Source organism: Emys orbicularis, chromosome 5 (genome assembly GCF_028017835.1).
Source record: "Emys orbicularis isolate rEmyOrb1 chromosome 5, rEmyOrb1.hap1, whole genome shotgun sequence".
In the NCBI taxonomy this organism is placed as follows: Eukaryota; Metazoa; Chordata; order Testudines; family Emydidae; genus Emys; species Emys orbicularis.
Window position 1 is genome coordinate 42,549,101 of NC_088687.1, and position 144,179 is coordinate 42,693,279.

The window sequence follows — 144,179 nt, forward strand, 5'->3', positions numbered from 1 at the left end:
ATTTTCTTTGCAGGATCGGGGCCTTTAAACCCAGTAGTAGGTTGTCTGGGAATGTTTAATAATGGAACTTAAAGCCTGCATTTATTCAGCAGTTATTTACCCACTCTTAATACTGTTATATACTTTGTCCAGGTAGCGTTATGGGTATAACTATATTTTAAAGTCAAAGACTCTCATTAGAAATAGACTATAATAAAGGGCGGGGGAAACCAAACTGGAGTTTTTAGGTACATTCATCAGTTGATTAAAAATTGAATTAATTTAACTGATTTTTTTTTCAATTGTTTCACATCCGAGATCTCAAGAGTAGAGGTGGGTGAAATTATTCAGGCAAAACTTCTTTTGGCAGAAAAAAAAAACAGTTTCAGGTTGACTGAAACATTTCAAAAGTTTGGGTCAAAATGACTTTTCATTAAAAAAAATCAAACTAAAAAAACCAAACAAAATGTGTTCAACCCAAATCAAATTTATTTTCCACTTCTGCAGTTCCGTGAAATTTTTTTTTTTAAAAATCATTTGAGGTCAACCTGAATTTTCTCTCCCCCAACTCCTACCAAAAATAATTAATTAATTAATTAAAAATCAGTTATTTGCCTGGCTCTCCTTGATAGCGAAATTTAAATGTACAGCAACTATTTCTGGATGTGTGATTACAAACCCTCTTCCTCAGAAATAAACAAGGGGTTATAGCAGAAGTGTCACCAAATGTAGGCTCCAGGCCCACATAGGGATTTACTCACACAGACCACAGTGCCCGTTAGGGTGATCAGATGTCCCGATTTTATAGAGACAGTCCTGATTTTTGGGTCTTTTTCTTATATAGGCTCCTATTACCCCCCACCCCCGTCCCGATTTTTCACACTTGCTGTCACCCTAGTGCCCGTGCAGAACTCCACTGAAGTCAGTGGGATTCCATATTTGGATGGGGCTCTGTATGAGTGAATCCTAATGCAGCATCGGGCCTTCAATTTGTGGGGTTAAAATGCAAGTCCAGTGCAAGGAGTATCAGCCCTATACTTTCAGTTCGACTGAAAAAAGGCACAAACCACAGGAAAGCAACAAGTATCGCCAAGCTGTCCAACCCACTTACAATGCCTCTCTGACAAGAGTACCCAGCCCTTTCCTTCCACCTTCAAACAAGTACAACAGTCACAGGGAATTAGTGAGAAAAGCTGGTTATTTAAAAAAAAAATCCCTATTAAGTTAGAAACAAATTACAAATATCCTCAAATTTTGATGAGTTTCCCCTTTCTCTGCAAATATTGCATGCATCTCGGCTAATAATCCTTCTCTGAGACCTGAGGAGACTCCCCAGTAAATCATCTTATCAGTCCATTTTATATATAGTAGAGAAATACTCCCATGTGCTTAATAGTTCACTTGTTTACTGGAGCATGCTACGTTTTAATCAAGCCAATACTGATGTGCAGATTTGGGGGCTGAGCCAGCAGCACTTTAGGCCCATGCATTGCATACTGTTTTTTTTATGAGGATAGAACAATGTTAGAGCACATAATTTGGTTAACTTAAACCTCTAAAAAAAACCTCAATAAAACCTCTAAAAACCATGAATACACACTCTATTTTAGGCAAATTTATTTGAACATAAGCTTTCATGGGCTGTAGCCCACGAAAGCTTATGCTCAAATAAATTTGTTAGTCTCTAAGGTGCCACAAGTACTCCTGTTCTTTTTGGGGATACAGACTTAGGGCTGGTCTACACAGGGGCGGGGGGTCGATGTAAGATATGCAACTTCAGCTACGGGAATAGCGTAGCTGAAGTCGACGTATCTTATTTTGACTTACCTCGGGTCCTCACGGCGCGGGATCGACGGCCGCGGCTCCCCCGTCGACTCCGCTACCGCCGCTTGCCCTGGTGGAGTTCCGGAGTCGACGGGAGCGCATTCAGGGATCAATATATCGTGTCTAGATGAGACATGATATATCGATCCCCGATAGTTCGATTAAATCGTCGGGTAGTCTGGACGTACCCTAACACAGCTGCTAATCTGAAACCTGTCACTCTATTTTAGAACTATACAAACTGTTTCTTTTTTGCAACCACAAACATTCCAGTTCTGGTGATGTTGCCTAAGAATTCTACTGGACCTTACTCTGAGCATATTCTGTATTTCCAGTTGGATTAGTACTGTGAGAACAACCTTTCCAATGGCATTGCCAAGATAATCTATATTTAATATTCATTAGCATGTAAAAAACCTGTAGGGGTTTTTTTTAAGGTGGGGCATGGGGAAGGAGGAAGTAACTGTTTAGTGCTTTGTAAACTTCAGGTTATGCAATGAACAACTTGTGCTTTATTATTTATAAAGCACCACAGGGTCAATGGACAGCATAGCTCTTTACGATCTCAGTAATAAAAGACAGACAGCGGAAAGGGAAAGAGAGGCAATGTAGAAGCAAGGTGGTCAGTCAGTTAAGTTTGGTATATGCCTTATTAGCACAAGGGGGTTTTACTTTTGCAAATTATAAGGAGAGCTACATTAAAAGACAGGAGAGAGCAGAAATGGGAAGTTGCTGGTGGAATGCTAGTTAAAATAGAGCAAGTCTTTAGAGGGGATTTCGAGCCCATTGACTTCAAGGGGTTTTGGAGCAGACACTTGGGGCATAAGGAGTTTGTTCAGCACATGAGGGGAAAGGAGATTGTTCCAGGATTAGGGACTGGGAGGGATGTTAGTAAAACAAAAAAACAAAACACACACACAATGGCTTTGGGAGAGGAGACAAAAGGGGGGCATACTTTGCAAAGAGTAACGTACAAAAGAGGGTACAGTCGGAAACAAGAGGTAAGATGCAGATAAGCTCAGCACTGTGCACAGCCTTAAAGGCAAGGCTGAAGAGCCTGAGTTTGATGAGGAACTCAGTTCTCTTTCACTTGTTTTTTGTGCACTATATCTAATACCTTGATAGCCGAGTGTAAGCTGAGGAAGCAATGGTGAGACTGCAGACAGGCAGGGAGAGGGCATGGCTGACATGGTCATTTGAGATAAGCTTAGCACAGCTCCTATTGCATGGCTGCAGGGAGGAACTCCAATTTTAAATCTCTCTCACCCAGATTGAAAACAGTTACTTTCCATATAAATATATATAGGAATAGAAACAGACACACTGGGATTATATATGATGTTTGACCATTGTTGCTAAAGATTTGAATTCTGCCAGAACCAAGCTGCACACTAATCAGGACCCCAGGGTGCAGCCAGATCTGGGAATAAGAGAAAGGATGACCTCTGAGGAATGTCTGCCACCCACTGCATCTAGCCTGTTTGCTTGTTAACCCTTACAGGTGTCTTGGCGGCTATTACTTAATTTTAACAACATGGAGCTAGTTGGGGCTGGAGTTCCTACCATTAACCCTAATGCAAAAAGCATTTTCACCTCAGATCAGGAAATACTAGTTCTCAGAGTCCATGGGGGTAATATTACAAATATTGTAGCACTTAAACTATTAACTGGGGCAACCTAACAATTTAATCAACTTAATAGTTATCCAAAAGAAAAACAGTCAGAAAAAGCATTTGGTGGATTATTTCCTTTCCCCCCTACACAGTGTAACTCAACATCACTCACAGCTAGCTGTGTTTATAATACTAACACTGTATGTATCACTGTGAATTAAAGACATTATGGCTCTGAAATGTTCCCATATTCAGTGGTGAGGTGTACAGAACCCACTTGTACATTTCTTACCACCACTAGGCATGGTTTAAAAGCCATTGTAAAAACATAAGATCTTTAAATAAGACGAATAAAATGAATTCAACATTATCACTGCAGTGAAATAATGAGCCAAAAAGTCCTGGTACATCCTTAAATGCCATAAACACCAGCAGATAAGGATAAAAAGCCCCACTTGCTAGTAATGGTAGACCATAGTTAAACACAAAGACACGGTTTCTGCTCCTATTAAAAAGTCAATGAAACTTTGCCATTGAATCCAAAGGGTCCAGAAGCATGAGCACCACCCAACTCATTTATTTCAATAAGAGTTTTACCCTGCTAAGGAGTATAGGACGGGACCCAGAGTGGATACACTCTACAGATTGTGGAATTTTATATTGCTGGATATTGCATAAATGTTTTAGCTGGCAATATACCTAACTATCTTTTTGCTATGCAGCCCTGTGTGGAGAAAGGGGATCTGCAAATGACTAAGAAATGAAAAAGTTATAAATGTACTTGAAAGTTTTAAATACAAAGTGAGGCTTTTGGGGTGGGGGAGGGAAACAGGATAAATCTGGGTGATTTCATTTGGAGGCTAGACATGTATTTGATTAAAAATAAAGCACCGATTACTCACCATTCTTTATGCGAGTTGCCTCTGGGTGCTGCTAAGTTAGAACGGTATAGTCTCAAAGGCTCAAGAACGCTCTCTGAATCAAATGATAAGTAAGTGGTTTGGAGACACATATATATCTCAACATTTAATCCACCCATGCTCAGGGAAACCCCTTTCTTAAAGTCATTCTCCCACTGAGAATGTATTCATCTCTCTCATATAAATACAACCCACGTAGATCTACTTGAAAGCAGTGCTGATGAAAGACCACAGAGGATTCCCTCATTCTTCAGAGTACCATGGAACAGTGACACAATAATACACCCACTCAGCTGGAGGGAGCTCTGTGGGAAAGGCAAAAGCCTACACAGTGGAAAAGTTATATCAGCTCAATAAAGGTATAAACACAAATATTAATCTAGAAGTGGTACGATTTACTGTAAGGACCACATAGGTCATCGACCCATTTCTAAGAATGCACTTTACTTTGGTTTCATCTTATTATTGGTTTCTCTAAAGAGATAGAGCTAGATTCTATCATTCATACAGTCTCTATCAAAAAGGATATACAACACCCACTCACTGACGAATAAATGGCACTTTAAAGCTGCTGATTTATTCCTTTATTTCTGAGGGGAAGATGGGTGTGAAAAGGCAGCCATTGCACAGGTTCATTTCCCTTGACAAGAAGTGATGTGATATTTTTTAAAATTATACTCATTCATTTTAGGATATAACCCACTGAACACAGGCTGGTTAATAAGTCTCACAGCTGCTGATAAAAGGTAGCACAGTCATGCTGTTAACTAGAGATGGGTTAAGGAGATAGTAACCCCTGAATTAGGTTGAGGTTCAGGGTTAAGCCTGTTTCAGGCACAGGTTTCAGTTTCGATGACACCAAAATCCCACGAACAGGTTTTGTACAATTTAGCTCGAAATGGGATAAATTATCCTGACATTTTAGGAGATTTTTGCCATCTTAAATGGTGTGATTATTATTGATCTCACTGTTCTAATAAGATTTTCACCCTCCTGTCCCCGTCCCCCCCAAAACCCCCTCACAGCCGCTCAATCCTGTATTTGCAAGTGACCATAACTGGATTATTTTATAACTAGTAAGGCCTATATACACACACAGACTTAAACATTTCAAAAGTCAGCCATTTGGGGAGTTATTCACTTTAAATTAAAAGGTCAGGTTTTACAATAAGGAATGTATTATTTTCCCATATAATTTCTTTGCTATAGTTCCTTGAGGACCCAGTGCTTTGGTTTATGGGCTGTGTAAACACAACGAAAAGAGGACTGCGTCAAAAGACTTAGTCTAAGGGTGTTTCTCCTTCCTTAACTTTAAAATAGGTACAGGGATTTTGTGCAAGCCATCACAAAAGATGAATTAAAAATAAACTTCACTTTTAGACAAATGCAAAGCATGGAAGGCAAATAGTTTGCAAAGTTATGTGCCTGTGAAAACAGTGTGCAAGGATGGAAACTAGTTTGTAAACTTGAGAGTAGTGGTTGCTACCAGCATGGCTGCTAAGTTTATTTACCCACACATGCTTCTGAATTAGGCCTCTTATTACTTAATTGAGATGTACAGTGCATGAAATCCTGATCCTAAAAATCAATGGGATCATTGAGGCCAAAATGCATCTCTGTGTCCAAGTGTTTGTGTGAAAAGAGGCCCGGCTGGCAAGTAAAGAAGTGGGGATTGCTGACAAGTTTTAGTTATTGTTCCTATTAGAACAATGGATTTTTTCCCATGACTAAAAATGAATCAATGTTCCAGTTTCTGCTAGAAAATATTGTCAGAGCACAGCTAAATCACTACCAAAATGTCTGAACTAAACAACCATTTGGAATCGGAATAAATATGCAAAAACTGTTTTTGCAATATACATCTTCTCATAGAGTTTAAGGTCAGAAGGGACCGTTATGATCATCTAGTCCTGGGGTAGGCAAACTTTTTGGCCTGAGGGCCACATCGGGGTTCCAAAACTGTATGGAGGGCCGGGTAGAGAAGGCTGAGCCTCCCCAAACCCTAACCCTATCCACCCCGTCCCACTTCCCGCCCCCTGACTGCCCCCCTCAGAACCTCCGACCCATCCAACCCCCCTACTCCTTGTCCCCTGACCAACCCCTCCTGGGACCCCCTGCCCCTAACCGCCCCCTTGGGACCCCACCCCCATCCAACTCCCCTGCTCCCTGACTGCCCAAACCCCTATCCACACCCCCGCCCCCTGACAGCCCCTCTGGAACCCCCCCCATCCAACCCCCTCCAAGTCCCTTTTGGAATGTGGCCCCTGCGAACATGGGCGGAGGACTCAGGAGAAGCAGGAGCAGCCAAGCAGCTGGAGAGAAGCGGCGGGTTCCCCTTCAAAGCGCCTCTTCTCTCCGGCCAGCTGCACGGCCGCCCGGTGCTCCTCCTGAGTCCTCTGCCCGCGTTCACTGCGCTCCCGCCACCCGCACTGCCCGCCTGCTTCCCTGAGGCTGCAAGTGAGCCTCCCTTTCTGCTCTCCCCTGCCCCCGCAGTGCAGCTCCCTCCCGCGCTGGTGGTGCGTTGTGCTGAGGCTGCGGGGGAGGGGGGACAGCAGGGGAGGGGCTGGAGGCAAGCCTCCCCAGCCGGGAGCTCAAGGGCTGGGCAGGACGGTCCCACAGGCCGGATGTGGCCCGCGGGCCGTAGTTTGCCCACCTCTGATCTAGTCTGACCTCCTGCACATTGCAGGCTACAGAACCAACTACTGCCAGCTACCTAAGGGTATGTCTACACTGCAATGTAAGCCCAGGGTTAGTAGAACTTGAGTTAGCAGACCCTGGGTTTGTTAACCTAGGACTCGAGTGTCTACACTCATTTGTAACCCCAGGTTAGGAATTGTTGAAACCTGGTTCTCGACAAAATTTGACTGTCCAGAGGACAAAGGAAGTCGTCCTGTGGGATTGTGGAATACTTCTGGCAGACTCCCAGAGCATGAATCCAGTGTGTTTACACTGCAAAGTAACAGGGCTTGAACACTGGGTCTCAGCTTAACTGAGGACTGGACCCTTCACCCCTGTGGGGTCCTCACACCCTGGGTTAGCACAGTTTGTGCGTAGATAGAAGGGGGGTTAGAGTTGTGCCTGAGTTTGAACTCTGGGCTTACTACTGCAGTGTAGACATACCCTAAAGCACTTCACAATGCATGCACAAAGAGTTGCCCTGAGGAGCAGCTATTTCGGCCACTGAGCATCAGTCCTGAACAGCAGTTTTTCCCTAAAATTCCCAATACAGAACATGGACCTTGTTAGGTCCTATGAAGAGAAAGTGAAAATGTATTCTCCTTCCTTCTGATTAAAATTGAGTTTTGACAGCCATCCTGATTCAAACAATTACTTTATTTCATTGTAAGCTCCTCTAAACACTGGTAATAGGAAAGTAATGACATTTTCATCACAGAAAAGTAGGCAGAACAAAACATTTTGCAGAGGTAGCAAATAGTAACTCAGTAGAGAAACTGAAGGAGGAACCCTTTCTGACTTAAAGGGGAATAGTTATGGGGATCCATCAGAATTCACATATGCATCTTGCTATTCTTGGTCTCCCATCCACATAGTTAAAAAAGGAAAACCCCTTTGGCTACACCAATATAAACTATAATTGGACAATAAAACATTTCATTGCTTTTTATACATAGCCAAGCCACTTATCTACAGAAAGCACAGGCTGGATGTCTGCCATCCAAATTATTTTACTGTTCACTGAAGAGCTTTTTGGTTAGGGATTTTCCATCAGGGAAAAAATAAGGAAATGAGTTAGAGAAAATGTAATACAACTTGAAGATAACAGCTTAAATACTTGATCCTGAATGGCTTGCAAATGACTTAATTGCAATTTAAGTGTTAGAGTAAGGAGAAGAGACCACTATGAGGAAAAGAGATTGTAAAGAAAAACAGAAAAATTCAGAAACTATGTTTAAAAACAGATTGGGATCCACGCATTCTGGAAAGGAAGTTGAAGGAGAAGGATTTGCAGCTCAAGAAGTTTCCAGTTTAGCTCTGGGAAAGTTAAAACTTTGATACTGCACTTTTTGTATCAAAAATTCTTTCTTCGGTAACAAGGATGCCTGTTGCTTCTCATTCTCCAGCACAAGCGGTCTACAGCTGTCCTGTTTTCAGTGGGTTAAGGAGAACTACTCCCACACACTTACATTTTTGTCATGCTGCAAAGAACTGTTTGTCTCGATCATACATAGGTTGGCTCTTTTTACAGATTCACATGCCCCAAATCAAGTAGTAATGGTGGGCAACAGCCAGTCCAGCTGCCATGCCTCTGAAATCATGCCTCTATATAATCCTTGGTATATGCACGTCTAACAACTACAGGTATATATGATATAGGGACTTTAATTTGTTGGCATAATTATGTGTTTGGCTTTTAACTTTTATTATTGAATATTAATATTTATAATAGTAGTGAAGATTGATGTCTTAGGACCCAATTCTACAATAGGATCTGCAAGACAACCCAGGCACCTGCAAGGAGTTCGACAGACATAATTGTGGGTGCAAGAGTCTCTGTTTGTAGACTTTGTTGCAGGACTGAGGCCTATATTGTATCCATCCACACAAGAGTCACAGCAGAAGCCTCCCTACACTGCCTCTCCAATGTACCTTAGCCTTGCCCAAGAGAGTGCATCAATCTCCCTGGCCATCCTCTTATTGACCTCAAGTGCTCAAATAGTGCAGTGAAGGCACTCAGATACAACACTGATAGGCAGAAGTATTTAACCCCTACGACAGACTATGCTGAGAGAGCAACTGCTCTTTAGGGTGTAAATTGTGGTATGGACACAAGCTCACTAGCAATGGGATGAACATATTTTGTGTAAGCCACCAAACCACCAAATGGATGGAAGCATTTTGGGGTCTCTAAAGAACAGGGGCCAGACAAAAGGGAGTGCAAACAGCATCTGCTGTCCTTGCACGGACAGCTGTACTAGAATGGTGATTCACCCTCAAGGGAGGGAAGACAGGTGATTCCACTTTTCGACTTCAGCTACAGTTCCACCATAAGAGGACAATGTTAAGCCACTGTTTGGGCTCCATAAAGGCCCCTCCAGTAGAGGCTGCTATGAGTTGTGCTAAAACCAATACATCTCCCAGCCAGTTTGGCTTCAATCTTTTTGTGGGCTGCACTGGCTTATTCTGGGCCCATCCATGAAGGGGAGAGGTTGTTGGTGACTTCCTCTGCAGCCCCACCCACATCAGAAGTTCTGTCCCTTACTTAAAACTAGCAAGTCAAAGGCTATAACTACTTCGTTGAAATGTGGATGAAGGTTCCATTCAGTTCTTATTTTCTCCCCCAAATCTTCAGACATGTCAATTTATAACAACTGTTAATACACAAATATGTCATTGTGAAATAATTTAAGATTGCTACACACGTAACAAGAATGACCCAAAAGGAAGGGTATGAAAAATTAAGATATTTTCTAGTCCTCCACCTACAGGCTATAGATCTCATCATTAATTCAATTGTGTTACAGAGACCATGCATTGCAGCCTTAACTCTGCCCCACCTAAGGATTCCAGCCTTCAGGCACCCACTTTCCCACACTACGTCCTCCAAACTCACCAAACTTGTATACTAAGAATGAAATTCTAGCCCCATTGGAAATCACTAGGAGTTTTGCCATGGACTTCAGTGGAGTGAGGATTTCACACTAGGTATCCACAACTAATAATGTTTGGAGGATGTAGTGTGATGAAGTTGGTTCTGCCAAAAGGAAGGTTGAAAAAAAAATCTCTGGCCTTGGTCTAGGACACCAAAAAATCAGCAGCTTCAGGAACTTGCTATTTAAAAAATCAAGTCAGTCTGTCAAAACTTGTTTTAGAGCTGGCCAGAAAACTTCCAACAAAACAACTACTGATGTGTTGAAATTTAAACAGCTTTGTGAAGACTGTTTACTTCTATAAAGCCGCAATGGAACCCAGGGGTCAATGTGACCCTGCCTGGCTCCCCACATCACCTGCCTGGCTCCTAAGCAGCCCACCTGCCAGACTCCCTCAGAGTTGGCAACCCCTTGGTTCTCAGGATCTGTGGCTCTGGAACGTCCTGCCAGATGAATTGCCCCAGAGCCAGGACTCCATTCCCTTTCACTGAGAATTTTGAAATGTTCAGTTTTCATTTCAAATCAGAATTAAATCAAATTTTGAAATATCAAAATCCTTTGTAAAATGAATTCCGTTTCTCCACACAGCTCTAGAATGTTTCTTCCTGCCCCCAAATATAGAATTACATCCTGCCAATAAACAAACAAACATTACACCCGGGATGGGGAAATAAATCAGTCTTGTATCCATGACTACTTTTCTGCACTTTAAATTGCTGACATATTAAAGTGTTATCTAGTGTCTCTACAGAGCAAGAAATGAGAATGCTAGATTTCCAGCAGGATACAGCATTGCTTCTAGCCTTGGGAGGCCCTGAGTCAGCAACTTTAAAATCTTTAGCAATGAGAAAAGGTATTTTAAGTAATTTTCAGAGATTTTCCTGGCAACACACAAGTCCAGACTTCTGAATCCACTTGGGACCAGAAAACATACCAAAATTAGAGTGTATTGAGAAAAGGTGAGGAGAAAATGGAAGTAAATCCCAAAAGAAATAATTTGCCTCCCAAATCCAGCTACTCATTGTTTCCTTAGTGTAAACATTCACATTTCACTTTACCCGCTCTTGCGCCTTACACACTTACTAGTACTATAACATCTCTGTACAAAGAATTCAAATTCAGGGGACTCCTTACCAAAACAGCTGAACAGGCTGTAAAGTTGACTGAAGAAGAGGAATGGGAATGGAGAAGGCACTTTGGGGAAGGTTTTGTGACTGCTGGTGAAGCAGTTGGTTGGATAGGAACAAGAAAGGAGCCATTTGCAAGCAGAGGAAAGGAAGGAAGCTGAAAAAACAGGCTTCTCCACAAAAGTTCAGATGAGAACTGTAACCTCTAAGACTTCACCAGATGACTTTGTGGAACCTTTAGAGACTTTTCCTTCTTAGCCACTAATATTACCATAATAAGCAGTGCTTCCCCCCCTCTTGTAATACATATGAATCTATTTTTCCTTCTTTCTGAATCAAGGATAATATCAGTTTACAATATTACAGTACATCTGCACAAGATCTGTGTGGTAATGTTAAAAACCACATCATAAGAGAACTCTCAATCATTGGATCTGATTTTTGGATCTGGCTGTTAAAGAATTTAAAAGATGCAGTATTTCCCATATAGCTCCTCCCCTTCACTAGAAAACTGGTTTAAAATTCAAATGTCTATGTACATTTTTTGACAGAACTGCCTTAAAGGTCCTGTTTCCTCTAGAAAGGACTATAAAAGTGGAATAACTCCTGAACTTTGGCTGTTATTTCCACCTCACATGACCTTCATTTAATGGGAATAGCACCCATGTGGACTTCAGATTTTACTAATAAAAAGAAATCTACAGAGAGGCAGTGTTTAAGCACTGGGGAACAATTAGGAAAAATGTATAAATACTTAGAACTGTAAAAAAGGTTGTTAAAATGATTATTTTTTATGCACATTGTAAGGAAAAACCACTCACTGAGTTTTGGATAGGGGGCTCCCATTTCTTTACAAGTGGTTGGAGTACTAAAAGGCTATAGCAAGGATATGTTTATACTTCCACTACCTTTAAAAACCACAAAAAATATTTTTTAAGTACTGCAAGTTATTTTACACACTAGGGATAAGTCTCTCTCAATTAGACTCTTAAATGATTGCCGTATCTATCCATCCATCTTATTTATAAGGCAGTATTCAACTACACTAGGAAATACAGTAGTCTGGTAATCTTTCCCTTAGAAGCCAGAACTCTTCTCAACAGCATCGGGTAGCTACCTTCTTAATTTTGTTCAGCATAATTTAATTATTTTGATTTATAGGGCCTCTCTCAGGGCTTTGTAGAAATGAAACACACACAAGTGATAACAGATTGAATCCAAATGAAATGTCCATGTGACTATTCAGATTAAATAAAATCATAAAGACCAATTGTCAGGGGGTGGCACCCTTGAGACCCACTCCCTCCCAGCTGACTCAGAGGGTATGTCTACACTGCAATAAAAACCCCATAGAACCGAGTCTCAGAGCCCAGGGTCAATTGACTCAGGCCTATGGGACTAAGGCTGTGGGCTAAAAATAGCAGTGTAGACATTCGGGCTTAGGCTGGAACCTGGCCCTGAGACCTTCCCACCTTTCAGGGTTTCAGAATATGCTTACGCTGCAATATAAGCCCAGACTCAGACTCATGATTGAGCCCAACTCCCCACCTTCTGTCTATACACAAATTTCTCAGATTTCGGCTTGAAACCTGTAGAGCTGGAAAGTTCAAGCCCAAGTCAAGCCGGGACCCAGGGTTTGAGCCTTATTACCTTGCAGTGTAGATGTAGCTCCCCGACTTGGATTCTGGGAGCCAAAAGTATCCCACAATCCCATGGGCCAATTTCCTTTGTCTTCTCTATCCCAAGAATCTCCAATCGACTCCAGGGAAATGGAAGCAGCCCCCGTTGGTATAGTGCAGCAGCTCGGTGAGTCAGCATTTAACCCTTCCATTGTCTTCTGATCACCAAGCTGCAAGCACACCATCTGAGTGTTGTCAGTGTTTGAAATGGAGACTGAACAGGAGTAGTCTTTTACAAAGCGCGCTTCTTCATAATCACAGGAGCACAGCCAGATTTTGGTAAGTCTCTGGTACGAGACCAGCAAAACAGTGGACTTTTATTAAAGTACTAGGGGTTGAAGGAAGAGGTTTAATGTCTGAACCCTTCCTATCAGGAAGGAGGGAGGGAGTTGACAAACATACAGATATTTAGTCAGTTTACATTGCAAATTCCTTGGGGCAGAGACCATGTCTTTTAACTTGTTTTACATGCTATGTAAACCACCGTGTATGCTGGGGGCCTGGCATGCAAATACAGATATACGTACATGGTTTGTTCAAGCAGCACAACTTGCTATTAGACTACAATTTTCCCTACATTAGCATGTAGTAAAGTAAAAGATCAAGCCATTTAAGTAAGCTTACTAACAGATGGCACCATGGTGCAATAATAAAGGTAGGCCATCACCTACATCAGGATCTTCTTGCTGGAATAGTTGACAATATTTGACTGTGGTCAAATAGTAGGCAGTCAATTCATATTATTTGACTGCTCAACTGAGTAGCTTACCAAGCCTGTTTCACACAGTCCAAAAGGAATGTGACAAAAGTCCCCTGCAAAGGGTCTACTTTATTTGAGTCCAAAATAAAATCATTCAAAAATAAAGTCTCTTCCTTCTCTCTGCTCCAGCCTCTGGCTGTCACTAAAGCTTTTCTGTCTCCTAGAGTCAGAGACCTCAGCCCTTCTTCCCAGTCTACACTATCAGTTAAGTTAATCTAATTTACATTGCTCCAGGGTGTGAAAAAACACCCTTTATGAGCAACAAGTTTCACGTTCTCCACACTGGTGCTATGTCGGTGGGAGACACCCTCCTACCGACATAGCTTACCCTTCTCGCCAAGGTGGAGTAATTATGCTGACAGGAGAGCACTCTCCCATCAGCATAGTGAGCACTACAGTGGCACAGCTGCATTGGTGCAGCTGCACCGATATAGCACCGTAGTGTAGACTTGCCCTGACTTTATTTCCTGCAGCCACTTCTTCCAGCTAGCTGCAGCTCCCCAGGCTTCTGTCCTGCTGCTATCTCTGGGAGCTCCTCCCCACAGGAGCACACCTTCCAGGTTCCTTGCTCTGTTGAGATTTCCTGGAAGTTCCTCTCCTTAGCAGCTCCCTTTCTCTAGGGCACCAATTCCCCCCGATAATGCTTTATTAGGCTCATTAGCTGCCAGCCAGTCCCTAGGGATTTAATTACTTTCAGGGGAGCCTGGTTTGGCTCATTATCCCTTATAGGGGCCTGACTCAGGTAGGCTGGTCCCTCACTCACCTTAAAAGGCCAATTACCAACAAATAATTAAATCCCATTTAGCCAACATCAATCCACCTCTTATCAAAAGTCCACAGGGACTTCAGTGGGTCTCCACATAGACCTCACTACAGGATAAATGGTAACGTTTTGAAGAGTACTTAAGTCACATTTTCAAAAAAGAGACACTCAGGGCCAGATTTTCAAAGATATTCAGGCACCTAACAATGCAGATAGGGCAGGTAGTGGGATTTTCAAAAGAACCATAGCAAGTTAGGCTCGCAAGTCCATTGATTTGAAAATCCCAACAGGTGCCTATCTGCTTGAATACCTTTGAAAATCTGGCCCAAAACCCTTACACAGCCATATCCTATACCATTTAGGCTTTATATAGTAAATCCAGACCAAGTCCTTGAATGCTCCCAGTAGCTGATATAAGCAGCAAGTATAGGTTACAGAATATCAGGATCATAAGCAGCCTGGGTGAAGCCTCTCTTAATAAGTGAGCCACAGCATTTAAAGTTAGCTTGTTACAGGGTCATTCTACATACAGGATGATGCCCTTAGAATTGTTTTTAAAATATTAAGTGGGTTCTTTACAAATAAACAAATGCAGATGCTGTGCCATGTAGCAGTATTGTTGTAATATTGCCTGTAACAGGGTGCTGGCTAGGAGGTCCTGAGCCAGGCCCCTGTTAGCCCAGCTCCAATTAAGCAGCATTCATTGGGGCTGGCTGAGAGTGCCAAGCCTAATTGGTAGAAGGGAAGCACCTGCAGGCCTTATTAGCAAGGGGGCTATATAGGGCAGGCAGGCAGGGGCCAAGCCCAGGCCTGTGCATCCCTGCTGGCTGGAGAAGCTAGCGGTCCCCCAGGTTGCTAGTTTGCAGCGGTCTGTAAATAGAAGGTGGTGGGAGCTGACACAGTAAATAAAAGGCCCTGGTGACTGAACTCAGAAAGTGTCTCTGGCTGATTTGTTGCGAGGACAAATGAACTCCTTACTACACTGCCTGTTGTCTTTACTATCCTCTCATGTTTATAACCAATATTGATTGTGTTTATCAACGCAAAGAGTCTTTAGAAGCAAAGCTCCCATTGACTTCAATGGCTCATAACACACACACACACACACGTATGGAGTCTATTTATATATATATATATATATAAAATTTTACTAAGGAAATCCCCTGTGCAGTCACGGATTTAAAAAAAATGCTCTTTTAGAAAAAAGGATTAGTCAAAGAGTATGGGAAGTTGTACTTCTCTGTGGCTTTTAGTGACAACTTCCTTTGCAGCAATATGCTTGTAAAATCAGTAGTGGGATTCTTTTTAAACTCAGGCCCTAACTTTGGTGTGTTCTAAACCCCAGGATCCTACCTGAAGAGACTCCAGCTGCTTGAGCCCCACTGGTTCCCACTGCCACAACTCAACAAGGAAATGAATGCAGATACAACTTGCTTTACTACAGGGTCTTTCATGTACATTGCACCCCAATACACCTTACAGAGTGAATGTAAAATAATTTCAAATGACTGTGTGTTCCAGGATTAGCTGCACCAGAAGCAAGGAGAGAGGCAATTCCTGATCTGTCTTAAGTGGTTTTACAGGATCTGGTCCAAGAGGTGAATATAGCTGAACTGCTTGCTAATAGCGACTATACTGTAATTAAATTTAACATCCTTGAGGAAAAAGCCCAAAGAATCCCACCATAGTAGCATTTAACTTCAAAAGGGGGAACTACACAAAAGAGAGAAAGCTAGTTAAATGGAAATGAAAAGGAACAGTCACAAGAGTGACATACCTGCAAGCCGCATGGAAACCTTTTAAAAACACCATAATAGAAACTCAAATTAAATATATGCCCCAAATAAAAACAAAACAACAACAGTAAGAGGACCAAAAAAATTCTACCATGGCTAAACAGAATAAAAGTCAGTTAGAAACAAAAAAGCATATTTTAGACATTGGAAGTCAAATCCTACCTAGGAAAATAGAAAGGAACAAACTCTGGCCAGTCAAGTGTAAAGGTATAATTAGGCTGGCTAAAAAAAGAATTTGAAGAGCAACTAACAAAAGGCAAAAAAAAAAAAAAAAAAAAATGCTGTTAGCTTTGTTAGTACATCAGAAACAGAAACCTTGCCAAACAATCAGCGAGGAGAATGTGATGGAGATTCCTACAACTGAGCCATTCTTCTCAGTTTACAAATCTGATAAACTGTCCCAGATTGATGTGTGAGAGAAGGTTTTAAAACAAATTGATAAATTAAACAGTAATAAATCACCAAGACAAAGTTACCCAAGAGTTCTGAAGGAACATAAATATTAAGTTGCACAACTACTAACTGTGGTATGTAACCTATTGCTTAAATCAGCCTCTGTATTAGATGACTGTAATGCTGATTTTTTTTTAAAAAGGCTCCAGAGGCAATCCTGGCAATTACAGGGCAGATTGCCTAACTTCAGCACCAGGCATATTGGTTGAAACTATAGTAAAACAGACTGATCAAACACAGATGAACATGATTTGCTGGGGAAGAGTCAACACAACTTTTGTAAAGGGAAATAATGCCTCACTAATCTATTAGAATTCCTTGAGGGGGTCTAAAACAGGTGGATAAGGGTGACCCACTGCATATAGTGTATTTTGGACTTTCAGAAAGCCTTTGACAAGATCTCTCACCAAAGGCTCTTAAGCAAAGTACGCAGTCATGGGATAAGAGGGTACATGCTCTCATGAATCGGCAACTGGTTAAAAGATAGGAAACAAAGGGCTGGAATAAACTTTCAGTTTTCACAATAGAGAGAAGTAAGTAGCAGCATAGGTGCCAACTCCGGGGCTGGAGCACCAACAGGGAAAAATGCCTCCTTCTCTCCCTCTCCCCGCCCCCCCCTGAGCACGCCGTGTCCCCGCTCCTCTCCCCCCCGCTGCCTAACAGCTATTTGGTGGCACTTAGGACTTTCCAGGAGGAAGGGGGAAGAGCGGGGATGCAGCACGCTTGGGGGAGGAGAAGAGGCAGGGCAGGGGCGGAGACTTGGGGAATGGGGGTGGGGCGAGGGCAGGGCAGGAGTGGGGCGGCGGGGGGGTTGGGTGAGCACCCACTGGGCAGAGGGGAAGTCGGCGCCTATGAGTAGCAGCGTCCCCCACAGATCTATATTGGGACCAGCACTGTTCAACATATTCCTAAATGATCTAGAAAAAGGTATAAACAGTGAGGTGGCAAAGTTTGCCGACGATACAAAATGAAGCTGGTGCTAGATGAATGGAGGAAATGAGGATGAGAGTCACAAGCAGGTCCATGGAGAATTTTGCAAATGAGAAGGGAAAAATCTTGAATCAATGGGGAGCAAATAGAGCTGTTATACTTCTCAGTGTGTGAGAGAAGACTTGAACCAGAGCCTGTCAAAAATGGATTTTCCATTTAGTGAAAAACTTCAAGTTTTCAACATCTGGTTCCAATGCAAAACATACAGCCAGAGAGTTCCTTGTCCCAGAATAGCCAGTAGCCCAGTGGTCAGCACACTGACCTGCGGTGGGGATCTCTCACTCTGGCCTCTTGGAGCTATTCCAATTTATATACTAATTAAATATTAATTGAGCCGAAGAGAGAGAGACTAGGACTGACTCTGTAGCCTGCTGGGCCAGAGACACCCCAGAATAGCCAGTAGCCTGGTGGTTAAGACACTGGCTTCAGATGAAGGAGACTAAGATTTAAACCCTGCTCCAAATCAGGCAGGGCGGGGCCTTGAATTTAGATATCCCACATCCCTTGTGAGTGTCCTAACCACTGCGATATTGATTATTCTGGGGTGGGAGTGTCTTTCTTTCCCCCCATCCTGCAACTGAGATACCCAACAAAAGTTTAGTTGAAACAGATACAGTTCTGCAAAAAGTTTTGGCTTTGATGAATTGGTATTTAGTCAAAAAATTCCTGACCAGCTCTAGCAGACACTGATTTTCTGCACATGCTGGAGAGGGTGAATTTGGGAGTTTGTAGGGAAGAGAGTCGCAATTAGCAATCAAGATGAAGGAAAAATGATGCATGAGGCTTTCAGAAGAAGTGGTGGCTTGTAAGAGCAGTACTGCAGAGATGATGATAGGCATATTTATGGACAAGAGAAATGTGGGGAGAGACTAAAAATATGCAAGTTGCTCCATGCCAATATTAATTATTTTTAAAATATTTGGCTTTTAAATGTAAGAGAAGCTGTGCCTTTTGTTGGGCTTATAATGACGACGATTACTAGGAACACAAACAATTCATGTTTGTACAGAAATTTATATTTAAGTGCTACATACATTCAGAGTAATATTTTAATCCCAATTGTTATTTGAACCCTTATAAAGCTGCTCAGTTGATAACTTCTTAAGGCACTAATCAATATCCCAGATTTAATATACAAATCTAGTGAGAACACTGTTTACTTACCCAACAAATGCAAAAGTCTCTTTCTGGTTGTGGAATACACCCAAAGCAAAGAAACAGGATTATATTTAGCAATTATTGCAATTTAGGAGGTAGTTCAAACTTTAGTTCAAACTGAGTGGCATCACTGACTCATCACAAGTGGGTTAGAGAAGGGGATTTCCTATTTAAGTACAACACAGATGAACAATAAAAGTAAAGCATTTACAGCTAATAAAAAAGGCTAGAAAATATCCTTAATATTCTTTGTGGAGGGAAAATCTTTACAGAACATAGGTGGCAACTTCTATTTCAAATCGAAATAAACTCTGCTACCAAAAGCATCCCCATAAAGCTGGCCATTATTCTAATGCCTAACTAAACCGAGCTATGGCTGCCTTTGCCAGGAAAGAGCTAGGGCAGGGATTCTCTGCAGTCTTTGTAACACCCTAGGTTCTGGCATAGAAGAAATCCTAGATTAACTAGGCAGGTATTTCACAAAAGATGTTCTGACACGAAAATGGCTTTCATTGCAGCAGTTGCATAAGGTGGTAGAGAAGGCCATACTAAAGAACCTAGCCATTACCCAATATTAGGGCTCAAATCCATGAGTCAGTGACACCATCCACAAATTTCAGTAAGTATGAAGGTCATTTTTGTAATTACTGTTTCTAGTAAAGATGCACTCCCACGTACAGTGAAGGTGGGAGGGAGGTTACGATCTACGTGGGAAGCTTCAGCTGTAGGCTGTGTCAATATGGGACTCCTTATGGTTTAAGAGTGAGCTTCTGTAAGTATATTAGTAATTAGGTAACTACTTTTCGCTTCCAACAAACAGCTGGGTGATGTTTCCAAGGAGTATTGGGTCAGGAAACATCTGAACAACTGCAAAAAGTTATTTTGTATTACTGATAGGGAGCACTCTAGTGGTCAGAGCACAGAATTGGGAGTTTCAAGATCAGTTCCTTGTTCTGCCACTTACCACCTTGGGCAAGTGTTGTGTGAACTTTCTGTATCTCAGTACAAGGTGGATGAGACTGCACAAGGATATTATATTTATTTCTATTTCCAAAGTCCTTTGAGAGCCTCACATGAAACATATTTAGAAGGTGGAGTACTAGCATTTTAGCTTTGAGATTTTCTCTGAATTTAGATATAGACTAGTAAAGAAAATTAGTGATTTTTAGGACTTAGTAGTTGTACGGGGAGAGGGAAAAATCAATAGAATCAGCAAGATGGAGTTCACCTCCCACTCTCTCCTCTCCGTTCCCTCTTTTCTTTCTCCTCTGCCTTCTACTTCCCCCATAAATAGCTCATTGTAGAGAGATGGGAGGGTGAGATCCCAGGTATCAGTAAGTTAGCCTGCTGTTCCTCTTCTATTGGGTTGGCAGAATGAAATAATTTGGATAGCTCACTGTTGAGTGGTAGGGCTGGGGTATCCAGAGGTGAGCAGCTGACTTTAGAGCAGTAGTAATACATGAAGATATTTCAAATATAAATTAATTAGTTTGAGCTTCTGTGCTTGTTCTGCACTAGTGGCTGTTATTTTGATCTTTTCTTCAAGACAGTTGAGCTGCCCTGGCTATTTGGCAGCATCTCTCTAGGGGTAGTTTTGTTTCTAACAGTCTCTCCTGTGAACTGGAATGACATGGTGCACAAACAATCCCATCTTTAATGTCTCCAAAGTTACATGGGGATGTCAGTTCTCAGCTCTGTAACTTAAGTATCTATTCCCTCTTCTGATTCTGGATTTGGATGAAGTAACATACCTGTCTACAATCTCATTCTGCCTGGGATCACAATACTCAAACACCTTTATTACTCCAGGCAACAGTGTCTCACTCATTTCTCATCTCCCCCACACCCCCCCCCAATGTGATAGTAAAAAAAAAAAAAAGCATTACTTTCATTTTCACATCTTTATCTCCCCTGGGCAGATATGTATACAGACTTAATTCTTGCTTCCACTGCTTCCCTGCTGGTGCAAGGTTTTTCATCTGGAAATCCAGCATTCATGGTAGTCTGAGTCCCTCCATGTTGTGTGTTTGCTTGGCTTCTAGGAGCTGCTTTGCCTGTTAATCATACTCTCTTCCCTTGCTGCAGGCCTCACTAAAATGACTGCTGCCACCATGGTTCATATACCATGGGCTGAGCATTAACATGAGGGCTCCATGTTCCTTAAAATAAGCTGACTCTTTATTAAAAACTATTTACTGAGATGCTGCAACTGCAGCTGGCATTCCAGCCATGTGCACACAGACTGACTTCTTGGTACCTCCTCCAAACTCCAGGTTGCTACATCCTGAATCTACTGTTACAGCTACATGGGTTATGTAGCTTTGATCTCCCTCCCAGTTACCTAGCTGCACTGATAGAATGCTTTTCAGAAGCACTGTCTCTCTCATTGTACCTGACTTACCCAAATAATTATGAGTTAGTTGATGCCATTTAGGCACAGTCACACACAGGGAGCAATGTAAAGCCACATAGCTTTGGCAGAGATTGTGCTTCTGGAAGCACAACTACTGAGAGACCATCCCTGAGCACAGGGAGGTGTTCATACTGCACTGAACCTCAAGATGGGACATACTGTTACCTTACCTGTAGCCAATCAGCTCCATGGGCCAGGTGGGGATGGGATGACAGACAGGACCACTGCCCCTACCTTTTGCCTGCTCATCTCAGAGTACCTGACACCTTTGAGGACTGTTGTATTAGTTTCTCTTAGGATCAGAATGAAGAAGATCCATGGTACCAGGAGATGGTGGGCATGGCAGCCATAATGGTGAAGCTCGCTTCAGGAGCCTTCATCTGGTCCCCCCCTCCCTTCAAAAAAATAAAGTCTATGGACCCAAAACAAGGGCGTGAGAGGTAGAATATCCCATCCCCTCATTTTTGTCCACCAATTTTGGTTCATTAATTTTTGGACCCACATTTTCTTATTATACAAAGCATGATCGTAACAGTCCTCGAGTTATATTTGCAGGTCTTTTTGTTTATACTAATTTAGCCTGTCTCACTTTCATACCTTTTCCCCTATCAACATTTGATTTTATAGGTTATTGTGACATCTTTTGCATTTTTACATACTTTTTACAGTGGAGCTTACAATGAGAATAAGTTTTTCAGCCCATTTATCACATCAGAAAGGAAACAGTTTGCATTCCTGAGCTTTTTATTTATTAAGTTTACTATTTACATACTAAGCTCTTACTGGGTACCACTATCAAGTATGTTATCTGTTACTGGACATAAGCTATGCTGAAGTCAGTTATATAAACTAAATCTACAACTATTATTTCTCGCATACCTCTTACATTCTGATTATGAAGTCTAGAGAGACAAGGTGGGTAACTTAATATCTTTTATTAGACCAACTTCTGTTGGAGAGACATCCAAGCTTTTAGAACCAGTACTATTTGGGTCCTACACAAACCTGTCTCATTTACTTCTGGAAAATTAACAATCTGTTAAATGACTCAGGGCAGAGAAGTTATAACTTTAATAGTGTTAGAAAAAAATTCACTGCTCTTTACACAACAAAAATAGCAAAGGACAAGATTGAGTCATTTGAAGTAGTGGCCAAAAGGTATTATTCCTGTGTTTAGGGGATAACGGTTGGGTAACTAGAAGGACTAAGTCTTCAAGTCTCAAAAAGGTTGAGATAGATTTTTTTCAGGCAGTGATTTCCATAATTATGTTAAAGAAAACATTAGGGCAGAGGCCCCCAAACTGTGGGGCATGCTGAATATTGGGGGGTGGGGAGCACATGGCTGGGGCCTGAGCCAGCCCCCACAGGGGTCAGGGAGGGAGCACCACCCAGCTCCACCCGGGGCCCCAGCTCTGCACCCAGGGCCCCCTTACTCCTGTCCATGTCCCTGCTGCCCTGAGCTGCATCCTGTTTCCCAGCCACAGCTGGTGGAGGGGGTGTATGCGGTGGGCGAAGTGGTAAACACGGGGACCACTGCATAAGGGGTTCGTCAAAAGTACATCAGGAAAACATGTTTATTTTGAAGTTAGACAGCCTTTATTAACTAAGACAATGGGTTTGGTTTTGTTTTTTTAAAAAGACACATAATGGGTCAAATTCATCCATGCCAGGAATGAATTAGGTCAATATGTTAGTTCTGGTACAAACAGTGGACCAGATGCTGTGTTATGTAAACCAGCCCAACACCATTGCAGTCAGTGGAGCAAGGTTTAGTTGCACCAGTGGAGAATCTGGCCCATGAGTTTTAGTTGGGGATAGTGTGGTATTAAGCTAATTTTTATTTTCATGATCAAAGCAGAAAAGCAAGGTTGTTAATATGTGAGTGAAGAAAAGGGTACTGAAATTTGGAAGTCATGTCCACTGAAACCAAACTCTCAAGTTTATTCATTTAGTAAATTGTCTGACTCAGTGTTTTTATATTGAAAGTGATTCATACTAAAATATTTTTTCTGTTTTGTGAGAGTATACAGCACATATGCTTCACCATATATGCCATTAATGGGTCTGCACTTTGGTCAAGCTTAGTTCTAAGTCAGAATTCATTTTCTACAGCTTGTACCCATAACTTTGATACAATAAACTAGATATTTCACTTGAGTAACTTTTTTGTAGCATTGACTAAAAACAGAAAGTACCATTTAGGAAATATGGAGAACAGTTTTGATACAGATTAAGGTATCTAAAGGATGTAGGGCAAGCCTTTAAAAAGAGCTGGGTCAAAAAGTTGTTTTAACTCTGCTGGATGAAAACAAGTTCTCACTGAACACATTTTAGTCTCCCCCCACCCTCCTTCTCCTCCTACTTTTCCTTTTCTTAAGCCACCAGTCACATTGAGGAAAAATGATTTTCAAAAAAGGCTGAAAAAAGTGGGGGGAAGGAAAGGAAACTTTAAAAAAAAAGAAGTCAAAATACCCCAAATTTAATTAATATATATATTTTAAATATCACAAAATGTTACCTCACCCACCCAGTCTCTCATTTTATATCTTTTTTTGGACTAACTTCTGTTGAGAAGAGAAGATTTCAAGCTATGTGGAGCTCTTCTTCAGGTCTCCTGGGACCAATATGTTTACAACGCCACTGTAAACAATATAAAATGGAGGGTTTTTTCCCTTCAAGATTTTCTATTTAAGAACAAGGCCATTTTCAATGGGAAAAACACTAGGGGGGGGGGGGGGGAAATAGACCAGCTCTATACCCTAAAGACTGAGCAGAAGAAATCCAATTATTCATTGCCCCTTCAATATTCTCAGTGGTAAGCTGTTAAGAGAGGTTTTATGTTGGGTGCAGGGGGATATATCATGTGTTGGTCAAAAACGCAGATACATCAGTGACAAACCGACACTCAAATAGATTGCGATGGCATATTGTCCAGTATTATTGGAACATAATGTGCAAGGCAATAGACTTTTTACTGCAATAGAAAATGTAAGGTGTTTTGTTTTAAGAGAATGTGTTTAGCTCATTTGATATTATTTTGCATTTGTCAATAATTAAATCTGAATCCTGAATCTGGAGATTGTCTCCTAAAGTGATCATTCTACAAGTTTTGCTGAAAGAACCTGACAGTGTAAACAAAATCAGAAAGCCTTTTCCTCACATATTTTATTCCTCACTTCTAGTAACTCAAACTGTTTGTTCTTAAAGTGAGATCAAGTCTGAAAAGTCTAAACCCCAGAAGAAGATTTGACAACACGCTAAGGTATATTTTAGCATTTCCTCTGTGAAATAAACTTTGGTAATTTAGAAGACTCAGTTGACTAAAATATACTGCTGCTCAAATAAACCACTGAGTGGGTTTCTTCTACAACTCATTTTTATTTGCGACAGAACTGTTCCTCAAAAAAACCACCACTCAAATATGCCACATGATGTCACCAGAGACACATTAAGAATTTTAGTTAGATGATAGCCTCTGCTGGCTTTGTTTCACCTTTCAGAACAAATGCTTCAGGGACAGATTTTTAATAAGAAGAAAGGCAGCTCAAGGTCCAAGTGCAATTGTGAGCTTATCTTTGAGTATGCAATTGTTCTTGAACTAAGAAACCAGGTAATCATTTGTAGATTAAGCCATTCAAGGTATACACAGCATCTTGGAAACTGAAAATACATCAAAGCACACTACACAAAACTTTTAGCACATGGTAGCTGAGTACCTGCAGCCCATTGATAAATACAAGCTATGCACTATAGATTTACACCCTGGCTTGCCATGCAGTAGCTCTCCATGTAGACAAGTCCTATGAATGGGATCCAAAAAAGCCAATATGCTGAACAGAGAGTTAACATTTCTTATTTCCTACTTTAGGGAAGATGAGGAGCAGGGCCTTACCATTCCTCCCTGGGAATCAGGTTCACATCTCTGCCTGGGATTCACAGCCTGGAATCTTGTGCTGGAGTTAGATGCTTAAGCCAGGTCAGCTGTTTCTTGCAAGGTAATGGTAGTACTGCAGGGGATATACTTATATCCAATAACCCAATGGTTAGAGCGCTCACCAGGATATAGGAGGCCTGGATTCAAATCCTCACTCTTAGTACTTCTATAAGAATTGGAGAAGGGACTGGAGCCTGCATCCCATTGTGCTTTAGAGTCACTCACTTTTGCTGGGCCAATGACTGTTTAAATAGTTATACAAAGTGGAACAGCTTCAATGGGAGTAATTGAGACCCCCCCCGCCCCAGAATATCCCATAGTCCAGTGTTAGGGTGCTCACTGGAGATCTGCGTTCAAACCCTTGCTCCACATCAGGCGATGGTGATTTGAACTTGGTCTCCCACATCCAGTGTGTGAATGCTCTAGCCACTTTCTCCCTGGAGGCCCAACTCCTACCCAAATCACTGACCCTCAAGGCTTCTTCCTCAGAATCCTATCCCCACTCTGGATCCTTATTCCCAGTCTACCTCTAGGCCGTCTGCCTGAGGTTTGGCCTTTTCCTGGGTCTGGCCAGGAGCCAGCACTGCCTCTCCTGCTGCTGCCCTCTTCCTTAGGGCTCATCACAGGAGACAACCTCCCAAGTGAGCTCTCCCAAACCTTTATGGAAATCACCCAACTCTGCCCAGCTGGGTCTGACAACTCAACCAAGCCACCTGATCCCTAGCCAATTATCTAGGGTAGATAACAAATGAGGCTGAGGCCATCTAGAACCTCCTTTGCTCCCAGTTGGAGTTTAGCACCCAGTGCAAATGATCATTCTGAAACAGACTAATGGACCAATGCAGAGTGTCATGTAAAAGCACCTGAGTATCTTACTGACAGTTCTTTTTTCCCCTCTCGTTTTCCTTAATTCCCAGCCCAATTGAGAATTCACTTGTGCAAGCATTCACAGAGAATTCTGCTGTTGAGTAAGTGTTTCATTTTCAAGAGCCTTTATAATATAAAAATGTTACATGTATGTTTGTAAACTAGAGAGTGGAAGATCTAGCCCGTGGTGTAGAAGCATGACTTTGTGTAGCTGATCTTTTGCTGTGCAGCAATGGGGCCCATCTATGGTGTGAGGTGTGCAACACCACAAAACTCAAGTAGGACAAGAGACTTACTCACATTTTGCCACACACTCCCTCTTCAAAAAGAAAGTCTACAGCAAGGCACAGATTTAATGTGACTATTTTAGTCACTAAAATTAACTATATTCTCTTAATGTTTGTTCTGAAGCTGCACGTTCAGCTAATGGCAGCAGCAATAACCATGGAAGCCCAGAGCTAGAGAAGACAGACAGAGCCTAATAGAGCGGTTATACTCTTCTCTTATCAAACCTATGCAAATCATAGTACCATGTATACTTATACAGACTCACAAGATAGTCTCTGGATCTTATATATGTGCCATCCTTATCATTGAGGATAAAGACATTTTAGCCCAGACTCTCAAAGATATTTAAGCACCTAACTCATTGATTTCAGGTGCTTAAATACCTTTGAGGATCTGGACCTGTGTGTTTGAAGTGATTGCGAACTGTATTTGAAGCGATACTAGTGACTCCCACTGAGGCACCAGGCAAACTCTCTGTCTGTTATCTCATGTGTATTATAAAACTGAAGGCCAAATTCCAAAGTAATGTATTAGGTGGAGCAGGCTGCATATCAGTAAGATGTAAGGGAATCTTAGTGGGAAAAATGGAATCTGAGCTGATCTAACCAATACCTGCTAGCAACTCTGTGAAAGTTTAAGGGTATATATGGGGAAGGCTACACTAGTTACACCAGCAATGTCAAATACCCAGCCACATCCAGTCATCTTGATATATTTGTATGGCCCACATGACATTCAAGCTTTTTTTTTTTAACTGAAAGAGTAGTAGTAAGTCTCTCTCTGATGGTTGCGAAGTTAACCTTCCAAATAAGAACCAAAAGTAACTGATACAGTGAGTTACTTCAGACAGCCTGAAATAATGAATCAGAGCTGTGAAGTCCCCCCCATTTCCAGTTAATCTGGTTGAAGTGTTAACTCTACAGCCAGTGATGACACTTCAGCATCAGCATTTCACTGCTGATTATTTTAGCCCATATGAAAGGGAAGCCACTAGAGTGCATGGGCTGCCACAGAGAAGGAAATACAGACAGTGAGGGGAATACAAAGACAAGTGAAAGTAAGAAAGGAGGATGTGGAAGGAAGAGAGAACAAGGAAAGAAACAGAAATGGTCATAAATATGAGTAGTTTCCCAAACAGTAAGTTGAATGTGACAATAAGGTAGAGAATACTGAATAAGTAATAATTAAACTTATAATTAGTATATGAAGGTTATATTTTACTCTTGATCTTTGTGCAAACTCCCAGAGACATCAGTGAGAGATTACTGAGGATGAAGGGTAAAACGTAGTCCTAAATTTATACCGTATCTTAGGGACCATAATTAAAAATGGAGTTCAGCCTTCTTCACTGAATGAGTCTGGTACCCCTGACTTCACCATCCTGTTAGCAGCTTTTCCTATTACATTCCTCGTCTGACCCCTTGCTTCCAGATTTGAAGTTTTATATTAAAAGTCCAGCCTTAAAAAAAAAAAAAAAACTTCTGCAGCTCACAAGCTTGTTACATCTGATTTATGGAGTGGAGCTTTCATTGCACAACAGATGGGTCATTTTCTTATTGCCCAATTCAGTAAGATCTGCGCAGAATTTTCATCATACCTATGTATTTCAGTGCAACGTGACTGCGGCCTTCCAAGCTGAAGATGAGCCGTTCCAGACTCAGTCCGTGGCTTGTATTCCTCAGGAAGCTTGGCCTGCTACAGAAACCCTCCCCTCCTCCACCTTTCTTTAAAATCAAATCTGCTCCATAGCAGAAAGTTGCAGAGTTGCAATTTTAGGACTGAGCTTCTTGTTTTTAAGTGCTGCTATACTCCTTAAACTCACTCCCTTTACACACCCTCCCCCTGGCTGAGCTGGAAGTGAGCAATAATCCAGCTGCTGCACATCTTGTAGTTTCACAGGTCTCTTCTGTTCCCATTAAAATCAATGGGAATTTTGGCATTGCCCCGGATGGCAGATGGAGACTACCACCACAAAGGTGGTGAGAACAGGCAGGGAACCTTTCCCAATTGCCTTTTTGTAATAGTTTAAAAAGTCTGCAGGCCCCTTTCTTACTCTCCCTGACCGAGCTCTGGAGCAATGGCTTCTTACATATTGCAGTACTGCAATGGAGAATTAAGTCAGTGATTTTTTGTAACAGGTAAAGAATACTTCCAGCCCTTCTGGCATAAGGAAGTCACCTCATTTTCCAAAAGTCAGGGAGCTGCTGTTTCCTCATGGTGACTTTGGTAATGGATTTCTAAACACAAACATGGAGACAAATGGTTGTATGATATTAAAAAACAGTTAATCAAATATCATCAGGGGAAGAGTTTCTCATAAGTAGACACATTTCAAATTTATTTATCTAGGCATTACCTATTCAGTGCAGGACTATATTTAATTAAATCTTGTAGCACTTTTTCTTAAAAACTGTTTTCAGGAACAATTTCAGAACTGATCAGATGTTCAGCAGAAGGAAGAGGTGGGATTTAGAAGTCAAGGAGCGACTTTATAGGGGATCATCAGGAATGAAAGAAAAATCACAAGAAGAGACAAGGAATTTCAGACATTGGTTGAAAAATTATAGAGACGAGTGGTTAGATTTACAAAGAAACATTTGAAAACTGTAGCTTACAGCTGTTGTGGCCTTCTGGAAGTTTCTCATTGAGACCTGTCTTTATAGGACCCATGGAAGCTATGCTTGGGAAAGCCTTGTTCCAGGGAATCAGGTCCTTTTTCATGGGGATGAGCTACTCTTTCTGCTGCACTACAGAGCCTCACAATGCTATTGACGAGGGAAAGCACGATAAGATCTGATACCAAATTGTAAGTAGAAACCTCAGTCCCGTTTGCAAGTCTCTGAAGTTGCTTCATGTAAAATGTAATCTAACTTCCTGCTTCAAAAAAAATAAACTGAAGCCATAGTGGCTGAAAATATATTTAACACTTTTTGTACTTTGGGGGTTTGGGGGTCTCAGAACTTGTACAGATGCAAATATTCTAAGCAAGAAAAAAAAACAGGGATATCTGGGGGCTTTCAGGGAGTGATTCATAACTTAGATGTTCAATCTGATATATAGACTGTTAGTGTCCCTGATGGCAGTTAGGGATAATTTGCCAGATTTTTTTTAGTTGCCTAAGATAGTCAAGAACAGTTTAGAGTGATTTTATAGGACACATAATGAAGCTTTCACAAGAATTGTGACTACAGAGCTGAGACTAGGCAAGAACATTTTAAACCATGTTCAAGTTTTCTTGAGGAACTACTGGTGTTTCAGAATTTTTACGAGGAACTTTCTAAGGGTCTTTGGAAAGGAGATGCACTATTATATCCTATAACATACCTGAGAGCATAGATCTGCTCTAGGAATTTTTGGGAGGAAATGATATGGCCTGTGTTATTACAGGTGGTCAGACTACATGACCATAATAGTCCCTTCTGGCCTTGGAATCCATCAATCTAGTGAAGCAGGAGTGGAAAGAACAATGAAGGGGATTCAGCAGTCATTTCCACAGAGGGACATAGGAGTTGCCACTGAGCATTGCAGTGCCCAACTTTCAGGCACCTAGAAAAATCACAGAAGAAACACTGCAATCTACAAGGCCTGAGTTAGGTACCCAGGATTCCTATACAATGAATAGGGAGAGGTAGACACCTTAGACCGTGATCTACAAAACCAGCAGGCTAAGCGGGGAGCTGTCTAAACTCATCAATGGGAGATGCTACCAAAGGTGTGCATGGTAAGCCCCATCCCTCTCACAGAGATTGATGCGCAAGTCTGTGCTGCAGGGAGGCACCTCTCTCTCTCTGCCAACAATCCAGGAACCAGGGGAAGATGGGTGTTTGGCTGCCTAAGTTGCATTCAGGGCTGATACAAAACAGCTGGGGGCACAGGGAGGCAGAAGACTTCTCTTATAACTTTTAGCCTAGCAGATGGAGGTGTGAGTGGGTGACTGCCAGTGAGAGTCCTCACTCCTCCTAGGGTGACCAGACAGCAAGTGTGAAAAATCGGGACGGGGGTGGGGGGGATAATAGAAGACTATATAAGAAAAAGACCCAAAAATCAGGACTGTCCCTATAAAATTGGGACATCTGGTCACCCTAACTCCTCCTGAGGGGGAGAATGGATTTGAAAAGGATTGGCCACCTCTCAGGGGAATATCCTAACCAGTGAACTATGGAATATCCTGGTATGGGTCTCCCTCAGTCTCTTCTATTGAAGTTATTCCACTTTTAACAAACACTAATTGGACCAGTGACAGTTAGAATGATTCTGTAGCCCAATGTTTAGGGCACTGACCTGAGAGCTGGCTGATCCCTCTTCAAATCCATTCTCCCCTTCAGGAGGAGGGGGACTTTAACCAGAGGTTGTCCTCCATGTTCTGGGCTCCCTCTCCCGCCATTCCTCCACCTGCAGGCCACAAACTGGGTCCAGACGCCCCACACACACACCTTAGGCAGCCAAATGCCTATTTTGCCCAGTTTGTGAATTGCTCTAGGGTTTAGGCAAGAGATAGGCATCCAGACACCTATCATGAGGCTGCAGTTCATATGCCCAGAGGGAAAAAAAACCTCACTCAGTGCCTAATTTTAAGTGCCTACAGAGTTAGACAACAGCAGAGCAGAAGTGTTGTGGATTGTAGTGATGCCTAAAAGTGACTTAGTGCCTAAGTGCCTTCATGGATCACAACCCAGGTGACTAACCAAAGTCAGATTTCTAATGCCAATTTGATTTAAACAATATGGTAAATAACATGATGAAAGTTTAGTAAAGCCATGCAAGGCAGTGATTGTGGAATGACAATAGAAAGACTTATGCCAACACCACCTACAGCAGCATAGATGAATTCTGGAGGGAGTATAAAGAATATTGGGTCAAGCTGTTGTGAGAAAAATGGATAAGGGCTTTCTTAATGCAAACAGCTTGAAGTTGGAAATGATTGTTTTTATTAAGATCAAAAGCTGAAGACCACGTCCTCAAGTGTTTAATACCAAAAAAAAAAAAAAAACTTTGAAAGATTCCAGCAGCATTTAGCAAAACAAGGCAGATGTGCTGTTAACATGGAAAATTGACAGACATTTATAGCATTTAAAATGTGAAGATAGCTTTCCTAACTAATTAGAAGAGTTAAGAGAATGGAATGATTACAGAGAAAAGTAGATACACAGAAGATTTGTGTAGTAGAGAGGGTAGGACAGGGAGAAGAGATGGATCTTGAAATGGGAGCTGGATTTACAAAGTAATCTGGGAATCAGTCTCGGATAAGCAGGGATGCACATGCAGATAGAGGCAGCGTACAGAGAAATAAAGAATACAAAGCAGCAGCAAGGAAATGTGTCCCCAATATGTTCAGTTTTTCTTCTCTCACCCAATATTTGTCTCTCCCTCTACTAGGGCTTGTCAAAATGGCAAAAAAAAAAAAAAAACCAAACAAAAAAAAATTTAGGTTATTTCCTCTCACAGGAAATGTTTGCTTATTTATAGTTTAGGGGTTTTTTGCAAGGGGAATTAGACATTTTCAGTTGACAAAGAACTGGAAAATGTAGAGCTTTTCACAAATGTTTTTGGTTTCTAGAAAAAGGTAAATTTGTCAAAGAAAGTTACAAGCAGAACATTCCAGCCAGCAAAGTACTCCCATTGGCCTTCTTCTAAGATTTAACTGCTTGTTCAGATTTTGCTTATGTCTACAAAATATTTGTTGAAACTATTTGTGACCTTACTTGTTCTACGTAGATACCCTCATGCTTTATCAGGCTGCTTTTATGGTGCATTCTGACGTGCTTGATTTGTAGAATAAGGCTGATATATAGCGGTGCAAGTAGATTTTAACTCTTACCAATATGGTACTGACCCCATGACCCCGCCTCCCCCTCACAAAAAATATTTCGTAACTAGAGCCCTGCACGGATACAAATTTATACCCGCACATGCAGTTGTCCGCAAATGCGGATATCCATGGATCGAAATCGGTATCTGCTGAACCACAGGGCTGTCCTGGGAACCACAGTGGCAAAAGGAGCAGAACGTGGGGCCACCACTCCCAGGAGCCAGTGCCCCATGCCAGCAGCTCTCCTCTGGCACAGCAGTACCGCCCTCAGCCCTGCCCCCAGCCCTGTCCTCCAGCGGGGCTGTACAGACCCCAGACAGGAGATGCAGTTGCGTGGAAGGGCTGGAGGTGGTAGGAGAAGCTGGAGGACGTGCTGGCACGGGGCGCTGGCTCCTGGGAGTGGCAGCCCCACATTCTGCTCCTTTCGCCGCTGCGGTTCCTGGGAGAGCCCTGCAGTTCAGCAGATACCCATTTCTGTCTGCGGATATCTGCATCCACAGCTCTACAATTCATTCTTGAAAATGTCTTTTTTCCGGTATGGTGTATCGGCAATAAATGTCTTAATTGTACAGCATACCTGACCATACCAGCTTACTTGCACCACTGCTGATATAGCATGGGACTTGCCCTTTCTCCTTGACTCACTGATCTGGTCCCATATTATGATGGTTGGTCAGTCCAGTGTATCAGAAACAATTTTATTTGGTTTCTTGGCAAGAAACTGCACTCTGAGCCAGCCAGGAAAATAGTTTTTAAAAAGGCCCCTGACAAATCCCCATACACCCGTCACTCTAGCAGGAAGTGGCCTAGTACACTCAAGAAATTAATAATTCTCTCCTGTCTCTAAACATCTCCTCTTGCTGTCTCAATCAGCTTTAAACTTCACACAGTCAAAACTAGGCTCCCGATTTGTCCCACGTTCCCCATCCTCTGCCACTGTCACCACCACCACAGACTCATAACATGGGGGTTATTTTTGACTCCTCCCAGTCCCTCATCTGGCACATCTAGGCTTTGTCCAAATCTTACCATTCCTTCCTCCATAATGTTTCTAAAATCTGACCTTTTCTTTCTGGCTACTCGAAGAGAGCCTGAATGACAGCTCTAGCTATCTCCTTTCTTGATTACAATAGCCTCCTCCTCTCAGGCCTTGCTGATTGCTCTCACCAATCTATACAAAATGTAGCTGCTCAGATAACCTTCCTGATAGGTCCCTGGGACTGACATGCAGGCTAGCCTTAACCAAAAGTAGGCTTTTCAGTCTAATTTCCTGTGGGCCAATATAGGAAATCTTTACTGAATGTAAATAATCTATGAAATTTGTAAAAAGAATGGAAAGAGCTATAAAATCAACCACCACTCATGACCGTCACTGGGTCTCAGTATATTCTTCCTGCTTACTTTGATATGACAGACTTTCTAAAGGAATGAACACTGCCAAGGGTGTTTCATACAATGCTTTCTTGTTTACATTATCCATGTGCAGAAGGGACCCTTCTCAGTCCATATTATCTAGGATGCAATGACAGCCAATCTTTCTCCATCCCAAAACTAGAGCCAACAGATATAATGCTGTACTTAACATTCATACTCAACCCAACCCCCCAACCAGTTACTCACCTTGTAAAGATAGTGTCTTGTAATATCATTTGAAAGCTAATAACAAGCTTATCATTAGTATCAGCGTGACACGTATGCAACATGTGAAATTATGGCTACTCTTTGATATTATGTTTTGGAGTCTATAAACAGACAGAGGAGGCAAAACAGTTTTTTTCCAGACAGAGAAGAATGGCCAACACATTGAATTTTGGACTGAATCACAAACAAAGCCCACTGTGGCCAAGAACAGTGGAATATATTTGCATTGAGGATCATAGAAAGATCATTTGCACTGAAAAAAAAAATAATATTCACAGGAGTTCAGAGCATGCCCAACCTGCCCAAAGGATAGCCACAGGCAGCTAGATTGGGGGTTTTTGTGGGCAGGGGTTGTGTCCTAGAAAACCCAATAGCCCACTAGTTAGGCCATTCACCTGGGGTGTGGGAGTCCTGTCTTCAAATCTCCACTCTTCCTGATTTAGAGCAGGGACTCTAACTTGGGGGCTGTCATAACTATAAAGGGAAGGGTAACAGCTCTCCTGGGTACAGTACTATAAAATCCCTCCTGGCCAGAGACTCCAAAATCCTTTTACCTGTAAAGGGTTAAGAAGCTCGGGTAACCTGGCTGACACCTGACCCAAAGGACCAATAAGGGGACAAGATACTTTCAAATCTTGGGGGGGGGGGGGGAAAGGCTTTTGTTTGTGCTCTTTGTTTTGGTTGTTGTTCGCTCTTGGGACTGAGAGGGACCAGACATCAATCCAGGTTCTCCACATCTTTCTAAACAAATCTCTCCTATTTCAAACTTGTAAGTAAACAGCCAGGCAAGGCGTATTAGTTTTCCTTTGTTTTCTCAACTTGTAAATGTACCTTTTACTAGAGTGTTTATCTTTGTTTGCTATACTTTGAACCTGAGGCTAGAGGGAGGTCCTCTGAGCTCTTTAAGTTTGATTACCCTGTAAAGTTATTTTCCATACTGATTTTACAGAGATGATTTTTACCTTTTTCTTTTAATTAAAAGCCTTCTTTTTAAGAACCTGATTGATTTTTCCTTGTTTTAGATCCAAGGGGTTTGGATCTGTATTCACCAGGAGTTGGTGGGAGAAAGGAGGGGGATGGTTAATTTCTCCTTGTCTTAAGATCCAAGGGGTTTGGATCTGTATTCACCAGGGAATTGGTGAAAGGTTTCTCAAGGCTTCCCAGGGAAGGGAATTAGCTTTGGGAATGGTGGCAGCGGACCAGATCTAAGCTGGTAGTTAAGCTTAGAAGTCTTCATGCAGGCCCCCACGTTTGTACCCTAAAGTTCAAAGTGGGGAAGCAGCCTTGACAGGGGCTCACACTCCAGGTGAATGCCCTACAGTGCTATAATGTGTGGGGGTCTCTCTCTCTCTCTCTCAGATGTTTCATGAGAGCAGCATGACCTGGCTTAAATGTCTGACACCACGAGAGGGTTCATGGATGTGAATCCTAAGCAGAGAGAGGTGCTTCCCTCCCGCCCAGAATTAGATTCTTCCCTCCCTTTGAGGGGCAATGCTTATGTCACAGCCCTCTCCCTGACATTTCCTCTTGACTAGCTTAGGGTCTATGTCTGAGACACTAGGCATATATTGGGATGGCTAGCCCCTTCTGTCACTGTGACTACGTTTTATTTTTAGCCCAGTCAAAGCTAGCATGAGCACATCTCTGAGCTGGGAATCACACCCCCAACTGGAAGTGGAGACATACCCTTGGATTCTCCCTACTCAGCTTGCAGGCATCTGTGAATCCTTTTCCTAGGTGCCTAACTCTCACCATGCATTGTATAGGGAGCCTGAATGCCTAACTCAGGATAGAGGATTTCAATAGACAGCAGGCACCTAAGCGTTAAGTGTTGCTACCTTTGTGGATCAAGCTCTAGCCCATTAGAGATTCAAGGAGCTACAAGCCAGCATGGTGTGATCCAGGGAAAGCAGTTTACTTAAGACTTCCCACCTCTTAAGATGGTTCACAACATCCCTACAGTCATAACATTACCAGCCTTCTTTTTTATTGCCACCTACAACATTTGTTTGAGTTCCACAGCTTTGGTGGACCCAACGATAGAGAGTGTTATTTATACTATACCCTTTATAATCTTACATCTTAGTTAAATCCCTTCTAGCTCTTTCCTTTTCAGAGCTAAATAATTGTGGGGTTTGCAGTCTCACACACCAAGCATTCAAGTCATCGCCTTAAACCTTTCTTAAATGAATCCCAGTAATCAATTATTGCTTCCCATGGCCTCTTTTACCTGAATTGTTGCATTGTGTCTTGTCTTCGGCTGACCTTGCAAATGGATCCACAAAGATGGAACTTTGCCCCCTTGTGGAGCCCCTCTGATGTCAGGGGTTCCACACAGAAGCAGGTGTCTTATACACAGGGCTGCTTGTAGGATCTTCAGGGCCAGCTCTAGGCACCAGCACTCCAAGCATGTGCTTGGGGCGGCACTTAACAAGGGGCAGCAGTCCAGCTCCTTTTTTTTTTTTCCTTGGGGTGCAAAAAGCCGGGAGCCAGCCCTGAGTGGAGGTGAGCTGCGGCAGTGGGGGGCGCAGGAAGGGCCGTAGGAAGTAACCCGGGGGGGACAGAGGAACCGCTCCCCCCTCAGCTCACCTCCGCTCCATTGCCGCCTGCTCCCCCGAGCCCGCCGCCGCTCTGCTTCTCCCCCCTCCCTCCCAGGCTTGCCATGCGAATCAGCTGTTTTGCGGCAAGCTTGGGAGGGAGGGAGGGAGGGAGGGGGAGAAGCGGAGCAGTGGCGGTGCGCTCAGGGGAGCAGGCGGAGCGGACGTGAGCTGCGGCAGTGGGGGGCACGGGGAGGGCTGCAGGAAGTAACCCTGGGGAGAGGGGGGGCAGAGGAACCGCTCCCCCCCTCAGCTCACCTCCACTCCACTGCTGCCTGCTCCCCCGAGCACGCTGCCGCCACTCCGCTTCTCCCCCCCTCCTTCCCAGGCTTGCCTGGGATGGGAGGGAGGGTAGGAGGGGAAATGCGGCGTGCCCAGGGGAGGAGGCGGGGCCGGGGATTTGGGGAAGGGGTTGGAATGGGCCAGGGAAGGGGCGGAGTTGGGGCAGGGCCGGGAGGGGGCACAGGACATATTTTTACTTGGGGCGGCAAAAAACTTGGAGCCGGCCCTGAGGATCTTGCCCTTAGTCCATACGTGCTTCAGAACAGGGAATGCATCTATGTGTTGGTAAAGCACTGGGGAAGTGATATTTAAGTGTAAGAATTAAGAGCAACCGTGCTTAACTATCATGCTGCCTTCTTCCTTTAAAGGGTATGGCTGAAATGGAAGGTAACCATGATAGAATAAAAGACTCCATATAAGAGTGTTCTGTTTTTACATATACCCAAAGTCACTGAAACGTGTTCTGGATTAGGGGATTTTTCTATCCCCTTTTAATACAGCTCAAAATTCTATTAGCTTGTTTCACCTGTTCTGGCATACTGGGCAGACACCTTTATCATGCTCTTGTCTTTACCATGCTACCCAATAATGCTCTCATCTTTCCTCAAATTCAGTGCCCATCCCACTAAGTGAAAAGTTTAGACGTTACCTTATGTTAGAAGTTTGTCAGGCAGCAGCATATTTCAGCCAGCTGAGTCTTCAAAAATCACCAAGTCCCTATTCAGTCTTCAGTATCCATTTGGAGTGCTTTAATACTCTCCTACTGTGAAATGATCCAACATTATAACCTTCCTTCCCAATAAGAAGGAGCTTTATAGTTTCAGAGTAATTGCCTTAGTACTTTGCTTCAGTATTTAACAAACAAAAATCTATGCATCTTGAATATGACATAAGAAGTCCCTCCTTCCCTGTACTGATCTCAGGGATTCCTTCTCTATCAAGTTTCAGTGCTTATTCAGGCTCAAGACTTCCAGGCTTAAAAAAAAATATATGTATCCTTACAGGTTATGTTTGATTGCTGACGCAAACAGCCAGTACAGGGGAAATCAGGTAGCATGTCCATTTCTCCCTACAACTTTCACCATCCTGTATATGTTCTCTTCAGTGCCACTACGGGAGATGTATTCTTCTCCCAGCCTACTTCCACTTTCAACTTGTCTGCTAGCAGCACATACGGTCTTCCATCTTTTCATACAGTATGTGCTCAGATTTGGTTATCTTCTTTGGGGCTTAACAAACCCTGCACTCTCCAAGCATGTATAAGAGCAGCTTCAGTTGATTTGATCTTGTTCCAAAATAGTCTGCCTGCTCTTACAGGGTTTCTTATTTTTTCAAGCCAGAGAAAAGGAAGCTTATTCCTCCCACAGAGAAGCTCAACTCATTCCAACGTAGCACTTGTGTCTGTCTTCATTCCACTGCCTAATGAGCCTCAGCTGGAGTTTATTGGGAGCCCAAGCACTATCTAACCTTACCTGACCAGCTATTGGCTACCTCCACCCCATCACACATTTCACTCATCCAAACTAAATTGCCCAATCCCCAAACATTGAAAATCTTGAAATGAATTTAAGTCAATGTGCTATAGTTTTTACAAAGTGAAACAAATGACCCACTCCTGTAAAACTTATCTACAAACTAGATTCACAAAGGATCTTAGGACATGTGATGCTCAGTGTCAGTACCTAACTTTAAGGCACCTAGAAAAACCACTGGAAAAAAGACTGACTCACAAAGCCTATACAATGAATGGGGAGAGATAGGTGCCTTAGACTGCAGTCCACAAAAGCCAGCATACCTAAGCTGGTCAATGGGAGATGCCAGGAGATGCTAAGTCCTGCCGCACTGACTGAGATAGGTGCTTAAATCCAGGCTACAGAAAGGTGCCTATCTCTGTTAGTGATCCACAACCAAGACCCCCCCTCCTGGAGTCAGGCCACTTAGGCTTCTAAGGCATTTCACGTGATAATGAGCCAGGAACAGGGCTGGCCCCAGGCACCAGCATAGAAAGCAGGTGCTTGGGGCGGCCAATGGAGAGGGGCGGTACGTTCGGGTCTTTGGTGGCAATTCGGCGGCGGGTCCCTCAGTCCCTCTCGGAGCGAAGGACCTGCTGCTGAATTGCCGCTGAAGAATGAAGCTGCCACCGAAGTGCTGCCGATCGCGGCTTTATCTTTCTTTTTTTTCCCCCCCGCTTTGCCGCTTGGGGTGGCAAAAAAGCTGGAGCTGGCCCTAGTTAGGAAGGTGCCTGCCACCACACAAAACAGCCAGAGGAGGAGCTGCTGCTGCCACCACCCACCTTATAACTTGTAGCCTAGTAGTTAGAGCATTTGCCTGCAATGTGGGGGATGCAGGTTCAGTTCCCACCCCTGCCTAAGGGGAAGGGATTTCACCAAGTGTCCTATTTCTCAGGTGGGTGCTCTAATCACTGGGATATTCTGATGTGGCTCTCTCACAATCTATGCTGTTGAAGCTGTTCCAGTTTGGATAAATCATTCAAGAGTCATTGGAACACGGGAAGCTGGACCCTGTCTCCCCAAGGTGGGTGCCCTAACCACTAGGTTACAGCAACTCTCTCTAGCCCACTAACTAAATATTTAATCCAAAGCAAAACAACTTTAACAGGAAAGATGGAGAGCCCCACCTTACAATAGGTCACAGTGAGAGCACTTTAAGAGGTAGGAGATACCTGTTCAAAGCCTTCCTCCACCTGGACAGTGGGGGGGGGGGTGGGGGGATTGAACCTAGGCCTTCCACATTCCAGGTACGTGCTCTAACCACCGAATTACAAGTTATAAAGTGAGTGGTAACGCCTACTCTCCTGCAGCATTCAGATTTTGAATGGGACTCACTCCGATAGGTGTGCTTAGGGGTTGCCTACCAGATCAGGCCCTGCATGCAAGTTAGACAGGTTGACGCCTATCTTCCCTCCATTTGTGAGTTGCTCTGGGGCTTGGGTAGGTGATAGGGCATCTAGATGTCTGCAGTGAGGCACCAGTGCACATGCTCAGAGGTGGAAACCTAGGGCCACTTTTACCCTGAAAATTTAAGCTCTAAGTGAGTTTAGGCACCTAAAATATTCAGTGGGATATTTCTGGATCACAGTAGAGCCTAAGACTGGGACTTAGGCTTCTAAATTCCAGGTTTAGCACTGTCTGATGTTTAGGCACCTAAATATTTTGTGAATTCCATCCTACATGGGTAACTTTATGCATATGGGTAGTTTGGTTTAAATCAATGGGATTACTCACCTATAAAGAGTTAAACATGTTTTCAACAATGGAACTTTTCAGATGTCATTCCTGGCTTATTAAACTTTCTTAAGCATAAAATTAGCTTCTATTCATGTTGTACATTAGTCAGAAAGATAAGTGGCGGTTAGTAATACCCAGATTGATTTTTATGCAATCAATCCTCCATACCAAAGAATTAAATGGTTGGTAATTGCATCAGTGGGATAGCACTAGACATACTTCTGCATGCCACACAATTAGCCTGTGGAATTCATGGTCACAAAGTAAGTTCCTGACTTAATTTTTATCAGGATTCAGATTAAAAACTGGACATTTTTATAGACAAGAATATAACAAGTTATAATACTAAGGATAAAAAATGCAAGACCTTTAGAAGGTATATAAGGCTTCCAGGTTCAAAGCATAAACCAGTTTCTAATTAACAAGGATTGGGAAGAAACTTTCCCCGGTGTCACAGGGTGCTCTATTCACCCCTGGAGCACCTCCTTGTGGCCACAGCTGAGGATTAGTTGTTAGTTTGGCACCCCTTTCTCTCTCTCTCTCTCGCTCTGTCTGTCTGTGTACACTCAACTGCACCCTCTTTGTGGCTTAGCCCTCTAGCCAGATCACTGTAGTTTTCCCTTCCAAGGGGGGTTGTGTACTAAAGTCTCTCTGTACCAGCCATCTCAGGCAGTTTGTCAATTCACTCCCCCTCAATGGTACCACTGGTAAGGGAACCTAGGCCCACCCTCTTCTCCAGGTTCCAGCCCAGGTACCCTACAACCAGCAGTTAAGGTCTGCACTATCCCACAGCTTGCTGCTGTTTCCCTTGACTACTTCCTACATTATCTCTGAACATACCCTTACTTCCCAGCCTCAGAGACAGTGATTGTAGACTGCCTCCCTAGAACCACTTTCTGCCCTCAGCTACCTGGCTTTATCCAAGCCCTACTTGTTGCTGTCCAGGTGAGCTTCATCCTTTAATTAGTCCTCATTGCTCCTGGGCTCCTCCTCCAGGTGTAGCCTAGATAGTTAATTGGCCCAGCTCCCCACCTTAACCCCTTCAGGGGCTGGGGTGGAAACCCTAACACCCTGAGGCAGGTGTTTCTTGAACTTTCCTTGGAAATTTTTGGTACTGGCCACAGGTGCTGACTTTTGTTTTGCCAGAGGGTGCTCCCCTCCATTCCCCCTCCTCTCACCCCTGTGCAAGCGGCAGGCAGGGCTTCAGGGGGAAGAGGCCAATTGGGGGCAGGGCCTGGGGCAGAGCGGGGGCAGAGTGGGGTGCAGGGCCACAGTCAGGGTGTTGGGGCCCACAAAAGATTAATCCAGCCCTGCGGGCAAGGCCTTGGGGGAAGAGATCTAGTGGGGGAAGAAGTTGAGTGGGGGTGGGGCTTTGGGGTTGCATGCAGGCAGAGCAGGGGGTAGGGCCATGGTCCAGGTGTGAGAGCCCACAAAAGATTAATCTGGCCCTGCGGGTGCTGAGCACCCCAATATTTTTTGGTGGGTGCTTGAGCCCTAGAGCACCTATGGAGTCAGTGCTTATGGTACTAGCCATTGTGAGGGACAGGATACATGACTAGATAGACCATCCAATAATTGGATCAAACCAAGGGCATTATCTTAACATCCATAAGTTAAATTCAAGCCCCATAGAAGTCTGTGGAAGTTTTGCCATTGAATTCAGTGAGGCCAGGATTCCACCCCATGTCCTCAAACTGATTACCTGGTTCTGAAAAAGCCAGTGTATCAGACATACACTGACTTTTTGGGATATTAAGTCTGACAAAATCTGTCATAGTTTGTATTGCAGTTAATCTAAATTTGTTAACCACATATCACTGTGCTACTTAATCTACCAGCTCTCAAAAGTCATTAGAGCTTTGTGATCTCCCTTTTCTTTTTTTTATGCAGGGTCTCATCCAAATCACATCTTTCAGGATAACAGCAGCAGCTAGTACTTTTAACAGAACTTCGGTACTGGAGAAAGTCAGGCCAGCTGATGCTGAGAATCTTTAACACAAAGCAATTCTGGAAAATGTCTGGTACTACTATTACCGATGTGTGTGACAGTGGTAGACCATGCCCAGGTCCCCATGTCTCAACTGGACACTGACAGATACATAGCTAGAATCTGTCTCATTCACATGGGCGGCGGGTATAATAGGCTCTGCCTCCCCATGTGCTGCTGCAGCTCTGGCCACCGGACCCCCAGCTGCGGGGTTTGGCGACAAAGTTTTTGCTTTATTATGCCCCATGCAGGTTCCGGGGCGGCTGAGGAGGCACATACCACTTCCTCGGCCACCCTGGAACCTGCCTGGGGCATATCAAAAGCATCTTCTAACAGATGCTTTTCCCCTGGGTGGGTTGGGTCGGGGAAGGGAGGTGCGGCACAGCTTCGGCCAGCCCCAGGCTCCTCCAGGTTTGGTGGAGAGGCTCAGGGCTTTGGCCAGCCCAGGGCTTCTCAAGGTGGCTTGGAGCTTCCGCCGGCCTGGGGCTCCTGCAGCTGGGGGGAAGGGCTCTCCGGGCGGGGTGGGGCTTGTGGTTCTGGCCACGGGGAGGGCAGGGGTCTCGGAGCTCCTCAGCCATGTGGAGAGTGCGGGCGGAAGGGGCAGAACAGTGTTTTCCCCAGGAATTGAAATTGGGGGGGTGTTTGAATTTTCGGGGCGGGGGGTCAGGGCCGATGAGGGGTGAGACCGTGACGGTGAAGGTGGGCTGTATGGCACCATAGTAAAAACTGAAAACTGTTTCATGACCATTTTATTAGATTTAACTCATGTTTTGAAATCACACAAATTAAAGTTGGCTATTCAAGCCTTCTATGAAGCACTACATCTACATCCTTCTTGGTTTCTTGTTATAATTTTGCATAACTCTGTTAATGAACTTCTTGAATGCAATGCGTTCATCTTTGGTGGCTTCTCATGTGTCCAGTACTTCCATTCCTTCAATTGATATGCTCATTAGTTCATTCACATGATCAGGCAGAAGGTGACTTCTTTCAGAACACAAAATTCTATTGAATGATAAAAAAGAACACTCAACTGTAGCTGTTGTGACTGGGAGTAGCAAGAGATGAATTCCTACTTCTTTCATCCCAGGAAACATAGTATAAAGATCGGGTCGAGCCACTAGTGATGATAAAAAAGAAGTTGAAGTCAAATCTTCATTCATTCATCGTATGATATTCCACTCTGTGTTCAAATTCTCTATTCTGTCTTGAGCACATGGCAGCCCCATTGCCTCACTCCACTCAACTGTTGGTGTTTTATAGGACAGGGATCTGTAAAAGCTATGTAGAGGTTGAGTAGAACCTAGAAGTCACTGTTGTAGATTTTTAAGAATCAAGTCTGTGTACTTTTTCAATTGTCTTAACAAACACTTCTTGTCCTCTTCACTTAAGGACTCAATATAAATGCCTTCATTAGTCAACTTCTGGACTGAAGTCTTTGCTTCTTCCAGGACTTTTTCAATGGATAGCTCTCTGATTGTCCAGCAATAGAAGCTACATTTGGATCAAAGATCTACTACTGTTGTAGCAGATGCCTGGATGGCATTGTTTAATGACCCAAGTGGTTTCAACAGTAGACTTACAAGAGAGAGACTGGCAATAGTCTTCTCTGAATGTAGTAGCAAAAGTAATCCACCAGCCTCACTACTTAGATACATCTCATCCTTCCAAAGTCAGTAATAATGGCTGGAGTAATATATAACTTATAGGATTGGCTACAAGCATTATCCTTGGTGTGAGACCTAAAGCGCAACTGATCTGGGGTAAATGACTAGTCCTTTGGGACTAGGAGTAATCTGAATATTGCTGTGATTCTTGGTTTAAAGGGCCATCTATCACAGCGATGCACTCACCTGGGTGGCAAGACAGACCAGAGTACCAAGGGAACTGTCTAAGATTCCGTTAAAGCTGTTGAACTGCCTGAGGAGTTTGCCCTTGGTGCAGTTGGGTTGGTGAAATTTAACTTAAGAACTCAAACTATTTGGGGTTTGCGCCCTGTTTGCTTAACAGTTTGCCCTGAGGTTGGTATTCATGCTCTTGTGCCACCATTAGGAGCATCACAATGTGAACAATGCTACAGCAGATCATTTTTACTGTGAAATTTAAACAGTGCCACATATTCAGTTCTTTATACAATACGCTTTATGATAAGAGAATAAGAAGTACACAAAGCAGCGTTCACTTGGAAATTTGACAAAATAACTATGAATATTTTTGGTCGAAGTCTGTTGTTGAATTTACCAGTACAAGTAAACAAAAATACTCAAGCAAAGCTACAAATAACAGTTACAGTTACAGAATCTGTAAAAGAACAGACTCTCATATCACTGACCAGACAATTTCCCCCAGTTAATGTACAGTATATGAGAACAAACTAACATCACTAAGCTGCATTCTCCAATCACAATATAAATGTACAGAAACCTTACAGAGAGATTTCCTGCCTGTTGGAAACATGAAAACCAAAAGCTAGGATCAGATAATCTCCTCAAACAGATGCTGAAATCCAATAGACTTCAAAGGAAGTTGGGCATGTATAGCCAAGGGCAGAAATTGTCCCCAGAGTTTGCCAGTAACATTCTCTACTACTGTGTTTGTCTCTGAGCCTGATTCTGATCTCTGTTACACAATTTACACAGTTGGAGCTCTGCTGAAATCACTATTTCATCTAATTCATACACTGGTGTAAATAAGATCAGAGTCATCTGTCTTCAAATCTGGCTTCCATTTATGAGTAAGTCTGGAACTTTAAACTATCATTTTATCATTTTTGACAATTTTGTGCCCTATAAATATAAATAAATAGCTAGGATCTCAAACCAGCACTGAAATTTCTTTTCGGATGTGCAAATGTAGAAGTATTCTGATGTGGAACAGATTTAGGGTCAGATTCTCATTTACATTTAAGTTCCCTTAAAAATACTGGCAGTGTAAAGGAGCCTTAAGATAGGTGTAAATTACAATGCCAGAGCAGTGGGAAGGGTCATCTCTCAGATTTGAATTCAGCAAATCACAGTTAGGGTGAAGTATGAGGTGGAGATCAAAGGGCACTGAAATCTCGACCTCTTGTTCAGGGATTCCAGCTGCATCTAAACTGAAACCAAAAAATAAGCAAGTTTTGGTTTTGGATCCAATTCTGAACCTATTCTGGTGTGGAATCATATCAGAGGATAAGAATCTAAACACACTTCTTCTCCCTGGCCCAGAAATGTAAATAAGTTCAAATTCAAAGTTCTAGTTTTCACCCACTTCTAGTAGTTCACATTTGTACTGACTTCACATTTTCACTGTGTGCCACTTCAACCTTGTAGTTTGCTAAAAACTCTGAGTGAGTACTGGGCTATCCCTGGACAGAAAGCAATCCATTTAGGAAGTAAGGAAATGCTACACAGAAAAATAAAACTAGAAGATTCTACTTATGATTTTACTCAGAAGGGGCCTGATCCAACGCCCACTGAAATGAATGGAAAGACTCCTATTGACTTCAGTGGGTTTTGGATCAGGCCCTGTACCCTATACAGGCCCTATAGCAGGGGTGGGCAAACTTTTTGGCCTGAGGGCCACATCAGGGAATAGAAATTGTATGGCGAGCCATGAATGCTCACAAAATTGGGGTTGGGGTGCGGGAGGTGGTGAGGGCTCTGGTTGAGGGTGCAGGCTCTGGGGTGGGGCTGGGGATGAGAGGTTTCGGGTCCAGGAGGGTGCTCTGGGCTGAGATTGAGGGGTTTGGAGAGCGGGAGGGGGATCAGGGCTGGGGCAGAGGGTTGGGGCATGGGGAGAGTCTCATGGATGCAGGCTCCGAGCGGCACTTACCTCAAGTGTCTCTCGGAAGCAGTGGCATGTCCCTTCTCCGGCTCTTACACAGGCACTGCCCCTGCAGCTCCCATTGGCGCACTGGAGGGAGCCATTGGAGCATGTAGGAGCCAGAGCAGGGCCATGCCACAGCTTCCGGGAGCCGCGTGGTGCGGCCCTCGACCCTGCGCCCCGGCTGGAGCACCAGAGCAGGGCCGAACCATGTGGTGTGGCCCCTCTAATGCAGCGCCCTGGCTGGAGCGCCGGAGCAGGGCCAACCCACGTGGTGCAGACCCCTCGACCCAGCGGCCCAGCTGGAGCACCGGAGCGGGGCAAGCTCCAGACCCTGCTCCCCAGCGGGAGCTTGCGGGCTAGCTTAAAACAGCCTGCGGGCTGTAGTTTGCCCACCCCTGCCCTATAGTGATGGCATTGCTACAGTTAGTCAGGCAATGTATCTAAATTGGGACCTTAAACAAACAACTATATTTTAGGGAACACATCCTCCAACTTCTACATTGTATTGATGACTTTACTGCACTTCTTGACATTATGCATTTTTCAATTAAAGTGATGCAGTTTACAGGCCAGTCCACTGTAACATTTATATTTGTATTCAGCTAATTATCCTGTGATGACAGTATATCAGTTAGACACACACAGGTACATTGTTGATATCAAATTGACTTCCCTTAACAAAAGCCTTAGTATGCATACAGCGTGTAAGTCTTACTCCATACAGACAAATTCTGGCTGGCCTTTCACATACATAGCACAAGAGAAATGCATAATACACCTGATGCGTCTCAACCTTGCCTCCTCCCAGACTCTAATCTGCAGTCCCTTTGTCCACTGAGCTGCAGAGGGCAGGTCTTGGTAGAAGTAGCATAGTCCATACGGAATCCAGACCTGCCCAGAGGCAGTATGTGCTCACCCCACTGATTATACCTTCAGGCAATTTGCACAGTCAGCTGTGCACATTCCCATGGCCAGCAAGAACACAGGCACAAAGTAAACAGAGTTGCTAATAGAAAAACAGTGTTAGTTTGCCTGCATTTGGGAGTAAACCCCAGAGAGCCAGAATTTGGCATAAGAAAAATATTTCTTGTAATCATAATGGAACTTCTTTTCCAAAGTTTTATTCTTAACCCCTGTAAAATATATTACTGTTTTGAAAACATATTCTAGCATTATCATAAACCATAAAATATATTCTCTTTTCTCACTTCAATGTGCAAAGTAGAAAATAAAACAAAATGGTTTGTTGAAATATATCAAATATAGGAAGCAATTCTCTTCTGTTCATGATGCTAGTGTCCATTCTCTAATGCAGGGTGTACAGTGAGTTCAGAGGCAAACAAAGCAAGGTGCCTTTTTGTATTCTTTTTTGCAGCTGGCTGATCACACAATTTGACTTCAATGTTGCCATCACTGAATGCTTCTCTCCTGGCCTCCTCTAAAGCAGTGGGCTCTCTTAGAGAAAGACTTGCCTTTTGCTGCATCATGGTAATCCCCGAGTTTCCAAGTCGCCTCGAAGGGGATGGGTTTTCCTTGACAATACAAAAGCAGATTGCAGAGAGGAAATTTTTCTTGAAGTTCTCGTTCATAAAGGCATATACCATAGGGTTACAAATGGAATTGAAAAACCCAATGATCTGAACAATAGCAAAGATCATCTTGATTGTGACGTCATCATACTCACTTTCAAAATTACCTGGGAAAAAGGAAATATAATTATATAGATACCCACATGCCATACCCACCCTTGCAGGTCAGAAGTTCTTGTTCAGCTTCAAGAAAAAGTTCTTAGATGTTTTTATCCATTTTAATGATGGGTTTGACCAGAAAGCAAAACAAAACAAAACACAGTCATATAAAGATAGTCTGAAAATCGCAATTTATGAATTGCAAAATTAACAGACAGCTGAGTGACACAAAGCTACCAGTCAGTTACATACATTGTTTATTTAAACCCCATTGTCCCCCATGTTCTATCTTCACTTCAGATTTGTAAACACTGTTTTTGTCACCCTACACTGTCCTCTGCCCTTTTTACAGCTCACACGGTGGAAAACTAGCTCTCTCCTCTGTGCTCACACACTTTGGGTCCAATCCAGGCCAGATATAAGCAGGTAATGCTCCAGCCATTTAAAATAAATAGTAATCAACATGAGTATTTATAGAGCACTTCACATGTTCAAAGCACTTTACATAGTAGTTGGCAGCGTGGCCTAATAGAGAGTGTACTGTATTGGGACTAACAAGAGCTGGGTCCTATTCCCAGCTCTGCCACTGGCCTGCTGGGTAAATCTCTGTACCTCAGTTTCCCCCTTTGTAAAATGGAGATAATGATACTGACTCCTTTGTAAAGTGCTTTGAGATCAACGGATGAAAAGCACTATAAAAGCAAATTATCATTAGCTGAGTAAATATTTGCCCCATTTTACAGACAGGGGAAAGGAAGAAAGGGGAAGTGACAAGCCATGCAATGAGTCAGTAGCAGAGCTGGAATTACAACTCGAAACCAACTCACAATCCTGTGCTTAACTCACCAAGCCTCTCTTTTGTCCACCTATACCAGGAATTGAATTCATTTCAGAGTCTCATCTCTGGTCAGTGTAGAAGCAGGGTTTCGCCTTCAAGGCTAATAGTTCCAAAAAAAGCGTTTTTATATAATGGATGAATGGCTTTGGTTGTAGTGAATTGTGTGTTTTCAACTGATGAATCAATGTAGTGAGGAAGAGAAATGCATCAGCCCCTTTGCTCTGCGCTGATACTTAGTTGCTAGTGTTTTAAACAAGATCCTTGGTGATTGAGGCACGTAAAAGCAAAGAAGGACTGCAGTAGTCACGATCCACAATTTGGTTTGAAATTTCTATGAGGCAACTGCAGTAGCAGCCAAAAATAACTTAGGGCAAAACCCACAGATAGTCTCTGATTTGCACTGAGGATGTCTTACCTGCAAGGCAGCTCTGTAGTATACTTTGGCATTGCACTATCTGCAAGGCCAGTTCTGACAGCTGCAGACCCTTCATGTTCAGGGTGAGAGGAGCCCCCACAGGGAGACAGAGTATCGTGAGCAGTGCTTGAGTCCTACTGGAATATTCCGGGTCACTGTTATGGCACTGTTTGGGGGAGCTAGAAGGTGTAATGGCACTTCCAGTATTTCCAGTACTTGCATTCTGCCACTTCTTGAGCACAGCACTCACATGCTGACTATGAGTGCTTGTTCTTTGCTCCTCCTCCACGCACCATAGAAGGAGAGAGTGTGAGAAAGGCATGCCTACAATGGGCCTCCTAGGCCCTGGACACAAGAACAGATCTGCTGGGTGCCAACTCCCAGTCTTGTCAGTTTTGACTCAGGCTTAAGATGAAGCAACAGTAGGAAGGAGACATTTTAAATTCAGATTTGGGAGCAGGTGTCAGTGTCTTCCTCATTTGAGACCAATTGTCTTAATTGCTGTCCCCAATCAGGGACTCTGATGGGGCAAAAAGGCCCCACATCCACAGAAAAGGGGTAAAGGAGAGTCTATGGGCCCAGCTAACCTCACCTCACTATACCTGCAGCCAATGCCAAGCCTGGAGGGGCAATAAAGGAGAGAGGCTGACTCAGTTCAAGGCTGAAAGAGCTAGTAATGATGAGAATGAGAGTATAGATATCTGTGAGAGGAAAAGAAAATGCATTAAAAAAACAATGGGGTATTGAACAGCTGGGAGAGGAAGATGAAACAATTTTAAATGAAAACTTCAGTATGAGGGAACTTCCAAAAGCTATAAAAAAGAGCAAAAGTACTGCTCCAGGCCGGATGGTATAAGCTTTGAAATGCTTAAACACCTATCTGAAAGAAGTCTGAGGGTGATACTAAAATTGGGCAATAGCATATGAGGAAAAGGTGATCTGCCAGTTGAGTGGAAGCATGCAGTTACTGTTCCAGCAAGGAAACCAGGCAAGCTGAGATCTTGACCTGATGCATACAGGCCAACTTTTCTGGATATTGAAAGAGCTTATGGAATGTTCTGGAGAGGGTTTACTTATAAAGTGGCTGCCATGGGTATAAAAGGAAGGAAGTCTAGGTGGATAAGGGATTTCTTAAGTAAAAGAACTATGCAGGTGTGAGTAGGAAAAGCCTACTCCAATATATGTACACTAACAAATGGCACTCCACATGATCATGATGAATGATCTTCCAAAAGAGTTAAGTGCAGGAATGGGCATTGCTTTATTTGCTGACGATTTTGCCTCAGGGGTCACAAACAGATACCCGGAAAGAGCTGCTAAAAGAGTAAATGTACTAAGGACAGGCGCAGAATGGAGAAACGCGAGGCTTTAAATTCTCAATTGACAAAACTAAGGGAATGATATTCACTAAAAAGAAAAATTTTAAAGATTATAAATCATATCTATATGGATAGCAAATAAGTATAGTTAAAAGCTACAGATTTTTAGGGGTGATATTTGATAGCACGTTCACTTGGAAGAATCATATGGAAAGTACTTCTCAAACCTCTTGGCGCGTGGATAAGAGAGTACTCGTGATGTTATACAGAACTCCAGTAAGACCAATTGATCAGTACATGTACCAGGCTTTTGGTTCAGCATCAAAAATGAATTTGAGAAAGCTTGACTCAGTCCAAGCTCTGGGGTTGCAAATTGCATGTGGTGCCTTCATCACAACACTGCTGTGTGTAATTCAGATAGCTGCAGGTGAACTGTCCATTGCTTTAAGAATAAAGCTTTTAGACTTAACCTTTTGGGATAAAGTCATTGGAAACTGAAGATGAAAATACCAAACTAATATAGGATGAATGCTGGGAATTAAGTGGGCTATGTGTAGGGCAAAAACTCAAAATGCCTCAAGTAAGCAAGGTTAAAGTGTGGACAAAAGATCTTGGTGAAAACAAAGACCTAAAAGATTAAAATTTATAGCTTTGGGAAAAATATATTATGACTGGAAAAGGAGTGTTAAATGTGCAAGCTATAGCAAATGAAAACATTTGTGATAAATGGGAATGCTACTGTCCAATATATACTGATGGATCCAAAGATGTAAGAACAGGACGAATGGGAACAGCTTTCAGTGTTCCTGCACTCAGAATCAAATTTTGTAGCCGTTTTGACAGCTGAACTGGCAAGGATAATGCTGGCATTAAATTGAGTCATAGGGTATGTCTACACTACAGGATTAATTCGAATTTATATAATTCGAATTTAGGAAACCGATTTTGTAAATTCGAATGTATTCGGCCACACTAGGCACCATTAATTCGGTGGTTTGCGTCCAAGCTACCATAGTAGCATCGATTTCCAGAGCGTTGCATTGTGGGTAGCTTTTACATAGCTATCCCATAGTTCCCGCAGTCTCCACCCCCCTTGGAATTCTGGGTTGAGACCCCAGTGCATGATGGGGCAAAAAACATTGTCGCAGGTAGTTCTGGGTACAGCCTCCCCCTCCCTCCCTGAAAGCAACGGCAGACAACCATTTCGCGCCTTTTTTCCTGAGTGAACTCTGCAGACTCCATTCTGCATCAAGCATGGATCCCGTTGTGCTCCAGAACGCAGTCTTGAACATTATAAACACCTCGCGCTTTCTCGTGGAGTTTATGCTTACACAGGACCAGAAAAAAGAGGCGAGGAGGAGGAGGAGGCGGCGATTGCAGCGCAGCGACCAGCGTGATGAGGACATGGACACGGACACAGAATTCTCTGAGACCGCGGGCCCCGGTGCTTTGGAGATTATGATGTTAATGGGCCAGGTTATAGGCTTTGAACGCCGATTCTGGGCCCGGGAAACAAGCACAGACTGGTGGGACCGCATAGTGTTGCAGGTGTGGGACGATTCCCAGTGGCTGAGAAACTTTCGCATGCGTAAGGGCACTTTCATGGAACTTTGTGACTTGCTTTCCCCTGCCCTGAAGCGCCAGAATACCAAGATGAGAGCAGCCCTCACAGTTGAGAAGCGAGTGGCGATAGCCCTGTGGAAGCTTGCAACGCCAGACAGCTACCGGTCAGTCGGGAATCAATTTGGAGTGGGCAAATCTACTGTGGGGGCTGCTGTGATGCAAGTAGCCAAAGCAATCACGGAGGTGCTGCTACGAAAGGTAGTGACTCTGGGAAATGTGCAGGTCATAGTGGATGGCTTTGCTGCAATGGGATTCCCTAACTGTGGTGGGGCAATAGATGGAACCCATATTCCTATCTTGGCACCGGAGCACCAGGGTACCCAGTACATAAACCGCAAGGGGTACTTCTCAATGGTGCTGCAAGCACTTGTGGATCACAAGGGACGTTTCACCAACATCCATGTGGGCTGGCCGGGAAGGGTTCATGACGCTCGCGTCTTCAGGAACACCAATCTGTTTAAACGGCTGCAGCAAGGGACTTACTTTCCGGACCAGAAAATAACCGTGGGGGATGTTGAAATGCCAATTGTTATTCTTGGGGACCCAGCCTACCCCTTAATGCCATGGCTCATGAAGCCATACACAGGCAGCCTGGACAGGAGTCAGGAGTTGTTCAACTACAGGCTGAGCAAGTGCAGAATGGTGGTAGAATGTGCATTTGGCCGTTTAAAAGGTCGCTGGCGATCCTTATTGACTCGCTCAGACCTCAGCCAAACCAATATCCCCATTGTTATTACTGCTTGCTGTGTGCTTCACAATCTCTGTGAGAGCAAGGGGGAGACCTTTATGGCAGGGTGGGAGGCTGAGGCAAATCGCCTGGCTGCTGATTACTCGCAGCCAGACACCAGGGCGATTAGAAGAGCACACGATGAAGCGCTGCGCATTAGGGAAGCTTTGAAAACCAGTTTCATGACTGGCCAGGCTACAGTGTGAAATTTATGTTTGTTTATCCTTCCTGAAAACCCGCCCCCTTTATTGACTCATTCTCTGTAAGGAACCCACCCTCCCCCTTCCCCCAGCTTGCTTTCAAAGGAAATAAAGTCACCATTGTTTAAAAATCATTTATTCTTTATGAATTGATTATAAAAAGAGGGAGAGAACCTGAGTGGGGTTTGGGAGGAGGATCAGCGGGAAGGAAAAGCCCAGTAAAAAAAGGTTAAGAAAATGGCAGCCTTTTGCTTGGGCTGTCCACTGGGGTGGAATGGGAGGGTGTACGGAGCCTCCCCCCCCCGTGTTCTTACACATCTGGGTGTGGAGGCTATGGAAAATGGTGAGGAGGTAGGGGGGTTATACAGGGGCTGTAGCGGCACAGAACCTGAGTGGGGTTTGGGAGGAGGATCTGCGGGAAGGAAAAGCCCAGTAAAAAAAGGTTAAAAAAATGGCAGCCTTTTGCTTGGGCTGTCCACTGGGGTGGAATGGGAGGGTGTACGGAGCCTCCCCCCCCGTGTTCTTACACGTCTGGGTGTGGAGGCTATGGAACATGGTGAGGAGGTAGGGGGGTTATACAGGGGCTGTAGCGGCACTCGGTTCTCCAGCAGCCGTTCCTGAAGCTCCACCAGACGCCGGAGCATGTCTGTTTGCTCACGCAGCAGCCCCAGCGTTGCTTCCCGACTCCTCTGATCTTCCTGCCGCCACCTCTCATCTCGAGCGTCTCTCCTCTCCTCACGTTGGTCCCTTCTGTCCTCACGTTGGTCCCTCATGTCCTCACGTTGGTCCCTCATGTCCTCACGTTGGTCCCTCCTGTCCTCACGGTCACTGGCTTCTTTCCTATACTTGCAAACCGTCTCCTTCCACTCATTCAGATGAGCTCTTTCATTCCTGGTGGATTGCATGATTTCGGAAAACATCTCTTCTCTCGTTTTTTTTTTACGACGCCTTATCTGGGATAGCCTTCGGGAAGGAGGAGGGAGGCTTGAAACATTTGCACCTGCTGGAGGGAGTGAAAAAAGGAGAGAATTTTTTTAAAAGATACATTTTTCAGAACAATGCTTATACTCTTTCACGGTGTATACTATTCACATTACATAGCACATGTGATTTCTGTGCAAGGTCGCATTTTGCCTCTTAATATTGAGTGCCTGTGGCTTTGCTGCTAGAGATCACAGACGCAGGTCGGGGCAACAGAATTCACCTTGCATGCTGCCATGGTAAGCCACTGTCTTTAGGCTTCTGCGCCCTGCTTTCCCACATACCAAGCAAAGCCCGTTGTGCTGCAGTTTTCCTGTTAGCTTGTTTTCTGCTGCTGAAGGTTAACACCCCCCCCCCATCCAATTCTCTGGGATGAGTGCTTTATTCCTCCCCCCACCGCGTGGCTGGTATCAGGGAAGATCCCTGCAGGAACCAAACTAACACCCCCCCCCCCACCCGCCATGAATTCTCTGGGATGAGTGCTTTATCCCTCCCCCCACCGCGTGGCTGGTATCAGGGAAGATCCCTGCAGGAACCAAACTAACACCCCCCCCCCCCACCCGCCATGAATTCTCTGGGATGAGTGCTTTATCCCTCCCCCCACCGCGTGGCTGGTATCAGGGAAGATCCCTGCAGGAACCAAACTAACACCCCCCCCCCCACCCGCCATGAATTCTCTGGGATGAGTGCTTTATCCCTCCCCCCACCGCCTGGCTGGTATCAGGGAAGATCCCTGCAGGAACCAAACTAACACCCCCCCCCCCATCCAATTCTCTGGGATGAGTGCTTTATCCCTCCCCCCACCGCGTGGCTGGTATCAGGGAAGATCCCTGCAGGAACCAAACTAACACACCCCCCCCACCCGCCATGAATTCTCTGGGATGAGTGCTTTATCCCTCCCCCCACCGCCTGGCTGGTATCAGGGAAGATCCCTGCTAGCAAAACGCGAAAAGCTCTGGGCCAATCCTCCCCCCCCCTTGCACTTGGCTAAATGCAGGGAAGGATTTCTTTTCAGCCACAGGCAAACAGCCCAGTAGGAACGGCCACCTCAGTCCCCTTAATTAAATTCCCTTATTTCAACCAGGTTACCCTAAGCGATATCACTCTCCTGAGGATTACACAGCAAGATAAAGAACGGATGTTGCTTGAATGCCAGCAAACACCGGGACCATACGCTGCCAGGCTCTGTCAGGCAATGATACCAGATTACTTGCTACTAGCATGGCGTGGTCAAGTGTCCTACCATGGAGGACGGAATAAGGCTGCACTGCCCAGAAACCTTGTGGCAAGGCTTTTGGAGTACCTCCAGGAGAGCTTCATGGAGATGTCCCTGGAGGATTTCCGCTCCATCCCCAGACATGTTAACAGACTTTTCCAGTAGCTGTACTGGCTGCGAATGCATCCCAAGTGCTCAGGGCAAATTAATCATTAAAAATGCTTGCTTTTAAACCATGTTTTATATTTTAAAAGGTAAACTCACCTGAGGTCCCTTCCATGGGGTCATGGTCTTGGGTGCTGGCTTGGGAGGCTTGGGAGGGTACTTCAGTCAGGGTGAGAAACAGTTCCTGGCTGTTGGGGAGAACGGAGAGCTGGGTGCTCTCTGCCAGCTCGTCCTCCTCCTCCTCCTCTTCCCCTTCCGCGGAATCATCAGGTGTCCCTGATGAGATTATCCCCAGCTCGGAATCCACAGTCAGAGGTGGGGTAGTGGTGGCGGCCCCCCCTAGAAATGCATTTAGCTCAGCGTAGAAGCGGCATGTCCGCGGCTCTGACCCGGAGCGACCGTTTGCCTCCTTTGCTTTTTGATAGGCTTGTCTGAGCTCCTTGACTTTCACGCGGCACTGATCTGTGTCCCTATTGTGGCCTCTCTCCATCATGCCCTTGGAAATTTTTTCATAAGTTTTGGCATTTCGTCTTTTCGAACGCAGTTCAGCTAGCACTGAATCCTCTCCCCATATAGAGATCAAATCCAGTACCTCCTGTACGGTCCATGCTGGTGCTCTTTTTCGATTATCAGCCTGCATGGTTACCTGTGCTGATGAGCTCTCTGTGGTCACCTGTGCTCTCCACGCTGTGCAAACAGGAAATGAAATTCAAATGTTCCCGGGGCTTTTCCTGTCCACCTGGCCAGTGCATGCGAGTTCAGATTGCTGGCCAGAGCGGTCACAATGGTGCACTGTGGGATAGCTCCTGGAGGCCAATAACATCGAATTGCGGCCACACTAACGCTAATTCGAATTGACAAATTCGATTTTGGCGCTACTCCGCTCGTCGGGGTGGAGTACAGAAATCGAATTAAAGGGCCCTTTAATTCGAATTAAATGGCTTCGTTGTGTGGACGGGTCCAGCGTTAATTCGATTTAAAGCCGCTAAATCCGAATTAAAGGTGTAGTGTAGACCAGGCCATAGATGTGCACCCAGACGCTACGGTCATCCTGTTTCCTTATCTGGACTACAGGCAATCAGCAATGGCTCTTCAAAGAGCAGAAATGATATTCTGAATGAAATATTACTGTTAACAATAGATTTGATGTAGTTGGGTGTAATCATAGTAATAGCATGGATCCCAGTGCACACAGGGTAGTGGGCAATGACCTGGCAGACAAAATGGCAAAAAAATGCTGTTGAAAATGAGCAAATTGATTTAGAGAGCCCTTTAAATAAACTGAAGTACTTGTGGCACCTTAGAGACTAACAAATTTATTTAGAGCATAAGCTTTCGTGGGCTACAACCCACTTCTTCGGATGCATATAGAGTGAACTCTGAAACCTTTAAATAAACTGGAGTTTAAAAATCAAAGTAAAAATGAGTTGAAAAGAATGGCAAGAACGATGGGCAAAAGAAACAAAGGGGAATATGAAATATGCCCAAGAGTAAAAAATGTTGATATACTCCAAGGCCCTGAGAGATAGAGTGAAGTGACTATTTAGAATTGTAACTGGCCATTGTAGATTAATAGTAATTTGTTTCTAACAAACAAACAAATATGGATTATGTGGGATGTGCAAGGTCCAGGAACAGATGATCATCTCCTCTGGGAGAACAAAGAGTGCACCATTGAAAGGGGGTATTTTATATGGGGGGGAAAAAAGTTCAAAATTTTTCATGGAAACACCTAGTAAGAGCACTGAGAAAATGAGGCCTATTAAAAAGAAATACTGAAATTCTTTCAGAATGCTAGGAATTAAAAATGAAAGACTTTAATTTTTAATTACCTATAGTGTCCAGCGCTTGGGGATCACAGACTCAGCAAGTAAGTCTGCTTCACCATAAAACACAAGAAGAAGATGACAAACTTGATAAATAGATTAAGAACCACTGTTATATCACGAGGGAGTGTTTATTATTCCAGATTTAAAAGCACATATTCACCTTAGCTGCAATGGGCACTAGAGCAGCAGCACTAGAGTTTGATACAACACCAGTGATTCCATTACTAAAAAGAAAAAGACACACTCAAAAGTAAATGCCTTAATTTAAGAAGTGTGGCAGGTACTCACTGTATTCTATCATCATGTGAATCACATGGAAAGGGGCCCAGCAGACTGCAAATAAAACCACCACCATCACCATCATAACGATTGCTCGCTTCTTCTTCCTGAAATTACACTAAGGTAGCTTTTACAGAATAACTTTGAATAAACTGTTGATTAGCACAAATGCCTCAGGGTCAGCTTCTAAAGGTATTTAGGTGCCCAAAGATGCAGATAGGCACTTAATGGGATTTTCAAAAGTGCCCACTTGCTTAACCCTCCTTGAAATCACTGAACCATATCAAATAAGTAATAAATAACAAGAGCAATGTCATATTTTCCTAACTCAGGATCCAATTTGAAATGCAAAATCTACTTACCTTCATGCAACTGCACTAATAAACTCTGTCATTTACTTATTCAGCTCAAAATATTTGGACAGGCAAGTATTTGTTGATGCATTGAAATGCAGTTTTTTCCCCAGCAGATACTTATGAGCACACAGACTTTGAGATATTTTCAAAAGTGACTAGTCATTGAGTGTCTCAATTTCTGGGTGCCCAATTTGCAACACCTTAAATGGGCCTGACTTTCAAAAGGTGGATGCTCAGCACTTTCTGAAAAATCAGGCCTCTTCTGGGAGTCAGGGAAGCAGAGCAGGCTGGGGCTGGGTCACTCCACTTCCCACAGGAAGTGGCCAGCCCTCCCACCCACAGCGGAGGCCTGGGGGGCTGCGTAGGGCACCAAAATAGCTAGGGACAGCCCTGCTTGATGTAAGTGAAAAACCTGCTTAGACAAAGATTGTAACTTGCTAAAACTGAGTTTCGATCACTAGAAAGAGTATTGTGTTTTATTTGTAACCATACCTATCATCAGGGCCGGCTCCAGGCACCAGCCAAGCAAGCTCATGCTTGGGGCGGCAGATTCTACGGGGTGGCATTCCGCCCAATCCTAGGGCGGCACGGCCGCTTTTTTTTTTTCCCCTCGCTCCCTCCCCCACCCCACCCCGCTAGCCGGGGCACGTCTGCAGCGCAGGGAGTCCCCCTGCACCCTGGCTCCGGCTGCCCCGCAGGTTTTTTTTTTTCCTGCTTTGCCGCTCCGGCTGCGCCGCAGGTTTTTTTTTGCTTGGGGCGGCAAAAAAGCCAGAGCCGGCCCTGCCTATCATTTAAATATCTATTCTTTATTAATAAACTAATTTGTTTTATTACAAAACCATCTCAGTACTGTGTATTAACAGTGGAAGGCAAGTCCTCAGCTAACCTAACATGCTGGTGCATGCACGGTCTCCTTGGTGGTAGTGATGTCTCTGTGGACCTCAGGAAATGGGTTTGGAAAGCAAGATATGGACTGGCAGAGTCCAGAAGAGTTTGCTGGCAAGACAGACAAGCTATTGTGTCGGGGAACTGAAGCAGAGCAGTACCACAGTGGCTCACAGTTGTGTGTGTCCTGAGCCAGAAGTCACAGGTAGCGTACTCTGGCCAGGATTTTCACACAATGTGCTGGTTGACTAAGGTTCACACTTCAAGCACTGGTAACAGATTTGTAAGTGATTCAGAGAAGGTATTATTAGGGAGATTGGCATGCTGTATGGAAAAAGGGTAGAACTCCTAGTTTGGGGAAGTTTTAAAACCACTGTGCCTTTAGCTAAAGTGTACTTAGAGTGCGAAGGTCTGGAAGGCATTTTAAAATTTGGTGTATTGGATTGCATTCCAGCAGAAATTCTCATGGGAAGTAACATACTAACTATGTCTAAAGCCATTAATATAGTAACCTGCACTAAAAGTGAATGTTGCTCTGTAGTCCCAGAAAGGAATTGTAAAGACAGAGAAACAGCTCAGGGGAAAGGGACATCCTTGGCCCTGACTTATCAGACAGACACAGTGAGTCTCCAAGGACAAGTGGGGCAGAGCCACTCCCAGTGCCAGTGGAGGAGGCTCTGGTCAGAGCTGACAGCCAGAAGGAATTTGCACCACAGTAGAGAGCAGACCCATCCCTAGATAGCATGAGGGGTCCCCAGTTAGGGGAAACAGGGAAAGGTTTTTTGAAGAGGAGGGAAGGATGTATAGAGAAAGTCCTATGGAGAAAATCAAAAATCCTGTAAAGGTTTACAAGCAGCTGGTTGTGCCTGTTAAGCATTGTAGGGAGCTAATGACATTACCCCACAACTGTCCTTTTGCAGGTCACTTGGGGACTTATGAAAGGTTGAAAAGGAACTTTTATTGGCCAGATATGAGCTGGGAGACTATTGCAGGTCTTGTGACTTATGTCCAAAGTGCAAAGACCTGCAGGGTCTCACAAAGCTCCCAGACAGCCCTTACCTGTGATCAAGGAGGCATTTCTTAGGGTGGCAAAGGATATTGTGGGCCCTATGCCCCAGCCAACCCAGAGGAAAAAGAAATATATTTCGGTGGTAGAAGGGCTCCTGGTCACAGGTACCCCAAACATGAGTCACTGTTGAAAATCTTAGCCCAAAGGTTCTGTTTAGGGCTGAAGTTAAGGTGCCCAGATAACACAGTGATATATTAAAAACATGGATGGATCATTCTGTGTAGCTGTTTCAAACATATATGTAAAGATGTGATATTTAATAATTTAACAGCTTTTACTTAGCACTTTTAATGCAAAAGATAAGTATTTAAGTTATGGTAGGCAGTCTAGAGAATATTGTATTTGAAAAATCAATTTTGTTATAGCTGTTCAAGCTAGTCTAATTCTGATACCTAGAGATGGAGAAACTGCTCAAAAATCCATGATATATCAAAAAGCAAGGATCTTTTCCTGGGACCTGGAATATTGACTGTATCTGTAATGTCTCATTACTCTGTCAGTGTCCAACATAGATAAGGAGCTGGATGGAACCTCACCTGATAATTTTTGTTGCTAGAGGATAGTGTTTGGAGGAATGGGGTCTGCACCATCTGTTAGGAGTACATGCCCTGCTTTCACCAAAATACTTTGCAGGCTCAGAGTATGTCTGGATTTATCATTACTCATGAACTCCCATATAACATTATTACCACCAGGTGTTATGAACCCAATATAAACTTCTACCACTTGAGCTAAAGTAGCAACTCTCTTGGCGGACAGAAGTAGTAGAACCTTATCCTCTATGTGGAGGAGTCACTAGCTGGGGATTGGCACACATTTTACAAGCATGTTACATTACTATTTTATTCAGTTTTGCAACTTCATCCTCATCCTCATTTTGATTGATGTTAGCCACTTGACTGAGCAATCTTTTCTCTTTAAGCTGCTACTTATTATTCTCCTTGGATTCAATATTTAATATGGTACTCTCCTGTTTTCTGTGCACGTATTGCTAGAAGTTGCCATCACACCAGGAAACAAACTTGCCAAATTAAAGAAAAACTGCAGTGTAATATATAAAGTAGGGTAATTGCTACACTACATTACAATTAAGCATAAGGAACTATACCATTTTGTTGTCTGCTTGTTAATTATTCATTTTTTTAATTGCATTTCAAACACAAAGTTCCCATCTGGATGGTCTCATGAGGCAGAAAAAGACTGAGGGCATTTATATCTCTTTAGAAACTACCCAATTAGAGTGTATCAAATTAGTTTTCAGGTAAGTTCCAATTCTTTTTTATTTTAATATACTACTTTCATTTTTAAAAGGCTGATAGAACAGTGGTTATAGACACACAAATAATGAACTCATCTTAGAAAACTTTTGATATTATTAATCTCATTCCAGGTGGATTCTAAAAGGAACTGTATTTGATCACTCCCAATCTGCCTCAGGAATGTAACAAACTGCTTCTTCCTCCCAACTCATGACCTGCATTTTTAAAAGTGTTAATTTTAGGTGCACAATGTGGCACACCTGAAAAGGGTCCAATTTTCAGAGTGTGGGTGCTTAGCACTATTTGAACATCAGGCCCTTATAAGGTGTCTCAAGTTGGGCACCAAATATTAAGTCATAAGTAGGGCCCTACCAAATTCACAGCCATGAAAAAAGCATCACGGACTGTGAAATCTGGTCTTCCCCCATGGAATCTGGTCTATTGTGTGCTTTTACCCTATACTATACAGATTTCAAGGGGGACACCAGCATTTCTTAAATTGGGAGTCCTGACCCAAAAGGGAGCTGCAAGGTTATTTTAGAGGAGTCACGGTATTGCCACCCTTACTTCTGTGCTGCCCAGCTCTGAAGGCAGCACCCCGCCAGAAGCAGTACAGAAGGGTGGCAATACCATACCATGCCACCTTACTTCTGTGCTGCTGGTGGTGGTGGCTCTGCCTTCAGAGCTGGGCTCCCAGCCAGCAGCCGCTGATCTCCAATTACCCAGCTCTGAAGGCAATGCAGCTGCCAGCAGCAGCACAGAAGTAAGGATAGCAGTACCGCAACCCCTCCTACAATAACCTTGTTACCCCCCACAACTCCTCTTTTGGGTCAGGACCCCTACAATTGCAACACCATGAAATTTCAGATTTAATTACTGAAATCATGACATTTACAATTTTTAAAATCCTATGACCGTGAAATTGACCAAAATGGACCATGAATTTGGTAGGGCCCTAGTCATTAATCACTTTTGAAAATCTTGTCCATAACTTTTCTTGTTGCCAGTCCCCAGATATGCTTTTCAAGACTGAGAGTTCTAACTATATGGTTTTACTTTACAAACCTTGATATCTTAGACATTTCATTCCCATGAATGGTTTGAAGAACTGAAGCATCTCCCACTCGTTTCTTAATCCAGAGTTCATAACCAATCTTACTGTACAACAGAAGCATCAGCATCAGTGGAAGAAGGAATAGTATGACAAGAATGAAGGTGGTATATATCTTTTGGTGAACAGCACTGGTCCACTCTTCCAAGCAGCAAACATACTCTTTTTCATACAGAAAGTCATATTTAATCTAAAACAAATGAAATAGAAATTAGTCACTTTAATAAGGACCCTAACTATGAAGAGTGTCATATGTTCTAAAGCCCCTTGCTTTATAACAGGAATTCAGTGTAGACACCTTTCTAGTGAGACTGTTCTTCTAATGCATTTTCCATGTAAAGGGCTGTGTTCACCATAGCTTATGCAGGGTAAAAACTGTACTTCCTCTCTTCAGCAAAGGGATTGCCCTCCAAGAAGAGCAAGAGGTGTTTTAACTGACACACTCCTTCAGGGTTTATGCTGGGGAGGGAAGTGTCAGTTTCTCCTGGAGGCAGCTGCTGAGATGTGCTGAAACAATGTACTGTTTGGGCTGATTACTTTTAAGGTTATGCTGGCCATCTTGGCCAATACAACAGGAATTGAACTGGCGTCCCCCAGAGCCAAATATGAGTCTGTACAGCTCGAGCTAAACAGATAAGGTGCTTTCTAGCTACGGCTGTAGTGGGCGCAGGTTTTCTGTGGATCAGGTACACTGCCTCTTTGTGTACCACTGGTCAAAGTCAGGTTGATTTGCATTACCACAAAGGAACCATAAGCCTGCCCCAAGTGTCTTATTTTAATTTTCCTCTACAACTGGGGTTGTGGCAAGGACTATTTTTCTATAGCACCTATCACACTTTTAAAGTGGCTAAAGTAACATTAATAAGTAGTAGTAATATTAATAATTAATACAAATCAATAAGTTAATGACAAATATAAAACACAGAACTAAATAGTGGATGAAAGAGAAACAGTGCATCCAATTTATTTAAGCTTCCAAGAGACTTTTGATAAATAACCTCATTTGAGGTAATTTATCAAAAGCTTCTTGGAAGGCTAAAAAAAGCCAAACATATCTAAAAACATTGTTTAACCCTGGCATTTTTTTAATGTATATAATTTAAATGCCAATTTGGTTGGCACATCCATTTTCATGTGAACAAAAGGTACAGCTGCATATTTAACTCTGTGATCTGGGCCCTGATCCTGCAACTAAATCCACATAAGCAGCCTGCTTTCTCCCCCGTGCGTGCACAGAATCCTACTGAAGTCAGCCTGACTCTGCACTGGTGCAGGGCTTCTGCCCAGGTGGATCAGACTGCAGGGTCAGGGCTTTGGTTTGCATGCACAAATGCAGGTATCTGTACACAGCTTTTGCAGTTGTAGCTATGGAGGCTGACTGAAAACTTCTCAAACTAAAGTGAGTTTTCAAAACAAATTTGTCTCATCAGCCAACAAACAAAGATTTTCCAAAAAACAACTGTCTATACACACACACAGCTTGTAACCAAGAGTTCATAGCTCATGTCTGTATAGACTACTGTGCCCCTTTCTCAGGGTATGTCTACACTGCCGCGCTAGTTCGGCGGCTGGGGATCGAAGTTCCGGGTTCGATTTATCGCGTCTGATGTGGACGCGATAAATCGAACCAGGAAGTGCTCGCCGTCGACTGCGGTACTCCAGCTAGACGAGAGGAGTACCGCGGAGTCGACGGGGAGCCTGCCTGCCGCGTGTGGACCGCGTCTGAACCGCGGTAAGTTCGAAGTAAGGTATGTCGAATTCAGCTACGTTATTCACGTAGCTGAATTTGCGTACCTTACTTCGACTTGGGGGGTAAGTGTAGACCAAGCCTCAAACTCCAATATGCCAAGTTACACTTTTTAAAGGATTTTTTAAAAATCCAGACTCCCAAATAGCTGCTTCTAACAGTTAATGAAGGTTTTGAATGGAGTAACCGTTGCTTAAAATGTAATAGCTATGGAGAAATGTTTATAGGAACATGCCATGTCACGTAAAGATAATCATTTTCAAAGTCCCAAGCTATTGCATGTCATTGCAGATACAAAGCAATGGGAAGGTTCAGTGCAAGGCACAGATGCAACTATTCATCTTCAAGACAGGGAGAGAGGCACAACTACAAGTAGGCAATATAGTATGGAAAGCCAGCACACGGTTACAGGGAGGCAATCCAAATGCCCCAGGTGTCAAATTCTGCTCACATCCTGAAGTAAAGGCTTTCCAAAACTGCCCACAATCCTTTGCCAGTGACAATATTAAAAGTGTCTCTCCATTTGCTCTTTTTACAATGAGGGCCCAGAAAGTCAGATTACAAAATCAATTACTCTACGTAAGAAACACTGACAACTTTTACAGTAGCATGTGACCAGATTCTGCTTTATCCCCGCTCATAAATACTTGGAGTTTATTCAGCCTTGTTGCTATCCCCTGCAATGAGACCCTGCAAGAGCTAAGTCTGAAACAAGGGCTCTCTCTGAAAGTGTGATTACATGATCTATCATACCATACCTCCAGTCGCTGTACATGCCACATAGGTGACCCAACAATAACTGCCAGCAACCAGACTATTCCTGTAAACAAACAAACGTCTTCTTAATGCTCAGCAGAACAGGGAACTTAATATGAATTCATTTTACTTTAATAGCTTCAATTAGCAAAACAAAGTGATGTGGAACTTCGTGCTGTAAACTGAACTCGAAATTTAAGGTGACATTTTACAGTCAACATTTGTGGACAATTGACTTATTGTAAATATGAACAATAGCAACGCTTTTCTCTTCATCAAGGCCCTTCATCAAGCGTTTCCTTCCTAAGAGTCTCAAGAGCTTTCAATCTAAAGGGCAGCTACATTTGATGCCCAGGCAACATCTGCCCTGTGAAAAGCAAGATCAACATCACCCTATGTTCTCTTTGCATAGCAGATATGAGTAATTAATACAGCCTTGGCAACTGGAGTGCCTCTTCAGCAGTACTTGTGTACTTTGAATATCTCTTGCAAAATGACTGTAACAAGGTTATCAAAATCCTAGTCAAAACCTATTCAAATACAAACTATTTTGGAACAGAAATCAAGGCTTTCCCAACTACCCACAAACAGGATATCAGCAAGGATGGCCACTTCAATTTACATTAGCCCGTTAGTTTGTGAAAAAACAAAATCAGGCTTTTGAGGCAGGCAGATTGAGAAAGTTGTGGATGGTGTTAATTTTTAAAAAGGGGATAGAGGTGAAGTAGAAAGACAAGGGATTGTCCAAGTCTTGCATGGACAGTATTTCTGAGTCGCTTCATAGAATATGGCTAGACTCAGTAGTAACTCTGTACCATTGCACAGATCAATACCTTCTCTACTATGCAAACCTCCTACACCAGTTACCCACAACAGAATCATTCAACTCGCAAACGATGTGTGTTGTATGAATACTGGAGTTGCCTAAGATCTTACCCAGCATTGTGAAAGCTCTTCTGTTGGTGTACTGCCATTTCATTTTTAATGGATGCACAATTCCCTGATGCCTTTCCATAGCAATGCAGGTCATTGTGAGAATCTCAGCAACAATAGCAGCAGATTGAACAAACGGTACCATCTTGCAAGCAAACGCACCTGTAATGATTAAAAAGTAAAGCATGTAATCATTGAGGTTAGTAAAAATAATAAGCTCAGGGAGTCAATAAAGTGATATTAAGAACAAACTAACCTATCTTCCTCAGATACATTTATTTCAATACCTAGACTTCTAGGAAGCTCCTTTCCAGTGCTTGTCACATGTGGCCCCTTGTATTTCTATAATATTTAGAACTATTCAAAATTCTCCCCTTTTGTACAATTTAAAGATGAAAAAGACCTCTTATGTCATCTTGCCCAGCTCCATAATAACCTAAGGCTCTTCCCTACTATTTTATTAGGGTTTTGTTCAGTCTACTTTTAAATGTCCTAAGTTACATGACATAATCATTTCCCTTGGGAGGTTGTTTTGCAGTCTCATCTATGTATCAGGCAGTTTTTCTTGGTATTCATCTGAATTTTTCCTTTTCTTGACCATCTCATTACTTCTAGTTATATCCCCAGTTACTCTCCTCCCTCCTAAGTGTTTACATCCTCCAAAATATTCATAGCCTTAAGTTGTCCTTTTAGGCACCATTTAGCCAAGCTGTGCACTTTTCACTCTTTAAAAAGTTATCTCGTAAATCAACACCTTAACTATTTTTGCACTTTTCTAATCTTATTCTTATTTGTGAAGATATTTTGTTAGCAAGACTGTCAGAATTGAATGCAATATTCCAATTCCAAAAAGCTCGTATGTAGATTCCTGCCACAAGACATTATGTTTCTGTACAGCTGGCCCCAAACAATCGTACTTTGTTTTTTTATTGCTGCTCTAACTCATCGCAAATGCATATTTAATTTGCAGCCAAGTATTATTTAGTCATTCTGAAGTATTGATTTTTAAGTATCTCCCAGGATAATAGCTGTAGTCCTGATTATCACTACAAAAGTTTTTTTTCTCCTGCTGATGATAGCCCAGCTTATTGATTAGTCTCATTATAGTTGGTATGGCAACACCCATATTTTCATGTTCTCTGTGTATATATATCTTCCTACTGTATTTTCCACTGCATGCATCCGATGAAGTGGGTTTTAGCCCACAAAAGCTTATGCCCAAATAAATTTGTTAGTCTCTAAGGTGCCACAAGTATGCCTCGTTCTTTTTGCTCATACAGACTAACACAGCTATCACTGAAATCTTTCCCAAATGTATTCCCTTATATTAACCTCTTCCCAAACTGAATCTTGTCATTTTCTGTCCAATATTTCAAATCCTGATGTCATTTTAGATTCCTTGTCCTCACAACTCTTCCCTATTTAGAATAATTTGTTAATGTCATCAATAATTGCCCTATTCCCTTTACTAGATCATTAATAAAGATTTTTTGCAAACTGTAACCAGAGTAGGGTGACCAGGTGTCCGGTTTTTGACCGCAACACCCAGTGGAAAAGGGACCCTGGAGGTTCTGATCAGCACTGCCGACCGGGCTGTTAAAGGTCCGGTCGGTGGCCCAGTCAGTGGTGCTGCAGCACTAAGGCAGGCAAGTCCCTACCTGTCCTGGCACCACGCTATGCACTGGAAGCAGCCAACAGGTCCGGCTCCTAGGTGGGGGGGCCACGGGGCTCCATGTGCTGCCCCCATCCTGAGCACCGGCTCTGGACTCCATTGTGCGGTTCCCAGCCAATGGGAGGTGGGGGGAGGCAGTGCCTGTGGGCAAGAGCAGCATGCGGAGCCTTCTGTCCCCTCCCCCCCACCTACTAGTGCCAGACCTGATGCTGGCCGCTTCCGGGGCGCAGCGCAGTGTCAGAACAGGTAGGCAGCCTGCCTTAGCCCCACTGTGCTGCTGACTGGGAGCCGCCTGAGGTAAGTCCACACCCCTACCCATAGCCCCAACCCCTGCCCCGAGCTCCTCCCCCAAATCTGGAGCCCCCCCTGCACCCCAAAGCCCTCATCCCTGGCCCCAGCCCAGAGCCCTCACTCACCCCCGCACTCCTGCCCCAGCCCTGAGCCCCCCCCAAAACTGGAGCCCACTCCTGCACCTCAAATCCCTCATCCCCAGCCCCACTCCAGAGCCCGCACTCCCACCCCTGAACCCCAACCCCCTACCCCAGCCCTGGGCCCCCCCCACCCCAGAGCCCTCACTCCCTGCCTCAATCCACAGCCCCCTCCCACATTCCGAATCCCTGGGTCCCACCCCCTAGCCTGGAGCCCCCTCCTGCACCCTAAACCCTTCATTCCCAGCCCCACTCCAGAGCCCGCACCCCCAGTTGGACCCCTCACCCCCTCCCACACACCAGCCCTGCCCCAGCCCAGTGAAAGTGAGTGAGGGTGGGGAATAGCGAGCCACCGAGGGAGGGGGAATGTAGTGAGTGGGGGTGGGGCCTCAGGAAAGGGGCAGGGCTAGGGTGTTTCGTTTTGTGTGATTAGAAAGTTGGCAACTCTAACCCAGAGGAAGTCCCAATAAAGCCAAAAAAGTTGTATGGGTGAAACTAAGAACATTATTTCTTTCTCTATATATTTGATTTGTTTGAAAATTAAATGTAAAAAAGTGTTTAAGCACACATTACACAAACAATGAAATGCAGAAAACAATGGGGGGGGGGAAACAAGAAATCAAATCAAGGCTCAATCCTGTCCTTTTCTGTACAAAGTGGTGATGGGAACAGGCATGGGGAAACTTCCTTGACTGTGACCAGCAGGATATGCTGCCATCACAGCACACAGGAAGGAGCAAGGATGAAAGCCTAGTTTAAGCACCAGCCTGCACACCATGGGTTTGCTACAGCTCATTGATTTCAATAGGCACAAATTCCTTTGAGTTTAGCATTGTAGGAGTAATCTCCAAAGGCGTGTTGGTCAAGAGTTAGGGCATATGGCCCAAATAATCCTCAAAGGTTATTAAGGCACCTAATTCCCACTGTAGCCAGATGGCAAGTACATCAGGTCCTGCTCAGAGGAGTAGCAAAATGTACCTCACAGTACAATACCCAGCTATCCTTGTGCAGTCTTAGCCTGGCCAGCAGGAACCACATGGAAGAAGTTCCCCTGGGTTGCATCTATACTTCCCATTGTTCTGCTGGCCAGGGAAGGATTTGTACTACTAGGTATTTTACTGAATGGTTACAAACAGCAGGGTAAGGCCCCTGTGAAACATAAAGGCAACATGAAGACAAGCATGACTCATAATAAAATAGCAACCACTTCTTCCTACACTTCCATAAATGTCTACAGCAAATCCTTAATGAGATTGATCCAATAGCTCACTAAACAATACCTCTTTATGTCCAGTGCAGCGTGGGAGATAACATGCACTCCTGTAGTTGGATTATATCTGCTCTGCAAAGTTGGTATATTTACCTCCTCGGTAAAGTAATAAAAAATAACCCCTAACACCACTTCACAGTTGCTAAATGAAAAAATAAGTAGGTAAAAATTATACCACATAAACCTTGGTTGTCTTTGAAAAATCAGCATCTTAGTGTCAGTAAGCTAAAGGCAAAATGATGTAGGGCCTGATTCAAAGCCCAGTGAATCAAAGGAAATTTTCCCATTGACTTCAATGGGCTTTGGATCAGACTACCAAAGAGGGTGCGGAGGGAATGTACATGGGGAAAGCAAAATTAAGTCCATTGAAACCAATGGAGTTAACACTAGTATGTTAATAATTCACAATAGAAAAGTCCAAATTGTTCTATTTCAGTTATAGCAAAAACAAAACACTGTCATATATTGCTCCTCATAGTCTGTAAAACAGACAAGGCATTTAATAGTTCCCATTTAAATCATGCAATTTTTAGTAAGTCCACTTGAACAAACATTATAATACTCAAGATTTCTAGAGATATCAGTGTACTATAACTTCTGGAGCCACATGCAGCTCTTAGGAAGTTAATATGTGGCTCCTTGTATAGGCACCGACTCCGGGGCTGGAGCTACAGGCGCCAACTTTCCAGTGTGCCGGGAGGTGCTCACTGCTCAACCCCTGGCTCTGCACAGGCCCTGCCCCCACTCCACCCCTTCCCGCCCCCTCCCCTGAGCCTGCCGTACCCTCGCTCCTCCTCTCCCTCCCCCGCCAAGCCTCCTGCATGCCACGAAACAGCTGATTGGGAGGTGCAGGGAAGGCGGTGATCGGCGGGGCTGACGGTGGGCAGGAGGCGCTGGGAGCTGCGGGGGGGTAAGCTGATGGAGGGGCTGCTGATGTATTACTGAGGCTCTTTGGCAATGTACATTGGTAAATTCTGGCTCCTTCTCAGGCTCAGGTTGGCCACCCCTGTAATAAAGGGAAAGTGTAATATTAGTAATGAGTCTATGATTTTTAGTGATACTGTGAGAGATTATGCCATACACTATCAAAGAAACTGAGGAACCACCTGATCAGCATCCTATACAGCAAACAGGAAAACATCAAAAAAGATCTCTCCAACCTGGAGACTTTCATAAATAACCAACCCTCCACACAAATGGACTTTACTAAAATAAGACAGGAGATCTACATTATTACACACTTCACCTCTCTACAAAGAAAAAAGGACCATAAGCTGTCTAAAATCCTACCTGCCACATGGGGCCACAACAGTGGTACCCCTAACTCACCCAGCAATATCATCAATTTATCCAGCTACACACTCAACCCAGCAGAAGAGTCTGTCCTATCTCGGGGACTCTCTTTTTGCCCCAGCACCCCCACGAACATGATACAGTTCTGCGGTGATCTGGAAGCCTACTTTCGCCGCCTCCGACTCAAAGAATACTTTCAAGATAACACTGAACAGTGCACTGATACACAGATACCCTCCCACCAACAACACAGGAAGAAGAACTCCACATGGACTCCTCCTGAGGGTCGAAATGACAGTCTGGACCTATACATAGAATGCTTCCGCCGACGTGCACAGGCAGAAATTGTGGAAAAACAACATCGCTTGCCTCATAACCTAAGTCGTGCAGAACGCAATGCCATCCATAGCCTCAGAAACAACGCTGACATTATAATCAAAGAGGCTGATAAAGGAGGTGCTCTTTTCATCATGAACAGGTCTGACTACTAGAAGGAGGCTGCCAGACAACTCTCCAATACCCAATTCTACAGGCCACTTTCCTCAGATCCCACTGAGGAATATACTAAGAAACTGCACCATCTACTCAGGACACTCCCTACACTAACACAGGAACAAATCAACATACCCTTAGAGCCCCAACCGGGGTTATTCTACCTACTACCCAAGATCCACAAACCTGGAAATCCTGGACGCCCCATCATCTCTGGAATTGGCACACTCACTGAAGGACTATCCGGATACGTGGACTCTCTGCTCAGACCCTATGCCACCAGCACTCCCAGCTATCTCCGTGATACCACTGATTTCCTGAGAAAACTCCAATGCATTGGTGATCTCCCAGAAAACACCATCCTAGCCACCATGGATGTGGAGGCTCTCTACACAAACATCCCACACACAGATGGAATACAAGCTGTCAGGAAAAGTATCCCTGATGATGACGCAGCACAACTTGTTGCTGAGCTCTGTGACTTTATCCTCACGCACAATTATTTCAAATTTGGTGACAATATATACCTCCAGACCAGTGGCACCGCCATGGGCACCCGCATGGCCCCACAATATGCCAACATCTTTATGGCTGACCTGGAACAACGCTTCCTCAGCTCTCGTCCACTAACGCCCCTTCTCTACCTACGCTACACTGATGACATCTTCATCATCTGGACCCATGGGAAGGAGACTCTGGAAGAATTCCACCATGATTTCAACAGCTTCCACCCCACCATCAACCTCAGCCTGGACCAATTTACAACGGAGGTCCATTTCCTAGACACCACAGTACAAATAAGTGATGTTCACATTAATACCACCCTATACCGAAAACCCACCGACCGCTATCCTACCTTCATGCCTCCAGCTTCCACCCCGGACACACCACACGATCCATCGTCTACAGCCAAGCGCTGAGGTACAACCGCATCTGCTCCAACCCCTCAGACAGAGACCAACACCTACAAGATCTTCATCAAGCATTCTCAAAACTACGATACCCGCACAAGGAAATAAGGAAACAAATCAACAGAGCCAGACGTGTACCCAGAAGCCTCCTGCTACAAGACAAGCCCAAGAAAGAAACCAACAGAACTCCACTGGCCATCACCTACAGTCCTCAGTTTAAACCTCTCCAACGCATCATCAGTGATCTACAAACCCATCCTGGACAATGATTCCTCACTTTCACAGACCTTGGGAGGCAGGCCAGTCCTCGCCCACAGACAACCTGCCAACCTTAAGCATATTCTCACCAGCAACCACACACCGCACCATAACAACTCTAACTCAGGAACCAATCCATGCAACAAACCTCGATGCCAACTCTGCCCACATATCTACACCGGCAACACCATCACAGGACCTAACCAGATCAGCTACATCATCACCGGTTCATTCACCTGCACGTCCACCAATGTTATATATGCCATCATGTGCCAGCAATGCCCCTCTGCTATGTACATTGGCCAAACTGGACAGTCACTACGTAAAAGGATAAATGGACACAAGTCAGATATCAGGAATGGCAATATACAAAAACCTGTAGGAGAACACTTCAACCTCCCTGGCCACACAATAGCAGGTGTAAAGGTAGCCATCTTACAGCAAAAAAACTTCAGGACCAGACTCCAAAGAGAAACTGCTGAGCTTCAGTTCATTTGCAAATTTGACACCATCAGATCAGGATTAAACAAAGACTGTGAATGGCTAGCCAACTACAAAAGCAGTTTCTCCTCCCTTGGTGTTCACACCTCAACTGCTAGCAGAGCACCTCACCCTCCCTGATTGAACTAACCTCGTTATCTCCATACTGATTCTTGCCTGCATATTTATACCTGCCTCTGGAAATTTCCATTACATGCGTCTGACGAAGTGGGTATTCACCCACGAAAGCTTATGCTCCAATACATCTGTTAGTCTTAAAGGTGCCACAGGACTCTCTGTTGCTTTTTAGTGATACTGTAAATACTCTACTGGAAGTTTCATGTTTATTTGACATCCAGTCCAACCCAGCCAAGAGTGGAAAAATTAATTTAGATCATTGTCATCCACACCCCGTCCAACTCCCATCTCCTTTGGTTTTTGCTTGCCTACAGCAGTTTCCAGCATGCCTTACTAGGAGAGGGCACCTCTGTTGGGGTGAAAGTAACTTAAAGGACTTACCGGTACACCGGAGTCCTGAGCGGGGGCGTGGCCTCAACTGGAAGAGGCGTGGCCCCAACCGGAAGAGGCAGGGCCTTTCAAGATTTAAAGGCCCTGGGGCTCTGGCTGTGGCTGGGAGCCCTAGAGCCTTTAAATCACCCCAGAGCTACCAGCTGCAGAGGCGGCTGGGAGCTCCAGGGCTCAGGGGCAAATTAAAGTGCCTGGGGCTCCGGCCGCCGCAGAGCTCCGGGCCCTTTAAATCACCGTGGGAGCCCTGCCGCCACTACCCCGGGGCGGCAAGGCTCAGGCGGGGATTTAAAGGGCCCGGTGCTCCTGCCACTGCGGGGAGCCCCGGGCCCTTTAAAGCGCCGCCGGAGCCCTGACATCGCTGGGGTAGCGGCAGCAGGGCTCTGGCGGTGCTTTAAAGGGCCCGGGGCTTCGGCCACTGCAAGGGTTACCATATTTCAGCAAGCAAAAAAGAGGACGGGAGGAGCCCCACCCTAGCCCCGCCCCTGCCCCTCCCACTTCCCGCCCCCCTCAGAACCCCCAACCCTCCCCCCATTCCTTGTCCCCTGACTGCCCCCTCCTGGGACCCCTGCCCCTAACTGCCCCCCAGGTCTCCACCCCCTACCTAAGCCTCCCTGCCTCTTGTCCCCTGACTGCCACCTCCTGAGACCCTCCCCCCATCCTAACTGGCCCCCTAGGACCCTACCCCCTACCTGTACCCTGATTGCCCCAACCCTTATCCACACCCCCATCCCCAGACAGACCCCTGGGACTCCCACGCCCCATCCAACCACTCCCCACCCCCTGACAGCCCCCCCAGAACTCCCGACCCATCTAAACCCCTCTGCTCCCTGTCCCCTGACAGCCCCGCGCCCAGAACTCCCATACCCCCCCCCCCCGCTCCTTGTCCCCTGACTGCCCCCTCCTGGGACCCCTGCTCCTAACTGCCTTCCAGAACTCCACCCCCTACCTAAGCCTCCCTGTTCCTTATCCCCTAACTGCCCCCTCCTAAGACTCCCCCCCAACTGCCTCCCAGGACCGTGCCCCCTACCTGTACCCTGACTGCCCAAAACCTTCTCCACCCCCCCAAAAAGCCCCCCCCCGAACTCCCGCCCCCCCGCCCCTGTCTCTTGACTGCCCCCTCCAAAATCTCCCTGCCCCTTCTCCGACCCCCTAGCCCCCTTGGTGTTGGCCTTCGCCTAACGTCTCTGTGAACTTGCTCAGGAATGACCTGAGCCGTTCATCCCGGCACGCTGGGCAGCAGCGGGGGAGGAGCTCCAGACTGCCAGAGGCGATCTGCGAATGCAGGGAGGGAGGGACGGAGTGATCTCTGCTGCAGGGGGGAGGAGGGGCTCTCTCTGGCTGTCGGAGCCCCATGTAAGTGGCACCATCCGGATGGCTGCCCTGTTAGCCGCGCGCGCTCTGCACGGCGGGGGGGGGGGGGGGGGGAAGTCCGGACATTTACAAATTCCCCCCGGACACTCTTTTTAGCTCAAAAAGCCGAACATGTCCGGGGGAATCCGGACGAATGGTAACCCTAGCCACTGCGGGGAGCCCCAGGCCCTTTAAAGCGCTGCTGGACCTCCGGGAGCGGGGCTCAGGCGGCGCTTTAAAGGGCCCGGGGCTCCCCACTGCGGCCGGAGCCCCGGGCAGTGGCGGCAGGGCTCCGGTGGTGATTTAAAGGGCCCAGAGCTCCCTGCAGGGGCTGGAGCTCCAGGCCCTTTAAATCCCCACCTGAGCCCGGCTGCCGGAGCTCCGGCGGTGATTTAAAGGGGCCGTAGCTTCCTGCAGCGGCTGAAGCCCCGGGCCCTTTAAATCACCGCCGGAGAAGCTGGTCCAGTCTGGCATGGCGTACCGGCTCTTGCCGGTACGCCGTACTGGCTTACTTTCACCTCTGACCTCGGTCCATGCCTCTTTAACGGAGACCTGGAGTAGGGAATGAGGCTCCAGAAATTCCTGATCCTTCACTACCTCTCCTTAGGGTCAGGAATCAGGGCCTGCAGCAGAGCTAGTCTCTAGGCCAGCTTCATCATACAGCAGGCCGCAGTCAGCTGCCTGATTGGGCATGCCACCTGATTAGCTGGAGAGGATCAATGCTCATGCTGACCACTGTGCCTGCTCCTGTGTTACCTGACTCCTGCTGCTCCTGCCTTGCATCCAGCCTTCCCTCTGTCCTGCCCCTGCCTTGAGTCCCTCCTTCCTCCAGTTCCTTACTTCCAGTTTGTCCCTTGGCTCTGGCTTCTGATTACAGACTCTGAATTGACCCATGGCTCTGGTACTCAGTTCCCGTCCTCTGGTTTGGCTTTGGTATCTAGCTTGACTCTTGGCTCCAGCTACTGACTCTGGCTCTGACCCTAGGTCTTGGTTCCTGGTGTCTGCTCTGCCTTCATCTTGGTCACCTGACACTTACAGATAATGGAGCTCTTGTCTCTTTGGGGCAATCTACATGAAATTACCCAACCAACAGTCAATGAGTCAAATAATTGTGTTAAAAACAAGACTTTTTAAAAAAACTGGAGAGAAAATGGTGGTCAAGGAAAACATAACATCTCTAGACTGATACGTCTCATGAGCTAAACTAAATAAGGCATCTCCGCTTTCCCACAGAAACTTGAAACAAAAGGTATAAGCCCTCTTCTGAATTTAATTTGCATACCAAGTTGATTGGAATGGCAACAGATGATTGGGGTCACATGGTATGCATTCTAATTACCCGAGTCGTTGAAAATCTAACAAAAGCTGTTCTCGCTCTTGTTATAAGGGAAAAGTTAGGACTTGCATTTTTGGCAAGTTTCTACCAAACTTGCTACCATAAAAAGTTCTTTAAAAATTGAACTATTCCAATCTCCCTGCAGCCCAGGTGGTCACCTCGGCCAAGGGTTCTCCCAATACCAACATTTCTTTTGTATTAATGTTATTGTATTGCATTAGGGCTGGTCTCCTTACTGTTACTTATTGATTTTTTAAGTGATGACCCTGTATCAAAGGCACCATACTTGTCTCCTTTTGAAATTATTGAGTGCTCTTGTGTGCCATTTTGGAGATACTGTGGCACATTTCAGTGACCTTTTAGCAAGTGAATCATCTTTAATTTGTACAGGAGCACTCTGCACTATGAGGTGACATCTTTTGTAAATACAAAATGCTTAGAATGGAAGAACTTGATCCAAACCCCAGTTTGGACAAGCAGAGAGCACGCACTCACATATGGGACCAAGTTCCACCATGGAATGAGCCAATAACATCAGTGGGGTCCACACATGAAAAGCTATATTTGATCCATAGGTCCTAGAGTACGAGACAGACACTTTTTCTCCAGGGGAGCAGCAATTCAACACAGTTTTGTCACACATTCTCATATAAACAAATGGATTTACAAAATGAATTTTAAAAAAATTAGAGAACATTAAAAGACCAAGACAGAGATTCCTTTCTCAGCTCTCTTTTGAAAAAAAGAAAATCACATATTTGCCAATGAGACATTGATGTTCTCTTTTGCTCCAGCAATCTTTTATAATTTATGTCTCCTGCCCACTCAGCTTGTCTGCTTCATGGTAGTTTGGGTCATTTTACTGAAGTACATTCCACACTCTACAGAGCCCATCACTACAAGGTGGGCCTGAGGCTGTAGTGCCAATCACTAGCAGAGAAGAGGAAACACAACAAAGGGAGATAAAACACCGTGCTTAACCATGGAGCGTCTCTCCTTTGGCCAGTGTACAGAGAGGTAACGTGAGAGCTTTCCTCAGCTTAGTTCAAGGGGAACAGTCACCAGACCCATGCCCACTTCAGCCAGAGGGCCCAAAATAAGCAGTTAACTCTCAGGCCCAGTGGAAAGGGGGAATTGACAGAGACCTGATCACCACTCTCTGATTCTGCTCTGCCCAACCTGCAGGGTGGAGCTTTAAGTGACACAGCTGGCAGAAGACCTTCCGCATGCAGAGAATCACTTTCTTCTCTCCCTTGCCTCCCCTCACTTGACACACCTCTTCCCCCTCATGCTCTGGGGCATAACTCCAGCAGAGAAAGCAGCAGGTGGGGGAGCTGGCATAGGTGGCAACAGAGCCACCTCCACCAGCTTTATACCAACCCTCCTAAATAGGAGGCTTCATCAGGGTTTTTTTTCCAGCTCGTTTAAGTTCACTTTGTGCTGTACAAGCAGACTTAGAAGACTGAAGAACATGGCTGGCCCTCTGTCTCTGGCAAGAACAACATTCCTCTGGTGTAACTAAGCAGGCAGTTTCTAGGGTATTCATGCCTCCTGACTCTATCATTTCCCTGAACAGAGAAAAGAGAGAAAGAATGTTTCCTCCTTCTCTCAGAGAGTCCCTAAGCTGTCCCTTTACTGTCTATACACCTGTATTAATATCAGGTGGGAATCTTCTTCTGGCTGGCAGCAGAGCAGCTTCTCCAGAGCAGAGCAGAGCAGGACCTTTGCCTGGCTCTCTTTGATGGAAGTAAAATCATTCCCTGACTGACTTAAAGCATGTCCTCTCCCTTATTGCTGTATCCCTGGGCTACTTCCTACCTTGCCTTCTCTCCAACAGTGACAGGCATAGTCGCCGACTCAGTGGGTGCTCCAGGGCTGGAGTGCCCACAGAAAAAACATTAGTGCCCACTGGCAGCCACCTCCTCCCCCACTTCCCCAGCTGTTTTGCAGCATGCAGGAGGCTCTGGGAGGGAGGGGGAGGAGTGGGAACAGGGCATGCTCAGGGGAGGGAGCAGAACTGGGTGGAAAGAGGCAGGACAGGTATGGGGACTTGGGAGAAGGGGTGGGGGCGGGGCCTGGGGCGCAGCAGGGATGGGAATAGGTGGGATGGGGGTAGGGACTTGGAGGAAAAGGGTGGGTGGGGGCAGGAGCTGGGGCAGAGCGGGAGGTTGAGCACCCCCCAGGCACAAAGGAAGCCAGCGCCTATGGTGACAGGAGCCTCTTTCTCTCTGCAGCCCCCTGTAATGATGTGGTTCTGGTGGGACCTAACTGAGAGTGCCAATTCAGGACAAATCGCTTAAAACAGGGCAGTTACAGCCCAAGACTGGGATTTTTCCACCTCTAAGGCAAACCAAACCAGCCAGACGAAGAGGACTTTGGTCTCACCCCACTGGCTAACCACAAGTCACACAAGCAATTCCCTTAAACACTCCAGTTTCCCAGTATCACCACCAGTGCCACTCGTTATGGGGACAAATGGTTATGAAAACCAAACCCCAATAAAAGAAAAAACAGGTTCTCTCGATCCCAAAGAATCAAGCCCCAGACCCAGGTCAATATACAAATCAGATCTTACCCACAAATCACGCTGTTGCCAATCCTTTAGAATCTAAAATCTAAAGGTTTATTCATAAAAGGAAAAAGATATAGATGAGAGCTAGAATTGGTTAAATGGAATCAATTACATACAGTAATGGCAAAGTTCTTGGTTCAGGCTTGTAGCAGTGATGAAATAAACTGCAGGTTCAAAATCAAGTCTCTGGAGTACATCCCCAGCTGGGATGGGTCATCAGTCCTTTGTGTAGAGCTTCCATTCGTAGCAAAGTCCCTCCAGAGGTAAGAAACAGGATTGAAGACAAGATGGAGGAGAGGCTTCAGCCTTTTATAGTCTTTTCCAGGTGTAAGAACACCTCTTTGTCCTTACTGTGGAAAATTACAGCAAAATGGAGTCTGGAGTCACATAGACCACTCTGCTGATTTGCAAGTCGTATTTGTCTTCTCTCAGTGGGTCAATTGCATAGCTGATGGTCCTTAATGGGCCATCAAGCAGGCTAGGCAGAGCTAACACCAACTTGTCTGGGATGTTTCCCAGAAGCATAGCATAAGTTTGAAATACAGACAGTATAGAGCCAATATTCATATCTTCAACTAAAAAATTGATACACCCATATAGACAGCATAATCTTAACCAGCAAACCATAACCTTGTCTTAGACAGCTCATTTGACCCCCTTTATACAAGATTTAGTGCCACTACAGGACCTTGGTTGCAACCATGTTCTACATGGTCCCAGATTATATCAATAACGTCACACACACCCCTATTTTATACAGGCCTTTCCTGTTCCTGTCCAGCTGCGCTTCCTCTTTAATCTACCTTCATTACTCCCTGGCTCCCCCTTCAGGTGCAGACTAGGTGGTTAATTGGCTCAGCTAGCCACCTTACCCCCTTCAGGCTGTACACCCCATCACAGGTGGCCATCAAGAAGTGGGTTGCTATAACCATCTGGAGGTGGCTACCCCAGACTGCTACGGGTGCACAGCTAACCAGTTTCGTGTTGGAAAGTCAATTGTATGATGTGATGCAAGGATGGTAATAAACATTCTGAATAAAATTTAAAAAAATATTAAACCATCACTAGGCAGGCCAACTACCATTAGCACACCCACACACAAAACCATTAATAAAACAAAGTGCATTAACCAAACACTGAATAGTGCAAACAGTGAACTCATTGCCAACAAATCAATCCCTTCCCGTTGCATGTCCCTTGACCCTCCTCCCCACTTCTCCTTGCCTTTTCTTCTACCTCTCGAGTGCACTTGGTGCCACTGCATGGGGGTGGAGGCTTACTGGGAGTCTGCATGAGGATGATCTGCAGCACATGGTATTGTGGAAGGGATCCAGGCCATTGTGTGGGTGCACTCTTGCGCCATAAGCATGAGCAGCCTCTCGAATAGGTCTTTCTGCTACACTCTATCTTCTTCTTCATCTGACATTCCTGCTCCAGAAACTGTGCCGCAAGCCTCTCCTTGAGCGCTGCAATTCTGCCCTCTTGCTCTGCAGCCTGTCTGTGCCTTTCCACTTGCTGTGAATCCCTCTCCCTCTGGTATTACACCTGCTTGCTGGGCCTGTCCAGAATGTCCACCATAAGTTCATCACAGAAACACTTTTGCTTGGACCAGTCTGTGATAGTTCTGCACCCCAGGTACCTGCTGCAGCGCCCTTACTGGTGAGGTGGACAGACAAGCAGTGGTGGGAGGAGCAGTAGAGGGAGAGGGACCAGCAGAGGTCAAAGAACCTAAAAACAGACATCAAACAGTGCATTTAAGTACTTTAAAACAGATTCAGTGTAATCTGCAGGCACCAGTGTTTTTTGGAATCCAAAAGCCAAAAAATGATACTTTATAAAACTGAACTTCAATATATTCAGTTCCCAGAAGCTGCGTAGAAACAACGTAGTTAATCGCCATGAAAAAAGTGCACCAACAATGGTAAGTTAAAATGTTAAATTGCTTCTTGTTGAAAAATTGCAAGTCAGATTTGCCTTTGGGGAGGGGGCAGAGCTTACAAACTTAGCTTTCTCTAATGTTTCTGGCATTCCCCATTCCGGAAGACATCACAATTCTAGAGATTGCAGAATGGCAAAGGGACATTTTATTGCAAGCTGCCCCTGTGGCCGTGTATGCCACAGAGATTTTCAGATATATGATGACTGAACAGCACAAATACGAGTGGAGGGGGCTGGTGACCTACAGAGCCTGGAAAGTATGCACTTCCCCCAAATTTGAGTACCTATCTGGAGTTCCTACTATGGGCTATCAGCTATTTGTGGCTATCACCACCCGGAATTAGGCCAAAATTCATGGGGAAACTGATAGGATGCTGTATTAGTGTCCACTTGGATTACTGCCTCCCTAAGGATCCTGATGCAGGCTGCTTTGAACACATCTATCCAGTGACTACATGCAAACACACATGATAATATGGACTCTCAAAGAATTACATAGGCATTCCCTCTCCCTACCCCAAAAGGCACATTTCTGGACTACAGCTATACTTCGGACATTGATTCCATCACCTATGGACTACATTTAACCTCTCCCCCTGCCTCCCAGACAGCACTTACATGCAGCTCATTACATTGTGGCATGGACAATTTGTATAGCATGGCATACTAAAAGAGAAGGCAACATAACATAACATCTTTTAACACTTCAGCTCCTCTTTGTAAGAATGTGGGAGTTTCTTGTAAAAATTTAATTTTAAGTGCTTGTTTGACTGTTGTTTGTTCTTCCAATCTCCATTTGAATTCCACATCTTGGGAGAAGGAGGGGAAAGGAAGGGAGGGGGAACACCAAGGTACTAGCATGCAGTCTGGCATTAGTGAATACACACTGCTGCCCATGGCTTGTAATAAATTTTGCACTGAGCCCATCATAAACCAGAAATCCCTCTCATGCGTATAATAACAACAAACATGGAGCCAGAAACTTACCAGGCTGAGGGACTATTTTTGCTTCTTGTGTTTCTGCTGCCAGTTTCACAGCAGGCTACTCCTCTGTGAAATCATGAAAAAGATTCTCCGAGTAGGGACCCAGGACATGCTGCAGCTGCTCCATCTGCAAAGCCTCCTTGGGCACCCGCGTGAGCACCAAAGTCATTTCAACAGCCTGATCCAGCATTTGCCAGCATTTGCCTCCAATGCTATCCTGGATTCTAGGATCAGAAGGTTACTGTCCCAGCTGACCCGGCTGTCATGAATCACTGGTGGGTCAGTGCTTGGCTCAGTACCCAGCCAAACTCCTCATAAAATAGGCAGGGTGATGGGGAGTTCCCAGAGGTGCAGTTCTCATCCCTGGCTTTCCAGTAATCACTCTTGAGCAACTTAATCCACTCCCTGCAATGGCCACCAGCCCAATGAATCCCCAACTCTGCCAGCTTCTTCGCTATTTCCTTGTATACATGGTCATTCCTGGAACTCTTATTGAAGTTGAACTGTTTGATCACCTCACACCAGAGATTAACCAAAATCTGACTGTGTTGTGATGACCACCTACCAGTGCACTTGGCAAAGGACTTCTTTGTGGCAGTGGCTATTACAAATGCAGGAGAAGATTCACTCTGCTTGCAGTTCAGCAGTCAGAATAAAAAGAAAGGGTTAAACACTGAGCAGCTGTACTTGAATCAGAAGCTAGACCTAAGCCCCAGCAGGATTTACAAACTAGGCATTCCCCCATCTGTGTTGCCTTTAGGACCCAATTTGGTAAACATGATCCAAGCACATCTAACCCCACACAAAGAAACTGGAGATGCCCTCTTATAACTTTTAACCCAGGTTCAAGGGCGTGGGAAACCCACGTTCAATTCAATCCTCTATCTGATATGAAGCAGTGACATGAACTTGGATCTCACACTTCTCAATAGAGTGTCCTAACCACTGGAGTATTCTGGGTTGGGTGTCTCTTGTTGAAGCTGTTCCACTGTGTATAAATAAATGTTACATTCCAGGGTGCAATCCAGACCAATGCGGGGCTGTGTCACCATGTGCCCTATAACCTGAGGTGCCTCACAATGCTTTGTTGTTGTAGCTCCAAGCTGGGCCACTCACAAACAGCCTGCCAATATGCAAGTCACACCCTGAGTGTCTGTGTATAGCTGCAGCCCTGATCCAGCAACTCTGACCCCAGCAGCCTGTCAGCAACATACTAGCCACACTCTGGCTTCCAGCAGCCTTGGTTACTACTTGCAGGGTGACCCCAACACACTCCCAGTCCCAAATTTTCCACAGAAACATGGTCTGCACTCTCCAGCCCTCTCCTGGACAGATCAGATATTAGAAGTCTATTGCCACTGTAAGGGGTCAATATCCATCAGTTTGCTACTTGAAATGGAGCTACCAAACAGCTCAGTTTAAAACACAAACACTGGATTAATTTTGATTTAAAAAATAAAACAAGTTTATTTAACTACTAAAGAGATAGATTTTAAGTGAGAACAAGTATAAGGCATGAAAGTCAGAAATGGCTACAAGAGAAATAAAGATAAAACGCTTTCTAGTAGCTAAAACTTAAGAAACCAGACTTGGTTCAAGGTAAGACTCTTACCACATGATCCCAGCAACAGGGCTGAGCAAATTCTCATGTCAGAATCTCACACAAAGTCCAAACGCTGGTTCTTTTGTCTTAGGTGAAAGAGAGAGAGAGAGAAGGAGATAGGGAGAGAAAACCTGCTTTGTTTCCCCCCTCCCTTTTATAGTCCAGTCACCCTTTCAAATGCATTTTCCTGAGGCTTACCCCTAGCTCAAGTTCCTTCCCATTGTGAGGACAGAGACATGGAGTCTCATAGTGAAAGAGGTTCCATGTTGTTATTTGTTAAAATGCAGGTCAATCTGTTTCTGTCCCCCTCCTTTGCCCAAGAATTGCCACTTGACCAATGATTGCCAATCAGTTTTGATGACACCTGGTTAGAGGCGTCATCTTGCCCTTTGTCTTTGAGAAACAAGTTTATCCCCCTCCCCAGACTTGTCTGGTAAACACATTTCAGTCATAATTTCAGCTTATGTTCATAACTTTATATGTAATGTTGCTACACACATTTTGCTATGATATTATTGACCAGTGAGGTATTGGTTATCAAATGATACCTTACAATGCATATTTTTCACAAGGATTACTACAATAGCATGTAGGGTGTGAATACAGGGGTGTATTTGTTAACAATAAATAGTCATTGGGCCAATGAGAGTGCGAGACTAATTCTACACCCAGGGGTTAGGTACTCTCCTAAGAAGCGAGAGACCCAAGTTCAAATCCCTGCTTTGCATGGGGGGGGAGGAGGAACCAATCTTGAGTCGCTTGCTTCCTGGGTGAGTGCTCTAATCACTTCAGTTAAAGGCAAAAGGAGGAGTACCTCCATTATTTTTAAGGACAGTCTTGGCTTAGCTGCCTAACTCCAGGAGACAGTTCATGGCTGTGAATCCTGAATGCAGACAGGTACCTTCTTCCAACTGGGAGTTTGCACTTAGACCCAGCTCCTCAAAGGTATTTAGGCTCCTAACTTCTAGGAGTTGGGCCCTAAAACCTTTTGTGGGGCACAGCTTAGACCACACCCTTCTCCTCAGCATTTCTTACTGGCTAATTTAGACGGCTCTACTCAGCATGCTCGCTTTTGTGAATCCTGTTCCTCAGCAACTAACTCTCACCATCCATTCTATAGGGAGCCTGGGGGCCTAACTCAGGGTTGTGAATTCCACTCGACAGTAGGATGCCTAAAAGGTAGGTGGTACAACTCTTTGCAAGGCCTAAGTCCCTCTGGTGAATTCCAGTTGCAGGGTCATCAAAAGGCCTATGAAGTAAGTTGTAAATAAGTAGATCACATTTTAAAAAAGTCATAGTTTGAGTGTAATTAAAATAAGACAGACAGGAAAAAAAACAGTACTGCTGTGTCAGATGCAGTGTGTCATACTTCAGATTTGTCAAGCTATGCTTTTCATGTGTTTGTTTGTATTCAGGTTATGGAAGGCAGAAGAATCTTAAAGGAAAACATCCTCCTGTTGCACAGCTCATGCACAGCACAGAGTATCTTCTTTCCTCAAATGTGATGATTACACGTTGATGTTTTGGGAGTTAAGACTAATGTCATTCAAATCTTTTTCTGAATTCATCAACTGACAGCTTTATCAGTTTGTGCTTCCCAGCACGATATCAGCCACCTAGCATACTTCTTGCTGCAGATATTGATGCCAGTCCAATGCATTAGAAACTTTGCCTACTTACATGAACATATTCATTGTTTTTAATTAAATGTACCTGCTGAGTTCCTCCTTATTTTGCAATGTTATTGCAGAAGCACAGATATTTTGTTTTTCCCAGATTACTGTATCTACCACAGATATTTTTCCAATAGTGATTTCTTAGAAACCCATAATGCCAGCAGGGATACAGAGTTCATACAGCATGAATAGCTCAGCCAGTTTTCTGGAGATGGTTGTGGCTTTGATGTACCTTGCAGTTCTTTTGCATCCAATTCTGATACACTTATACTATCAATGTTACAATGACATAAATGTTAATTTGTCAGTTTGTATTTGGTCTAGAACAGAATGAAGTTAAAGGTGATCTGAAAGAGGGGATGGGGGGAAAGAGGTTGTATCTTCTTTTGTGTGATGGTTTGTTTTGTGTCTCCTTATGATAGATAAAGGTGACCTGAAAGGTCTTTTTTTTTTTTTTTTTTTTTTTTTTTTAAATCTGCCTTTTTTTTTTTTTACATTCTAGTCTGGAAGACTGAAGAACTAGTAAAATAGTGACATCACAAGACCCAAAAGAGTGAAAATAGAGCTACTAAAAGGGGAAGATTTTTAATTAGATTGCTCGAAACTTTTTCTTTGTTATCATTTTAACTTTATTTAGCTAATTAATCTTTTGTATAAAGGAAGTCTTTCTCTGAGAAAGAACATCCTTCCCTTGTTTTTTCTAAGGCAAGAAGCAAGCAGGGGAAAAAAAGAATTATCTTCTGGCCTTATTTACATACCATACAGAAACAAAAAGGGTCTAAGACACACACACACCCCTTTTTTTAAAAAATCTTCTTTGTAGGCTGCCCTTAACACAGTCAGTCTCAGCCTGACAACTCCAAGCAGGACAAAGTTAACATGTCAAAGCATGAGAGAGACAAGGTGGGTGAGGTAATAACTTTATTGAACCAACTTCTGTCCGAGCTTGAAAGCTTGCCCTTTCACCAACAGAAGTTGGCCAAGCAAAAGATATTATTTCACTACAACAATACTGCAAACATGCTAAAGCATGGCAGTCAGGTTAGAACAAAGGGTGAATGGCCTGTGGAATGGGAGGGAATGCAAAGGAAACAACCATCCTGTGAATACACCTTCAAAAGAACTCTTTCTATGCTGCAGCTTTGCCCCAGCAAAAGCTAGAACTAGTTCGCCAGTCGTATAGGTGCACTGGTGCAAATCCCTAGCATAGACAGGCAAAACTGCTATAAACTGGGATTTGCACCAGTTTTTAACCGGAGAGAGCTGGACCAGTGCAAGTTGTGGTTTATAGTGGCTTTGCGTGTTTACAATAGGGGTTTGCATCTGTGCAACTACGCAGCTGGTCCAAATCCTCAGTGTAGATAAGGCCTACATTTTAAAAGTGGTACAGAATAAGCAAGAACTAAACCTGTTATCCCAAGCAGTGATTACAACTGTGAATGACTGTAAGAAAAACCATTGAGTAGACATGCCCTGAGGGATAGACGTTCTTCTGGGCAGTACCAGAGTTCACCACAATGTGGTGGGAATCTGGTACATCAAGCCAGATGCTCTAAAGAAAACTGAGAAACTACATCAGTCAGAATCAAGGAAGTAGGAGAGAGAACAGTGAAACGAGACACCTGTACTAGAGATGGCCCTTCTGATGTGCTGCCAGCAAAACGAAAAGGTCAGAGAGAGATACAGCGACAGAGAGACAGGCTGAGGGGAAAGGAGGCACACTTGAGAAATGTCAGAGGTTTCTTGGTTTCCTCTAATGACACAAAAGATTTGACATATACTATTTCTTTGTTTTAATTATCTCTTCGTGTTCCAAATAAAGCTTGTTTTACTGCAGTCCAGGTGCTTTTAAACTGAGGCCTGGTCTACACTACGTGTTTAGGTCGACTTTAGCAGCGTTAAGTCGAATTAAGCCTGGACACGTTCACACGACAAAGCCCTTTCTTTCAACTTAAAGGGCCCTTTAAACCGGTTTCTTTACTCCACCTCCGACGAGGGGATTAGCGATAAAATCGGCCTTAGGGGGTCGGAATTGGGGTAGTGTGGACGGAATTCAACGTTACTGGCCTCCGGGAGCTATCCCACAGTGCTTCATTGTGACCGCTCTGGACAGCACTCTCAACTCAGATGCACTGGCCAGGTAGACAGGAAAAGCCCCGCAAACGTTTGAATTTCATTTCCTGTTTGCTCAGCGTGGAGAGCACAGGTGACCACGCAGAGCTCATCAGCACAGGTAACCGTGATGGAGTCCCAGGATCGCAAAAGAGCTCCAGCATGGACAGAACGGGAGGTACGGGATCTGCTCGCAATATGGGGAGACGAATCACTGCTAGCTGAACTCCAAAGCAGTAAACAAAATGGCAAAATATTAGAAAAGGTCTCCAAGGCCATGAAGGACAGAGGCCATAACAGGGATGCACAGCAGTGCCGCGTGAAAATTAAGGAGCTAAGGCAAGCCTACCACAAAGCCAGAGAAGCAAACGGAAGGTCCGGGGCAGAGCCGCAAACATGCCGCTTCTACGCGGAGCTGCATGCCATTCTAGGGGGTGCAGCCACCACTACCCCAACCGTGTGCTATGACTCCCTCACTGGAGAAACACACAGGGAAGCGGGTTCGGGGTACGAGGAAGATGAGGATGGAGATAATGTAGATAGCTCACAGCCGCAAGGAAGCGGAGAAACCGGTTTCCCCAACAGCCAGGATATGTTTATCACCCTGGACCTGGAACCAGTAACCCCAGAACTCACCCAAGGCATGCTCCCAGACCCTGAGGGCACACAGGGGACCTCTGGTGAGTGTACCTTTGTAAATATTACACATGGTTTAAAAGCAAGCGTGTTTAATGATTAATGATTAATTTGCCCTGGCAATCGCGGCCAGTACAGCTACTGGAAAAGTCTGTTAACGCGTATGGGGATGGAGCGGAAGTCCTCCAGGGACATCTCCAGAAAACTCTCCTGGATGTACTCCCAAAGCCTTTGCAAAAGGTTTCTGGGGAGGGCTGCCTTATCCCGTCTGCCATGGTAGGACACTTTACCACGCCAGGCCAGTAGCATGTAGTCTGGAATCATTGCATAACAAAGCATGGCAGCGTATGGTCCCGGTGTTTGCTGGCATGCAGACAACATCAATTCCTTATCATTCTTTGTTATCCTCAGGAGAGTGATATCATTCACGGTCACCTGGTTGAAATGGGGCAATTTTATTAAGGGGACATTCAGAGGTGCCTGTTCCTGCTCTGCTGAACAGAAATATTCCCCGCTGTTAGCCACGCGGTGGGGGGGAGGGGTGAAGTGATCATCCCAGAGAATTGGGTGTGTGGGGGAGGGGAGTTAGTTGGGTTTGTGCTGCATGTTAACCCTGAAACCGCAGCCCCTCCTTTTACATTGCAAACCCATTTTAAATGGCCAACCCAACGGGTGCTTGGTATGGGAAATGAGAGCACTACTGTTTGAAACCATTCCCACATGTTAAGAAGGTTAAAAAAGCCAAAAGACTGTGTCTTACCATGGCTGCCTGCAAGCTGAAATCTGTGGCCTGGCACTGTGTGAGTGATCTCTCACACCAAACCGGCAGGCCCTCAATATAAGAGGAAAAATGCGACCTTGTAACAAAAGCACATGTGCTGTGTAATGTGAACAGCAAAATTTAACGTGAAAGAGTGTACCCATTGTTCTCTAAAATGTGTCTTTTTTAACCACCTCTCCCTTCTCCTCCACCAGCTGCAAATGTTTCTCCTTCACAGAGGCTAGTGAAGATTAGAAAGAGAAAACGTAGGACGCGGGATGACATGTTCACAGAGCTCCAGATGTCCTCCCACGCTGACAGAGCACAGCAGAATGCGTGGAGGCAGTCAATGACTGATTACAGAAAAGCACAATATGAACGAGAGGAGAGGTGGCGTGCTGAATCGCGGGATGAACAGAGCAAGTTGCGGGCTGAAGATGATAGGTGGCGTCAGCTTGCAGACAGAAGGCAAGAGTCGATGCTCCGGCTGCTGGAGCATCAAACTGATATGCTCCAGCGTATGGTTGAGCTGCAGGAAAGGCAGCAGGAGCAGAGACCGCCGCTACAGCCCCTGTGTAACCAACAGCCCTCCTCCCCAAGTTCCATAGCCTCCTCACCTAGACGCCCAAGAACACGGTGGGGGGGGCCTCCGGCCACCCAGTCACTCCACCCCAGATGATTGCCCTAGCATCAGAAGGCTGGCCTTCAATAAGAGTTAAAGTTTTAAACTGCAGTGTGTCCTTTTCCTTCCCTCCTCCCCCACCCATCCCGGGCTACCTTTGCAATTATCCCCCTAGTTGTGTGATGAATTAATAAAGAATGCATGAATGTGAAGTAACAATGACTTTATTGCCTCTGCAAGCGGTGCTCGAAGGGGGAAGGGGAGGGTGGGGTGGTTGGCTTACAGGGAAGTAGAGTGAACCGGGTGGGGGGTGGGGCAGAGGGTTCATCAAGGAGAAACAAACAGAAGTTTCACACCGTAGCCTGGCCAGTCACAAAACTCGTTTTCAAAGCTTCTCTGATGCGCACCGCGCCATGCTGTGCTCCTCTAACCGCCCTGGTGTCTGGCTGCGCGTAATCAGCGGCCAGGCGATTTGCCTCAACCTCCCACCCCGCCATAAATGTCTCCCCCTTACTCTCACAGATATTGTGGAGCGCACAGCAAGCAGCAATAACAATGGGGATATTCTTTTCGCTAAGGTCTGAGCGAGTCAGTAAGCTGCGCCAGCGCGCTTTTAAACGTCCAAATGCACATTCCACCACCATTCGGCACTTGCTCAGCCTGTAGTTGAACAGGTCCTGACTCCTGTCCAGGCTGCCTGTGTACGGCTTCATGAGCCATGGCATTAAGGGGTAGGCTGGGTCCCCAAGGATCACGATAGGCATTTCAACATCCCCAATGGTTATTTTCTGGTCCGGGAAGAAAGTCCCTTCCTCCAGCTTTCGAAACAGACCAGAGTGCCTGAAGACGCGAGCATCATGTACCTTTCCCGGCCATCCCACGTTGATGTTGGTGAAACGTCCCTTGTGATCCACCAGGGCTTGCAGCAGCATTGAAAAGTACCCCTTGCGGTTTATGTACTCGGTGGCTTGGTGCTCCGGTGCCAAGATAGGGATACGTCTGCCAGCCCCACATCTGCCAGCACCCAGATTGCCCTCGGCCTCTTCTGGGTGCTTAGCAGAAAATACTGGGCGCTTGGCAGAAAATAGCATACTACGACTGATAGCCATCATTGTCAAGACAGTTCGATAGGACTGAGCATGTCTGCCCAGGTGCCCATGATTGACAGCCACTGCAGTACGATGACGACGGTTACCAGTCGTAATAAACCATCTACTGCCAAAAGGCAAAAGGCAAGGGCTGATGCAATGCAGCCCTACGGCTGCCAGCCCCACAGCTGCCAGCACCCAGATCGCCGATGAAGGCTACCAGTCATGCTGCACCGTCTACCGCCAAAAGGCAGTTAGCTGCTGCTGCTGTGTAGCAATGCAGTCCACGTCTGCCAGCACCCAGATGACATATGGTGACGGTGAGCTGAGCTGAGCGGGCTCCATGCTTGCCGTGGTATGTTGTCTGCACAGGTAACCCAGGTAAAAAGGCGCGAATCTATTGTCTGCCGTTGCTCTGATGGAGGGGGAGGGGCCTGATGACATGTACCCAGAACCCCCCGCGACACTGTTTTGCATCATTCGGGCATTGGGATCTCAACCCAGAATTCCAATGGGCGGCGGAGACTGGGGGAACTGTGGGATAGCTACCCATAGTGCAATGCTCTGGAAGTCGACGCTAGCCTCGGTACTGTGGACGCGGTCCGCCGAATAGAGCACTTAGAGCATTTTATGTGGGGACACACACAATCGGCTGTATACAACCGATTTCTATAAAACCGGCTTCTATTAATTCGACCTAATTTCGTAGTGTAGACATACCCTGAGATTGCCACACTGACCATCCTAGAGGGGTGAATAGCCTTTACTCACTGAAGGTACGTCTTCACTGCAGAGTTAGCCCATGTTATAGTCCAGAGTTTCCCCTAACACTCATTCCATCCACATAGAGAAACAAGGAACCCAAGATTAATGCTGCTTTCAACTCAGGTTAGCAGGCATGACTGTGGGTATAGGCTTTAGTCTGGGTTTTGCTTCAGCCCAGATTGGCAACATGCAGCATGCTGGCCCTCAGGAACTCCTCCTCCTCTTCTCCCCAATCTTCCATTTGGAAGTGAAGTGGGGCAGGAGTATTGGTCTCAAGGGAAATCATTTAAGAAAAGGTGTGTTATAATCAGCTGAACTTCAAGGCATAGCACTCTGCTTTTCTTGACACTTGTTTTCCCAGGCAGACCCCTTATAGCCTCCAGAACTGTGGGGGACAATTAGACTGTGTCTACACTACCATTTATGCCAGCATAATTTATGTCAATCAGGATGTGAATAAGCCACTCCTCCCCACCACCGAGTGATGTAAGTTACACTGACCTAAGCGCCGGTGTGGACAGCGCTGTGTCGGTGGGAGTGTGTCTCCCGATGACATAGCTACCACCAGTCGTTCAGGGTGGATTAATTAAGTCAACGGAAGAGCTCTCTCCCATCGACTTAGAGCAGTGACACTAGAGAGCTTACAGCTGCACTGCTGTAAACTCTAGTGTAGCCGTAGCCTTAGGGTCAGCGTTTTACTTCCCTCTTGCTCTTGATGAGAACAAGGCAGAGACAGATTTTATTTTTCTTTTGCTGCCGTGTTTCCAGCAGGCAAAATAGGCCTTTTGATATGAGGAGGAGTGGGCACTCAAAGGTCTAACTTACCTAGCAACCTAGTGTTCCTGTCATCACTATCCATGGCAACCATTCTCACAAGGCACCAATTTACAAGGACTACACAGATTGCTTATGTATTGACCTAAATTGACAGAAGAATTCTAGTTTCAACTAGACATAAAGATGAATCACAGAGTAAATTTAATACCCAAGATTTTCTTTGAAAAATTAGAAAACCTTCTACTAGCTTTCTGTTGGCATTTAAAACCCATTGAAGTAAAAAACAAAATTCTGATTAGCCTCAGGGAGACTGAGACTGGGAGATCCAATCAATATTATTGGGCAGTTTACTTCAGAATAACTGTGGCTTAGTATAAAAGGAAAAAAGGTTTCCCATTGAATTCAGATTGGAAAAAAAGAGACTGTCCAATTTAAAATCTTTTTCTGCTCTTCCGTGAGCTGAAAGTAAGGTAGAAACACTTAAACAACTTCCTGTAGTTATGATATTAGGATAATAGATTTTAATTTTTAGAGAAAATGAGAAAAGTCAAATTACTCTGATTACTGAACACACATATTTTTTCTCCAGATGACTTAAAATAAAATAATTGGAAAAGTGGCCTAAATATCAAGTAATCTAACCTATTATAGGAAATTTTTTGAGACTGGAGATTTCATACACTGGAAAATACTTTAAAATTTGGAAAAGAGCAAAGGGACTTCTGAATGTCAAGTGTCACTGGCATAGAGTGATGAATTCTTTTTAGCTGTGTGATTTGTTTCCTAATGCACAATGCAATTCTGCTTATTGCGATATGGGATGTGTTTTTTATTTTATCATTTAATTTCTTCGCATCTCTGCTTTGTAATTTGATGGCCTGAGTTTTTTTATTTAAACTGTTTTAAGTTATTAGGCTGATTTGTACACAATGTATGAATAGGATTTCAATAAAACTACCTTTTGAAAAAAGTTTAATCTTTTAAAATTAATCCCGTAATGATTCTGAAATCTTCATGTTGACATTCAGAAGACTCCAAAAGGCTCTAGGACTTTGGAAATCTCAACACAGAGATTACTAGAACTCCTGCATATTAGAAATTATGACATTATCCTGGTGAAAGAAGATTTTTTCATTGTTATTTATTATTAATAGTAATTGATGAGCTCTTTCTGACTCATTAAGTGTAAGCAGAGTATGCTTTTTTTAATCTGACTTTAGGGCAGAAGACACACTAATATCCCCACAGCAGATGGCTTCCTTAAAAGCTTCTCATAAAAGATGGAATGAAACAGTCCTTTTTTCCCCCAGTGTATATTTTGATAGACACAAGAGTTATGCTCTTTAATTTTCTCAAAAATAAAGTGTTCAGTTGTGGTTTATGCGTTAGCTCACTTGAATCAAGAGGGGTTGAGTGACCATGATCAGCAAGGTCCCTAATTTCAGTGTATGGCATGCCACCATCTCTGCCATTTTCAACAGAAACAAAACGTTCTCATATTCCCCAATCAAAATGTTTCATTTCAGTTCAATATTAAACTGTATTCCCTATAGCATCACATTCTCTCATGGGATTTGTACTTCAGGTGTCTCCTCATGACTCCATTCTTTCCTATGGGTCAAGCTTCCTGGCCAGACTGCATCTCCCATGATGCATCACACAGCTCAGTAAGAGGAGAGACCACACTGCATCATGGGAAATTCCAAACCTGCTCTAAATTAGACTATCTGCCTGATCTAATCTGAGTGATATCTTGTAGGTGGATCTTATTTTGTGAGCAAAGTTTGGATGAGTAACAAATATCATTCAACCCCCTGCTGATGGCCAGCCTATCTGTACTTGTTTCTTAGGAAAAGAAGGAATGAGAGCACAGAAGTGTGTCAAATGAAATACTGGGACCTGCCTAGGAAAAAAAGGGAATGCTGTGATCCCTGGCATCTTCATTCCCAAGTGTGCCATCTATGGAGCTCAAGTCTCTCAAATGTTGTAGCTGTGGAAAAAGGGCTCTGTGATCTATCTAAATCTGTATTAGGGTCTCCTGCCCTAACTAGAAAAGTTTTTGTCATTAAAAAAATATTTTCACTACAGTATATTCACTATACTAGGATCATGGAGCATCAATTAAATTAACAGTCCAGATGTGATAAAGTATAAAGAATTGTACAAGGGACATCTTTTCTTTAAGAAGCGAAGGGAAAAAAATACTGAATTGCTACTAAGGGATTGTCCAGATGAACTCTTACTTCACAGCAAGCTGGGAGGAAATCTCACTTGTACTATTCTGACACGTATTAAGTGTCCATGTGAACCCTGCTGCTGCACACTAAAAGTACCATAGTTAGCTTTGAAATAGGAATAGATTAAAATGCACTAAGGAACTTTAGTGTGTGGTAGCAGGATCCATGTAACAGGTCATCGCTGGGCCCTCCTCGGTTCTGCCCCTGCTGCACCCATAAACCAGCCAGAGACCTCTGCGTTGGTGCAAATCACCCGTGCTCTTTATCTACAGTCCTTTAGGGGGTGCAGAGCCCGGGACATAGGCGCCGAGTTTCTATCTGCCAGTGGGTGCTCCCCCCAGCTCCGTCCACACCCCATCCCCACCCCTTCCCCCAAGGCTTCTCCTCCTCCTCCCACCCAGCACCTAGTTCTGCCCCCTCCTCAGAGCGCACTGTGCCCTCACTCCTCCCCCTCCTGCCCAGCGCCTCCAGATGAAACAGCTGATCAGCAGTAGGCGCTGGGGGTGGAGGGGTGGAGGGGCTGGTCGGCAGCCAGGAGGCACTGGGGGGAGGTTGGTAGGGGGGCTTCTCCTCACCCCTGCCCTGCCCGCCTGCCTCCTCTCAAAGCAGGGGGGCCCACTTTCCCACCACCTTCTAGCTACAAACAGCTGGAGCAGCTTCAGAGATGAGGGAGGGGGCTTGGACGTGCATGCCTGCATGGCTGATCACCATCGGGGGAGGGGGGCTGGGCGTACATGCCTGCCAACAAGCGAGAGAGAGAGAGAGAGAGACACTCTGCCCCTCTCTCTTGAGACTGCAGCTCGCTGGCATGGAAGGGTAGGGCTTTTAATTATGCATGAGCCAGGCTAGAGGCAGAAATGTAGCAGCCTGCCTGAGTTAACTGATCTCATTCTCTGAGGCACAAATGTAGCAGCCTGCCTAGTTAATGTTCCTACTGTTAGTTAACTGTTTCCATTCTCAGTCAATTCCCCCAGGAGCATAAAACCTGTGAAAGTTTTAAGGCCCCTACATTGCCAGAGTGATGTAGGAAGATCTATGTGCTTTCTCACTTTTTTCCTATGCCAAAGTGGCACAATAGGGTTAGATTACAGCTCAGGATTTATTTTACTTACCCATTAAAAAAAAAAAAAAAAGGACAATCAGAACCTAGCACTTCCCAAAGTACCCAGCCAGATCCAGGACAATGATTAGCAAAACGGTATGGTTTTCATGTGTGAAAGTCTGAGCAATTTAAAATGATTTTTTTTTTTTTGCTGTTTGATGTTCTGTAATGTAATTTAAATGAAAATCTAGGATTATAACTGGAATGCAGGGTATTAGTTACCAAGTGTTTGTAACTTAACTTTCATGTGTTTAGGAAATGCTGAATAGTTATTGTGACTTTTTTCTGTACTGTAGTTTAAATAAATTATCAAAAGAATTGAAACTGGTGTGATTATATTGCATTATTTTGACAAATAAAATCTGCAGAATTTTGAATTTTTTGGCACAGAATCCCCCCAGGAATAGATCGTGTAGATTCCTACCCATGTCTGATCTAACATGTCAGTCATAGGAATGTTAGTTCAGATCAGATTTGGAAGATACTTGATCAGATCAGTGCTTCATCTAGTCCCATATGTAGCCAGTACCAGATGCCTCAAAGATGATTCAAGAAACTGCACCATGGTCAACTGTGACATAAGAACACAGTTTCTTCTCAAGCCTGGTCAGTTTGAGGTTGGCTTACACCCTAAATTGCTCATATCCCTATTTCTTACAGTTAATTAAAAAATCTACAGTTACATTAGATAGGGTATGTGTCTAATTCTTTTTTGAATTCTACTAAACGCTTTACCTCAATGCCTTGTATCAGAGTCTAAAAATAGTTTCCATTTGTAAGTTTTAAATTTGCTGCTTTTCAGTTTCATCAGATGTTCCTTTGTTCTTGTATTCTGAGAAAGGATAAACTAAAGCATGCGATTTTCTTCTCTTCACCATTCATTATTTTGTATACTTTTATCTTGTCCACACATCCCTTATTTGATTAATCTCCTCTCTAAATTTAACAGTCACAATCTTTTTAATCCATCTTTATATGAAAGTTTTTGCATGCTTTCAATCAGAAACAAGCATCTGAAAATACCAATCAACTCTGGTATACAGAAAGGGTGAATGATACTACATGAAATCACCTTGCATTTCATAGAACAGAGCAGATTATAGATTATTCTCATTCTAGAATAAGGACAATATAAACTACAATATTTTTCTACTGGGGGAAGGGAGGAGATGCATTTGTGTCCATGTCCTTACTTTAAGCTGCACACAAACAATTGCCTAATTTGGAAGTCATATCTACTTCCTCTTTACTTTGAGGTTTTTCAGCTAGCCAAATTCCTGTTGTCTATTTATGAAGTCTAATACTGCGCTGTCTAATACTGTCAATACACTAGGTCCGGTTAACTGAAAAAATGGGGGGGGGGGGGTGGGAGATGGAAAATGTTCAGTGCCGAGTCCAATTTCAAGGAACATTCCAGTACTAAGCATAGAGAAGTTTCTGATGCCCTGTACATAGACATGCATCTCTGCTAATGATGCCTGCACAGAACAGTGGGGAAAATCTCTTTGTACTACTGTATCAAAAAAGAGAGTGGCGGAGGAGTATTGTACTGTGATGGGGCAATTGCTGCAAGTGGGACGGCATATTGTCTAATGCAAACTGTTAAACCAAAGAGCAGAAAGCATCCTATAGCCACCCTAAACACAGACCTGGCTACTAAGTATAACTCTGGTGTCATTCCAGCCTTTTGATGCTATCAGGACAGTGGAAACTCCTAGGGAGTCTCTCTCAGATAACTTGCTTCTCTCTAAAGGCTTGTCTATAAAGTATAAAGTAAATTCACATCCAATCTTAATCCAAATTTAAAGTTGAGTAGTTACTCCTGATTAATGCCCTGTGTGAACATCTTATTCTGGAATAAGAGCATCCACACAAGGTGGAAATCAGGAATACCAACTTCCCATATAAACAAGCCCTAAGAGAAGGTCCACGGCAGAGGAGCAGTGTCACTCCCGGAGTCCCTGGCATCTGTACTGAGGAGACTATCTTGACTGGGAGAGGGGAAATGCTGAGAGAAGCCCTGCGGGGTACCAACTCCAGCACAACCAGGCCTCTTTCAACCTGGCCCCCTGCCAGTGCCACCATGCCACAACTCTCCCAGGCAGTAGCACAAAGATACTGCTGAGGGTTCCTAAGCAATTTCATACAGGAGCAAATCTTGTGGAATTTTCCCCTATTGGGGGGAACAGGAGGATCCCCATTTATAATAGAGTTGAACCTGAACTCATCTTTGTTTTATTCAGATATAATACACCATCACAATCAAGAACAATGTAAATCATCCCTTTCCTTCTACTTCGCTGAGTATGCAGAGGACTTTGACTAGATAATGTGGGAGGAAGTAATGTACTGAGTTACTGTATGGTGACAGGTTTCAGGGGGTAGCCGTGTTAGTCTGTACCAATAAAAACAACAAGGAGTCCTTGTGGCACCTTAGAGACTAACAAATTTATTTGGCCATAAGCTTTCGTGGGCTATAACCCACTTCATCAGATTCATGGAGTAGAAAATACAGTAAGCAGGTATAAATATACAGCACATGAAAAGATGAAAGTTGCCTTACCAAGTGAGGATCAGTGCTAATGAGGCCAATTCAATTAGAGTGGATGTGGCCATTCCCAGCAGTTGACAAGCAGGTGTGAGTATCAGAGGGAAAATTATTTTTTGTAGTGACCCAGCCACTCACAGTCTTTATTCAGACCTAATTTGATGGTGTCAAGTTTGCAAATTAATTCCAGTTCTGCAGTTTCTTGTTGAAATCTGTTTTTGAAGTTTTTTTGTTGAAGAATGGCGACTTTTAAGTCTGTTATTGAGTGTCCAGGGAGATTGAAGTGCTCTCCTACTGGTTTTTGAATGTTCCAATTTGTGATGTCCGATTTGTGTCCATTTATTCTTTTGCATAGAGACTGTCCAGTTTGGCCAATGTACATGGCAGAGGGGCATTGCTGGCACACGATGACATATATCACATTGGTAGATGTGCAGGTGAACGAGCCCCTGATGGTGTGGCTGATGTGGTGTCACTTGAATAGATATGTGGACAGAGTTGGCAATGGGGTTTGTTGTACGGGTTGGTTCCTGGGTTAGTGTTTCTGTTGTGTGGTGTGTAGTTGCTGGTGAGTATTTGCTTCAGGTTGGGGGTCTGTCTGTAAGCAATGACTGGCCTGTCTCCCAGGGTCTGTGAGAGTGAGGGATCGTCCTTCAGGATAGGTTGTAGATCCTTGATGATGCGCTGGAGAGGTTTTAGTTAGGGGCTGTAGGTGATGGCTAGTGGCATTCTGTTACTTTCTTTGTTGGGCCTGTCCTGTAGTAGGTGACTTCTGGGTACCCTTCTGGCTCTGCCAATCTGTTTCTTCACTTCACCAGGTGAGTATTGTAGTTTTAAGAATGCCTGATGGAGATCCTGTAGGTGTTTGTCTCTGTCTGAGGGATTGGATCTAATGCGGTTGTATCTTAGGACTTGGCTGTAGACAATGGATCATGTGATGTGGTCTGGGTGAAAGCTGTGAGTAAGTATAGCTGTCAGTAGGTTTCCGGCATAGGGTGGTGTTTATGTGACCATCGTTTATTGGTACTGTAGTGTCCAGGAAGTGGATCTCTTGTGTGGGCTGGGGTTGAGTCCCAGGCTGAGGTTGATGGTGGGGTGGAAATTGTTGAAATCCAGGTGGAATTCCTCAAGGGCCATGGGTCCAGATGATGAAGATGTCATCAATGTAGCGCAAGTAGAGTAGGGGCGCTAGGGGACGAGAGCTGAGGAAGCGTTGTTCTAAGTCAGCCATAAAAATGTTGGCATACTGTGTGGCCATGCAGGTACCCATAGCAGTGCCACTGACTTGAAGGTATAAATTGTTTCCTGGAAATTTCCAGGTTGAGGCACCAGACAATGGCAGAATCCTTCCCATCTCTGCCAGGATTAAATTGCACTCTCATAATCGGCTAAAGTGGGAATTCTTCCACAGTTTCTTGGGCACATAGTAGAATGTTAAAAAACATGCCAGGCATTATAGAGAAAACAGACACTTGGCGATTTAAATTCCTGTTAAACTGATCTTCAGTTCAGTCCTCTATTCCCATCACTCTCTTTGGTCCTTGATACCAGTCAGCTCTGTGTTCTTGGGGAACCAGGGTGCAGTATCCAGCCTGTCTGACTCATGAAAGATACCCCACCACCAGCAGCCTCTGCTTAAACCAAAACCCATCAGAGAAAAGACTTGCAGAGAGCAATGAAGGGCAGATTGGAGACACACCTAGACCCTTCCTGACAAGGGTGACAAGATTAAGACATCTTCATTAGCATACAGAATGAAGAACAGAGACAACTCCCCAAGCCTCATCTGCACGAAAGATGGGACAGGGAGACATCTCAATTTGCATACAGAATAGAGAACAGAGAACCACACTGAACTCTGGGACCAGAAAAAACAGGGAAGCACTGCATCGTGGCAATCTCTGCTCCAGATGTTAATGAATGTACGCCTGCCCACACCCAGCTCAGCAGTTATTAGACCAATTCTAGTAAGGAATCCTTGATTGATATCCAAAATACTGAAGCAGCCTAGTTGCATTGTGAGCTCCCTGGAAGGAAACACCACCGAAAGCCAAGATTGATCAGCTCCTATTGTCTAACCTAAAGAAAACCCTTGAGTCATCAGTTTACCCATAAACAAATCTAGTGTTCTCCCTTGAATCATTGTATTTTCTCTACAAAAATCCCTACTCAAAAACCCCTCCAGTCAGTGTTCTGATGCTTAGATCCAAACTATGCATCAGTTCCACTGGGACACCATCTTCTCCTGACTGATCGTGCTGGGGGCTCTGCCTGTGTCCAGCACTCAGGACCCTGAGCTACCACCATCACCTGGGAACCCCGACCAGTTCAAGCCTCATGGAGTGGGTGAGAGCTCCCTCTTTCTCTCTCTCTGTTTTCCTTTCTACCTTAGGTATTAACCTTTAAAAATGTATGTTATGTTGGTTTAGGCTCTCCTTGTGTAGTTATCACTATTATTCAATAAATAACTTTTATGGTTAAGCTGGTTGCTTCTCTCTCTCTCTGAACTTTACTCTTTTGTGTTTTTAGCTTCCCCCATTTACTCTGCAGCAACGGTTCTTTTACCTAAGCTAAAGATCCCTGCAGCGCCCAAAATACTGTGGGGTTTGCTCATCAAGTAGGTTACCACCAGTACAATTGTGATGTGAGAGTGGAGATAGGGACGTGCTGAATCTGGAACACATAAGGGTGACAGCTTGAAAGTGCTGCTTGACCCAGTCCATTGAGCCCAGGGGCACATAAGGGGTCAGCTTGAAAGTGCTGATTGACCTGATCCGCTCAGAGTGCTCTGTTACTCTGTGTGTGTGTGTGTGTGTGTGTGTGTGTGTGTGTGTGTGTGTTCGTTCATCCGGTTCTGGGGCTGGAGGAACCCAGCCCTAGGGAACCTAGGTCCTGCAGGATAGCTCCACTGGGAGGGGACTTGCATAAGGGAGGAGTAGAGGTCCATATGAAAACACACGTGACAAGCAGTACATCGATAGAATTACAGAAACATCCCCCCCAAAAGAGTAACCCAAATAAATGAGCATACCGCAAAGTAATAGGCAAATCTGGTAACATCCTTACCATAATATATGCACCAGCATGTTTTGAGGAGGGAGCCTTATGGACTGAATGAAACAGGTCAGAAGTTAGTTCTCTCTCTGTTTGAGAACAGTCCACAACAATGGTCTAAATAAAACCAACAGTAGCTCAGATAAAGCAAGGTAACCTGCTTTATATCAGGGGAGGGAAGAAAGGGTGAAGTCTGTTCTTGAGCTTATATCAAGGATGTACAAAGCCTCAGGTACTGCTGCCACCCACCCTCACTGCTTTTTAAAAGAAATAAATACAAAATCATAAGAAAAATTAAAACTAACCAAAGCTAATCCCTTTGACTAAGATTGCATCCAGCATTACCATAAGATTTTGATGTGCTGTGTTAGGCAGGGCCGGTGCAACCCATTAGATGACCTAGGCGGTCGCCTAGGGCGCTAGCATTTGGGGGGAGGCATTTCGGTCCTTCGGCGGCGACCACGGCGGCTGGATCTTCGGCCACCCCGGTCGTCGTTGGCATTTAGGCGGAGGGAGCTGGGGCAGGGGGGTGCGGGGAGGGCTGCTTGCAGCAAGTAAGGGGGGGGCATGCAGGGGAACTCCCCGCCCCAGCTCACCTCTGCTCCGCCTCCTCCCCTGAGCACGCCGCCCCGCTCTCCTTCTCTCCCTCCCAGGCTTGCGGTGCCAAACAGCTGATTGGCGCCACAAGCCTGGGAGGCGGGAGAAGTGGAGCGGTGACGGCATGCTCGGGGAGGAGGCAGAGCAGAGGTGAGCTGGGGCGGGGAGCTCTCCCCGGGCCTGGGGGAGCTGCCACGGGCAGGGGGCGCCTCAGGGTGGATGGGGAGGTGGGGAGCTGCCACGGGGGGGCATCTTAGGGCGGAGAGGGGCGGAGAGCTGCCACAGGGCTCGGGGGGGAGGGGCGCAAGGTGGAAGTTTCGCCTAGGGCACGAAACATCCTTGCACCCGCCCTGGTGTTAGGCAACAGTTCAGTTAGGCCAAGGAATACAGTCTACATGTTTAGACACCTGTTCAATGTACTGCAGCATCACAGTATGCCTCCACACTTGGAACTTCCTATCCTTTTTCCAACAGGATTAGATAATACGGTGGTAAAAACTCCTTCACTATTGCTGGTGGGTACAAATTTCCTAGTGTGGACAAGGCCTCAGACACCAACCTTTATATCAACGACCTCCCACCCCTACACACAGCCTTTTTTCTAGTGACCAGTAGTCAGTTTTACCTTCCGGTTACTTGGATGTGAAGGTGTGTACTCCATGAGTTAATATTTTAGCCAGGAAGTTGTGTTTTGTATTAGCATATGGACAAGGATATTTGCTAGTATCCAGCATCTGTAAATAAGCTTATCACAGTTTCTGCTGACTCCTACAATGTCCTTTATATTTCGAACCCCTCTTATTGACAGATCCCATCATCTCATTTTTCCATTCTCTTCTCATGTAACTCAGATCATTTCAAAGGCTCTTTTGAGTCTGCATAGGTGTCAGCTAGTGTTCAAACTCTTTGGCATGCATCTTGTTGAGACTTCGACCTATTTGCACCCATGTTCTGTTCCCCCGTGGGGATCTTTACTGTGTGGCTCTTAAATGTTAGAAAGAAGGCAACTCCCCCACCAGTCTCAAAGTTACACAGAAATTAGGTAAGTTCATATTTTTCAATAATGTCCATTCAATCAAGTCCACCATCACACACATCTTTCAAGAGCTAGAGAGAAAAAACAGCCTGATCCAGCACAAACTTATACCGGAAATTACACTCTGAATGCCACCCTCTTCAGAGTAAAGCTCGGACAACTCTTTTTAGCAATGCATAGCACTGAAAACCAGCATGCAATGCTGCAGAATGCTAAATAGGCAATTAATATCTAATGTGTAATTAGCAGAGTGCTTTGAAAGGCTTGTTTACTGTCCTCAGACTTTCTGAATAGTCCACTTATGGACAGCAAGGACTCAGCTGTCAGCCAAGGTAGCCTGAAGCATGCACATACACATTGAAATGGCAGGCCAGGTTGTGACAGTAAAAAGCAGTGAGGCACGTATCTGTGTACCACTCCGATTACCAGTTATGCCTGTTTTCTCCATCCCTATCTCCCAAATGAGATCATCGCAGAATAATGCCCACATATAAGTTGGGTTTTGTGAGAGACCCAAAAAACTAGGTTGAGAAGTGGCTTGACAGAAGAAAGTAAACAAAAACACACACTCAAAAGAGCTTGGGAACGGGGGAAAGCTACTTCCCATTTTCTGAGATGCTGATTATTTGCAATACTACCATCTTCATCACAACCTCATTTTTCATAGTAATAAACCTCAAGTGGCAGAGATTCAAAATTGTGGGTTGTGAATCATCCTGTCTCTCAATCCTTAAAAGGACACCATCAATTTAAAAAAAAAATCATATTTCTTTCTGAATTTCTCTTTTCCCACTATTTTATTTTGACAACACTTAAAGGTTACCTATCTGAGAGAGGTTAGAAGAGAAACAAATCTCTCCTTGTGTTTATTCACACTGTGCATTTGGCAGCACTGGAATAGGCCCTACTCCTATAACTTCTCAGCATATGCTCAATGTGCCTCAGATGGCACATGGCCAGGATTCATCACCGAATTTGGTCCAGTGGTTGGATCATTAGCTTCCCTGGCCCGGGCTGGGTACTGGTGAGGAGTGTGACATGAACACTGATCCATGCTTTAACTGATTCTACCTACCCAGGCAGACCACTGTCAAAGTCAATAGGGCTCCACGTGGATGCAGGTATCCACCCATGTGGATCCAGTTGTTGGATAGGGGCCAGAGTCACCACCTTTTGTTTGACATGTGAAAACTCACTCTCAACAGGGGAGAGAAAAAACATTGTAAAACCACACCAAAAAAATTAAGTGTCTAATCCTTTTTTTGAATCTTGCTAAAGCCGTGACTTCAGTGATATCATTTGGCAATGAACTCCACAGAATAATTGGTTTCAGAGTAGCAGCCGTGTTAGTCTGTATCCGCAAAAAGAACAGGAGTACTTGTGGCACCTTAGAGACTAACAAATTTATTAGAGCATAAGCTTTCGTGGGCTACAACCCACTTCTTCGGATCCGAAGAAGTGGGTTGTAGCCCACGAAAGCTTATGCTCTAATAAATTTGTTAGTCTCTAAGGTGCCACAAGTACTCCTGTTCTTTTCACAGAATAATTGTGCAATGAGAAAAAAGTATTTCCTCTTATCAGTTTTAAACAATTACCTTTCAATTTCATTGAACATCTCCTTATTCTTGTACTGTGAAAGAGGGTAAATAGAAGTACCTGATTTACCTTCTCTAGAGCAGGTAGCCTCTATCATGTCCCCTCTTGTTCACCTTGGACAAGATAACTGCCACTCAGAGGCGAAGCACAACTGTTGATACTGGGGGGCACAATTTAAAGGTTCTGGTAGGAACCTGGCAGCAGAGGCGATGCATGGGCAAGGGATGCCATACGGCCCCGTGGACTGCAGCCTGGCCTCACAGTCACTCGCTGCGTTTTCTTCAGTGCAATGCACAGCAGCTTCCCAGCACCTCCCAGCTCAGAGCCAGCTCCCGGCCTGTCCCACCTTTGTCCACAGGCTCCTGGTCCCACCAGCCTTTGGCCACAGGATCTGAGCCTTACCCCACCCACCCCAGCTCTATTCCTGGCTCCGTGATGGACTCTGTGAGCTTGAACAAGGCAGCTGGGCCCAGTTCTCAGGGTTGCAGGTGCAGCCCCTGAACACACACATGCCCGCACAGCTGCATGAAGTTAAATGCTAGGCCTCCCTCTCTCTATAATGAGCAATCCCCACCCCGCTCCCAGCGGTATGCTGCAGCTTGTAAAGCGCTTTGAGACCCCCGGAGAGATGCTCAGTACTGGGTTTACCATGGCACCAGGCCCAGAGTCAGAAGGGGCCCCAGTGTCTGGACTTGCTGCTACAGCCCAATCCCCCGGCCAGCTGAGCCGGCCAGGAAAGCTGCCCCCGCCCCTGCTCTGCACCTGCCCCGCCTCTTCCCACCCTGCTCCGCCCCTGTCCCGCCCCCACTCCTCCCCTTTCCCCCCAATCCTCCTCCCCTGAGCTACACATCCCAGGAGACTGCAGCAGGGGTCAGGCCTGCCCTGCACTCACAGGGCAGCGGGAAGTGGAGGAGCGACCGGGCCCCAGCCCGCTCCACTCCACTGGCTCCCAGACGCACCACCGGTGAGTGCTGGGAGGCAGTTTCCCCCTTCCCCCAAAGTCAGGGGAGCAAAGCAGAGCAGGCTGGGGCTGGGTCACTTCACTTCCCACCGCCCTGTGAGTGTGGGGTTGGGCCCACCCTGCAATCACCGGGTGGCAGGAAGTGGAGGAGCGACCCAGCCCCAACCCGCTCCACTCCACCAGCTCATGCTGGGGGTGGTGGTTTCCCCCCTGCCCCCCAAGCCTGGGGAGGAGATGGAGAGGTGGGGAAGCGGCATGGGATGGGGAAGAGAAGGGGATGGGGGAAGGGGGCATGGGGAAGAGCTGGGGGGAAGGAAGAGGGTGGGATGGGGAGGATATGGAGTGGTGGGGTAGGGGCATGGGATGGGGAAGAGAAGGGGATGGGGGAGGCGGGGGCAGGGGGGAAGCTGGAGCCCAGCATACAGCATCCCCTTGGCAGAAGCTGGGACTCCCCTGTTAAGCAGGCCCATCAAACCCTCACCCTGACAAGCCCCACCTCCCCTGCATCTGTACCACCCCGATGAGCCCCCTGAGACACCCTCCCCACTGAGCCCCAAACACCTTCACCTGGATCCCCTGCAGAGTCCCATTGCCCCTGCACCTGGAACCCCCCAATGAGCTTCTGTGCATCCAGATCTCCCACCGAGCCACCCGCACCCAGATTTCCCCACAGAGAACTCTCTTACCCCCACCTGGATCCCCCCACACTAAGTCCCTCTGCACTTGGATCCTGCTGCCGGGCAGAGCCTGCTCACCCACACCTGGTGCGCCTGGCACAGGGGGGCAGGACCCCAGGGTGTTTCTGGGGCAGGCCTGGCCGTTGCACTGTGTCAGGGTTGGGTGCAGCCTCACTGGCGAGTCCCTGTCCCAGGGTGGGGTGCGGGGAGGCTGCAGGGTAATGCTCTTTGCTCCTTGGGCAGTGCCCCTCCATCCTTCCCCCACCTTCAGCAGGTAGCTTGGGCTGTCCGGAGCAGGCCGTGCCCCTGTGCCCTGTCTGTAACCCTCAGCCCCCACAGTCAGAGGCACATGCAGGAGGCCACCCTATCTGGCAGATGCCACTGGCTGTGTAGAAGGACAGACCATGACAGGAGGCACCTCCAGCCCAGGATGACATCGGTGCCACTGGCAGGGAAGGGAAGGAGCCAGGCTGCACTGGCCAGACCCCTCACCACACTCTCCCTGGGCTGGGATTCAGTGTCACTTCCTCCTCCTCTCTGAGAGAACCCAACTACCCCTGTAGGTTCCCAGGGACCCCAGGGTACAATCCATCCTTAATCCAGGGGACAGGAGGCAGCTGGATTATGCAAGTGGCCAGCAGCAGCCTGGAGGTGTTAGCTGCATTTTGGTGCTGCGCAAGCAGGAAGGGATGTCTGCTTTCAGCTGCGGGTGGGGAGGAGAGAAAGGATGAGCTCTGCAAAGACATGGGCCAAGGGCAACTCCTGGGCAAGGCAAAGGGAATGAGGGCAGCAGTCCTCACCAGATGGTTCTGACATTCTAGTGTGAACCCTGGCAGAAATCTGGGGGTGCATGTGGCCCTACATGCCCACACACACACATTGCCTCTGCTGCCACTTAAGGCACACCAACACCATTTTTCATGAGAAAGATTCTCATGAAAAATGGTGTTGGTGTGCCTTAAGTGGCAGCAGAGGCACTGACCTAACTTAGGCCTCTACCTCCAAGAAAGGGTTCACAGCCATGAATCCCAAGCAGCAGGAGTGACCTGCTATTAGGCACTTAAGTGAGGGTAGCCAGATGTCCTGATATTATTAGGGCCAACCCAATATTAGGGGCTTTCCTATATAAGACAAACTATACTCCTCCCCCCCCAAAAAATGTGTCCTGATTTTTCACACTTGCTATCTGGTCACCCTATCTATCCTAAGTACCATTTGAGGAGCTGGACATAAGTCCCACCCCTCTCCTCAGCAATTCCTACTGGCTATCTTGGGTAACTCCCCATTCATTGTGCCGGCTTTTGTAAGTACCATTCTTAGGGACTTCTTCACATGCTTTGTATAAAGAGCCTAGCGGCCTAACTCAGGTCTGTTGGTTCCCCTAGGCATTAGGGGGCCTAAAGGTTAGCTGTTGCAACAATAAGTCTAAAGATATATCTACACTGCAAAAAAAACAAAAAAACAAAAAACAAATATACACCACAACAGTGAGTCTCAGAGCATGGAGCAATTGACTCAGGCTTACAAGGCTTGTGCCATAAGGCTAGAAAAGCAGTGTAGACATTCCCACTCAGATTGGAGCCCAGGCTCTGAAATCCAACATGCATTTCCATTATAATCAGCATCCCTGGCTGCCATTCATGGCAGAAACGTACCTTTTATTTCTTCACTTGTAATTGCCAAGATCAAAAGAGCAGAGACAGAGCATTGAGCCTCTCTCTACAGAATTGTTGTTTCGTAGCACTACTGCATCTGCCTGTCCTTTTCTTTAACTTCGTGTCTCTGCAGTTCTATGTTGTGACAACAATATACACTCTAAACTTCCACTGAACTCAATGCGAGTCTGGCCCGTGGTCCCTCACCCACAAGAGGCAAATAAATCCTAAAGACAGTGCCTTTGTACACTGCTCTTAACTTTCACATTCAGATCATAACATGAAAACTTCCAAAGCCCTGCAGTTTGTGAACATGTATCTATTTCACCCATTCAACATATTATCTATGCACTGTAAAACAAAAGGAAAGCCATTTATTAAAGAAATGTAGTCTGTGAAACACCTTTAAAAACTAAAGACACTTTGTCCTAAAGTATAAATGACCTGATTTGAAGAGGGGCTTTTCCTATCCTCATTCTGTCTGGTCAGTGACTTTGGCCAGCCCCAAATGAATGGGACATCCTGTAATACGATCAACCAAAGGACCCATTTTTGCTAACAAAGGCAAAAAGGACCTGATTTGAAGCCTATTCACATCAATGGAACTGACTTCAACAAGCTTTGGCTCCGACCTTCTTTTGCACTTGTCAGCAAGAATGTATCCTTGGAACAAAAAATTAGAGGATACATGTGTCATGTCACCACCATTACTACATCAAAAATTCTGTTTACTGCAACTTTCACCAGAATCTCAAGACACAGCTGTTTCAAGTTGAATACAATCTGTTAATTTAGTCCAATGGTGATGTGACCTAGCAGTTCTTGAAACTCTGCAGAATAAGGAGTACACTGAAAAATTAGATTAACGTGTCAGATTTGTAGATTCAGAGCCCTAATCCTAAAATGCAATAACAGACTACAAATGAGTAGGCAAAAGCAACAGCTCTAGAGTGAACCAGGAAAGCTATCTGTTATGAACAGAGACTTTCAAAGGTTTGAAGCATCAGTTCTGAGCTATGAAAGTATGACAGCTTGCACACTAGTAGTGATACCAATGGAGCATTATAAAGTAATGTTGCCAGATCCCCTAGTACAAAAGATTTTCAGGAAAAGAAAATGGCTGCCTTACACTCTGCCTTGTCTAGTCAAAACAATCCATGTGTCCTAAAGGAAAAACAATTTCCCAAGAAAATATAAACTCTAAAAACCAGGTGTTTTGTCAACATCTAGGTAGGGGGGCAGCTAAATAAATGCCTGCCTCCTTTTGAGAGACAAGGTGGGTGAAGTAGTATCTTTTATTGGACCAACTTCCTTTTGGTGAAAGAGACAACGCTCATCTTCAGAAAACGACCTGAAGAAGAGCTCTGTGTAAGCTGGAAAGCTTGTCTCTCTCCCCAAAGGAAGCTGGTCCAATAAAAGTTATTACCTCACCCACCTTGTCTCTCTAATACCCTTGGACCAACACACCTCTACAAGTACACTGCAGGTCACCTTTTGACTCATTCCTGTACACAAAAGGCATTTGCAGGTTGCTTTGAAGATAAGAAGTGCCAAATAGTAGTATCTTCCCGGGTGACACAGCCCATTCCTTAGTCCTGTGGGACCAAAGCGATCTACATGTCATTTCCCACCTGCATCCCCCACTCTGTTCCTCCGGCAGAGATCTGTTGCAGCCAGGTGTGCTTGATGGGACAGGAACAAGCCCAGCAAGCAGGGGAGGGGGGGGGGGGGAAAGAGAGATGCGAACTCCCGGGCGCCCCGTCCAGGAATGAGAGGGAGTGAGAGGGGCAGAGGCCGGGCTCCCCGTGCAGGAGAGGCTGCGTCCATCCAGAGATCCCCGCCGGCTAGAGGCGGTAGCAGGGGGCTTACTCACCCCCCAGCCAGTTAGAGGAAATGTTCTGGAGCATGGTGAAGGGCACGCAGAAGAAGGCGATGAGCAGGTCGCTGAGCGCCAGGGAGCAGATGAAGATGTTGGTGACGGTCCTCATGGCTTTCCTGCGGGTCACCACGTAGAGCACCAGGCAGTTGCCAAAGAGCGCCAGGGCGAAGATGAGCACGCAGACGAGCACGAAGGCCAGCTTGGTGCGGCCGGGCAGCTCCGGGATGTAGACCAGCGGCTGCAGCCCGTAGAGCGCGATGAACTGCTCCCGAGTCACGTTATTCTCCCGCAGCAGCCGGGCGAACTGCTCCGGGGTGATGTTCAGGGACCGCATGGCGGGGCCCTCCGGGGCGCTGCTCTCTGCCCGGGGCCAGGCGGCAGCCCACGCTACCTGCCAGCATCTCAGGGGAGCTGCCCGCCCCTGCCAGGCTCTCCAGGGCGGGCGAGCACTAGGGCTGTTGCGCGGAAGGGCTCTGCACGGCCAGTACTCCTGCAGGCTAGGGGGCTGCCCTAGCCACTCAGCCAAGGGGGCGCGGTGGGGGGGATAAGAGTAACCCTGAGAGGTCCAAGAACAATTGAAAATACTCTTGGGCTGAGCTGCTATTTGCTGGGAAAGAAAGAAACTAAGCGAACGAGGGGAAAGAACGGAGGAGTGAAATTGACAAGAGGCAACCGCTCCCACTAGCTCCTGGTCATTGGTTTGAATGTAGCCCAATCTGGGGGCAACCTGGACCGTCTCCCTTTAACGAGCCGGGAGCGGCCACGGCAGAGGAGAAAATCCAGCTCAAGCCTGAAAGTTTACAGCCACGCTGAGGAGTGTAAGCAGCGCCGGCTGGGGCTTTATCTGGGGTATCAGCCAATCAGTGCACTAAGGCGCCCCCCCCCTCTCCCCCTTTAACGCCCCCCCAGGCCCTCAGCAGTTTCTAGCCCCCTGGAGGAGCAACTGGGGCCGCTGGCATTTGCTGCCTTCACGGGAAGGGGGCTGCCAGGCGGCTGAGCTGCTCGCTCCTTTGGCAAGACCCTGGCGGGGAGGGGGCGGCGAAGGAGGGAGCCGTGCAGTCTCCCCTTGGGTTAGCCGATCTGGTTTTTTGCTTTCAATCTTTGCCCCGTTGTCGGTTCAGTGATCTTCAAATCATCGCCTGGGAGTTAGCTAAGTTTGTATTATCGTTGCACATCCCCGTGGTTAAAGTCTGTCAAACATTGCGCAATACACTTAAGAAAAAATAGCCACTTACCTGATTCCCCCATTGGGTGGTTCCGTGCTCCAGTGCAGTCCCATGGCTGGGACTTCACAACCTGCACAACTCCCTTTACCGTTTGAAACTGTCATTGGTCTGTACGAATCTCAACGCTGGTCCTAGAACCCAGACAGTGAAATGCCATATTTTTCAATATCGTCTGAGAATGTCTCACTGGTCTTCTCTCCTTCACCCCCCTTTCTCATCTCCTTTTTTCCTTTCAGTAGAACATTGCATTTTTTTTTAAAGTGCATCCAGGTAAGTGAAAGCTTCATTTGTTACCATAAGGTCATGGAGATTTATATGATAAAGATTGCCTCTCCACACTGAAGAGCTACCAGCTGGAGTGTCCTCTACTTATGTAAAACACTTTACACTACAAATACACAAAACAAGGCTTGAGATTTTCAAAAGGAGGAAATGACATCTCCCATTCTATTATAAGTGGAATATAAAATAGGATTTAAGTGTAGACCCTCAGCCCAGGGGTGAATTTCATCCCACCTGAATAATATATTTTGTATATTGTTTCCATGTAATCAAGGTCTTAAAATAACCTAAACCTTATAATAAATAAATAATATAAGCTTTATCTACATGGAGATCTTAGCCTCTGCTGCACTTACTCCAGTATAAAACTTTAATGTTGACACAATTTCAAACCAGAGTAAGCTATTCTAATGCATGTTGTGCAGCAGACTGTGTCTGCACTATAGGTTTGTACTGACACAGCAATGGAAATCCTAGTATAGACAAGGGCCAAGTGTCTGGATTTAAAACTAGAGTTCCAGATAGAGAGGTGACTGTAATAAGGGCATTGTTGAGTTCCATGTTTATTTTCACTCAATGAAAGCCATGCCACATTTACTCAAAATACCCTAATCAAAAGAGGATTTTCCCAACTTTCAGCCATGCAAACCCACCCTGTGATCCGAACATCAGATTGTTTTCTGACACACACACATCATCCCTAGTAATACTTAAAGATTTTGCAATCAGAAATTAGTTGACAGTTTTGCTGATGGTAAGCTAGACATGATAGAATGTAGCACAATCTTCCTTGGCACTGCTGTGCTAACTTTTGTAGCAATAACTTTCCTTTTCATCAGTAACAGTAGTAAAATATCAAACATAAGGGACCTACAAGGAGCAGCAATGTTAAGGGAAAAGATGCTGGTCACTTTGCTGACCACACTGCCATAGTTCTAGTTCTTTAAATAAGACAGCATCATTAAAAATAATGAATAACAGTCAGCTCTAAGTTTCTGACCAATTCTTGGGAATTGTACTAAAAAAAAACCTTAGCAGAAGCATTCTGTTCATTATGTGCCTGATAGCTGGTTTCAAAAGAAAAATCTAGAATAATTATAATTAGTACTTCCAGGCAGTAAATCTCCTGTTAGAATAAATAACTATTCTCAGCAATAATAAACACAATTTGACTCATGTTGTTATGGCTGATGGGTGACCTATAGAGCGAGATCATTTCATAAGCAGGAGAAACCATTAATGTTATTTATGTGTGTCCAATAGCACCCATAGACACTGTCTGCACACACAAGAAGGGACAGGCCCTGTCCCAAAGAATACTCATGTGGGAGATTAGAAATTCAGCAGTTGCCCCTGGGGCAGAGGTGTAGAGTTCCCCCTACCCCATGTACAGACAAGGGATTCAGGCTCCATAATCAACAAATCTCCTGAGATCCACAGATGCCAGGGCCATCCGTCTGCATGGAGTTTATTAAAATATTTTTCAGATGAGTAAACATTGAGTCAGAGAGAGAGAGAGAGAGAGAGAGACTGTCCCTGTAGCCTGGTGATCTGGTAAGTATGCTCTGAGTGGTCTCTACGAATGCCTACCAGATCGGGCCCTGCAAGCGAGGTAAGCAGGGGAATGCCTAGTTTGAGAATCCTGCAAGGGGTCAGGCATGAGCAGCTTGGCAGCATCAGGACTTAGGCAGCTTTGCATGAAATTTTAAGGGAGTTTGCCAGCAGCAGCTTAGACCGCTACAGGCAGAAGATGAGCAGAGGTCTTGAGGATCAAAATTTTGGACTTAGTCACTTAAAGTGGTAGTTAAGCATTTAAATCCCCTTGTGGATGTAGCCCTTTGTTTCTTGGATGTAATGACTGGGTCTGATCCAAAGCCCACTGAAGTCAATGCAAGTATTTCAACTATTTTGATAGGCCTTGGATCAGTCCCTTTGGTTCTGATTCAGCAAAGCACATGCTTAACTTGAATCATGAGTATTCCTATTGACTTAAATGAGACTACACACATGCTTAAAATGTTGCACATGTTTACGTGCTTTGCTGAATAGGGGCCTACAAGTGCAAAATATTATACTATACTATACACTATTTATAAAAGGTAGATAAAAATATTAATAGAAAATTGATCCACGTTAACAGAAGTGTTTTACTCTGTAATGTGTTTTTAATCTGCTCAGTTTTAATACAAACACTTGCAACATCTCTGAAAGGTCAGAAGTTTAATTCAGGCGTCCGGGTATAAGTGGGAGCAGAAAATAGGAGAAGGAATTGAAGGGTACAATTAGTTGTATGGCTTGAATGGGCTAATGGATTTTTATTAGAGACCCTTCAAACCCCTAACATACTATTGGCATTTTTAGCAAAGTGGTGTACACTTTCCCCTACCGCTCTCTAATCCTCTTTTTCATTCCTTTATTTCCTCCCAGAACAAGAGCAATTGCTTTTAGAATTAATGTCTCCTGTAAAAGAATCAAGTTTAAAGCAGTTTCAGACTTGTACTTTTTTATAGAAGAAATTAAAGCCTAAAGGGAGATCAATCTTCTGTGAATCAGTGTTAAATGTAGTGACCAGGTGTGTGTATATCAAAGGGGGGTGTTGTATTCATTTTAATTATTATTAATTGTTTAGATTGCAACTACTGTGTGCCAGACACTTTCCAAACACAAATGAAGACCGTTCCTGATCCAAAGGATATACAATATTTAAATATTACAATGGCCATTCCTTTTGTCCCTATTTTTCTGTTGTATTACTGTGATTAGTTGCTGTTGCAAATAATGTAAATGTTCAGTTTAAAATAGCAATAATAGGTAGTACATCTGAAAATTTATAATTCACATATCCCAAATAATATACTCTGAGCCTGAAGCTGGTAGGCCAGATTTTCAGTAGACCATAAAGATGTGCCATTACATTTGGTGGATGTAGCCATTTGAGCACACAAAGCAAGTAAATGTGCAGGTAATATTTGGCTTGTGCATTTACCCATTTGGGGAGTATGTATGTGGGGTTTGTATATATTTTTCCTATCTATGGACATTATAAAATCAATAAGCCAAATTACTAAAATTACTGATCAATATTTTAATATGATGAAGTTACACCAGGGATAAATGTGATCCAATTACAAAATGATAATATTGGACCTGAAGCAAAGCCAATGACTCCTGTGGACTTCACTGGACTTTACTGTACAAAAGACCTGATTTAGATAGGCACAATGTTGTCTAGCAATTAGAGGAGGCAATGGGACTTCTGGATCACTGAGTTTTCTTTCCAGCTCTGTCACTGACTTGCTGTGTGACCATAGCATGTTCTCTGATCCTGTTTCCCTCTCTATGAAATGAGTATAATAGTGTTAACGCAGAAGCTAGTCTCCACTGTGGCACTATGCCCCATATTCTTCATAGAAATATTGTTATGATGTGATTATGGCATAACTAAGATATGTTTTATGCAAGATGGGTCATGTGAGGTATCATTGGAAAGGTTATGATTTACTGAATGTGATTATCCTATTTGTATGCATGTATCATTTATGTATCTGAAGGTAGGAATATTGACTATTTATCAATTACTAAAGTGTTTACACCTGGGGAATGCCCACCAGACAGTAGGCAATCAGCCTAGATGGGCCATTAGGAAGGACAATAGGATTTTGAAGATGCTAATCTCCCAACTTCCTGAGAAGCTTCCTGGGATGCTGCTTTGACACTGCAGGGTCATGTAATCGTGTAACCTAATACTGGACACCATCTTGGACTGCTGGTATTTTTCCACTGGCAGGGGGTGGGGATCAAGTTGGGAAACAAAGGATTCCCGCCCTATGTAAATCCTATTTAAGGCTAGGAAGTGAGTTAATCAGGGTCAATTCTTCACTGAATCCCCTCCCAAAATGACTGTTAAAAACACCTAAGCTGAACTGAGGAACAGCTGGACCCAGACTAGAAGGTGTCTGGCATGTGAAGGGAATATCTGGAATTCTAAGGCCTGGTCTACACTAGGAGGTTATGTCGAATTTAGCAGCGTTAAATTGAATTAACTCTGCACCCGTCCACACAACGAAGCTATTTAGTTCGACACAGAGGTCTCTTAAATTCGATTTCTGTACTCCTCCCCAACAAGGGGAGTAGTGCTAAATTCGACATGGCCATGTCGAATTAGGGTAGGTGTGGATGGAAATCGACGCTAATAGCTCCGGAAGCTATCCCACAGTGCACCACTCTGTTGACGCTCTGGACAGCAGTCCGAGCTCAGATGCTCTGACCAGCCACACAGGAAAAGCCCCGGGAAAATTTGAATTCCTTTTCCTGTCTGGGCAGTTTGAATCTCATTTCCTGTTTGGACATCGTGGCGAGCTCATCAGCACTGGCAACGATGCAGAGCTCTCCAGCAGAGGTGACCATGCAATCTCAGAATAGAAAGAGGGCCCCAGCATGGACTGATCAGGAAGTCTTGGATCTGATTGCTGTGTGGGGCGATGAGTCCGTGCTTTCGGAGCTGCGATCGAAAAGACGGAATGCAAAGATCTACGAGAAGATCTCAAAAGCCATGACAGAGAGAGGATTCAGCCGGGATGCAACGCAGTGCCGCGTGAAAATCAAGGAGCTGAGACAAGGGTACCAGAAGACCAAAGAGGCAAATGGACGCTCTGGATCCCAGCCCCAGACATCCCGTTTCTACGAGGCACTGCATTCCATCCTTGGTGCGGCCGCCACCACTACCCCACCACTGACCGTGGACTCTGAGGATGAGATATTGTTGACGGCCGCTTCCTCTGAGATGTTAGCGGACGGGGAAGACGAGGAAGGAGATGAGGAGGACGAGGCAGTCGACAGCGCTTACAATGCTGATTTCCCCGACAGCCAGGATCTCTTCATCACCCTCACAGAGATCCCCTACCAACCGTCCCCAGGCGTTAACCCGGACCCTGAATCAGGGGAAGGATCAGTCGGTAAGTGTTTTAAACATGTAAACATTTATTTTGAACAGAACAGGAATATTAACAATGGGTTTTTCATGATTAGTTTGCCCTAGGCGCTCTACTTTTTAGTCCTTGCCAGTGCAGCTACTGGAAAATAAGGTCTATATGTCCGGGGATAGAGCTGAAATCCTCATGGGACATCTCCACGAAGCTCTCCTGGAGGTAATTGGAAAGCCTTTGCATGAGGTTCCTGGGGAGAGCGGCCTTATTGTGTCCTCCGTGGTAGGAAACTTTTCCGCGCTAGGCTATCATCAAGTACTCTGGGATCATTGCCTTGCAGAGCATGGCGGCATACGGCCCTGGTTTTTGCTGGCTTTCACGCAGCATGCGTTCTTTCTCTGTCTCAGAAATCCTCAGCAGAGTGATGTCGCTCATGGTGACCTGCTTAGAATTAGGGGAATGTTACTATTGGGACTGCTTGCCTGTTCCTTTACAGAACTGTAACCGGCGGTTTACAGCCACGCGGTGGAGGCGGGAGAGGGGCAGCATACTGGGATCTTTCCCGGGGACAGCCGCGAGGGGGTGGGACAGGGGCAGAGTTCATGCTTGCCGGATTGCCGGCAGCAGGAACTGGCCAGTGCTAGGAGCATTGCTTTGAACGTGAAAGGAGGGCAGTGCTATAATTTAAGTTTTAAGCAGCCAAAAGTCTACGGCTTACCATGTCAGCCTGCTACCCGAATTCCACTGTCCTGCCCCGCTTGTCTGATCTCCACTGCAAGACCCCAGGCACTGAATGCGAAGGCCGAAAATTCGATCTTGTCCTGAGTGCGCATGTGATAGGTGCTGTGCATGGTCTTGTTCACAGAGAAAAACTATGTTCATTGTTCACAAAAAATTATCTTTTTGAGGAATTCACTCCCTTTTTCCCATCCCACAGCTGTGACTGTCTCCCGACCTACCCTGGCATCCCCCTCCCAGAGGCTGGCGCAGATTAGGCGGAGAAAGAAAAGGACATGGGATGACATGTTCTCAGAACTTATGGGCTGCTCCCGAGCCGAGGCGGCCCGGCAGACCCAGCAGAGGGAGAACATGTCGCAATACCATCGATCACACATTGAACGGGAGGAGAGGTGGAGGCAGGAAGACCAGCAGGCGACTCAAACGCTGCTTGGACTAATGAGGGAGCAAACGGACACGCTCCGGCGCCTTGTGGATGTTCTGCAGGACCGGAGACAGGAGGACAGAGCCCCGCTGCAGTCTCTCTCTAACCGCCCTCCCCCGCCACAAAGTCCCATACCCCCCTCACCCAAAGTCCCAAGAAGGAGGGGTGGCAGGGGCCGAGAAAACAGTCACTCCACCCCTGCAGACTGCTCAAGTACCAGAAGGCTCTCATTCCCAAAAATTTGATAAGTCCTTTCCTTCCCGCCTCATCCAAGCCCCCATCCCAGTTTCATCCCCTAACTGTGTAGTTGCTAATAAAAAATACGTTTCTGTTAATTACTGTTTGCATCATTTTCTTTTAGAGGAGAGTGTGTTTGAAGGGTGGAAGGGGGTTGGTAATTGGAGAGGACAGTCACATTTACCAGGGTACAGACACGGGGGCAGGTTCAGCAGCAGGTCACACACACATTGCAGTCACTAGGCACCCTGGTCAGTCTGGGAGGTGGTTTTCATGTTCTGTGTGTGTGTGGGGGAGGGGTCTATGTGACTTTGTGGTGGGGGAGGGCGGTTAGGGATCTTATGCAGCGGTCCTTATCCTGGATCACAGAGCCACGCAGCAGGGGATCTGTAACCATCCTCCCCCGCCACAAAGTCACATAGCCCTCACACACAGAGTCCCGAAAAGGAGGGGTGGCAGGCTCCGTTGAAACAACCAGTCCACCACTGCAGACCGCTCTAGGAGCAGGAGTCTGTCATTCCTCGAGTTTAGAAGCGTTCTTTCCATCACTACGCCCGCTCCCCACCACAGTCTGCGTCCCAGTTTCAACACTTTACCGCGAAACCTGTAATAAAGAAAACGGGGTTCATTAACAAAGTTCCATTTATTTTATTTTTAAACGTGTGTTGGAAGGGGGGGCGGTGTGAATGGGGTATGTAGCTGAGCTGGAGAGGATAGTCAGCATTAACCGGGTAAAGAAACGGGGGCAGGTTCAGCTTCTCTTTAAACAAACTTAATAGTCACAGGTTACCCTGCTCACTGAGGAACCTAGCTTTCAAAGCCTCCCGGATGCACAGCGCGTCCCGCTGGGCTCTTCTAATCACACGGCTGTCTGGCTGGGCGTAATCAGCAGCCAGGCTATTTGCCTCAACCTCCCACTCCGCCATAAAGGTCTCCCCCTTGCTCTCACAGAGATTGTGGAGCACACAGCAAGCTGCAATAACAATGGGGATATTGGTTTCGCTGAGATCAGAGCGAGTCAGTAAGCTTCTCCATCTCCCCTTGAGATGTCCAAAAGCACACTCCACCACCATTCTACACTTGCTCAGACGGTAATTGAAGCGTTCTTTTTCAGTGTCCAGGGCGCCTGTATAGGGCTTCATGAGCCAGGGCATTAGCGGGTAGGCTGGGTCCCCGAGGATCACTATAGGCATCTCCACATCCCCAACAGTTATTTTGTGGACCGGGAAGTAAATACCTTCCTGCAGCCGTCTAAACAGACCAGAGTTCCTGAAAACACGAGCATCATGAACCTTGCCCGGCCATCCGACGTTGATGTTTGTAAAACGTCCCCTATGGTCCACCAGTGCTTGCAGCACCATTGAAAAGTAGCCCTTTCTGTTAATGTACTGGCTGGCCTGGTGGTCCGGTCCCAGGATAGGGATGTGAGTTCCATCTATAGCCCCACTGCAGTTTGGGAATCCCATCGCGGCGAAGCCATCTATGATGACCTGCACGTTTCCAAGGGTCACTACCTTTGACAGCAGTAGGTCAACGATTGCGTTGGCTACTTGCATCACAGCAACCCCCACGGTAGATTTGCCCACGCCAAAGTGGTTCGCGACTGACCGGTAGCTGTCTGGCGTTGCAAGCTTCCAGAGGGCTATGGCCACTCGCTTCTGGACAGTCAGGGCTGCTCGCATCCGGGTGTCCTTGCGCTTCAGGGCAGGGGACAGCAACTCACAAAGTTCCAGGAAAGTTCCCTTCCGCATCCGAAAGTTTCGCAGCCACTGTGATTCATCCCAGACCTGCAGCACTATGCGGTCCCACCAGTCCGTGCTTGTTTCCCGGGCCCAGAATCGCCGTTCCACAGCATCAACATGACCCATTGACCCATTGCCACCACGATGTTCACGGCGCAGGGTCCCGTGCTTTGTGAGAGGTCTGTGCCACTCTCAGACTTCATGTCCTCACCGCGCTGCCGTAGCCTCCTCGCCCGATTTCTCAGCATCTGCCTCTGGAAAAGGTGGACGATAAGGTGCGAGGTGTTGACAACGGCCATAACTGCAGCGATGGTTGCAGCGGGCTCCATGCTCGCAGTGCTGTGGCATCTGCGCTGTCACTCACCAGAGAAGTGCGCGAACTGATTGCCCGCCGGCGCTTTCAGGGAGGGAGGGCGGGAGTGACGGTTGGATGATGACAGTTACCCAAAACCACCCTCGACACATTTTTTTCCCCTGCAGGCATTGGGGGCTCGACCCAGAATTCCAATGGGCAGCGGGGACTGCAGGAACTGTGGGATAGCTGCCCACAGTGCACCGCTTCCAATGTCAATGCTTGCCCCATTAGTGTGGACTCACAAAGTCGAATTACTGTCCTTAGTGTGGATACACACGTTCGACTTTGTAATATCGATTCCACATATTCGATTTAAGTAAAATCGAAATACTCTCGTAGTGTAGACATACCCTAAGATGCAAGCAAAAGAAGTTTATCTTCAAGAATCTCTGCAACCTGCTTAAAACAACATTTAGAGTGAGAAATTACTACTTGTAGCCAGTTTCTTTAAGTGTATTAAGCTTCGTTTGTGTGTTTGCTTTATTTGTTCAGTAATCTACTTTAATCTATTTGCTATCCCTTATAATCACTTAAAATCTATCCATTGTAGTTAATAAACTTGCTTTGTTTTCTAAAACCCAGGTTGTGCAATTCATAACGGGGAGGGGGGACAAAAAGCTGTGCATATCTTCCTCCACAGTGGGAGAGAGCAACTTTCATGAGCTTACACTGTACAGATCTCTGTGCAGCACAAGACAATACAATTTTGGGTTTACTCTCTAGAGGAGGTGTGCACTTGAGTGCTGGACACTCCCCGAGCTGATCTCTGTGTCTTTCTGCAGCTGGGTGTGTCCCTACCTCTGTGTGTGTGTGTGTGTGTGTGTGTGTGTGTGTGTGTGTGTGTGTGTGTGTGTACATGCTGGAGGAGGTTTGAGGGCCTGGATCAGCAGGACAAGGTAAGGGAGCCCCAGCTGGTGGAAAGAGTGGGCTCAGTGGGACCCCAGTATATCAGGTGGCACTCTGGAGTGAGGGACAACCCATCACGTCCATTATTCCTCTTTTTTTTTTTTTTTTAATTGAGTCCTCCTCCTTCATAGTGAATATCAACCACCATCCGCCTCTGATGCTGCTTGTAGTTAGATCAAGTCAAAGCAGCGGGAAGTTGCCATGGCTCTTGTCGGTTTCACAGCTGCCCACATAGCTTTTAATAGCAGCAGCTGAAGTTCCCATTGTTGTCTATTTCCCTGCTGTACCGTGAGAGAGCAGAAGCTCAGAAATTGTCTTCAGATTCATTTTGTTTTCATATTCTAGGGCTATAATACTGGCCTTTGCAACCAAATGGGCTTTTTATTTTTTGAGGCCTTTTTTTGTTTTGTAGAAGTTGGTGGCTTAACTGCTCCCTCCTGTGCCAGAGACTGTTACCTACTTTCACTGATGAGTGAGTTTTTCAAGTCCTAGTTATGACCCTCCATATGTTTTATTTAACCTAAACGCCAACTTTGTTCCCATTGAAATCAACGGAGTTCTCCATTAACTTCAATAGGAGGTGGATGAGGCCACTATAAGGGATTTGTGATATTTAATTAATGAATGTCTAAGTATTGTGATAGACCCAGACCAGTTGGGAACAGCAGAGTAGCAGAAGGGAGATATACTGGCCACTGGATAAGTAGTTTTCTGTTCCCTGAGTGACCAGAGCAGGGGCTGCTCCAGGCTAATAGACCACCTGACTCCAATTAACCTGCTAAGAGTCAGGTGAGGCAGTTAAGCACCTGACTCTAATTAAGGCTCCTCTGATGCTATAAAAGGGCTCACTCCAGTCAAGCCAGGGGGAGCCAGGGAGCAGAAGTGTGTGTGAGGAACTGGGAGCAAGAGGTGTGCAAGAAGCTGAGAGTGAGTAGGCGTACTGCTGGAGGACGGAGAAGTACAAGCGTTATCAGACATCCGGAGGAAGGTCCGGTGGTGAGGACAAAGAAGGTGTTGGGAGGAGGCCATGGGGAAGTAGCCCAGGGAGTTGTAGGTGTCATGCAACTGTACCAGGAGGCACTCTAAACAGCTGCAGTCCACAGGGCCCTGGGCTGGAACCCGGAGTAGAGGGCGGGCCCGGGTTCCCCCCATACCTCCCAACTCCTGATCCAACACAGGAGGAATTGACCTGGACTATAGCTTCTACCAGAGGGGGAGGTCTCTGGACTGTTTCCTGACCCACAGGGTGAATCTGTGAAGCGAGCAAATCCGCCAATAAGCACAGGACCCACCAAGGTAGAGGAGGAACTTTGTCACAGTATTTTGAGATGCTGAAGAATACTATAAAAGTACAAGTCCTATTATTGATTCAGACACAGCGGTAGAGATTATAGCAATTTCCAACCCACATTTTTCATTCCATTTCTCTTACCTATGGCTTATAAAAGTGGTATATTCATATAAACAGAGAAAACATTTAAAAAAAAAGGCCAGATCAATAAAAATTCTAACAAATAATAGTGTTTACAGAGATAATGCATTTTTCACTGTGTTCTTAGTTGCCTAAATCACTTTCCTGTTAGTTACCTGTATGTTTTCCATTTTTGTATCCTGAACACAAGGAAACTTTCCATAGTGACAAAGATATGGTCAGACACTAGCTATTCCCAGCGTTACTTCATTCTCAATGAGAATACAATCCTCTTTTCACAATCCTACTGATTGCCAGGCATGAGAAATGTGATCTTATAGTAACTAACCCAAAAAATAACAGACAGTACCAACTGAAGTTTGTGGTGGTGGGCTGTAGGTACCACAAACCCCTCCTGGGGAATACAGCCACACAAGTCATGGATCTGATCAGGGTGTAAGCATCAGAATTTTATAGCTGCAGTGCAAGAAGCAAATGGAGGAGTCCCCTGGACAAGAGAGATTTTTAAAAGCATATGTCCAAGTTCTGTCTGCACCTAGCTGCTGAAATGGAACCCATACATCAGCTCACAAGACAGGATGTTGATTGGGACTGGGTAGGTCCCCAACAGCAAGCATTTGACACACACAGACAAATGACAATAGATGCCCATGTCCTGAAGTACTACCAGCCAGGAGAACCATTGACATTCCAGCATGATGCATCAGAGAAAGGATTGAGTATAGCTCTTTTGCAGGAGCAGCTGGTCACTTATGCCAGTAGAGCCCTGTCAGAGACTGAACAAGGATACACCAAATAGAAAAAAAAGGCTTCTGGCTATGGTATTTGGAGTGGAGCGATTCCATCAGTACACTTATGGTACCCTGAATAGTGCAATCAAACCATGGACCCCTAGATACAATCATGGCAAAGCCCTTTCTTAGTGCTCCAAAGAGACTGCAGCATGTGCTGACCCAACAGAAATCAGATATTGTCTAGGACAATTACGAGTGTTAGCCGACACCCTGAGCAGGGCACATATACCCAGCATCAGCAAGTTGGGGGGGGAAGAGGATCAAGACAGTAAAACCACTAATACACTGCACTATGTACCAGTTTCAACGGCGAAGCGGATGGAAATTAACGAAGCTACAGAGGGAGACTGCAATGCCAAAGAAGCTATCATTGCAGTCTGTGGCTCTCTCTTCTAGCGGCAAGTGGTAAACTCACCATATGGCAGCTATGAAGAGGAAAATGAAGTTTTTACAAGCAGTGAGCTCTCCTGTACACTTGAAAAAATATTAACATCAGGCCTTCAGAATCCTGGGATGATTTAGTTGGGGATTGGTCCTGCTTTGAGCAGGGGGTTGGACTAGATGACCTCCTGAGGTCCCTTCCAACCCCGATATTCTATGATTCTATGATCCAGAGAACGGGTTCTTATCCTGTATATATACACCTAATCTCCAAAGTACAAATCCAAGATCAACCTTCCCTTTAGCTATATCTCTGCCAACATGTTCCACTACAAACAAAAGAAAGATGACGAAGGTGGCACTAAAAGATCCCTCCCAATCTCTTCTCCCTCACAGGACACTGCCTCAATCTTCGGAAAATATTTTTGTGGAAAATTAAGCTTTTCTTAGTTTGTTTATATAAATATTTTTCCTGGAATTTTTTTAATCAACATAAATTGAGTTATTGAATACATTATATTTTTCATGTTCCTGGGAGATAAACTCTAGACAATTATCACGTATCTTCTAATACTGTGTTTTTCCAGTTCTCAAATGTATTATCTATTTTTCTGTGCATAGAAAGAACTTATTCTATTAGTATTATGAAAGCTTTTCAGTAGAGTTGATTGGAAAATGTTGTGTTTCTTTCTTTCCCCTGCCCCCTCCTCCTGAGGAAAATTCCAACTTTTCATAAACCCCCACCCCAAATTAATACATATTTTTTGTTAAACAAAAAATGAAAACAATTAGTTGAAAATCATGAAATTTTCAGTCAACAATTTTCAGTTTTCTGATGAAAAATCAAGTGTTCAAACAAAGCAGAAAATTTCCACAAAATGGTTTTGTTTAGTCAAAAACCCAGTTTTCTGTCCAAAAAAGGTTTGACAGAAAATTTTCAAGCAGCCCTGCTTTTCAGTTGCATCTGACAATGCCTCTGTTAGTTGTACCAATTTTACTGTAGAATACAAATTAAGTCAAGATACAGGTAGCAATAGCACAGTTCAATATTTGTAAACCACATATTTTCTTAACAAAGAAAAAAATCAAACTAGTACTATTCATTAAAATAAGAAAGACATTTGGATGGCCAGCAGATTTGCTTATGATATCAGGATATAGAAGCCAATCAACAACGAGTTGTAGCAAAGTGGAGTCCTCAAAGAGATGGAATTAAAATAGTAACAGATTTCTACTTTTCCCTCATGTATTGGTATATGAAGCTGGACTAAAAATAGTCAATGGCTCCTGAATGTTGTTGTTTTTTTTAAGTATTTTTCCAAAAGCACTTTTGTTATGCATATGTTTGGTTAAAATAACTGGGAAAGTACATATCATCTAAAACCGTGATTCTCAAACGTATTTGATCGTGCCCCACTTCTTTGTGTCTGTAGTAGTTTACACCCCTCCCACCCACCACACAAGTACACATACCAATAAAAAAAAATGCAACTCTCACTAAATATTAAAACAGTAACACACTGTTTCAAATAGAGCCAACAATCCATTGTAATAAGAGCAAAACTGAGATGTGGTCAATGCTTACAATTAAATGAGCACACCGCGTTGTAGCAAATGGATTAACATACAGATGGCAACGATTTTGTATAATACTTTGCAAGCTTATCAAAGCAATCAAAATGCACAATGCCAGCTAGAGGCAAATGCACAGCACCATCTGAGGACCTGATATGTCTGGAGGAAGCAGCTTTTCTAGTTATTCACTGCTGTGGGTAAAATGTGTGCAGTAAGCTTTCCCCCCCCCCAAGCTTCTCAGCCCCTCCCCACCAGAATACATTCCGCACCCTCCCTCGGGTGGGCGCCCCCAGTTTGAGAACCTCTGATCTAAAACATGCACAATTGCAATTCATGTTAAATTAAATTATGTATATTCTGTTCCTTTTCGGAGTTGCAGTTTTCATCTCACTTTGCCTTCCCATCTGTTGTTCCTTTTCCTCTTTTTCAGCACATGCTGCACAATTTTCTCTCACCCTTTCTGCTCAAAATTATTCTGCTCACAAACCATTCCCCCACCTCTCTCAATCAGTTCTCCTCCTCCTGCTCACATTTGCAATCATTTCCCCTTTCTTCCCATACAATCAATTATCAAACCTCCACCCACATGCAATCAGTTTTTACCAGTAGGCAAAATCAATTCTCCTCACCTCCTCTTTCCAAATCAAGTCTAACTCCCAGTACACATTCATTAGCAACAGCTACAGAATCACAGATAAGTAGTTTCTACTTAGCCTCAACAATCAATTCCCCCATGGTTTTTCAAAAAACGATTTCATTAATCTTTAGACAAATAACATGAATTTCTTCTCCATACTCAGGAGACAGTAGGGATGGTAGCCAGGATGGTGAAGCTTCTTGCTCCTTTCAGTCTATGTATCCTCCTCATTCCTTTTAGTGACTCCCAGATAGCACTGTCCAAAAAAAGGGGTGGAAACCTCATCCCTTTAAAGTTAACCAGTCAAAACAGTTTTTTACATCAGTTTGGTGATTTCAGCTATGAATATTTCCTTCCATTTCTAGAATCTTTCAGCTCATTGCCATGCCAACCCATGACTTTACCAGAAGCTCTGAAGACCCCTTATCACACCCTAGTTTGTACCAATCTATTTCTCTCCAACTTTTGCTGATTTTCACACAGAATTTTATGTAACTGGCTGAGTTGGGCTTTTGTTACGTTGGACAATTTACAGTACATGCCTCTGCACAACATGCCCCTGAGCAGCAGGTTTAGTTCTCCAGTTAGTGGATGTCAGGCAAATTTCAAAACCTTGACTCTATAAAAATACAATATAGTGACTCTCTTTATGATTGCCTATTGTTTTGTTTCATTTTTTAAATTAAGGCGCAGTTTTATTTTTGGATAATCCAATTCTCCTTTTTCTTCTTTTCCAGTGGTACTAGCACCAATTCTAACCACTCACAAAGCATTGTACTATATCTTCGAAGTACCATATCTTCCCTGCTTTTATCTTTCATGCAAGTAGCCAAAAGACCATCTTAAAAACATCCTGCAAGCTTAATCCATTATAACATGCAAAGTTGAAGGTATCTGTGTTGGTGAAAATCATGATGGAATTATATTATTTGATGTTATAGAGATGGACAATTCAAGATGCATTTGTCATGTATGGAGGAATATACAAGAATTTTCTTTATCCTCTGAAATTTAGTTATGATCATGATTTTCCAGCTGAAAGATTTTAAGTCAAAGAAGCCGTATTTTATCATAGTTATTTTGCTTAGCTATATCTCACAAAGTACTCTGACATGAGAAATGTAAGAAAATATCATTACAACCTCTAAGTGTTTCTATTTTTAATCTCTAATTCTATATTGTCACTTAGAGATTTAACAAACTTGATAGATAACGAATATCTGACTAGATTTCAGGCTACAATTTTCAAGCCTGAAACCAAGCTCAAAAACATTCTCTAGGAAAATGCATCCACACATAATACAATACTGTGAATAAATGTGTGCAGTCAGGTGTTCCACAATTTCTATGCAGCAACAAAATAGTTTGTGAAACTGAAATCTCTATTGTTAAAAAAGCTACTTCTAAAATAAGTGTTTATGATGGTTCATTACACAACTATAATCATGGATATTTTAAGTTCGGTTAAATACATGATCAAAATTGTTTACTTCTAGACAGGATTAATTTATGGGCAAATTTTGGTATGCTGTCAATTTTTACTCTGGTTTCACAGTGTAGTGGTTTTATAACACAGCAAAAGGAGCCAAGTGGAACTAAATCCAGCTCTTTTGATTACCATGTACTTTATGGGTAAGCATGCTAGTTAATCTTTTTAGATAAAATGCTCCCCCAGTGGTATCATGGCAACTCTCTTCATCTGAGATCTTGGGCTCAAATGAAGTCAGAAGAAAGTTCTTTGGAACTCAAAAAGGATTTGGAAATTGTTTGTGGTTGCTTGTACTCTCCTTAAAAATCAAGCCTGATTCTTTGCAAACAACTGTTCTGCCTACTTTAGAATTTATTTTTCTAGATGAACTTACTAATTTGCAGTTCTCCTTTTCAAAAGCCCTACTGGAAAAATGATCTATTCATTTAGGCTCTTTTTTATATCAGGTATCACAAGACAATTTTTAAAGCCATAAAGCAACACATTGTCGTGTTATACACAAATAAAGGAAAAGACAAAGTTGGCACTCTGCTAACTCATCCGCACTCTGCTAATTTATGTCTAGCCTATTCAGTTTGCTGGCCTTGTCCCCACTTTCTCCTTTGTTCCAAACAAATATCATGACAGCCAAGTTGATGGTGACTAAAGTCTTTATCTTTTATGTAGTGTTGTTGTAGCTGTGTTGGTCCCCGAATATTAGAAAGACAAAGTGGGTGAGGTAATGTTTGTTGATGAGGGTAACAAGCTTTCAAGCTTACGAATAGCAATGGTGGAGGAAGGCTCCTTGAGCTCAGGCTCCAGCCCAAACCCAAATGTCTTCCCAGTGATTTTTAACCCCCACTGGAGCCCCATGAGCCCAAGTCAGATAACCTAAACCAGCCACAGCCATGGTCCAGGGCTTTTATTTCTATGTAGACATACACTGATAGAGAAAATGTCTAAAACGTATGGTCACAAAAATCTGGCAATGCAGTGAATCAAATAGGATCACTGGTGAGATATTGTGTTAGATATATTATTTATCTCCACCTCCCATATCCTTTCCAAATAGCATCCAGAGCAAATTCTCGATGGCAAATGGTTATATCATACATCAGATTTAGAATGAATATCCTGAATACCCAACTGTTTTCTCAAATTAACAGACTTGTTACAATGTCTCAGTTTTTCCATTAATACTTTTAGAATGGGGTATGTGAAAACTCACCATATGAACATACATTTAGGAGCAAACAGAGTAGGATATATTTGAATTTAGGGACCAATTTTTCAGAAAACATCAATTTCTTAAAGAATAAATTTATTTCTGGGTTAAACAAATTGGGATGAGCAATAATGGCAATTTTTTATTTAAAAGGAATATCAATTCATCATCAATACTTTTTCATAATGAGATTATTATAACTGAAATTATGTTATTGTAATTTCAGCCTGTTCTTAAGGGACAATGCTGTCTCTGGCTCTGCTTCTTTCTGTTCTTGCTGATTGCCTAAAACCAATTCTCAGATGGCTATGCATCATAAAGGATGAAGGAAACAATTTGCAGCTTCAATTCCAGTGCTGATGGCCCCCTCCTTCAACACACAAGAGCAGTTCACTCATGAGATAAATTAAATAGATAAGTAGATTACTAAAGATCCAATCCAACTCCCATTGAAGCCAATGAGTTTATTTCTGTTGAGTTCAGTGAGAGTTTGATCAGCTTCTGAGTTAGCTAGTTTTCTATAGGTGCCATGGAAGAAGTGGGTCTTCAAGAGATATTTAAGTGAGGAGAGGGCAGTGGCTTTCTGTACCCGTTCAGGGAGGAATGGGGGAAGAGAAAAGGTCAGGAGCAACAGGTGCCAGAACATTAGGGGAAGCAAGGACCAGCCATGTGAACCACATATCCTTTTCTCCAGGGACTTTCCTAGAACAAGCTGCTTACTCCATCCCACAAAGAAAGCAAGAAACAATCAGTAGTTGAATCCACTAGGACATTCTGGGTACAGGGACCAGCCATGAGGGCCACCTGCTCGTTCATCCCTGGAACCAGCCAGGTGTAACTATACAATTTATGATCCTAACCTTCAGTGTGGATTAGAACCTCCATTTGGTAGCAGGAACAGACTAAATCTGGGAATCTGAAGCAGGGCCATCAAGGTGCCATCAAGATTGAATAGTTCTATGTTGGTGGGACAATAGGGTTGCTACTGAGATACCGACTGCCTTTTAAGGTCTCTCAGTCCAGCAGCCAACAACAGGAGGATTGGAACTTGGAAATTACTCAGTGGAAGGGAAAAAAAGGTGTCAGGATCTGCTTAACAAGGAATTTGTTAAGCATAGTGGCATCATCTCATTGTGGCAGAGGTGTTGGTACAGTACAAGTCTGATGCTACTATTACTCTTCAAATGAGTTTGGCACCAATTCATCTTCCTTCTCTCTTAAAGCATAGGATAAATCGCATCAGTCACCATTAGAATATTGTAACATCCATGTGTAAGAAAGAGAGAGAGCAGCCAAAGACAGACATTCCAGTATGATGCTACATCTTTGTGGAACAATTGTACTTTATAGCAGTCTTTTGTTTTTGGAGCCATCTTATGTATTTTGTAGTCTGAAGTGCTCGAGTTATCAAGTCTCATGCCCATAGGTGCTGGAACTAGGGGTGCTGCTGCATCCCCTGGCTTGAAGTGGTTTCCATTATATACAGGGTTTACAGTTTGGTTCAATGGCTCTCAGCACCCTCACTACACAAATTGTTCCAGCGCCCATGCTCATGCCCACATTTAAAAAAAAAATCTCTTTTTATGAAGTGTTATGCAGCAGTAGCAGGTTATCAATGCAAGCACAGATTACAATGGACAATCCAGTTACAAAGAAATGTTCACAAAATAACTGCCATTCTATCTAGTTCTCCAAGCCCAGACAAAATATATTGGCTCCCTGCTGCTACCAAAATGGCACTAACAAAACAACATTTAAACAGAACAAAGAGTCCCCTTAATGGGAATTATTTACAACACTTTGGGGAAGGCTAGTTAAAAATTTCACTTCATTCTGTGATGACCATGGGGGTTGATTTTCAAATCACGTATGTGACTTAGAAGTGCAAGTCTAATTGAAAATCAGTAGGACTACCTTACTTAAATATTTTTGACAATCCCACCCATAGACTGCCCATTTTGATGTGAATGTTTGATGTTTTGTTCTGGTTTCAGTGGCAGCAGAGTCAGTCCTCTTACTTACCTCTCATTTCAGCAAGACATATATTTCATCCCCTACATATTAAGCTAAAACTATACTGAGAGGCTAAATACATAAAACAATTAAATAAAAATACAGAGCTGGCACTAAAGCTCCAGCCAGTACAGTCTAACCCTACAGTCTAACACTAAAATGGCAAATACATTTCCCTGTCAAATATTGGCAGAGGTCTGGGCAGATGTAAAAGTTCTTCTCATCTACCACCCAGCCAACACATTCCTCAACTACCTGCAGGTTTCCCCTAAATTCTATACAGGTCGGTTTGCATTTCTCCCTTTCATATAATGTGTATTTATTTGATCTCTGATACAGAATTTATGGCTTAGCATCATTTTAGTATGCTCCTAGTCAGCCAGTATAATGCAGGTGGAAAAAAAAAAAGTCAAAGGGACACTAATTCCCATTAATCCAAGAATTTGCATTATTAATAGTAGCACTAATTTCCAATAATAAAAGCAAGCAGGTAACTAACATGAATGGTCAAGAAATGGAGGTGGAAAGTTTCTCCCACACCTCTATTTTTCTAATTAACATTATCACAGCTACAGTATGTACACAATAGGCAGTATTAATGGAAATAAGGCTTTAGTGTTTTATAAAAGGATCCCAAATTAAACCAATCTCAATATTTCAAGCTTGTCCACACAGTGACCTAGTGCGGCAAGCCATGGTGTGGATGTACAGCTTGTTATGCACTAAGTCACAGTGTGAACCCTGCTACCATACACTAAAAATTCCCTAGTGCACTTTGACCTACTGCTATTTGTAGCAGTAGCAGGGCTGACATGGCGATTTAATGTGCAGCAGGCTAGTGTGCTGTAGATTTACACCCCCATGCTATGTCTCTGTGCACAACAGGGAAATCTCCCACACGAAAATCCCATTTTGGACCAATCGTCATGTACACTAAGCCCCTTTTAGACCACTGAGACGGCCTAAAGGGGCCTTCAAGAGAAAGTAAATTAAGGGTTCTTTTTACTGCCAGACAAGTGCAAAGGGGATGTAGAGTAAATGAGAATCAGGCCCAAGGCTTTTTAGATTGTTCACCTTTCAAGTACACCTCTACCCCGATATAACGTGACCCGATAGAACACAAATTTGGATATAACGCGGTAAAGCAGCGCTCCGGTGGGGCGGGGCTGCGCGCTCCGGCAGATCAAAGCAAGTTCGATATAATGCGGTTTCACCTATAAGGCGGTAAGATTTTTTGGCTCCCAGGACAGTGTTATATTGGGTAGAGGTGTATTATAAAATGCAGAAAATTGCACTCATGACTGGGGAGCGAAAATGCTACTGTAAAATAACTTAATTTAGCATGATTCATTTCATTTAACTTTCAGATATCCCAATTTTACTGAAATTGATAAATTCATATAAATCCTTTCTACTCTGTCTTCCTTTTCCTAAGGATACTAAATGGTTATTCTTTCTTCTCAGCATTGCATGTAACTGAAGATAGGAAGGGTAGCACAATCTGCAACGGGTAAGAGAATCCCGACAGCATTGTATTCATTTTATCACACACTATAATGTAGATTCTAAAGAAACAAAAAACATCTGCTTAACTTCACTCAAATCTGCTAATGATTTCTCTCGGAGCTCTCTTTACGCAATCTCAACAGATGTGATCATTATTCCTTCAGTTAAATGACCTAAAATAATTTCTCTGTAACGTGAATTGCAAGCATCAGAGGCAGCACAATTAATAAACACAAAGTCTGTGTGGGATTTGAGCTTTTTATTTATTCCTTTACTGGCAAAAACAATAAGGATATAATTTTTTTAGTAGTATAATATAACTTTTATTTGTCTCAGAAACAAACAAGTATAGTCTAATGTTAATTTAAATCAAATTAAATATCTGTTTTCAATACATTATACAGCATAAAATAGTATATAGCTGTTATGGATACAGGCTGATAGTGTAGTAATTTTGGCAGTTCTGTACTGCATAGTTACACGCACCTTAACCCTTAGGCATCCAGTTAATCTCCAATTGGAAACTGCTTAATATCCAGAGGGTTAGGCATTCTGGTGAGGGAGGAGAAAGGATGTCTGGACATTAAATGATGGGGAAGGGTCAACCTGGGAACCAGATACCAGAGCAGGGAGGGCACACAAGTAAACAGACAGGTCAATAACAGTCGACCTGCAAAGCATTATGGGATAGTCATAGGAAGCATGCAAAAAGTCATGCACAGAAATTGCATCCACATGAACAACAGACCAAACGAATTCAATATGAAGCACACCTATTCCACTTCGCAAGAGGACTCCAGAAGTCGTGATAAACTGAGTTAGTGTGCGGTGATGGATTACATCATGTGTACACAAGCATTTTAAAACCTGATTAACTCAGTCTGATCAAGTTTAAAAAACCCATTTAGATAAGCCCTAAGAGATAAGGCTGCCAGGTCTCATCTCCTTCAGGCTAGCAAGTGGCAGGTACAGAGGTGCATATCTACAGCAAAGCAGTTTCTGGCACAAAGACAGTCACAGAGTCTCTGACTGCTTGGAGTGGGGCAATACTTCCAGTGCTAAAGGGGAAAGGAAATAGGGAAAAAAGAAAGGATTGAGAAAGGAACGGGAATTAGGAAGGTGCATGGGAAGAGCATGATGAATACTCACTTTTGCAGTTCAGAGTGCCCTCAGCCTCAATGCCCTAAAGGTTACGGTGCACAAAGTTGCTTTATTTTATTAATACTTCAAAAGCAGTGTCCTGTTCCAGCAGACAGAAGAATACTATTAACTTATCAAATTACCAAATGGCATAGCCAACTAGAAAAGAAAGACACATGGGCTTTTTTACTTGAATTTCATTACCCTTGGAGTTAAAGAATTCCAGCCTAATGCTTAACACACAGTAGTTGGCAGACATAAATCTGAAAAGATATTTAGAGTAAAGTCACCTAGAGCCAGATTTTTATGGGTATTTAGGCACCAGCAATGCAGATAGGCACCTAGCAGGATTTTCAAAAGCACCGAGGTGCATTGAAATCAATGGGAATTAGGTGCCTAAGTGCTTTTGAAACACCTGCTAAGTGCCTATCTGCATCTTAAGATGCCTAAATACCTTTAAGAGATTGGCCCTGGGAGGCTTGAAAGAAAAAAAAATAAGGCCCTCATTGTTTTTATTACCAGCATAATCCAATCCATTTAAATGATCTATGTACCAATAGGCATTTGTTGTAGTACTCAATTTTGTGTAATATAAATGTATTCAGTGCCCAGAGAGCACTGCTGCTCTTTCTATTGTATAGATTGGAGAGAGTGGTTTGGAATGCAAGACCCTACAGTGAATCTAAGCAGTTCTCCCCAAAATGAAACAGGAAGAAGAGAAACCAGAATTGTGTATGAAATCAGAATCACCTAATACTTCATAGCTGTCATCATGCTGCATGCTCTGATCACGCTGAACTTTACAGAAATAGAATTCAGATTTTCCTGTTACAGACACACAGGCTTCTACCACTTAAGCTAAAAGAGCATCTCAATTTAGTAATGTAGGGCCAAAAAACAGTGCTCAAGTAAAGGTCAGTGGTGCACACACACAAATCAGTACATCACAAGCCAGGCAGAGGTATTCATAACAAACAATGCAAGATCTCGGATTAAAAATTGCAGTTAGAAATATTCAGCCATTCAAACAAAATGACTGGCTGTATGTTGCAGAGAACTTCATGATTTTTCAAAGGGATGATTTAAGGATATATTCATACTCTTTCTTCTACTGCTTTGTTTGGTAAATAAAACAGCGGGCGGGGGGGGGGAAAGATGCATCAAAATTCCTGAGCTCCCAAAGTACTCAAGCTAAATACAAAAGTGTTGGAACCAAAATGTACCTTGTGATCCATTTTGAACTCTTATTCTGTGGGCAAGGATAATCCTTTCCTAGGCTGAAATTATTATTTTTTTTATTATCTCACAGCATTCATTTCCTGCTATGTCTTCTTGGAATCCTGCCAAATAGGAGCACTTGTATGAGTATTATCATATTGTGACTTCAACGTAATTACCCTTTTATGTGCCAAAGCTTTTGCTATGCGAAAGTAAGGAAGTGCTGTACATTTTGGAAAATCAAGATGAACACTGAAAAGTTCTGAATAATGATTGGCTTGGGGAATTCTACAGCTATCAACCACATCAACAGCCAACAGGAGTCAAACTGATTAGCTTTTCAGTGAATCTAAGGGCTTGTCTTCACTACCAGGAGATCGATGCTGCTGCAGTCGACTGGAGAGAGTCTCCCGTCGACGCAGCTCAGTAAAGACACTGTGATAAGTCGACCTAAGCTACGTCGACTCCAGCTACATTATTCAAGTAGCTGGAGTAGCGCAAGTTAGGTCGACTTACCCCAGTAGTGTAAACAAGGCCTAAATCCCTTAAGCAAAAACCGAGAAGATGTAGAAGACTATCATCAAATCCCCCAAAAGAATAATGCAATTGATTTCAGTGGAATTATTCCAGAATTATAGAATTTGTCTACATTTTACTCCTTACCTCAGCACTAAAAGTGAAAGTCTCAAAGTGTTCTATGACCTCAGGAAAATTCATTGTCTCACTGGTTTTTCTCCAGAGAGTTTTATCTACATTCTTACAGAAAAATTAATTGGCTCTCTAATCAGTATTTTATAAACAGGCCACAAACAAGAGCCTGTTTGAACATTGCTCACACTCCAGTTTAAGCAGACAGAGATCCTAGACAGCTTCTGGATGAACTTTAGGACCAACCTCACTTTTCAATGTGAATTTCAACACATTTTTGCTTCACTGGTTGCTATGGAATTGGGGAGAAAGCATGTCAAAATATGGGTTAAATTATACCATCCCTAAGAGATAGGATTTGAGAGTTCTGGTGACACCTAGAGATGAACCTCACAGAGTTCCTTTAAATTCTTCCCCTCCATTCTGAAAGGTTTGGGGGCTAAACAGGAGGCAAGGGTGCTACCTCTCTAACACACATACACCCAGCAAATGTACTCCCAGTCCCATAGGTCTTAGTTAAAGCTGTGTGAATAAATGTTTTTTTGGTCCGCTGGCTGGACCAAAAAACAAACAATACAAAAAAAAATTAATTTTAGGTTGACCTAAAATTTAAAAAAAAAAAAAAAATTAAGAACTTTTTGGTGAACTGAAAAGTAACACACACAAAAAGTTTCAGGTTGAACAAAATATTTCGTTTGACCTGAAACAAAATATTTCATTTCAATTTCAGAGTTTTTTTCTGATATTTTCCCCCAAATAAAATATTTGGCAAATTTGACCCAAATTCACAGAATGTTTCAGTTGTTGACCCAAACCTGCATTTCTTAGCCAAAAAATTTCATCCAGCACTAGTCTTGCTATTTGCAGGATCAGTTTCACCTTTTTGACTGGATGTGGTCCTGTATGCAATTTGTATAGGTCCAGATAATATTGGTGTGTATTCATTCCAAAGTCTATGGTCTTTCTCAGCTTTCATGAGTACTTCTTTGCCATAGGAAAAATAATAAAATAGCAAGTTTAACATTCCCTGAAACAAATGAGAGCCATTTATGGTATCTCTAGAACATGAACCAAATCCCCAAACAGTTTTGTTATTAATCTAGACAAATTCAGCAAGATAACATGGACCCCAATCCCTCCTCCAAGCTCCCAAGTGCAGAAGTACTGAACTCTGGGAGAATGGGTTTAGGGCCCAGTCCTTCATTCTTAAAGCATACTAAACTACCAATGGGCATAATTCTGCTCTGTCACAATAGTACAGCACCAAAATAACTCCACTCAGTAAAATTTGTCTAACTTTACACTAGTTTAACTGAGATCAGAATTTGGCTCATTTACTTTAATGGGAGATTTGTGTCACTAAGAATGCAGAAGTGGTCTCTAAATTAGCACTAACTCAATCTTGTCTATTGAAGTCATTAAAATTGATACTTTTCTATTTGCGCTGTATTTATAGATATTGCACCTTTACATTTCTAAACCCCACTGGCAGTCAGTTACAGTATTTTCATATCTCTTACCCTTTTGCTAAAAGAATTAAGGCATGAAAAAATTAAAACTGCAATTTTGAAAAGACACATTTGGTGCCTAGATTGATAATGTTATTTAAGAGAAGGCTATTGGATGGAAATATTAAGTGAATCAGAGAAGCAACTTTAATTACTTGAATCATGTAAGAGAAAATAGACTGTGCTCAGTAAATATCATCCCTTACCAGTTGCTAATCTGGCGAAATGTCAAGTCCTGCTCATTCTCATTTTCCCATTAATTCCACATTCCAGGTTCCAGACTAAGAACACTTCTGCATACAGTGAGCCCTAAAATCAAATCTTCCCTGTCCCTTGTCTTGCATTTCTTTTGGGTAAGAATCATGGGTTTTAAAAGATAATAATGGTTCTAACAGAAAACTGCACTAGCAGATGGCTTCACAGCATGGTTACAAACGTACAATGAATATTTGGAAAGGCAACCCAGCATTATTTCAGATTTATACCACAGAAGTGCCAAGGGGCCCAATCAGCACTGGGATCACACTGTGCTGGACACTGCACAAACACATACAAAGGCAGTCCCTGCTCCCAAAAGCGTATGTGCTCATGCCATCTCAGTAGCTCTCAAAACAAGCAGATCTGGACTTGTTAAGATTAGAAATTGGCCCAAAGCAAATCTGAGTCCAGCCAATAATATAGGGCTACATTGTGCCATTAAGGTGCAGCCTAAAGTGCTAGGAGGCAGTGTAATTCAAGATACCCCTCAAGCACAGTTTCTCCTAGCACTTCCCTGTTGCACCAGGATGGAATGGCAAGTAATTTGAACACCCCTTTGTAGGATGCAGAATATTTCACCCTCCCCTCTCATGTCCAGCTAGTTCCACTCCACCGACTCCCCATTCACTTGCTGAGAGCTGGTAAGATCTAATGTGGCCATGCAAGGCAGGGGAAAATCCTTACAAACCCCTATTCTATCCAGCCACAATCTCGCCCGGGTAATAGGGTCTATTCACAAAATTCTGATCTAGGTTTGGGTCCAGATTTTGGCCTTCCTTTCCTTTCCCCCAGAGATCAGGGGTGCTCAGATTTGCAGTGCTGATTTGGCCCATTGTGGAGATAATATATATTAGTGTAATACAGGTTTTCATGAAATTTGGCTCGATATTCAGGTCCAGATGTTTACCTCCTCAAAGACTGCAGATGTGCAGATTCAGGTTTCTGGACATAGGCCCATCTCTAGTTAACACAAAGGGAATGGATTGATTATTTTCTTCCCTATGATCTCATCTGATCTGTTTCTCTCGCTTCATTAATCACCTTACACACCCACATAACCATTACTCACAATGCCTGATAACAATATTTCCAATTCAATTTTTCTTCTCTCTCTCTCTTCAGCTGTCTCCAGCTTGTGTAAAAACTAGAAGCAGGACTGAACCAGAACATCACATCCAGAGTCCTTCTGACCTTGGAGAAATTTTGATCCAGAGTCATAACTCTCAGTATGGCCCAGCTGTAATTAAAACTTGCACGTGGTTGAGGAGTGCAAGCTAGTACTCACAAATATTCTGCAGACTCTAATCAAACGAGTCTGGAGAAACTTCAGAGGTTGACTTCACAAAATGTTTCAGTAAAAAAAAAATATAAAGTAGGATGCAGCAGAGAGTTTTCCAAGATTTCTTGGTAGTGTTTAATTTTCTTTCTTCTAACCTTTGTCACCCTGGTGTAAATGTGCTTTAAAAAGGAGTAAAATAACTGAAACACTGAAGGCTAGGGTGTGTTTATTCAGCGCAGCCCTGAGTTAGGGACAGTACAGAACCATGCTGCTCCAGTGAGACCATCATAACATTCTGCTCCACTGAATGCCTCCTTGAGCTCGCTAGTGCATGAGGCTATGCAACAACTACTACACCCCTTTAAGGGGTACAGCATTCTTATCTTTCCCCTGAACTGCTAATTGATGGAGGGAAGCCATAGCTCTTGCCTACATCCTACCCTCAATAGCCCCTTTAGGGCTCATGAGACACATTCAAGGTAGTAACCATGTACTCCCCAAGGGCGGGAGTGGGGTAACTCGGGCCACACTTTATATGAGCTGTGCAGGGGAAAGTTCCTTACTCCCTCCCCACAAACTGCATGGCCACCAAAGGACCCTAAGTATCCTGAAAAGAATACTGAGAAAAATTACCTTTGCCAGAATTAACTGTATGTAGAGTGAAGGGTTAACAACCCGGACTAGGACATTTGTCAAATATACTATTAGGGAGAACTGGATGCTTCCCAGCATCACTTAGGACTCAATTCTGCAAATCCTTACTCACACTGAATAGTACTTACAAACGAATAGTCCCATTGAGTAAGCTCTACAGAACTAGGCCAACCAAAAGCATTCAGCTCCAAGTATTTGGGATGGCCATCCTCTTCTCTGACCTCTCTGCTTTGTGATGCTAAACATTTTACCACTACAGGACCTAGGACCCCTACACCTTAATTTTGATATATTCTGCAAAGAAAGTGATTGCCCAGGGCCTAGAGCATCATGCCACAAACACCCCTCACCTTACCTCCCCCCTATAATCTCTAATATCTTCTGGGAAATTTTTAGAGGTGGAATTAATAAGAATGCAATCCAAACGTTGTGTGTGTGTGTCTTTTTGTAATGGATCACCTTTCAGCATAAGGGTTGGTAGCAGGTCGATTGTAATTTGGATACCACCATGGAACCTCTCTCAAATTTGTATGTGTGACTGAACTTTCTTGATTATTCCAGACTGCTTCTAGCACTTAAGATATTGGATTTTTAAATCATATTACATACGACATGTTTCACCTTCCTCCTCCTTTAATTCAAACATGATTTTATTGGCTCCTACATTAAACTGCTAGAGATTCAGGGACAGATTCTTACTGGCGTCCAACCTCTACTCATAAGAACATAAGAATGGCCATACAGAGTCAGACCAATGGTCCATCTACCACAGTATCCTGTCTTCTGACAGTGGCCAATGCCAGATACTTAGGAGGGAATTAACAGAACCGAGCAATGTGTCGAGTGATCCATCCCCTGACATCCCGCCCCAGCTTCTGGCAGTCAGAGGCTTAGGGACACCCTGAGCATGGGATTGTGTCCCTGCCCATCTTGGCTAACAACCATAGATGGACCTATCCTCCATGAACTTATCTTTTTCTTTTTTGATTCCAACAACACTTTTGGCTTTCACAACATCCACTGAAAATGAATTCCACAGGCTGACTATGTGTTGTGTGAAAAAGTACTTCCTTATGTTTGTTTTAAACCCTCTGCCCATTAATTTCATTAGGTGAGCCCTGGTTTTTGTGTTATGTAAAGGGGTAAACAACACTTCCCTATTCCCTTTCTCCACACCATTGGTGATTTTACAAACCTCAGTCATATCCCGCTTAGTCATCTCTTTTCTAAGCAGAACAGTCCCAGTCTTTTTAATCTCTCCTCAAATGGAAGGAAGCTATTCCATCCCAGTAATCATTTTTGTTGCCTTTCCCTGCACTTTTTCCCATTTCTGATAGATCTTTTGGGGATGGAGCAACCAGAAGTGCATGCAGTATTCAAGGTGTGGGCATACCATGGATTTCTATAGTGCCATTGTGCCTCAAATGCTTAATATAGTATATGCATCTTTTGAGATGTAGATTTGCAAATATTTTGTATCTAAATGCAAGCTTTCCCATATTAACTGTCTGATACCATTGATATACGAATAGAAAGAGGTCTTATGTAAATATAGCAAATTTGATGCTATAACTGGTTACTATTATAAGAAGCATTGGAGTACAGAAATAACTAATTAATTGGGGGAATTAATTAATGATCTGGCAATGCTTATGCAACTCCTTACCAAACTCATGAAGACAATAACCTCTCCAAAGATTGATAAGAAGACAATACCTTCTATGACGATCTTTTAAGTTTAAAGACTTTATTTAGGAATCATTTAAGTTAAAAAGAGACTATTTATGAGCTAAAATACTTTTATATAGGAAATATGAGTCTTTGGACTCATTGGAACCAGAATTTCAACACCTGTGAAACCCTGATGGAACAAAAGGGATATCTCAGAAAATGAACTAAATAAAAGAAAGAGTTAAAATGCGAACAATGTTCTGATAGTTTCCCATCACAAAAGCAAAAGCAATATTGCCAAAAAGTTAAAGAAGAATTACAACTCTGCTGCAATGCTTTAGTAGATAGCATCTTCAGCTCATGAATATGCAAACAAGACCAAAAGGTGACAGTAGCTGATATTTGAATCCCGCCAAGCCCCTGAAAAAGGTGTCTTCGACCTTTATTGAGACTATGGAAAGAGAAGAATATAAATTTCTCTGAACTGATACATGCACTCTTATGCTTATATACGCTCTCACACTCTTATTACACACTTACTCCTAAACCCTTATGCACTCTTACACATGCTTACTCTCGTATGGTCTCTTAAGCACTCAAGACTCCTCTCAACACAGGCATTTCATCTCTACAAGCAAACAGCAGCAGCAAGACAGCTAAGATGAACAATGAAGGCACAACTCAGCATCAGGAAGCAGCAACCTCCCAGCCTGACACTGTTTCTGCAACATGATGACATCACTGAGACTTCAGCACTGCCAAGACATTAGATTTAAGTTTTTCTAGTAATATTTCAATGGAATATTGAAATACTATTGTAATTTAAGATATTAACAGCTTCTCTTAGACACCAGATAATTTAGACTGTGTCTCCTGTCTCTCCTGTCCAGGCATACATCAGCTAACTTTGGTAAACAGAAATAATGGGACTTGAGTTTAAGATTCTTAATATTAATTAAGGTGCCTGTCTCAGGATTGCTCCTTGAATGGCACCTAGATGAGTTTCTTGAAGAAATGCTAATACCAGGAGAAGCAGAAAGACTGAGATGATGATATTGCTTATCATGCCATCCCCTCTCTACCTCTGTGAAACTAGAGATTTGCTGGCCAGAATGATTGATTTAACTGAGTGATGATTTAACTAATCACTGCATAAGGTATAAGTATTCAGAGTCAGACCTAGCTGAATAGAGTACCACAGGCTACGCAGAAATCAATAAAGGCTCTACTGCCTGAGTTAGATTTTGAGAAGCCTTCAAAGTATGAGAGCATATGTACTCACTATGCATCTAGTGGTCTCCTCTATCCGCCAAAGTTAGAAGAGAAGATTAAGCTTCAAATTCTTCCCTCATGTACAGCTGTTCAAGTACAAACTTTTTGACTTCAATAGGGTTACACAGATGTTCAGTGAGGATAGAATTTGATCTGTTAAAAATGCAAATAAGGCAGACACCAAAAACCATTCATCTGCAAAATAGCCCAGTAAAATTAATAAGTGAAGGATGCACTGTCCTGTCCACAAAAGCTGGATTCTGTATGAACGGAGTTAAAAATTTTACATTGAAAGAAAAACTAAGGAAGAATACATGAAAACAGTATGAGAAAAAAATCTATATAATTATCTCAATTATATCAGATACCACTCACTACCCTAACTTTAATCAAGATAATGCCTGTAAAGAATTTGAAAACTTTTAAATAGGATATCTACACATTCAGAAGCTGTGAACTCTAATGAGAACATCCAATCTCTTCATGTCCTTGAATTTACTTTACTTCAAAAGCAATTACATTAACACAGAGGAGGCAAGTAACAGCATCAAATGGCAGCATTTGATCAGACCTTATAAAATTTCATTCATTTATGCCTAACTGTAAATTTGTCACAGCTCACCAGAAGGATAACCCCTTTCTTTGACTGTGTATTAACATTTCCATTTGGAAGCACAATTTTCAATAGACCTCCAAATATCCACTGTTCTTTGCAAAGTCAATGTCTTACAACAGCCTTGCTTTGATCTGTTTATCAGTTATACCACAAATAACTCAGGCTCTAGTAATCCATCTTCTAACGGTCCACATTTATAGCTTAATTATTTGCATTTAATATAATAATCACAGCTTCCAGATAAGACTATTGAAGTAGAGCTCGCTGGAAAACAGGAATTTTTGAGGAGAAAAATCTTCATTTGAAATTTTCCCATGAGCAAATTTGAAAAATTAAGGACGTTTGGAAAAAAACTCCTTTATCCCCACATTTTACTTTATCCATCTTTTGCCAGTTGAAAAACAGTAACGTGTGAAAAGTTTTTCTCTTCCCACTCATTTTCTCATTTGGAGGTTTTTCCAGTTGGAGAACAAAATGAGAAAAATTGTTACTTTAAAAAATGAAATTGTCATTTTATCTCACCTTTTAACTATTTTAAAATATTTTTATACATTTTTATAAAAAAGTTTATATAAATGTGTGTGTGTGTGTGTGTGTGTGTGTGTGTGTGTGTGTGTGTGTGTGTGTGTGTAGAGAAAGAGAGAGCTACACACTTTGTTTCTCCATTTTTCTAAAGGAAAAAATTACAAACAGAATGTAGACACAAATTTGAAGCACAAAGTTTCGTGAAGAAATGAAAATTCAGTAAATTTTAGTTTTGAATTTTTTTTTAAATGTCAAAAAAGAGTTGTCAGCATTTTTTTTTTTATAAAATCCCATTTTTCAATTAAAATTTTTAGATGAAAAAGTTTTCACTAGGTCTGTGAAGATATGCCTTTCCTACGTGAAATTTTTGCACTGATCAAACAACTCTTCACATTTTTAATTACTTTCTCTAACAATTTACAGTCTCCTCCATACTTCCCCTGGAATGTATTGTGCTAAGTCTCTATCTCCTATGGGCCTGGCCCAGACACAAGTAGCAGTGTGGGATGTTTCACTCTGATTTCTCTTCTCTCTTTCTCCAGTTCTCTGCTACACTTCCTTCCAGATTGAGAAATTCAGGTGACTTCATTCCATTTTTTGCCGAACTTCTGACAATATGTACAAGGAGTGTAATATACAGGAGTACTGGTGCAAGACTGGATTTTATTTCCTGGCCAAGTCACCGGTATAGGTTAGGGTAGCAAAAGATAAATACCCCCGCCATTTGATTGGCCCGGTCCATACTGCTATAGCAATGGTTAAATATTTCGGTAAATTTACAAGTCTCAAGATCCATTCATATTATTCTCCCAGGAAAATGCTTGCAATTTAGTTTGAAACTTGAGATGAATTCACTTTGAAGTAAATGTATTGATTCCTCTTCACTTCTTTGAGTGAAAGAGGTATTGCTTTTATTCACCTCTGAGGATTTTATGTGCTGCTGTTGCCCCTGCAAGACGCAAGTTAACCCTGATCACGTACTTCTCAAACTTTTAAATCACAGTGAAGACACAATCTGATTTTTAGTGAGAATTTCTCCCCGTGTCCCTCTATTTTCTTTTTAAAATATGAGTTCATTTAAAGCTTATTGCATTGGGAACCATCTGGGTATATCTTTACATGAGGATGCATTAATGAGCATTTATGGAATTTATCTTCCTCATCTCAATTTGAGCACAGAGCAACTTGCATTTTTGCTATTTTACAGAGTTCTGATATTTAAATTATGCAAAATGCAAATTCTGCAGTACACAAAATTATAGCCATCTCAGATCAGACATTTGGGGTTTACCTCCTTTCAACAGGTGGAAATACACAACAGTTGGAAAGACACCTACTAAATTGTGAACCATGCAGATACTCTTGGGGGAAGAGGGAAAGAAAGCCAATCACATTGAAAACAAGGAGATTTTATGCTGAGGATTAATCTAGTATCCACTTAAACCATCCCCATCACACCAGTTAATACAAATAGATCATCCCAAAATCTTGTAGCTCTCAAAGGGCCAAAGCCTGGATCATTAGCCAAAGCCTGAGCAAACAGGCTTTGTGCAGGGTATCTCTGAGGTCAGAATCCTCCATTCAGGAGATGACGCATTACAGTTACAGTCCAGGGGTACTAAAAGGGGCTGCTGCCACTGCACCCATTTCCCTCATATGCACATCCCACACAGAGGTTCTGGCTATCAGAACCAGAGTGACAGATCCAAAGACTGTATCTGTTTCAGTATTTTTGGTCAAACCTCTTAAACTTTTCTTTTCTACTACTCCTTCCTCTGACCCCAAATCTAACCCAGTTCAGTCTGAGGACTTTACAGGAGTGGCTAGCCCTCCCTACTTTTGTAATACACCCCACACTCAACTGCTGTGTTCAACACAGAAAGCGGAGATGAAGGAAGAATCTTTAGGTCTTTGTGATCGGTTGAAATCCATCACAGGCTGGAAAGAGGTTCATAGTTTGTAATTACAGCACAGGTTCAATAGATGTACCTAATTAGTTGCTTCCCAGCCTCAGGAGTGGGACTGGGAGGGATCAGGGGATCACTTAATGGACACTTAGGCCCCAGAAGAGGGGAGAGACTTCACTCTGAAAGGGAAGTCACTGGGAGCAGAGAGGAAGGCTGACTCCTGTGAAGGGCTGAAGTTCTACGGAAGGCCTCAGGAAGACTTCAGATGGTCAATAGTGCTTGATACCAGAACTGAGGAAAGGGAGTGGAACCCCAGGAAAGGGCTGAGCACAAAGCCCAGAAGCTAAGTTGATTCTTTGGAATTTTAGACTACACCTGGACTTTCATTACCACAGAAGGGGTTTGGATTATCTGTTGCTTCCCAGCCAGAGGGCTGCATGGTGCGTAAAGACAGATGGCCTACAGGGGCACTGGAGGCAAAACCCCCTGCAACATCACACTCTGCTTCAAGGGGACACTTTGTTGGTGAGTACGCCCCACAACGGTCCTCCTCCCATAATGCCTTCGGTTCCAGAAGCAGAGTCCAGCTACTCATTCCTTTCAACCAGAGCAATTGGGTTACATCAATTTATGCTTTCAAGTTTCTCTTCACAAGGAAAAGGGATAGAAACTTAGCTTTTTGAAAGGAATGTAACCTGAGAGTCTTTCTAGCTCCCTCCAAACAGTGAGGTCACAGGCTTTGCAAGACCAAAGGGCTAACTCCACTCACAAGTGCTGCAGCCAGAATTTCTCTGCATACTATCGCGAAGAGGAAAGGACCATGGACACTACTCCACAGTATACAAGTGGTATGGGGTCCCTCCAAGCAGCTTCTTCCTGGCACCACCTCCTCCCATGCAGCAAAATCCCAGCAGCTTTCCTGTATTTCAGGTCCTTCGGGCCCCCACAGAGAAGGATTAGATGAGATTTGGCCCATTAGAATTTGGCAGTAAAATGCAACATACACTGCACATCTTCCATGCTGATAAGGAAGAAAGTGTGGCACATATTCTTTTCTTCAACACCAGAATAGATCATTGGAAAGAGTCATGACAGTTCTCATCAGGGAGCATCTACAGAGTCTATAGAAGCCACAAGAAAAGCTTTGATACGATGTATAGTCTGTGTCTTGAGTGACTCTCAGAATTCTTACTGCACTTGTAGCTCAGAATATTAAGGCTGAGCTGAGAAACCAAGAGACCGCTCCAGACACTTTTAAAGGCAACATACGTTTTATTGGTTCATTTTCTCTGCTATGTACTTTTAGTTGTTGGCTTGGGTTTTAAAATATGTAATTGAAGAGCAACAGAGGTAGTCTGCCAGGATGGTAATTAATGTGGAAAAAAAATATTAGATGCTAGACTGAGCCATTTGTGAGGGAAGAAGAAGGTTTTGTCCGGTGGTTGAAAGCATAAATAATAATCCAGCAGGGAGGGAAAAACTCAAGGCTTCCTCTTTTCATTTCTCTCAAGTGAACCTGTGCAGCAATGAAAGCTGGCTGATCTCCCAGCATATAGTCAAAGAGGATTATAAATGGAGAATTATCTCAGCGGGAGTGATAATTAGAGAGAAAAATGGGTGAGGTAATATCTTTTATTGGACCAATTTCGGTCAGTGAGACAGACAAGCTTTTGAGCTTACACAGAGCTCTTCTTCAGATCTGGGAAAGGTACAGGGAGTGTTACAGCTAAATACAATCTGGAACAGATGTGATTAGCATAAGTAGTTAACACCTATTGTAAGGG

General features: G+C 44.2%; 1 protein-coding gene across 1 annotated transcript; it reads right to left on the reverse strand.

The window, feature by feature from the left end:
- Nucleotides 1-46,836: 46,836 nt before the first annotated feature.
- Nucleotides 46,837-108,167, reverse strand: QRFPR (pyroglutamylated RFamide peptide receptor). Its single transcript, XM_065405446.1, has 6 exons — nucleotides 107,828-108,167; nucleotides 64,944-65,102; nucleotides 64,010-64,071; nucleotides 61,459-61,694; nucleotides 56,834-56,931; nucleotides 46,837-47,240 (listed from the first exon to the last, which is right to left on the reverse strand). The coding sequence occupies exons 1-6, from the start codon at nucleotides 108,165-108,167 to the stop codon at nucleotides 46,837-46,839; spliced, it is 1,299 nt and encodes a 432-aa protein (XP_065261518.1).
- Between the last annotated feature and the right edge of the window lie 36,012 nt (nucleotides 108,168-144,179).

Bases quoted from the DNA above. Each gene is read 5' to 3' on its own strand.
- QRFPR (XM_065405446.1), bottom strand. From the start codon at position 108,167: ATGCGGTCCCTGAACATCACCCCGGAGCAGTTCGCCCGGCTGCTGCGG. The intron at 65,103-107,827 runs GTGAGTAAGCCC...TAATCATTACAG, and splicing joins TTCCTCTAACTGGCTGGGGG to GTGCGTTTGCTTGCAAGATG. The intron at 64,072-64,943 runs GTAAGATCTTAG...GTTTGTTTACAG, and splicing joins AAGAGCTTTCACAATGCTGG to GAATAGTCTGGTTGCTGGCA.